Here is a 124,071-nt window from a genome sequence, read left to right on the forward strand (position 1 = left end):
ATATTCAAGAAACCAGTTGGAGGTGATTTGAGCTTTGTGACATTGTGTGTTATTCAGACCAGCCCATCTGGCACCAACAGCCATGCCACTTTCAAAGTCACTTTAATCACCTTTCCTCCTCATTCTGGTGCTTGGTTTGAACTTCAGAAGGTCGTCTTAACCGTGTCTACATGCGTAAATGCACTGAGTTGATGCCATATGACTGGCTGATTAGATACTTGTGTTAAAGAGCAGTTGAACAGGTGTACCAAACAGTAGCCAGTAAGTGTATGACACAGTTGTTAAACTATGGCATTCTAGACTGCAGCAGTGGAAGGATGGACTGGATGACTGACACTGCTTTCCTTAGAGACATGCTTCAAGCAAGCACACTAAAAATGTACAGCTTTCCTTTCTTAGCATGGACACCAGGCCATCTGGTTGTCTGCGCTTTCTCATAGAAACTGACTTTGAAGTTAATTATTTCTGATGTCATGACAGCTTCAAGTGATGGCAGTGCCTTAATCACAGGCTGTCATATTATCCTGCAGGTACCAGAGGGACTTTCCTGAGGGAGAGGTCATATTTATTCCTTTCACTGTTTGTTTCACATTATTGTTTCACTCTTGCAGCTGCACACGTAGAGAGCCAAGGCCTACAAAGTCCTCCCCTTCCTCTCCTCCCTCCCCCCTTACAATGCCCAGCCCCCATCCTGTGTGTTCAAAACATCCCTAGAAGACCTTTGCTTGCAGAAGTTACCTCATCCATTATTTCCGGGCTTAGTAATTTAGCTCTAAACACTGACACAGATGACATCAACCTTAGACTGTATTTTGTAAACAGCCAGAGGGAAACTCCTCAGTGTTTGTTGATAGAAAACACTGAATCAGATTAATATCACAACATATGAATTTGTTCCACTTAAGCACCAAATACAAGATTTGGATTTGGATTAGCATTTGCATTTTGATATTTAGAAATAACTCTCATGAGAAAAACAAATTCCAGCGAGAAAGCTCTTTCCACAAATCATCATCCTGCTTTGATTTAGGCCGTTTTGATTGTGGAAGTACATGAGCGCAGTTAGTTTGACAGAAGGATTCATAATGTAGCAACTCTCTATTTATAAATTTTTCAATAGTAGCAATGCTTAGGAATTGACTGAAATGATACTTAACATAACTAAACATACAGTTTGTAAAATCTTCAATTTGCAGATTGGCCCTTGTGTGGGATTTTCATGCTCTCCATGTCAAAAACAATGCGCAAAGTGTGAGTTTCCTAAAGGGGTAAATGTCAGTCTGGGTGATATTTGGGATTATTATATAAAGGACTGTCTACCCATGTGCTTCAAATGCCATGTGTAGCCACTGGGCTGTTGGTGAAGATTTGAAATACAGTAAAATGCACAAGTTAACTGCTCCTTGGACTAGAATATGGCATTTCTACTTATTCATATTGTGTGTGTGTGTGTGTATTTATATATATATTTGTTTGTTTTTATTTTCTGTGCCTTTGAAAGTGTAATTGTTTCTTTGAACTATCAGTGGGGCAACAGGAAGCTGATATCTTATCTTACTGTTTTGGAAGGCCAAAAATGGAGCATTTCCCTTAGCGACAAAATATTCTTAATTGAGCCGTGCCCCACCTAGCTCAGTGTTGTCACATAAGCTCTCACTGGGAATGATAGCATGGCTTGAAGAGGAAACACAAGAATAACAACAAAACAGACATTTAGTAAACAATTTCTGTTATTATAATGAAGAATGTTTTGGCAATAATAAACTAAAAATACAAATCCAGCTGACTTCCAGTGCTTCACTACTTCCTGTACAAAAACTCTCTTTAAAGTTCTAATGATAATTGTGGTGGCGTGCTTCTGGTGGTTTGCATTCAAACCATTTCCATTTCAGATTAAATAATCAGTAGGATACTGCCAAACAGGAAAATCAGGGCTAATAAACAAAGCCAACAAAGCTTAACTGAAGTTTCTTTAATGGCCAAATGAGGGTGACTCCAAAAGTAAGTTAGTCCCCACTGACTCACCCAAATGTTAAAATACCACATTAAAAAGCTGCTTACAACCAGCTACAAAATACAGTTTGTGCCTTTATGGATGGTTTCCGCCACTATCGCAAGTGTTTGGTGGATGGGAGTTTTTTGTTTTGTTTTGTTTTGGTTTTTACATCTTTTATAACTCACCCATTTGAATACAGGTAAGGCTCAAAGTTTGGGGTGTGGATTTTGAATGAAATGATCTACAACCTCAATTGTGTGTAAAAATGTAAATAAAAATAGAATGCAATGATTTGCGAATCTCATAAAGCCATATTTCATTCACAATAGAACACAGAAAACATATCAAATGTTCAGACTGAGACATTTGACTATTTCATGAAAAATATGATCTCATTTTTAATTTGATGGCAGCAACCCATCTCAAAAAAGTTACAATAACAAAAGACTGGAAAAATATGTGGTTCTAAAAAGACACAGCAGGAGGAATATGTTATAACCAATTATGTTAAGTGGCAACAGGTCAGACTGGATCTAAAGAGAGCAACTTAGAGAGGCAAAGTTTCTTAGAAGTGAAGATGGGAAGAGGTTCACCAATCTGCAAAAAATGTAAAATTGCAAAGACATTGAATATCTCGTCACCTACAATACAAAATATCATCAAAAGATTGATAGAATCTGGAAAAATCTTGCTAGTGTTAATAATTCTCTAAACATTCATACAAATATTGTAACTTTTGCCTATAAAAACAAAAGCATGGTAGCAGCCCAGATGGCTACATTGAGGCTACAAAATGTGAAGTCCAAAAGCAATGGGTGATGTTATGATGGCTGTGTCCATCTTTTATATACAGTCTATGTCCATTGCATAATAATCTTTGTGTGTAATTTTTTTTTTTTTGGTTTGTTTGTTTTCATTGTAACAAAAAATAGAATATGTATGTGGGAAACCTTTTTTTCTTAATTTAAAACAGGAAATTAAACAGAATTGGAATCTTCTTTATCTATCGAATAGTTGAATTATGTGCAGAACATGGAGTCATTTCTGATTAAGTTTATAATTAGCACTTCTTTTTCTACCAGGAGCTTAAATATTTTTTGCAGCCTCAAGAATGTCACACCACTGGATGTAACTGTGCCATTTGAATGACACACTGGTCATGCAATCCTAAAGTGACTCTCCCTTCATCTATTCAGCAGCAGGATATGCAAGATTGAAACAAGCAGAAAGGTTATCAAAGGTCATTTAATTAGAGAAGTATTTAGCTGCACAACTCTATCCACCAAATTATATGTATTTTCATGTATTTCATATGACATACATTACTTTGATGATATTTACTTTTGCATCGCTGTGACCTGCTGAATGAGCATGTTAACATCCTCCTTGCAAGTTGAGGTTTTAAGATGTCTGCACTCTCTCTGATCACATTCAGCTGAAACTGGTAATGACATAAATTCTGGCTTACTACATAGCCACACACAGGTGCGTGAAAACTCCATATTCACACATATGGTGGTTGTGCAAGCCGAGGCACATTCACAGGGACATTCCTACACATGTGTGAAAAATCAGCAGAAGCCTTTCAGAGGGATACAAAGTAACATTTTAAATATGCCAGAAATGTAGACAAGTAGCTTTAGAGAAATAGGGGAAATGTGGGCACACATTCATTTTATTGAAGGCAGGACTTCAAGGCTTTTTGAAAGACTCAAATGCCTTTTCAGTGGTACCCTAAGCTGAAAGCACCCAGCATTAATCTATAATTACTCTGAACTAAAATGGGCTGGCCATGGGCATCAGGTGTTTTACAGCATCTAGGGATTCTGATACTGCTTGATCTGAGTGATGTCAACTTTGTCCACACCTTTTCATGGTCAGCTGTCTGAACTTTGAAGTTGAGGTGAATGCACCCCTGGTAGGAGGAAGTTCCCTAGCTCTCGCCCATTCGCCCTTTGGGAGAGTCTTCCTGTGAACCTGATACGAGGGAGGCTTCACCAACCCGTGTGCTCACGGAATCCCAGCGATGATTCACTAACCTTGCTTGGTCTCAAGCATGTGTCCTGTTTTCTTTTTGCCTGTTCTGACTTTTCACTCCTCCTCCTCTTTCCCTTTAGTCAGAAAGCATTTCTTTCTTTTTTCAGTGAGTCACAAGCAAATCCACAGATAAAGATGCCCTGTGTGGGCAGATGGTGCCCCACGTGCTCGACTGCTGTTATTGCAACTCTGAGGCTCATCCAGCCATCTTTAGAGACTATGAAAAAGACAGCTCCCCCACATTGTCCTCATTTTCACTGAAATATGCTTCATATGAATTGTCTGTGATGTGAAGTTTTGCTGTTCTCCTAGAGTGTCAATAAACCAGTTATTGCCTTCCAGGCTGAATCACCGCATACCAATGTAGAGATTTAATTCCTTAAACAGCATATCATAATCCCTGGACCACTACAGCTTAGTGATACATCATAAAATTCAGGCTATGTTGCATAAGCCTGCAGGAGAACTTCATATAACACATCAAAAGAGGAGTTGCTTTTGTTTTAATAATTTTGGCTTTCCTTTACTGTTTAATCAGCCCCTTGCACACAAAGCACATCTATGAATGCACACAAAAAATGCACAGGCACACACCCATAATTAACACAGATGGGATCAAGGCTTAATATATGAAACAATGCATTACTTAATATTTCACACCCAATCTAGTCCGACTGGGTCAAGGGTCTAAAGTGAGGAAAGGGTGGAACCCTCAGAGTGGAAGAGGTGTGAGTGGCATCCTCCTACAAAGGAAACACATGGATGGTGCTGAAGAGGAAGCAAGTTTCTCCAGAGGCTAAAACAAAGGATATGGAGAGGAAATCCAATTAATTATTGGAATGTGAGCGATCCATTTAAATTCTTGAAGTCAGCAAGTATCTTAAGCACTATATTTCTTTTATGATGGATGCGTTTGAAGAACACCTTGAGAAATATCCTTATTCAGATGCAAAAGAGAAATATGAAGAACACTTGAAAAGTAATTTGATTTCATTAGTCACCATTGTTGCTCATCACCCAATGCTGCCAGTGACGGCTGGTAAATTTTGTACTTGTACTCAAATTCACTTATCCATTATGTTCTTTGTTAAAGAAAAGGCAAAGTTTAAATACTTATCTGTAACCTGTTTTGTTTTTAGTCGTGATGGCTTATCTTTAATTGCCTAGTTTTAATTTGCCACCTTTTGAAAACACTGATGTGGGCAGAGGGCACTCTGGGAGTGGAATAAATGTTCTAATAAATGCTCCCACCACACAAACCACTGCTGAGCTTTTACATAAAGTTCCATTTTTTTCCTTCACATATGCTGTACATCACGTCATTTTGAAAACCTGCAGAAAAATTCAGTTCTAAATTTATTTTATACAGTTTTTTTCTTAGACCATGAGTAATCATGCATGTTATTCAAGGACAGAATAATGCCAGTGTTAATTAACATCATCCTCCTACTTAAATTTTGAAAGGGGACCTTTAAAATTATATAAAATGTCTCATGCATCTCTTGTTTCATGGGTTCCCTCCAAACCTTTAATTCTCCTCCCACACTCCAAATCAGATGGACTGTAGTCTAAATGTTTCCCTTAGGTATATGATAGGATGTTAAGCCTGATGGATTAGGAAGATGTCCAGGGTATTTTCCTGCCACCCACCCAATGAATTTGCTGATAAGCTCAAGTCCCCTGTGACCTTGGGAAAAGTGGGCCAAGTGAGGACCAATATCAGTGCAAATATTAATCCAGTCATGGGGATTGGTGCCACTAGGCTCTGGTAAAATCAAAAATATTAGCTTTTTAGGGTTGGACTAGAGAGCTGTTTACTCTAATTTAACTATAAGGAAGATGGTGTTGATACTCAGAGTTCAGTGTCTTACTCTGTGAACAACAAAATACAGTGTTGGTTTCACAGGATCTCGTTAGTGTTACTTTGAGCATTCTTTGCGACAACGTTTGGACCAATATTTAAGGAAGCTGTTCTAAATCACTACAGTGATTTACAGTATGGTTGTCTGTCTTTATGTGTTAGCCCTGTGTTAGTCTGACAACCTGTCCAGGGTGTACCAAACCTTTCACCTAATGATAGCTGGGATAAGCGCTGGCCCTCCTGCAATGGATGGGTTGATGGATGGATGGATGGATGGATGGATGGATGGATGGATGGATGGATGGATGGATGGATGGATGGATGGATTGTCACATTCAGCTCCCAGCTCTGTGCAATGCAATTTTGCTTGAACTACAAACTTTTTCTGCACTGGCATCTTCTGTTCCACTGTTTTTACAATAATATTCTACTACATGTGGTACTGGCATCCAGGCTCCTACAGTGTTTGTAATGACAATTGATGCTTAAAAATAAGACTTAAAAATAAGCCTTCAACAAGTTACATCTTACGAACTCCATAACTTTAATGACAGAATCATGTTTTGGTGTTAAAAATAAATAATGATGGTATTAACTTTTGATAAAACACACTCATCTTGCATCAGGTCAGCTGTCAGTGTTACATTTCAGTTATTAAGGGAGCTTCTGCAACTCTCACAGTGCAAAGTATCTGGCACGTTTTTAAAAGTGTCGGATTAACTCAATAAAAACACTTTCATAGTGGTGAATTTAACTCTGTTAAGTGCTGACTTTTGCTGTGTACAGTGAAAATTTTGAGCTGATTTTTGTTCTCACATGAGTGACGATAGGCAACAGATTGGCAGCTGAATGCAGAATCAAACATTCTGTCTCCTCAAGTGTCCAATACCTGCATTTGGACTTTTGCCTCTAAAGCCAAACACATGTATTTATGCCTGTGAAACCTCTTCATCAGCATCAGTTAATGTGTGTGATCTTTATGTGCTGAATGTAATCACAAGTCCCACGAGTGCTTGCAAAGTGTGTGGTTAAAGCACTGGAAGACAAAAAGGGTTATCAGAGTCACTGCAGATGAGATGTCTGAACAATTGTGTGATGTAATTGTTGATGCCAAATTAATGTCAACATCCATTCTCCAGGAACATTTTCAACATGAAGACTTTGGGGTATCAGCTTGTCAGTAAGAACAAGGTCATAAGGTGTTTTCCCACAATTGTAAAATTGCCTCCATGCTGTGCTGTTGAAAGAAGTAAAGTTTCGTTTGCATTTTCACATTGTGAGAAATACAAAATACAAAAGCAATGATTCTGAGAATATATTGCCAGATAAATTGGGGATTTGGGTAAAGATCCTATAAAAAACTGTATACAATAATGTGTTTTATTTGACACTTACTGTTATATTACTCTAACTGCTAATATTCCTAGTGTTGGAGCTTGTTCAAAATTACCTGTGTGTTGCAATATTTTTACAAGAAGGTTTTGCACACGTAGCACTTACGTACAAGAAGCGATGTTGTCCTGAGAAGAAAAGCATACATGCGTTTGGCCTCATCCCATCATTCCTGGGGGTCATCTTCACATCTGAGAAGGGCATCCTGAGCACAGGCTGAGGGGAAGCACAAAGGAAGGGGATGTGTGTTTAATGTTGAGTTTTAGTGTGTCTGTGTGTGTGTTTTTCTTTTTCTTTTTTTTTTTTTTTTTTTGCCTGCAAAGCTCTTTAGTTTGCAATGCTGGGAACAGCTGCAAGCACAGGACTTCCTGTTCTGCACAGGAAACAAAATGGCGGAGAATGGGAGGCCTGGAACAATGCTGTGAAAGCCGGCCACCACCCAGGTTAGGGGGTGAGGTGCTTGTGAATCAGAAAGCAGAGAGGTGAATGGAGCACGTCCCACCACTGCTGCAAAATCATGTGGTGGAATACCTTTCGTCTAATAACCTTTGAAGATAATTCAAAGATGTCTGTTTCCATGGGCTGGAAAACATAAACACACAGACTTAAAACCCTTTTGTACCTCAGCTGCTACAAATCTTCCATTAGAGGTATTTTTTAGAAAAACAAAACAAACATCAAAAATGTCTAAAAGAAAAAATTCAGGTTAAAAGTAATCATATTACTTAGGTATAACTTATACATGCCTTTATGCTCCTTTATTATTTTAATGCACAACATGACATGTACATTAGAGTAAATCAAAGCTTATCAGCAGTAAAACTAAAACCAAAATAATGAAGCATACAAAAACTGGTCACATACACTTGCTAACAATTTCCGTTCACTGCCACTGTGTGTCAGAGAATCCAGGCCATCTGCCAAAAAGACTTTTGTCATGAGCATTCTCACGTTTCAAAACTGATCAGAATAGCAAGGAAGGTGGAAGTTTACAGCCACGTACGTCTTTGTTTTCAGGATGTTTCACAGGGACTATATTTAGTGTTTCTGGGATATAATGATCTCCTTTGTGCCCGTTTTGTATCTTTTGTGGATGAGGAACTGGCTTTGACACTCTTCTATGACTGTTCTCAAAGACCTGATATAAATAGTAACTGTGAACAAGTTGATGCAATTGAATGCTGAATTTGAAGCATCACTAGACATCTTTATTTCCAGTGGTGCATTAGTAGGAGAGTACAGAGGAAGAGATGGAGGCGATATACAGGACAAGCTGCTGCACAGCTTAGAAAACTGAGTTATTATGTAATGTAACATTAAATGCTACTCCACCAGGGAGTTCCATCCTTTTTTTCCTTTTCCAATTTAACCACCTACGGTCTCCTGATAAAGCCCCTGAAAATAGAGATGAGATAAAAGCAGGATTCACACATTTTAAACAGGTTCATGAAACTTTAAAGACTCTGTTCTTCAGAGGCTTCACAGGTGAGCTACCACTTGCCATTGATATATATAAAAAGACTTGTACAGTGAAATACAAGCATTTTGTTAGAATTTCTCAGTTGTTAATGTTTGGGGACACGCTAACCTCATGCATTTAGAGCTACTATCCTATGAGTCAAGATTCCCTTTCATTTCTTCACACTAAGTTCCTTTTTTCACCAAATTTTGTGGCTCTTATCTTCCTCCTTTATCAAATTTAAAGTATATATATATCTTATCACACTTTGCAGATGGCTGATCTCTCTTTGAATTACTGGCCTTCTATTTGAAGATAGCAACTATTTTTTGCACTACCTTCAAAGTCAAATTCATTAATTTTTCAAATTAAATAGGCACCACAACTGATTCCTATCAGTTTAACTGACAACATTATGAGACATTCTTACTTTTAGTGTGTGATAATGACAATCTTCTAAGTTTATTTTTAAGAAAAAGTCCTCCCACAGTTTGGCTTTCATCCTTAAATCATAACTTAAGAGAACCAAAGCCAGATGGACGAACATCAAAAGACATAGCCAGGCAGAACTGATTATTGACCTAAATTTAGGTCATAATGTTCTCTTCCAACTTCAACTTGCATAGAGTGATGTGCAAAAGTCTTGAGCCACCCCTTACGTTTTTTATATATTACTAGGAAAATGGAAAATAGGTGTGTGAAATGTGTGAAAACATATATGGAAATACATTATAAACTTGAAAGTCAGTATTTGTTATGACCACCTTTATTTTTCAACACAGCCTGAACTCTCTTAGCTTTTGTATCATTTCTTTAAGTAGTCTTCAGGAATAGTTCTCCAGGCTTCTTGAAGGACATTCAAAGCTCTTCTTTGATCATTGTTATGCTAAAAAATGAAGCTGTTGCCAATGAGACGCTGTCCAGATGGTATTACATAGTTCATCTAAATCTGATGGAACTTTTCTGGGTTTGTAAATCCATCAGTTTTACAGATGGCTTTAGGCCCTCACAGTTCTACCTCTCTCCTGACTGCTTTCATACATATTGGTGATGATTTGAACTAACAATTTCAAATTTTGAGGAACCAAAGATTTCAAATCTGGATTCATCAGCCCAGCTTTTGTGTTCTTTCAAATACCTCAGCCTTTGGTCCCTGTTTCCCTTCCTTAAGAATGGCTTCTTTTTTTTTTCTCAATTTCTTTATTAAAGTTTTCCAATATAGCAAAGTTACAAAAATAGATAAAGAGGGAAAGGAAAGAAAGACACCAAAAAGACAAAGAACAGTGAACAGATAAACAACATTTGGCAACTAGTCATTGTAGCCATATGCAGGTAGACTGAAACAATAAACAATAGAAATAGATAATCTCGCCCATTCACCTCCCCCAACTAGTCTGGAATGATATTGTACTCCCCTATGTGCCTGAGAACATGCAGCCATGTTTGGTTGAATGTCTTTAGAGAGCCTGTCTTGAGTGCATGCAGCTTCTCTAGCCTAATGCAATTCAGGATCTCACAAAGCCACAAGAATGGCTTCTTAACAGCCACCCTTCCACTGAGAACATTTGTGATGAGGCTTCGGTGAACAGTAGAACTGAAGGTGCAGAAGCATCTCTCAGATCCTGCGTCAGGTCTTCGCTTGATTTTCAGAAACTGTTTGTCTGCTGTAGATTATTTTTTTAGGCCTGCCACTCCACTCCTTCTTTTGAATGCCACTTTTCACATATTTTTTAAGGGCACACTGCACACCACACTTGTTTGTTTTGGCTAATGTCTTTTTGGGAATCACCTTGTTTGTGCAAAAATATTATTTTATGCCTGTCAAACTGTGTTATCGTTGGCATTTTTTTTTTTTGTAGATTCAGCTAAAAAAAAAAAAGTGAACAAATGATGTATTTTTGCAAGAGAAGGCTAGTAACAAAGTGCCTAAAGATAAAATTTACAGTCTGTACAACCAAAATTATTAAAAAAAAAATTATGAAATAGCTCATACAGATAACAGTTTCTATGTGGATTTATAATACGAAACCATTTACACAGTAATTTTCTCCTTGGTTGTTAGAAAAGAACTGATTTGTGTGACTTTGAGAATTAAAGCCATCCCCAGCAGTAGCTTTCAAATTTCTCCCCTTCAAAATTTGAAGAATTTTATCCCTCCAATTTCCCGAGTATAAATCCTATTCAACTTAGGTTCATTCAGTATTTTTCCCCTGTTTGCCACACCCATCCTTACTCTTATGAAAATTAATCAAAGACTGGCTTTACAGGTTCTGCTCGACCAGTGTTATTGCATTACAATTACAAGCACTAGTTCACACCATTTCCCTTTATCAAAAAGCCAGCAATCTCATTTGGGCAAAAGACACAGTTGTCTAATTAGTCTCTTTTTCTACAATCATTTGGGACCCATTGAGTAGGTGGCTAAGAGCGACAGCGCCCCATTGTAATAAAGAAACTGTAAAAATGTCTCTGTTAGGAGTGGGAGTCGTATGTGTGATATCTGAATGAAAATATAGTCAAAGAAAGGGAAAAAAAAAAAAGTTAAAATTTCCCAAGTTTTTAGCCTCAGCATCTTCTGTTCGTGTCCTTTCACAAACTGTTCTTGTGGTTGAATCTTAGGTTGCCATGGAGACAGAATCACCCACATGTCTCATCATGAGGAGGCTCTTATCCATGACAACACAGCTGTTTCCTCTATCCTTCACATTTGGTACGTTGCTCATCACTTTGCATATTGTGCACAATACTCAAATTAAAGGATCTTGTAGAGCACAACATCCTGCTCACGCTAAAAATCTTACCCACTGGTGCCGTGATAAGTGGTGTTAAGAAATGTTCACAGCTACAGCTGAAAGAATACTTTCATAAGGAGCATAAATATAAGAAAATAAACATTACATGAGTTTGCTGCTGATCTAATACTACTTTTCCTTCCTTTTTTTTTATTTTTGGAAACTGGAAATTCTTTCAGGTGTTTATTGTCTGTCATTATTACAAATATGGGCATTTCCATAACTGCTACTTAAAACAAGATGTTCACAGAAGTAATCTCATATTAAAACATGTGAGTACACAGTGACGCAGGTGATGGATATATACAAACACCTACACAACTGCGTCTGACTGCAGAAAGAGAGGAAATTGCAGTGCCCACTCACTGTTACTCCGCCTTGAAGTGAGCTCTTGCTACTCAGTGTTCCAGCATTTACAGAAACGAACAGAGCACAGGCTGAACTGCCAAGCTTTTACTACAGGATTTATTCAACATTTGCAACCTCTTACACTGACTGTGCACTGATAAACAATGTAGTAGGATGGATTTAAAGCACTTGTCTTTTAGATTAGACTGCAATTATAGATGCTTTTATTACCTCCATACAGTTATGTTTTAAGTTCATTCAAATCAGTAAGAGAAAGATGAACTCTTTGGTGCTCTGCTGTGGAGCTCAGTATGAGACCAGAGATGGAGCTCTGCTAATACTCTTGCTTAATGCATGCCTCAAATTCCCAACCACAGCATCACCTGAAGACTTATAACAGATCTGCAACAAACTGGAGAAGTCCGTGTACCAGCGCATAATGGCTGCATTAAAGTAATGTCAGTGGGTTCTTTAAGGGCTGATTTAATGAAAAATCTCTCAGTCTGTCAGTCTCAGTCACTAATGTCTGGTACAGTCCACTTAATTGTGAATGAAATGCCAATTTTCGCAAATTGTTTGCGACTGACTGAGTTAATATAAATAATAATGATAAAGTAAGGACAGCCATTCGCATGATCCATGATCATAATCATGTTATTTCTGACCACTTAAGGTTATTTTTAAACTATCTTACATTTTAATAAACTGTTGACTGTACAGAGCAAAGTGTCAGATCTCTGGCACACAGAGATGTTCAAAGTATATTCTCATTTTCAAAGACCCCCTTTGCACTTATAATAATAGTACCTCTATGTACCCACTGCTGCTAATGTGCCCTTAATATAATCAAAAAGCCTCCTCAGAGACTGAGTGGGTTCATTTAAATTTAGACAAATTAATATGTCCAAAAGCATTTCCCTTTATGCACATAAACCCATTTTGCATTTGTGCTTCTTGCAGCCAAATTTGACATAGTGGAAAATGAGCCAAAGTCAAAGAGCGTATTTCTGCAAGATGAGTCTGTGCAGTACTTTATATTAGAAAAAATGTTTGTTGGTTGACGTTGGATCCTGGATTTAGAAGGCGGAGAGCTGAGAGCTATGAGACTGAGCAATATTTAGTAATAATCATCTTCAAATCTTGGGTAGACTAACACGTGGTGTTGTGTTACAGCACCACTGACTCAGTTTTGTGCCTAAAAATAAAGCACCAAACACTTCAGGACCAAAAAACAGAACTACTTGAGCCTAATAAGCCTTTGAGTTTCACAGTAAAAGACACTTTTCCATGTTGCATATAATGTGCAATAACATGCCTTTAAATATCTCTACACAGATGAATCATTAAGTGCGACACAAAAGGTTTCTTAAAGGATTACAGTATGCTTTGGCTGTTAAGAAGCATATTCTTCCATTGAACATGGTAAAATTTCCTTGGTATCTTCCACAAAGAGTATCTGACGGCACTAAAATAATAGGAAATGTGAAACATTTGCGCAACAAATGGCTACCATTAAACCCTCTATGACTTAGCTTCATTAGTAAAATACAGTCTTACAACAACAATGTAAATTAAACTGTGTTTATTCTAGTGAGCAAAGGCTGTTGACAAAGCTATATTTAGTTCTCTATAAACTGTTTACTTGCATCTGTAGCCACTTCATGTCATAGCATATTATAAATATTAATGTGCGCAATCAGTTTTACACAATTTCATGGAAATTGCATTATTCTACAGCAAAGAAAGCAGCTTGTTTATATTACTGATGAATAATATAAACTTTTCAATGGCCAAGTACTACAGAAAATTTGTTGACACTATAGAACTTGCTCTGCAGCTGCTGACTGTTTAATGAGCAGCATGTGGGAATAAATACTGCACTTCCAAACAAAGCTGTGTCACTGCACATGCTGGAGTTTTACATGATTCATGCTAAAATATCAACAAAACACATAGTCAGTGCTCACACTCACTGTTGAAGCCTGAAGGATGGTGTTTGGGGCACAGAGGAAATGGAAAAGGCTAAAGCTGAGTCATGAGGAACACAAATCTGTCACATATTGCCACCTGGTGGTATATAAATGTATTATCTCATAGTTCCACAGAGCTCTACAAAGCCATGCTGTTGCAATAGATGCAGTATGTCTGTCCATCCATCCATTTTCTTCAGGGGGAGGGGGGCTATCTCAGCTGTCATAGGACAAGCTTTCACACTCCCATTCACACCTATGGGCAATTTAGAATCACCAGCACAGCACAGCAGCACAGAGGTGTGTGAGGCACTGTTACCTCACACCAAGAAGGTCCTGGTTTTGAATCCACCATCTGGCCAGGGTCTTTCTTTGTGGACTTGTGCATGTTCTCTCCTAGTGCTCAAGCTTCCTCAACAGTCCAAAGACGTGCAGTTGGGAAATTTCCTTGAAAAAGTTTGTGATTTAAAAGACTTTCAAAATTCTGTATAGATTTTCCTTGAAAGAGAAATGTGTGTGGACTCTTATGGGTTAAGAGAGCTTTTGGTTTCTTCTTTGTATCATACAGCTTTAACCTGCATTTGTGGATGGTACAGTGAACTGTGTTCACAGATCGTTTCTGGAAGTGCTCCTCTAACTCAATCCAAAACTAACTTAATTCACCCTCATTTATTTATTTTGCTTTCAAAAAGTCAGAGTTCCTTGTAATTTTTTAAGTAGTCTTCAACAATAGAGGGAAAAATAGGCCTTTTCACTCAATTTCAATCCAGTCCTTACATGCGACCATTTTCAGAAGCCACTTAACACTGAATCTGTGAATTGTTTAAGCATAAAAAGGTACCTAACTTAACCAGTTTTGTGTCAACATATAACTCAGCAAAGAACCAATTTTAAATTGTATGTTTAGGCACTTGTTACTAGCAGCCTGTCACAAAATGTATGATTTGTTCCCATTTCTTTTGCTAAATCTACAACAAATCCCAAAGATAACACACTTTGACAGAAATAAATTAGTATTTTTTCACCAACAAGGTGACTCCCAAAGAGCTATTAGCTGAAACTGTGGCATAACTCTGCATGGTGTGCAGTTTATCCTTAAAAAATCTGAGGTAACTGGAAAAGCGCAGTACAAAAGAAGAAGTGGCAGGCGTAAAACACTATCTGGAGCAGATGAACAGTATCTAAAAGTCATCACCTTAATAAATAGGAAATAATCCAGCAAAGACCTGACACAGGACCTGAGAGATGCTTCTGGTCCTTCAGTTGATCCATTGACTGTTCACTGAAACCTCATGAACTATGGTCTCAAAGAGAGGGTGGTTATCAAGAAGCATTCTTAAGTAAGGGAAATATGGAACAAAGACTGAGGTCAATTACAACATCAATAGTGAATCTTACTTTGAAATTTTTGGTTCAAATTGCCATCAATATGTGTGAAGGAGGTCAGGTGTGAAGGAGCACAACAGTGAGTGTCTACAGCCCTCTGGAGAACACAGTGGGGGCTCTAGTATGGTTTGGGGCTGCATTTCAGCCAGTGGTGTTGAGATCCTGTCAAAATTGATGGCATTATTAACACAAAAAAGTACAGTTACACAACAATGACCCCAAACACACTGCCAATGCAGTAAAAGCATACCTGGATAAAAAAGCACACAATGGAGCACCTTCAGTCATGAACTGGCCTCCCCAGAGTCAGTATCTCAACATTATTGAAACAGTGTGGGATCATCTTGACAGGGAATGAAACAAAAGACAAAGAACTGTCAGAGAAGAGCTTTGAATGTCCTTCAAGAAGCCCGGAGAACTAATCCTGAAGACTAGTTAAAGAAATGACATGAAAGCTTACCCAAGAGAGTTCAGCCTGTTTGTTGTCATACAAAATATTAACTTTCAAGCTTGTTAGAATTGCTCAAACTTACTGTAGTTCCATAAAATATACTGTATTATACTGTCAAAAGTTTGGATACACTTACCCTGTGTCCAGACTTTTGACTGGTACTCTATGTTTGCACCTATTTCCCATTTTCCAAGGAAAACATAAATAAATATGGGGTGGTTCAAGACCTTTGCACAGTACTACAAGCAACTGAATGGTCTTTATAAGGAATTGAGTCTGTTCCTGTCTTGCTACATTTGCAGATAAGCATGCAATTCATGATTTTATAATGCTTTTAGTTATGAAACAATGAAAAAAAAAATACTAAAAGTTTTCAAAGCTAACAGTTCATTAGTGCAAGATCCTCCAGCGACATCTAAATAAATAAAAAAAAATACAGCTGATGTTTTTAGCTAGCCTGAAATATAATAGATAATTGTAAGTTATTAGTGTTACAATATATTGAATAGTACATTGGCAGAGTGGGCACTTGCTGGAAAGCTGAAAAAAAGGTGTAGGTTAGTATCTGTGTTAATTAGCCACATCCGTTTTACTCTGTAACAATGGACTGTGACCCTTTATCACCGCCTCCCCATAACCTACGTCAGAGAATAACTTGTTGACCTGACAGCTTCACTCATTGGATAAGGGCCCACATCTTCCTGACTACATTGTTGTGGCTTTAAACTGGGCTTTCAAATAATTATGGTAATCATAAATTATCCACAGAGGAAAGAGGGAAGAAAAACAGATTAGCCTGTTTTAATTATTTATTCTACTTAGTATGCACATCCAAACATGGCCACCTCTGCAAAAAGAAACAAAAAAAAAAAGAAGAAACAGAAAGTCTGCTTCTAAGTAGAATCAGCTGCAGGATACAACGAACAAGAACTTTTGGTGGGTTATTCATTCACTTAAGATGTCAAGTCAATGCACTATACACATGAAAGTTCCTTTAATTTTACCCAACGTAGGGTCCTTTTAGTGGTCTAACCTAGCTTAGATAATTAGCAGATGTGGTGGCCTGTAGAGATGTGTTTCTGAACTCTCCAAAAAACAGTGACTCATCTGTTTGCAAAGTCCTCCAAATGAAGCCCACGCTGCTCTCTTCCTACGCATTACTGGGAATTCTTTTTTTCCAGACATAGAGGTGTTTACTTTCTGCAACAAATTTAAAAAAAATAATGATAAATGAAGTGGGACTGATGTAGAGTTTTTTTTTAAAAGAGTTTGACACCCACCTCTTGCAACCCACAAAACCAGTATTTATTAATTACACATTACGTCTGGTTTACATCACAAGGTTAAGATGTGTTTATGCAAGATAGTTTGTGTATCCACCTCCAATGAGTACAAGGGTTTTGGTCAAACACAAAAACACTGTTATAACTCTGTGTCGTCTAATTCAGTGTTGGCAACCGTTACAAACCCAATCAAGCAGTTAGACCCACTTCTACCTTTAATATGGATTTTAATGTCACATGAATGGCACATCATTCCTGTGGAATCTCCACTCTTTGTATGTCCGATGGCACAGACACAAAACCCCTTCCCCAGCTTGTCACAGAGGAAATGTATTCACATCTCATGTCTAAGACAAATGTAGTCTGTTGACATGGCAAAAGGGAAAACAGATAACTTTTTGTTGTACTGCAGGAAGGCCCCTTACCTCCTACTCCGAATCTGGTCCGACCAGGAAATAGGCCCTTTATCTCTGACATACTGTGTACAAATATGTGAAGACTATAGTAGCAGAAACCTGCTCAAATTTCACCTTTAAGAAACCTTTCTTAATGCCCTGTGAAACCAGTTCAGGAGTTTGACATGCCTAAATAAACACAGAAACCACAACAATTGCCCATTAGATTATAGACTGCAATCTGGATTCTTCAACATATACTGCTGCCTGACAAAACTGTCAACTTGTTTTTATATGTGATTGTATGAACAAATAGGATAAGAGCTTTCACGACTTATCCTATTTCCCTCTTTTCCAAAACAGGAAAAGAGGAACGCTTTTAAGGGAAGCTTAGTGTTATGAACAAAGTACCGTATACTGTATGATGCAGGCTACCCCCTTTTGGCTTATAGTACAATAATATTATATTTCTGAAGAAGGTTACCATACTCTTCATTTTAAATTGTTTTAGTATTTCCTAAAAGTCCATTATTTGATACGCATAACTCCTGCTTTTAAAGGGATCATTCACAATTCATATGTAATCAGTCAATCACAAGGTCCATTTAGCCATGTGGACATGATCAAGATGACCTGCTGAAGTTCAAACCAAGAATCAAAATGAGGAAGAATGGTGATTTAAGTAAAATTGAATGTGGCATGGTTGTTGGTGCCAGATGGGCTGGTCTTAGTATTCCAGAAACTGCTGATCTCCTCAGATTTTCCTACAAAACCATTTCTTTGGTTTACAGAGAGAAATAATAAGAGAAGATATCCAGTGAGCGGCAGGTCTCTGGATAAAAATGCCTTGTTGATGGCAGAGGACACAGGAGAATGTTGCTTTCTACTGCAACGTTTTGATTTGGGTCAGAATTTGGCATAAACAAGATGAAAGCATGAACCCACCCTGCTTTGTAGCAAAGGTTCAGGCTGATGATGGTGGTGTAATAGTGTCGAGGATATTTTCTTGGCACATTTATACCAATACCAAGTGAGCATTGTTTACAGAAATAGTGAAGGTTCTTCTTCTTCTTATGGCCTCTGAGAGTGGACTCATCTCTATGCTTTTCCTGCTAGACCATAATATGGACCATAATAGCTTATTAAAGATTAGAACATGGCATAGGCACTGCACTGCAGTGGTTTGAATTATAATAGACTCCAATTTGTTCATGTAAACAGGGAGTCTTCCTCACACACTACACTTCATTATGGCGTTCCACAGGGTTTTATGCTGGGATCAATTCAATTTACATTATACATACTGAAGGCACAGCATACATTTCCACTGTTATGAAGATGATAACCAGCTTTATCTATCCATGAAGCCAGATGACACACCAATTAGTTAAACTGTGTGAATTTCTTAAAGACATAAAGGCCTCTAATTTCCTGCTTCTAAATTCAGATAGAAATTAAAAATCTTGGAAACATGGCAGCTTCAGAGTAACTGAGTCTAACCACTCACTTACTCTGGATGGCATTTCCTTGGCCTCTGTTAACACTGTGAGGAATACTGGAATCATTTTTGACCAGGATTTGTCCTTCAATGCACATATTAAACAAATATGTTTTATATACAAATATTTGCGCAATATCGCTATAATTAGAAAAATCCTGTCTTAGAGTGATGCTGAAAATCCAGTTCATGCATTTATTACTTTTAGGTTGGACTACTGTAATTCATTGTTATCAGGTTGTCCTAAAAACTCCTTGAAAAGCCTTCAGTTGATCCAGAATGCTGCAGTGAGAGTACTGACGGGGGCTAGAAAGAGATTTCTCCATTTTTGCTTTCTGTTAAATCCAGAACTGAATTTAAAATCCTTCTTCTCACATACAAGGTCTTGAATAATCAGTCCCCATCTTATCTTAAAGACCTCATAGTACAATATCACCCCAACAGAGCATGTTGCTCTCAGACTGCGGGATTACTTGTGGTTCCTAGGGTATTTCAGGTCCCTCTTCTGCAGAACCAGATCCCAGTTTGGATTCGGGAGACAGACACCCTCTCTACTTTTAAGATTAGGCTTAAAATTTTCTTTGGATAAAGCTTATAGTCTTTATCAAAAAGGAGGCTTTACGTTTTTATCAGGTGACCCTGAATGCTCCCTTACTCTGCTATTGCAGAGTAGCTAGGCCATGGGGGGCTTCCCATGATGCATTGACTTTTCATTCTCTGTGTGTTTATACACCGCTCTCCATTTAGTCACTTTGCATTTAAGGCAGCTGTGAAGGCAAAGGGGGGGTCCAACACAGTACTAATAAGGTGTACTTAATAAAGTGTCTCATGAATGTATACCAGCCACATCTGGACCATTGGTTTGCCACATGTCAGTAAACACTCCATAAATTCCGCATTAGAAAATGGTTTGCTTTTTGTGATTTTACAACTTTTTTGCTTTTATTTTGAATGTGTTTTTTTTTTTAATGTACATATGTATGTATGAGCAAACAAATGCAGCTTCACTGTAAATGAATTTAAGCTAACAATTATGAGAGATGTGAGTTTGCTAGCTCTGAAAGATGCCAGCTCAGATTGTGCAGAATGTTGAGTTTTTAACAAGACATGGACTTCTAAGTATTTATTTACTGAAGTCAGAGGTAAAAGTAAGTGCTTAATTTGTGGAGAGTAGATTTCTGTGTTTAAGGATTACAATTTGAATGGTCATTATGAGACTAAAGACGCATAGTAGTCAAGACCAGCTTTGTGATTTCCCACAAAATTGCAAGTTTGTCAAAGAGTGTTTGATGGACTTTGCCATACTAATGTGCCCTGAGAAAAACAAAGCATTTGAGAATGTGCCCCTCTCCAGGCAAACAGTCAGAAGATGGATCAAAGACACTGCGGGAAAACTGGAGCTTCAGCTGAAAAATAAAGCAGACAAAATTCACATGCTCATAAGATGTTGTTCTCTTTGGCTCTATCTTTGTATTTGAACAAACATTCTCAGTGATGCAGTTTAACAAATCCAGACACAGAGCCTCTCTCTGTGATAATCACCTGTCCACTGTCCTTGAAATATCCACCTCAGACACTGAACCTGACTTTAATGCACTTGTTCAAGCCCAAAACAGACTAGATTTCATTCGCTGAACAAGAAAAACTATAGATTAATTAATTAAATAAGCAAAATAAGAAAATGTAGCCATAGCACTTTGTATAAAGTTAAAAGTACTTGAAACAGTAACAAACATGCACATTTTGTTCACACTTTTGGGGAATGTTGATTAAAGGGATCAAAATCCAAGTAAGACCATTTTCTGAAAAATACACAGCAAACCAAATAAAAGAAATACATCTTTTTAGCTAAATTACTAAATTCAGTATTTTATTTAAGGAAATTGTTAACAGTAATATTGTAGTAGCATGCAGGTAGTGTGAAAAAATGATGGCTACAGCAAAGTGCTGTCCTAGTATGCAGTGGTACAGCTGGAAACCCTCGAATAATTTCCATTTGAAGGCCCCAATGTACAGTTCTTACGGGAATACAGAGAAAAAGATGACGGTGTTTAAAACATTATAATCCTTTAGATACCGTGGCTTCGATACGGTAATGAGGAGAACAGGAAATCAGCTGGGATGTACCGGGAATATTCTAGCAAACTGTCTGTGTAAAGCAATGACAGGGCAAACGCCGTGGTACTGATATGTTCTTGGTAGACTGTGTATCGGTAATTTGACTTGTGCTTCTCATTTTTTTAACCTTTATACCGTAAATTTACCATTTATGAGTGATTACCGTTAGCCTGGCCAGTGGTTGGTTTGAACGGCGTCACGACTCCAGCAGTCACCTGGATCTCTGATTGGCTCAGAGCGCTGATCCGGGTACTGCGCTAGAAAGAGCCCATTAGCTAAAGGTACCAATATGGCGGAGGTAAGAGGGAAAACAGGGGAGAAGCAATCGATCTTAAATCGACATTTTAAAAATTTGTGTGTTGTATTTTTCATTTCTAGACAATCGATTAAAGAAACGATGTTTTTTCCCTTCTGTGTAGCGTGTTTCGTCACGTAATTGTTGTTTTTATTCCTCTAAAATATGCTTAAATGCCTGGACTGATCCTTCACTACGAGGCCTCTGCGCCTTCGCTCTCAGCTGCTTCGGTGTAGCGGCTGTGTAAATTGATACGTAAATTTAACGTTAGCTTGCTGGTTTAAATAAATTGCAGATTGTACCATCTTTATGATGAATGGAAATTTGTTTTTTAATGGTCAGGCTGAAGCAGTGGCACCTCCGTTTAAAAGGGTACTCGAGTTTATCGATTGCAGTACCGCGCAAACGAAATTAGTGTTTACATTTTTCGGTGCAGAGCGTTAACATTTGGATTTGGAGATAGCTTTCCGGCTAGCTACCAGTGCTGGAGCTGCAATATATGGCATATCCACTTCATTCTAGAGTGTTTTTTAATTCGGTCTTCCGGGGAAATTTTTAAACCTAGCATTAAAAAAGCGTAACCTGCTCACTATTATCCTCGGTGTGCAGCTCGGTTAACGTTGTATTACTCACCTATATCAGGTAACGTTAGCGACAGTTGCATCTTTCCTGCCCGGCTATTTTCAGTGGTCATATTACAAGCTATTTAAAAATATTTTATTACTCGTCCTGTTTTAATATTTGAGATTAAAACCCACGAATAATGTTTTAATTCAAATTTTATGTATTGGATCAATTTATGATATATATTTTTTTCTTTTACAGGCTTCCCTAGGGAGTTCAAGTCCAGGTAATACAATTTACTCTGTAATCTAAGGTGTGCTTTATAAACTGTATTTTTACTTTTCAGAAGTAATACACAATGTATCAACATTAATTTATGAAAATTACTTTGACTTTGGAAGAATGTCACGTTTTACTTATTGCATGATAACAGATAATTATGAGTCTTTTTTTTTTCCATTCTGTCATTCAGTTGGCTCTTTATCATCAGAGGACCATGACTTTGACCCAACAGCAGAAATGTTAGTTCACGAGTATGATGATGAGAGGACTCTGGAGGAGGAAGAGTCTCTGGAAGGTGGAACAAATTTCAGCTCTGAAATTGCAGATCTGGAAAAGGTAATCTAATAAATTTTCCAAATGCCATATGATGGGTGAAGTGTTTAAGATTTCACAGCTTGGACATCTTGTTACTTCTTACATGAAAACATAACCCTGTGAAATGTACTTAATACATTTTGCCTTTACTTTTTCTTATAACAGGAAGGGAACATGCCTTTAGAAGAACTGTTGGCCATTTATCGTTATGAGGCCTCAGCAGGCTCCAGTATAGACAGCTCCTCTGGAGACCTGACTGATGAGCTCCCTGACATGACTTTGGATAAGGTAAGAACTTGCTGTTATTTGGTAGTTGTAGAATCACTAAACAGATCTGTAAAAGTAATTAGGGATAAATGTACTAGTTCATTTCATTTGTAAAACGGTGCTATATTTAACATTGTACAATTTTTATTTGTTTTTCTCACTAGGAGGAAATAGCTAAAGACCTTCTGTCTGGGGACTATGAGGAGGAGACGCAGTCCTCAGCTGATGATCTGACTCCCTCAGTTACCTCGCACGAGGCCACTGATTTCTTCCCAAGAACACTTAGATGTAAGTGAGAAATTACTGCTTTTACTGAAAAGTATTTAGTCTTTGCAACTTTCAGAATTTAATGTTTTCATTATGAGTGCCATTTGTTGATTAATGTGCTCATTATTTTGTATATTAAACATACTCAATTTGGCTCAGCATGAGAATGCTATTATGTGTAGTTAGCTAAATGTCTAGGTTGGATTTGGGTTGTGAATAATAAATGTAGTACCAATAAACACTATTAATCTTTCCCAAACATTTGTATGGCAGAAGAATTTGGCAATTTTTGTTGGATGCATACAACATGCAGTGAGGGACACCGGCACCCCACCCCACCCCACCCCCACCCCAAAAAAAGAAAGAAAGAAATCTTTTGTGCACCTGACTATTTTTAATTATTTTTAAAACTTGGTGTGCAATATGTCACATAGTAAAACTCCTAATTCAACTGCAATCCCCCCCACAGCCAACGCTATATCTGACGGTGATAAAGAGTCAGAGTGTGATGAAGATGGCCCAAGCCCAGAGGACTCAAGAAAGGTAAATAATGCGTTTCATTTTGACACATGTAAACTGAAGGATAGGGTTTACTTAGTGTTTTGTATTACTTTAGAGTCAGGGTTGGAGTCAGAGTTGCTCACGAATTCAAACATGTTCATGTTCAGCCATGTTATATTTTGCAATAGGAAATAATGGTGGGCACAGAGTACCAAGCAGAAGTCCCTTCTTGCCTCTGTCACTACAAAGATGAGGAGAGAGGTAATTGCTACTTTTTTTTTTTTTTTTTGCTTTCATCATGAATGCCTAATATATCATTTAATGTGGTTGCTCACATTTTTTAACCATTCAGTAAAGAATAGATATACCCATGGTGACTAATTTTAACATCATGTATTTTGGCTGTATAGTATATGAAGATGAAGATGAGTTATTATGGAACCCAGGCATATTGTCAGAAAACAAGGTTAGAAGTTTCCTGTGTGAAGTTTTGTCACGGACAACGGATGAAAAGATGAGATGTGACAAACCAGGAATGCATGTTCGAGACAATGAGCAGGTCAGTCATGTCTTACGCAATCATTTCATGTTTTGATACAATGATGAATTCAGTTATAGCAGTGCTTTTCAAAAAAGTCTTTTTTTTTTTTTCTTTTTTTTTAAAGCAGCATTCATATATGAATTATTTAATTATTTCTGGTATATTTGGTACATTTTGGCAAATACTATAATTTTTACAATTTCATTCTTTTAATGTAGGCTTTACATGAGCTTGTAAAATGCAACTACAACACCCGCGAAGCACTAGAGAGATACTGCAGCCATGTAAAGTCCTCAAAAGGTAAGCAGAGGATTTCACATAGGAAACTGGCAGTTATAATAAATAACGTCATTTGTTTGCATTTTGTGTGATTCCAGGTGTATCAAAGTGCTTAAATGTGGTTGTAAAGCTTAGAATTCAAATTGCTCATTCTGTCAAAAAACATTATGGCTACAACTCCAAAAAAAAAGGTGGGTTATATTAGGTGAGGCAGCGAAATTATAAATGCAGTAAGGTCCTTTTGAACAGCAGCACACTTTTGTACTTTCCCTTGGTAAGCCACCACAGCAGATTTCATCGTGCATTATAAACACTGCATTTATACTCCGAACAAAGAAAAAAAACTTAAATTGATGTTAAATATATGAAAATGCGTTACTGCAAACAATGTTTACGCATCATTGAATTATGAGAAATGAACATCAGAAAAATGAATAAATTATGACTTAAAAGTGTGGCGCATTGGGCCACACGTTATGAATGATGCTCGTCCTACAATTCATGTCACGCATCTCAATAAAAGTTAAAGTCTAGAATGATAATTAAACAATACAATACAAACATCCATCCATTTTCTTCTACTTATCCCAGGCCGGTTCGCGGGGCCACTGCCTAAGCAGTGAAGCCCAGACCTACCTCTCCCCAGCCTCCTCCTAGCCTCTCCCCAGCCTGATTCAGACTTCGGCACTTGGTCTTTTTGTAGAGCTATGACGTAACCTACATAAGTGGCTGATATTGTTGCCAACGTTTAAGCTTGTGCAGGTGTATTGCGTGTGTTAATTACCTTTCGGTCATGGCCCGGTGTTTTACATGCGGTGCTGGCCTACAACCATTTACTGCACTGGTTAGCAATTAAAATCTTAACAATTCGACTAACTGACTAGTACATCTGGCACTGACAATTGGCCATAGTAACGATTGCAAAAACAACCCAAAAGTGTCTCATGGCAAAGAAATGGGATATTCTTCAATGGCCAAGTCAGTCACCTGATCTCAAACAAACAGAACATGCCTTCCATTATGGTCGGCACATTGGTTGTGTCGCAAAACAACCAGCACTGAGGGAGCACCATACTCACTCCAGTAGCCTCCTGAACAATATGTATCGCCACTCAGAAAAAAACCTCTGCATCAGTGCTGGTATAGGAAGAGAAGTTAAAACCAGAAGCAAAGAAATTGTGGAGATTCCCCCATTCCCAAGTTTTGTTTGGAAAATCACATTACATGATCATATACTTATCTTCAACCTGGCCATGCCACCCGTCTGAGGTTACAAAAATTGAGAGGTACACAACCAGCTGAAATAATGTTAAAGTGCGACTCGGGCTGCAGATGTAACATTACTTTTGGAAAGTGCTGCTATTTATAAGGCAACCACGGCAGTTATTATGGGCCTTTTATAGTTCCTGAAGACATAAGCAGTAAAGGCATCTCAAGAGAGGAAACACTGCATTTAGTGACATCCAGGGGTTATAGACTTGAAGTGTACTTCAGACATCTTCAGTCCTTATATTTAAAGTTGTATTAATTTGTCCAGTAGTTTTTGAACCTCTGGAATATGGGAGACTGTATAAAAATGCCTGTAATTTCTCAACAGTTAATGGAAAATGTTTGTAAAAAACAGAGAGACCCTGAGTTTGGGATGATGGAGTTGGGCCAATTTTCTTGGTGGGGCATGTCTTGGTTTAGACATGGTCTGTGATTACCTTTGCACAACTGTTTCAAGTATATTTGTGGTTTCAATGCAGAAAAATCACCTCCATGGTCTGAAGAGGAATGCAAGAACTTTGAACATGCTCTTCAGATGTATGACAAGAATTTTCACCTCATACAGAAACACAAAGTGAGTATTTCACGTTTTTTTTTTTTTTTTTTCACCAGTGCATGCACATAAAAAAATATATACAAAACAAAGTTTCTTGACTCTTTCACTGACATTTGTTTTTCTCAGGTCACAACAAGAACAGTAGCAGAATGTGTGGCATTTTATTACATGTGGAAAAAGTCAGAGCGCTTTGACTTCTTTGTGCAGCAGAATCGATTTGGGAAGAAAAAGTACAGCAGCTATCCCGGTGTGACGTAAGTGGTGTAAAAAACTGGCAGTGTCTGTTTTCATTGCTTCAATTAACAGGGGGGAGGTCACATGGAAGAAACTAACCCAGTGATGTTTGTTTTCAGTGATCTGATGGACAGGCTGGTGGATGAAGCAGAGGGCTTAGCGGTGGACAGTTCCTCCTCTGTGTGTTCAGGTGCAGGTGGAGGTGGAAGGCTGGAGACAACCACAGAACAACAGCTTAGCCTGCTAAACTCCATCACTGCCAGTGACCTCACAGGTTAGTTATGGAGCTTAGTTGTGCAGTGATGGAAAAACCTAAAGAGCTATTGCTTCCTGTTGTTCACTGTTAACTGTTTTGTGTCTTTGCAGCTTTGAGCAACACTGTAGCCACAGTATGCAGCCCTGCAGAGGTCAGCTGTCTAGACTCCTACAGCTTTCCTCCATTGGAAAGTCTCCATCGAGGTTCCCTGAACCACGAGGAATCCCTTGGGTTCCCTTCTAATGGTGCTGAACCTGATTGCCTCAATATGCTTGAGGCTGGCTTCTACCACTCAGATCTAGGCCAGCTGGGGGGCGTGTGTGTCAATAAGGACTGTGAGCGGCCCTCCAAGAGACTCAAGATGGCGCTGCCTGATTCCTTTATCAATGACGTGTCTGTGGGTAACCTTGGGGTGGACTTTGATGCACGACGGACGACAACGCATCACCACCGAATCACTGCCGCCAAAATGGCAGTATCTGTCACAGACTTTGGAAGCTTGGCTGGGAGCGGCGAACCCAACGGGTTTCTGGGAGCACATGCACGGCACCACACACAGCACACTGCAGCACTTCAGTCAGAGTGATCTTCCTCATCTTCTTCCCTGTTCTTCCCTTTTAAGACCCATTTTTTTCCTGCTTGTACATAAGACTGACCTCACTGGAAAATTCAATTTGTTTAAATTTATTATATATATATATATATATATATATATCTATATATATGTATATGACTATACTTTTTGTTTTCATTTTTTTGTGTAATATGACATCAGTGATGTCTATCATATAGAACTAAAATCTTGATTTCTCTCAAGAGTTTATATAGCCATTTATTTTATTTTTGTTTTGCGGTCTTGAGATGTGTAACGTCCATGTACAGCAGGGCCCAGAGGCTGCAGTAGGAGAGTTGTGTATCTTCCTCCTTCACATCTACACCCACCATCTTCAGAGCTACAGTACCTGCCATTCTTTTAGCTGCCAAAAATTTAATTTCCCACCTCTACTGTTAGCATTTAGTTGCCTGTCTTTGTTGTTTGAAGTGGTACTTGTTTTTTTTTCTTTTGTGTTTCGTTTACAGGTACTTTTCAGTCACCAAATTGTGCAAATGGTTATTTGATCCCAGATCTACCCTGGGGTACATACTGTACGAAGAGCAACACTAGCATGGAGATTAACTTGGAAACCAGGAAGTGTCGTGGCTTTAGCTGCTAAGGTCATCTTATTTGGGTTTCTTCTTTTTAATGTTCTTCTTTGCTTGTAGTTTGTCTGCTTCTTTATTTTTATTCAAAGTGGCCAATGCTGGAGACTTTTTTTTTTTTTTTTAAACTTACCATGTAATCAAACCCAAATGAATGGCCTTAAGTTTTTTTCTTTTACATTTTAAAATGTGATTGAAAAAAACATGAGCAAGTTAATATACTGGGAGTCACCTTGTTTTAATGTTGAGTGTATATATATTTAAATCCTGCTACTTTTTAGAATATCAACAAACCATAACAGCAATATTGCAATGCAAAGATTTTTGGTTGGGTTAATAGCCATTTAAACCTCGACACAGTAAAGTATGTATTTATTACATATACTTATTTTTCGAAAGTTTCATCTAATCTTTTCAGTTCATACTTTAACTCATGCTATTTTTAGGTAAGTTAAGCTGTGTGTCCTAGTTAAGTAAATATGTTCCTAAATCAAGTAGCGCCATTTTTTTCTGACCTGCTAGCAGTATTATATCTTTAAAGCTTCTCTGAGTTTGTATCGAACCTCTGCCTAGCCTGTACTGCCTAGTTATGCCTTTTTGAAATCTGGTTGATGATATTTTGGAGCCTAGTAGCAGAAATGGAGCTGTTTTCGCTTGACTTAAGTCCATAATTGTGAATTGTCAAACGTTTAGCAGGTCAGTGTCAGTTGATTGGATGCAGTAGTAGTGTTTACTTAATTTATCTATGCATTGTGCTATGAATATTTAGTTTGTTTCAGGGGTACATCATGTTTGTCATGTCCATTCATGCCTAATAATCCTTAAGTTTAATCAAGCAGTTCAGTTTTAAAGCCCAGCATCAGAGAGGATAATCACATTGCGTTTCATGTAAATAATTAGCAAATAGCCTTTAAAAAGTCTATTAACTGACCTCTTACACTTGTGAATCTGTGTTGATACAAAGGTTTTAATTTCATTCCTTGTCAGAAAGGCAATAATTTGTAGATATGTACAGATATTTTGGGTTTTGCATTTTACTGGTTGACTTGGTGTTTTTTCGTTTCTTCTTTGGAAAGTCACCCAGACACCAGGACACGGCTGAAACCACGCATGCCAGCTGCGCCCTGTTTCAAGTGTACCACTGAAAACGGCTTACCTGAAGACGTATTGATATTACTCAATGTTGCAATTTTTGCATTCAAAACTTGCAGCCATGTGTAAAAGACACTCATCTTTCTTTCCTTAAAAAGATTTTTACGTCGTCGTCGTCTATATTTGTCTTGATGGTAAAGGGATGGCTGCTGCTCTAAGTGTGTGGAGAGCTAGTTTCTTTTTTAATGCAATGTGCATAATGCAGTAGGTCCTCCAAGCTCTTCTAGCTTTAGCAGTGCAGTGATATTTATTTCACCTGTGGTTTGTACAAAGACTCAGAAAAACTGTCAGAATGTAAAGGCCATTAAGTAGTAGAAGTAGGTTTTTCATCACCCTGTGAACTCTCGAAAATGTGATATTTTATTGATATCTCTGGTATGAGACTTGTGTGTGCAAGCAAGCACTAAACAAATTTATTTTATATTTTGTATTGTGTTTTGAAGTTTAAAAAAAAAAAAAAGGAAAAAAATATAGTTGTGGTTTTGAAGGAGGAAAAAAGTCCTTTGATGAAAATAAAAACACCTTTGTGAATAAAAACCTACAAAACTTAAAAATGTATATCCAGAAATATAGACAATCAAACTTCACTATGAGAAATGTTCAAGAAGCTATCTTTATTGTTTATAAAAATTGTACATAAACATTGAGTTGTTTTTTTTTTTTTCTTTTGTTAAACATTATTTTGTATTTTATGTTGTACTTTAATACCTTGTGTACAGATCCAGAAATAAAGCTCTGGAAAAAGTTCAGAGATAATTGCATGCTTTTTATCATTACATTTACAAAGTAAAGTTACATTTGAGTTGCAGTTTGACAACAGTAAAGGCTTAAACTCCTTGTGATCATTTATAAAATCTTCAACTTGTAAATATTTTCAATAATTTGGTTTTGCTGATGGCTCAAAAGTATTGTGTAATGCTCCCCCCAATTTTTTTAAACTGACAAAATCTCAGCTCAAGTTCTGCTTACCTGCTTGTTCCATCTGAATAACAGAGTCTTAAGGCCTCCACAGGTTGGTAGGAAAAAATATGTATTCCCTGACTGGTTGACAAATGGTTGCTGACTGTTGCTAAGTGAAATCACAGAGAAGGTACTCCACCAGAAACAACCTTGCAGTTGCTTTGGTCTCTAGCAGATTTATGCAGTTGCCCCTAGTTTGCATGGAAGACGGCAAATGTCTGTAAACACTCAACTATGCCTTATGTGGTAGTTAAAATTCAAAGTGATGCAAACCAGAAATGAAAAACATTTGCCTTCAAAGTAAAAGCTGTTCAACAAACACAAAAGGCACAACTTTTACTTCGAAGGCAAAGTGCTACAGTCGCACTACGGGAAACTGGAATGACCAAAATTATTAGGACTGGGTGTAATGAGCCTGCCGTATTTTTACTTTTGAAATGATTGCTTCAAATATGGGCAGCATGATGGCATGGTGGTTAGCACTGCTGCCTCACAGTTAGAATACCATCTGGGAGTCCTGGGTTCGATTCCACCTTGGCCCAGGCCTCTCTCTCTCTGTGTGGAGTTTGCATGTTCTCCCTGTGTCGGCATAGGTTTTCTCCCACAGTCCAAAGATATGCACTTACTGGGGTTAGGTTAATTGGCCACTCTAAATTGCCCATGAGTGTGGATGGTTGTCTTTCTCTCTGTGTTGGCCCTGCAACAGGCTGACGACCTGTACAGGGTGTACCCTGCCTCTTACCCTATGTCAGCAACCCTGAAGTGGTCTGTGACCACTCCCTGTCAGTTGCCATCTTTAAAGAAACTTTAGTGCATTAATAAGATGAAGTGAGTCTGCTATCCTTATTTTTAAAAAACAGGATCAGGCAGCACGGTGGCGTGGTGGTTAGCACTACTGCCTCACAGAATGACATCTAGAAGGCCTGTGTTTGATTCCACCTTGGCCCACGCCTCTCTGTATGGAGTTTGCATGTTCTCCCACAGTCCAAAGACATGAAGTTACTGGAGTTAGGTTAATTGGCCACTCTAAATTGCCCATGTGTTAACCTGCAACAAGCTTGCAACCTGTACAGGGTGTACCCTGTCTCTCTCCCTATGTCAGCTGGGATAGGCTCCAGCGACCCTGAACAGGATAAGGGGAAGAGAATGGATAAGTCTACTTTCAATTGGCAAATGAATAGGAACAAAATGTCAATTTATATGCGGTTTGTGATTTATATGGCAATGAAATGTGATACATCAGCAAATCTGGTCCCATCTACACACACAGAAATTCACAGTCCAGCCAAAACTTCAGAGCTGAAACAGAAATTCTTCCACAAATAGTGACACAGTTGCTGCAGGACACAGTAACTGCAAAATGATATATCCACTCAGCACCTCTGCTTTTATATAGGAATATAACCTAGCAAAGTAATCAAGCTTGAGCTGAAGCAGCAGCCAACATGTATTAAAAGTCACAAAAATTGAAATAATGTGGGAATGGGAATAATGTTAAAATAGTGATAATTTAGAACATGCAAACAAGTGGACCTTGAGCTGATTTTTTTTTTTGGGGGGGGGGGGGTGGGGGGGGGGGGGGGGTTGTTGGTCAGTTCATTATATTTGACTAATTCCAGGTTTATTAATTAAAAACAAGTTGGATAAAGTAGAGTATTAAGAGTGCCAAAATTAGGCTCTTTTATAAAAAAAATGTAACTTCACTTTTCATCATAACAAGGACAGAATATACAGCAAACACAAAAGTAGTTAACACACTACCAGCATCATACAAACTAAACTGTCTGTTACCTTGACCTTCTGAGAGGGATCTGTAGAGTGAGAAAGTCCTCTGCTAGAGTCACTTCTGTCCTAGTGTCCTGCAGAGCTTCTTCAGCCTGTCTCTTCAGCTCTGAAACATGGTCTTCATCCCCTTCCTTCACCATGGCGCTGGGTTTGTACCGCTGACTGAAGTGGTTTAGCACCAGTCCCCGTGCACTGCAAGCCCGAGCTACTGCCGCTGCCATCTCAGGCGTGCTGTGCCCATGGTCCACTGCTTTCTCTCGGTGCTCGTTCCCAAGGGTGGCCTCATGAACCAGAATGTCCGCTCCACTGCACAACCTCTGCGGCCCTTCCCCGAGCACTGAGCTACAGTCCCCTAAAATGCAGATTTTCCTCCCTGGGATAGCTTCTTCTAACACCTCCCTAGGCTGCACCACACGCCCACTTTCAAGAGTTACTGACTCCCCAGCTTTGAGGCGCCCATAGAGAGGCCCTGGTTTCAGGCCTGAGGGACACAAAATGAGACCAGTTGGAAGGGTTATTTTTCTGAAATGGTTTGTTGTATTAAAAAATGCCAAAGAATTGCTGACAGTTTTTTTTCCCTCTACTTTACATGCAGGGAAAATTGTATTTTTAATACTGCACAAATAATGAAGAAATATCAAAAGAACAGATAATACTTCTCACCTAGTTCCTTTAGGATTTCAGTTTTCAACCTTCCAGGTCGATCACGCTCCTGGATGCAAAAACCAAAAGAAGGGATGCGGTGAAACAACCTGAAGGCTTTGACCACAAACCTCTGGTCTTCAAAGAGTAGATAACTCTCACTGGAGACATCCAGGTGGATCGTTCTGCCCGGTTGCTCCTGTGGATGGAGAGGACTGCACCCTGCTGTCATCTGAGGACAGAAAGACATGTTTGTATTAGTCTTTGGCCAGCTCTGAGTTTTCATTCCTCTTCAAGGTCTTTTTGAGGGTTGAGATCTGGTTTTACAGTAAAATTTCAAATTAGGTTTAGAGTAAGGGTTTAGCACACAGTGGGATGGTTCAACTTAGGGGTAAGAGGCTTAGAAAGGCATTAATTACTGGAATCATCTTGCAATGATTTGAGCAGTGAAGTGAAATTAAGGCTGAACACATCTGGAAGCTTGGAGGAAAATACTGCCTAGATATTTAATATTGCCAGTATTTCTGGCCCAGTTCTAATGAGCAAACTGCTCCAGCTGCCTCAGGTTTGAAGGCTGGCTAAGCCAGACTGCATGTTTCAGCTCCTTCCATAAATGTTCAGTAGGATTTAGATCAGGGGTCACAGAAGGCCACTTCCGAATGTTTTGCTCTTAGCCATTCCTGTATGCACAGGAACATTAAGCTTTTGTCAGTGAGTAACATTGTGGCTTTTTTTTTCTTTAAAGGAAAGATACCAAATAATTTTGTGTGTGTGTTTGGGGGATTCTGGGATACCAGCAGATCCTAGATTTCCTCGTTATTCAAATATTTGTTTTTTTGTTTCAGTTGTTTGTCCTTGCTGATGGTAATAATTTCCTGTGAGAGTACGATTTTTAGGGTAAAATACAATAACTTTAGTTTTGTCTGAATGTAGAAGTGAAAAATTACTAGGCATTCAGGACTTTGTCTGGTGGAAGTTGAGACAGTTTTCTAATAACACCTAAGGGAAGCATGTATTATGTGAAAGATATCGGTCCCACCACAGAACCCTGTGGAACGCCATGACTAACTTTGATGTCCCAGAGTTTACATCAAAATTTTAATTCTAACGAATAAACACAATTCAAACAAGTGCAGTCCATTTCTCTTAATACCAATGGTGTATTTTAGTCTTTTAGTCTTACTGAATGCTGCACTGAGGTCTAGCAGGACAAAGACAAAACCACTGGATAAAAACCAGGATTAAATAGAACCTACATAGTCAGGATGGGTGTGAATATTTGGGGATGACCAAAATTATAGCCCAGGCAGCAGTCTATTTTGTACGGGAGCCAACAGGAATTACCTTTATCATTTTATAAATAAAATATATGCATTCCATATTTTAAGAAGGTTAATTTTGTAATGTTTTAGCAACAGTGCACATTAGTTCTAGTGCATTGCATCAAAAATAGCAACTAACACTACGGAGGAGTGATGCTTTACTACATAGTACTACCAGAATCAACTACCCACCTCAGGGTTAAGTTGTCCCTCTTCTGGACTCTGGTCAGTTGTGGGCTCCAATTCATGCACTAATAACCAAGAGAAAAAATATAAACTATATCAGGTTTAAGCCAAGGTATGACTTGCTTAACACTTGAATTATTTGCTGGATGAACAGCAAGCAGGATATCTAAGCCATTTTCTACATTTCTTAAAGGTTTGTTTAAGGAACAGCAGAAATTTCTGACAGAATTTAGATTTAGACATCAGGCCTTGGACCTGCCTGCATAAGAGAAGAGCAGTTGTGATCCGGTGACGCCAAGAGCCACTCTGAGGAAGTGTCTGAGACCTCGTGGTCCATAGATGTCTACACAGTTCAGACCCTGCTGAGGGTCAGCGCTGGTGTTGAGACTCACAGTGCAGAGGAGACCGGGTAAACCAAACAAGTGATCTCCATGTAAGTGGGAGATGAAAACTTTGGTGATTCGCCCTATGTGGGAAAAAACATATTTTTACAGTTTAACACGCCTTAATATCACATCAGGTATTTTGCCGAAAAGTGAATTTATATCATGATAGAGATAAGGATTTTTATCTTGGTCATTATTTATTTTTTTAATTACCAAAAAATTGCCTTAAAAATAAATAAATGACAGCAAAGATGTTGATTACACTGAAAGAACACAAGGCAGAAAAAATATATAAAAATGCAATGCTTCATAAATCATGACAACCCTACCTGTTTTTTTTTTTTTTTTGAGTAAGGTGGTAAATAAGTAAGATATATTTGAATGACCACCTATATAACGAAGCCCTAATTAGCCTAAAAAAAAAAAAGTGGAGTTTAGATTTGGAAAGCCATGAACAGATTTGTTTCGATGACAGGATGAACAGGTGGAGCGTGAGTATTAAGTATATTTTAACAGAGGTTTCGGGGCAAGAGTTTGTTTTACTTTCCCAGAAACATTTGAAGGCAAGACAAAATATATATATATGTATGTGTGTGTGTGTGTGTGTGTGTGTGTAGCTGCAGTAACACACCGGCTCTGAGCTGGCTCTTCATCAGCTGGGTCTGGGTTCCCTCTCCGCAGTCAAACAGCCAGCACTCCCCGTCCGTCCGCAGCACCAGAGCCGAAGCACCGCGATAAGGGGACGGGTAAGCCGAGCCGGTCCCGAGGAAAGTCAAATCCATGGTCATCCTCCCAGAGTTGGTTGAAAACTTGAGAAATAGATTAACTACTTCCTTCCACACCACAACGAGCGTGCCATGTCAATAAAAGAACTGTCCCGTGCTGATGACGTAAGATTAGTGATGTCTCAGGTTAAGTCTGATTGGTCGTAATTTTGCCGTCACATTATTGAGTTGAGATGAGTATTTTATTTATCCCATATTTGGGAAATGCTTTTGTTACACAGTTGTAATAATAATGATGATAATTCAAAATTCAATTCGATTTTCTTTATATAGCCTTCCTAATCGGTTTATTTAAGTCTGTTGGTGTCTGTTGCTCCTCCAGCAGACTGCAGCGAGGTACACTGCACTCGCCACAACTGAGTGATAGAGTATCTCCGTCATTTTGCTGTGCATGTTGAAGAGATCTTGTCTTTCTTAGGAAACAGAGCCTCCACTTTTTGTATACAGCGTATGTGTTGTCCTCCAACTCAGCTTGGTGTCAATGTTGATGCCTGAGTACTTGCACTTCTCCACCACATCAGCATCCAGTCCCAGGACAGACATGGGTCAGCCCTGATTCATACACCCATCTCCTAACAACTCCTAGCTGTTTTACAAGAGGAACCTACTTTGGTGTCTGCAGGATTAGATTATGGCCAGATCTGCCAGATGACTAATACCAATTTTAAAAGGGTTCAAAAAGAAGCTTCACTGTAGTGGTCCTATTTTTGTTTGGTTGTTTTGGTTTGGTTTTTTTTGTTGTTGTTGTTTTTTTGTTTTGTTTTATGAGTTTCAAATGCAAATAGGAGCAAATAACTATTAACAGCAGTTAAAATAATTATACACTGCTCAAAAAATAAAAAGGAACACTTTTTAATAAGAGTCTAGCAAAAAAATAAGTTAAACCTCTGGAATATTGATTTGGTCAGTTACGTAGCAGAGGGGGTTGTTAATCAGAGAGAGGGGCAACAATGAGACAACCCCAAAAACAGGAATGGCTTAACAAAGATGGAGGCCACTGATATCTTTTCCCTCCTCATCTTTTCTGACTGTTTTTTCACTAGTTCTGCATTTGGTGGGTCAGTGTCATTACTGTCTGTTGGGAATATTTTATTACTGTGATAATGGTATTTACAGCTATTATTCTTATATTGTTTATTGACAATTCTAGGGTCACATATGCTGGATTAAATCCGCACTGTATGCTTAGATTAGAATGATAGATTTGAGGCCTGTTATATCCACTCTCATTTATGTTTAGGGCCTCACTTTTATCTAATGCACACTTTTGGTTCACATGACATTGTATCACCTTTATGATATAATTCAAGTTGCTTTATGACTATGTGACCCTTGAAATTTGGTTCTGTAGACCCACCTGTGTTTGTGTAATATGAATTAGTGTGGGTATAAATTCTGTCTAATTAATGAACTGTCTAAAAGTGTTTTTATAGCAGTAGTTTTAATTGGAAAAGATCCATCATCACAGCGCCTGTCAAAACCTGTCGTAAACTATGAGGTACCCCAGTGAGGTGTGTCTTTGAGCTTGCGTAAAAGGAGCTGGTTAGTAGAGCCCAAAAGATGATTGTTGGGGTTCAAGTTTCCAGGGGCTGAGACTTATGCAAATTGAGAGGGGTCAAAGGCAAGTGGGCAGTTACCTCCTTCAGGTTATAAAATGATGCGCCTGCACTTTGTCTCACTCTGACTCTTTGTTTCTCTTTCTTTTTCTGCTTTCCTCTCTCTCCCTCTTTGTGTGTGTATTCTAGTCTTAAATTAATATGTCTAATAAACAGCCTGCTCATCCCAGTGATTCTTTTGTTAACTTTGGTTTTAATTGAATCTACTTCATATTGGCCAAAAAGGAAGATAGGGACCCCTAAAATCATGACCTAACAAGGCAATACCTGGACCCTATAGAGGTTGCACAGGTAGTCCAACTCATACAGGATGGCAAATGAATACATGGCATTGCCAGAAGATTTGCTGTCTCCCAACACAGTCTCAAGAACATGGAGAAGATTACGGTAGACAGGTAAAGAGAGCTGGACAGGATCGTAGAAGATCCTGAATCCATCAGCAGGACCAGTATCTGCTCCTTTGTGCAAGGAGGAACAAAATGACCTCCAGCAGGCCACTGGTGTGAATGTCTGTGACCAAACAATCAGAAACAGACCTGAGGGCCTGATGTCCTCTAGGGGGCCATTTGCCCACTGCCCAGCACCATGGAGCCCAATTGCATTTGCCATAGAGTACCAGAATTGGCAGATCCACCACTGGCACCCTCTCTTTAACAGATGAGAGGAGGTTCACCCTGAGTACATGTGACGGATGTGAAAGGGTCTGGAGAAGCTGTGGAGAATGTTATGCAGCCTGTAACAACGTTCAGCATGATCGGTTTTGTGGTGGGTCAGTGATGGTCTGGCGAGGCATATTCATGGAGGGATGCAGACCGCTACAGGCTAGGCAATAACACTCTGACTGGCATTAGGTATAAGGATGAAATCCTTAGATTGATCAGTCAAGGTTTAAAAAAAAAAAAAAAAAGTAAACGCAAAAGGCAAAGGGAGCCGATGTAAAAATAGGTTTTATTCTGCAGTCCTAACACCTTAAGTACAACAAAGTGTCACAAACACTTCAGCTGGCTATACAACTGCATCAAAAATACATTTCAGAGACAGACTGCATGGGCACAGCACTATATAAATGCAAACTTGGGAGAATTACATGAACAAACCAGTAACCTGACAAAACAGCAAAAACTCAAAGAAGACAGTTACAGTTAACAACATTTCAATAGACACATGAGCAAACATCTTAATGGCGTTAAAGAAACTATATGTAAACACTTTAAGTACAACTACTGAAATATATTAAGTGTTCACAAATGCTAACAACCTGGAGCTGTACAGTCCTTTCAGGGAAAACACCGTATGCTGAACACTACAGTTACACTATTTTATACCAAAACAATAATTTCAATAATTATAGTGTGGCTTAGTTATCAGCTCTGCTTTCAGCATATTGTGATGTTTACACAATCAGGCATAGGAGTGACTATGAAGAGACACTGAAATGTGTGCAGGCACTTCAATGTATGTTGTTAGAAGGTCCTTAAGTAAAAATGTACAGTGAATATATGGGTGGGTGACAATTTAAAGGAAAAAAAAAAAAAATCAAGCATCTTTGACCTCGACAGTATCCAGTGACTCAAGAAAGCGTTTTGCTGGTATGGTTACAGGGAAAAATCACTGCATATGAAGCATTTCTAGCCTGATGTAAGTGGTCTTTTAAAAATACTTGTTTTCTTACTTTAATCTGTAAACCATCTCCATATTCACACACATCTCTCTGAAGACAAATGTGCATTATTGTCACACCCCTGTGGCAAAACTTTACTGGTCCTTAACTGACAAAACTTTTTTTTGTGTGTGTGTCTTGTGAATATGATCAAAGATTATATTGTTGCATTTTACATGAAACACTCTACTTTTACTTAACTTTGGCAGGTTAACTGTCAGCAATCTGTCCTACTGCTATTAGTACAGTACATCAAATTTACACATGGAAAAGAAAAAAAAATACACAGTATAGTTGACTTGCTCTTTATCAGGAAAATATTTTGCCAGTCTATACAATGTTTAGGCACTATCGCCATTTAGCATGAAAAACCAGTTAGGTGAGCGAGGATGAAAACTCATTTCAAAAGGTCAGAATCTGCTCAAAATGTCTTTGACCTTTCCCAGCAGGGCTTCTTGGTCTTTTTATTCCTACAGTCTGGTTTAAAATCACTTGGCTGGTAATTCATCTCTGAACAGATTCAAAACAGACTTACTACATAAGCAAATCTTAACTTTTTATGTTTAAACACCCGACTGTATTTGAACCTCATGACAAATCACAACATTGAAGAGAAGCTTGGCCTGTGACTTTGTTGCTTTGTATAATCTGCTCCGACTATACAAAAGGAGTAAAACGGACAATACACATGGATGTCAAAAGCAGAATGTCAAAAGTGAATGTACATTTCACAACATAAATACTGATCTGACATTTCATACTGCACGTATTTTCTTAAATATTCCCTTAAACAAAAGTGTTCATTTTAAGAGATACATTCTTCATAATACCATTCCTTAAGGAGTGTTGATGACAGGCTTTTCAAAACCAAAGGCAAAATAAAATAAATTTAAAAGAAATAAATACTACGTGACAATTACTCAAACAAAATAAAAGGCTGGAGTGGATGTTGAAATGTTGTCTACCTGCAGAATGCCATCTTCCCTTCAGAAAATTTCACTTTCAGCTAAGAGGTTATTCTTTAAATACTCACGTCACTTCTACCCAGAATTGTAATGTTTTCTCTGTTTCTCTAGATGTCTTATACTGGGTATTATTAATGAACACAGTAAAAATGACCAGAGGCTCACTTGGTGTGGACAAGGGCAATCTATATATACATACTGGACAATAACAAATGCTAAACAGCTGAGGTAATCTCTGGCTAACTGGCAAATACTAGGAGATGGAATAAAAATAAAGAATGTGCGCGCTAACTAAAGACAGCTATGCATCAGAAATGTACACTACAAAAATTACATCATTAGAGTCATTATTAGATTCGACATACAGTTAAATAACTACATCTTAAAATAAGTGAAAAAAAAAAAACCTTCAGGAGTGATCCAGGTGTCCCTGCAGACTTTGGTTAAAAACGCAGCATAATCTCATTTACCTGTTATATTTTTATGCAAGTTCAGTACTGGAGTTTTCACAGCATGGAAAATAGATTTAACCATTGCCCATTTCCACCACCAGGTGGCCCTCTGGTTCTGTGCAGGTTTACATGTGATGCAGAGGATAAAGAAGTGTCATGTAAATAAAGAATGGCTGATCTCATCTGAATGTCCTTCTCTTCACTTTCCACTTTAACTGTTCACAGATCCAATAAGACTGATTTAGTGAAAATGTAGCAGCATGGTCACATGCTGGCACTAAGGTAATCTTAGAAAATCTGTGATTAGGTATAAAGCAGAAAAAAAAAACAAAGGAAGAGAAGGCCATTATGACATGAGCCACAGTGAGTGTCCCCCCATTCCTAGTTAGACTTCGGGGTAAAGCTGACATCTGGCCAGTCATAGGTGTCTGGCAGGAAGGATTCGTAGTCGGTGTTCCAGATAGTAGCCCGCACAAAGGCGTTCTTGTCCAGAGGCTCAGGGTAGTGGAACGCCATGCCTTTAGCATAGAGATACTCCACCACCTGCAGTGATAAAGAGAAGGCTTATCATTGACTAAAATTAACAGGCAGATACAAATGATACAGGAACAAGACAAAAGGACAACAGTGTGTGTGAAAGTTGTTGCTGTTTGTCTGGCTGGTGGGGCATGATGAAGACTGAGAACATTTCCTGGAGACTGTTAATATCTGAACTGACCTTTAGAAGTTTATCAACAACCAAAATATAACCTTGAGGAGCTTTACCTTGACAGCCATCTGGATAGAGACCTCTCTGATGTTGGACAGAGGAGGGTAGAGTCTGCCTTCTTCAAGCTCTTTATCTGTCAGCTGCTCTGCAAGAGTCTGAAAGGAGTATAAAATTACTTTTTAGAATAAAGAATAATTTCTAGGTCAGTTCAAGTTCCATAACTAACTAAATCCCTTCTACTGCAAATCAGTGTTTTTAATATTGAAAAGTATCAAAAACACTGGCAAGAAAACACATTGCGATCATCTGTTGCACTGATTAGCATTAACAGATTAAATGCAGCCCAGCAAAGAGAAGCTCTTCATCTGTTATCTGTTATGCCAGAGTCTAGAAAGAGAGGGAAGAGGAGACATCAAAGGGTTAAAAAGAGTTGAGATGAGCATGTAGTGAATATGGATACAAGATACAGTCATCAAAAAACAAAAAATACAGGATGGGGTGAGGGAAAGGTAAAGAGGAACTTCAGTGGGTTTAGAGAGGAGATGGAAAAGTACTTAGTGGTGTCTTCAGACCTTGGCAGCCTCTAAGAAAACTGTGTCACTGATGTGTCTCACTCCACTCAGGATTACAGCCAGGCCCACACCTGAAAGGCATGCAGAGCAATTACAACATACTGCACTTAAATTTTGCATGCCGGCTACTGTAATTCATACCATGTTAGGGATTTCCATTTGATGTGAAATTTGAATAGTCACCGTCTTTTCTTTCTCTCACCTGGAAAGATATAAGCGTTGTTCCCTTGTCCTGGCGTAAGGACGCGGCCATCGCTCAGAGTCACCGGACCAAAAGGGCTGCCACTCGCAAAAAGACATCTTCCCTGTGAGAAACAGAAACAAAGTTTCAGACTGATGAGAGGTGAGAGGGTGAGGAAAAAAGATTTGAAAAGTTAGTCAAGGAAAAAAAAAAAAAAGAAAAGAAAAGGGAAAAGCAGGCCTAAAAAAAATGGGTACATCTGTCAGTGTGTAGGCCTCTTCTGCTGTGCATTCTGCTTTATTGGTTGGGTTACTCAAGGCAAAGATGATAGGCCGTTCATTGAGGGTTCCCATGACCTTGATGACATCATGGGTAAACAGAGGTCCAGCTCCTGCCACACCTGAAGAAAAAAGAGATTGATCTATCATTACTGCTTAAGGAAGGTCTGAAATTAAACTACACTCAGCTTTGAAACAACTATTTTGCAAGTGACTGCAGTTTTTTTTTTATGTTAATGCACTTTATTTTTCATAAAAAATGGACAATATTTAATGGAGAACAACTGCTCAAACGTGATGCAGGATTGTGAGCGCAGTGCTACAAGGCTACAGTTACATGAATACAAACAAAAACCAAAAAACAAAACATATATATATATATATATATACATACACACACATCTCCCTCACCAATGATAGCTGTAGGTTTGATGGTGTTGACAGCATCTAGGAAACTCTGTACATTTCCTGGACTGTCATGGATAAACGCTTCCTGGTTAGGGTCCATTTCTTGCAGTCTGCCCTGGAGTCACATGAGGTAAATTAGAGGCAATTATTAATCAGTACTTGTTCAGTACAAATGTTGTTTACCATTTAGACTATGGTTCAGCCAGGAGGCTACACTGATTTGTACCATTTTCTGATCATTAATTCCTGTGTCATAAACTGACCTTTACAAGTAAACCATCTTTATCATACATCCAGATTTTCTTTCTGGCCTCAGCTTGAGTCATCCCTTTCTCCATCATGGCCATCACAATCAGATTGGCAATTCCAAGGGCAGCCTACGAGAAAAAGAAAAGAAAAACATTAAGACATAGGCGCCAAACAAACCATTAGTCAGCAAATCCTCATTTTTATCTTGTTTGTGGTCAGTAGGGAACAGTATGACTCAAGAGAACAGGGCAAAAAACAAGGAAAATCTGGAGAACTTAGACTGACTGAATAAATGATGTCAATCAGCTTACCTCTCCTGCTCCCAGGAACAGCACCCGGTGTTCAGTGATCGGTTTGCCAATGGCTCTCTGAGCTGCTAACAGACCGGCAAGGGCTACAGATGCTGTGCCTGGAAACATGTAGACAAACAGAAGACTGAAGAATCGAGTCTTTGCCTCAAAGACTTCAGAATACTGATGATAATTTGTCCAAAATTAGAAAAGTTTTCAAAGAAAACAACTCATGAATGCATCAGCAGTAATTCAACATAAAGGTCATAACACCACAACAATAATATAAAGCAGTGATGCTTTTATACACAGCTCCAAGTAACTTAACAATTAGCGCCATAAGCCATTTGCATGGTTAGGCTGAAACCCAGAACTGTTCTTAACACTAATTGAACTGTAAACTCAGTTAAACTTAAATCATCTGATAATTTAACTGAATATGTAAAAACTGGTTTCACAAAGCAGCCCTTGAGCCAGCTGGAAAGATACTTTATATGGTGCAACCTGAAAGTGAATTAGGAAGATCGACTCATGCAACAAGGTAGAAATGATCTGCACATAACACATTTTACAATAGTGGTCTGAGGTGTGTGAGGGGTTATGAACCTTGGATGTCATCATTGAAGGTACAGAACTTCTCCCTGTACTTCCTAAGGAAGCGGAATGCATTGTGGTTCCCAAAGTCCTCAAACTGGATGAGTGTGTCCTGCCCATATTTGTCCACAACAGCTTCCATAAACTCATCAATCAGATCATCATATGCTTGGGAGCGGTCTCGCTTTTGGTACAGCCCCATGTAAAATGGATCCTTAAGGAGAGTCTGATTGGAGTTCAAGGACAAGTGTGAAAAGACTGAACAAATACAGTTATTACATTTCCATTCTCTCACACATACAGCAAACGGAACAAAACAACACCTAGCCTTCCTACCTTATTGTCCGTCCCAACATCGATCACCACAGGCAGACATTTCTCAGGTCTGATGCCGGCACAGGCAGTGTACAGGCAAAGTTTTCCAACAGGTATTCCCATTCCGTAAACACCCAGGTCCCCTAATCCCAAAATTCGCTCCCCATCAGTTACTACTACTACCTACACAAAGAGGAGGTGGAGGAAATACATTAATGGTAAAATTGTAGATTAAAAATTGATCCTAGTTAGCTGATCTTTCATATTTTTAATCTGTATAACTACAGTGTTTATACAGTACACAGTTGGTGGGTTTAAGAGGAATTATGGCATGAAGAAACTTTTCTCCAATGTAATATAGGTAATATCTGAAAAGGATTTACTACAGTGAGATTTTTGGGACTCACTGCAACATTAGTCTCTGGCCAGTTGTCCAGGATGGAGCGGATGTGTCCTCTGTCCAGAATGGAAATAAACAAGCCTCTGCAGAGAGGAATAAGATAACAGTTTAGCTATTGTAGCAATCATGATAAAATCTTAACTATAATTAAATGGGAAAGAAAAAAAAAGAAAATGCATCATCAGTACAAGGCTTTTTCTTTTTTTTACATTAGTATGATGACCTCATTTAACATATTCCTTATGTGCTTAAGGTTCAATAAGTCAGCCACTAAAATAAAAACATGCAAGGGCTTTTTCCTGTCTAAAGCAGGTCTCCTTTCTTTTGGTAGAATCTCAAAGGTCTCTGCAGAGACCACGAGGCCTGAGGGGAGTCTCTCTGTTCTAATTTTGGAAGAACCAACAGGACCTTGCATACATAACATTCTTACTTCTCTAGACTGAAGGTAAATGAGCTGTGTTAGCCTTATTTGGACAGATAAGTAGACATGGACAATCTCAGACATGTACACTGAGTATATCACTCCCTGTTAGGAAATAGCAGAAGTGGGTGTCAATATGCTGTGTCAAGACATGTAGCAATCTCTCTTCTCCTCCATATCAAGCTTGCTGCCATAAAGCTTTCTGCACATGTCAGCAAAATTTTCTTCCTGCACTTCCTGAACCTGGTTGTGCAGGATTGCAGCAACAGAAACTACAAAGATTCAAATTATTAGCAGCCTTGCTGAGGGCTTACTTTGGTCTTCTAAAGATATGTCCATACTGCGTACAGGCAAGGCCTACAGTGGGAGTGTAAACAATTGGCATCAGTTCCTCTATGTCTTCCATCAACACTCTATAGAAAAGCTTCTCATTCCTTTCTTGGATGCCCATCAGGTAGATGTACCTGTATGGAAAATGAAAAATTAGAAAAGAGCAAAGCAATATACAGGAAGACAAGTACTTTCTTTTTATTGTTTTTATTTAAAAACTTGTTTACACTTTCCAGTGCATCAAGAAAAATGCATTCTTACTTCTCCAGGGGATCGTTCAGCTTCTTGAGATTTTTCTGAAAGCGCAGGGCCTGAATTTCCTGAGTCTCCACTTTGGGAGGCAGCAGACCATGTATCCCCAAAATCTGGCGCTCTTGAAGCGAAAAGGCCATACCCTGCGAAGGAACACAAAAACATGAGCTAACTGACTATTACAATGTTGATATTCTTCTCGTGTCAGCTATTCACTGGTAGAGAAATTAGCACTGATTTAAAATGGTGTACAGTATCTTTGCAAAAATGTAAAGAAAATAAGTAAAGCTGCTATGCTTTCATACGGACTTTGAAGGTGTAAACTCTTTTTGTAAAAAGCCAAGGGTGCCATACTTTATTTCTAATTGAGTGTTTATTTCATGAACCACGAGTGAAAACTGTACTTATCAGTCCATTCATGGAAAGCATTTCCTAAAAACCCCAACCAACCGACCGACCAACCGACCGACCGACCGACCGACCGGCCAGCCAGCCAGTCCTTTTGCTCATAACATTTCCTATAATGAGATATTGTCAGACTAGCTGAAATTTTTTTTGTATATATGTTTTATTGAGCATTAACATCACAAAGTATACATAAACACATGCATAGGGAAAATGTCCCCAAAACAATGCTCATATTTTCCGTTTTTTGGAAAAAGAAATAGAAATTCCTAAGTATAACGACTGTCTGAAATTTTAAACAATTTGTTTCTTTTCTCATATTTCTGAAAATTAAATCTGAATTATCACCTCTAGTGGATCAGGTTTTGCTTCTAGTTTGTTGCTTTGACATTTTCAAAAGAAAAAAGGTGCATTTAATATTAACTGATATACAGAAAACAGACCTTTTTTTTTTATTTTTAAAGTGGTCTTGAGCAATAGTTCTCCAGGCTTTCTGAAGGTCTTTCAAAGTTTTTCTTTTGGACATTGGCTGCTTTTTCACTCATTTCAGTCCAGTTCTTGTATCTGACCATTTTCAGAGGAATTTTTGGTTTGTTAATATACTTAATACTGATCTAAGAATCATTCAACCTAACAAAAGGTACCTAACTCATGGGATGAACCAGTGTTGTGTCTACACATGACAGACAACCCAGCAAAGAACCAGCTTTAAATTATATCTTCATGCACTTAACACATAATTTTTAATAAATTTTTACTTGAATCTATAAAAAATGCCAAAAAGTTAACACTGTTATATTTGTATTTTTGCACCAATAACGTGATACCCATGGTGTTCAGTGTGTCCTTAAAAAAAAAGCAGAGTAAACTGAAGGGGTGGAGAACAAGAGAAGAAGTGACTGCCCTTAAAAACCAACTACAGCAGACGAACAGTATCTGAAAGTCAAGTTATTAAGAAAGCTTACCTAAGAGAGTTCAGGCTATGTTGAAGAATAGAACTGCATAAACTATTGTCTTATATACTGTGTTGCCATGTATAATTTTGCACATTCCAATAAATCACTACACCTAGTTCCCATTTTCCTAGCAAAATATAAAGAAATGAGGGTCAAGACTTTTGCACACTACTGTGTCTACTATTTCCACCTCTACTTGGGACACGTAAGTACTAATGCAACACTTCCTGCAACTGACATCAAAATCTGCTGTGACTATTTCTTAACAGTTGTGAATTTACCAGCACACCCTATAAAACAAAGACTTATTTTCTGCCCTGTAGTTGGGGGCAGGCCCAACCATCCCCCTACTCGTGACCCGAAGCATGGCTTTTAACTGGCCACAGTTTTTATATTGAAGAAAACATGGCAGTTTTTGGACTAACTTTATGAAACACTTCATGGAATGTTCATGTACTGGAATATAGTTTTGTCACTAGAGGGTGCACTGCCTCATTATGAGACCTTTGACTGAGATGACCTATTGAGCCTTTACAGGAGGAAATGCAGACTGAGTGTATGGAGAGAAGCCAGACGAAAACAATTTTGCAGGGGGGACAAAGGCGGATGCAAAGAGGGTGGGGGCGAGAGAGGAGGAGTAGCCTCAAAGAAACCAATGAAGACCACTGTGGGCAGAAACACCCATTTTTAAAAGAGATGACGGGGAAGGTGAGAGGTGCATGCAAAGTGTTTTCATGTTCCTGCAGTACACAAGAGCATGTGTGTAGAGGCCCCACTTTGAAATATGGGCGTAACATAGAGAGGCTATCGTGTCTGGGGCTGCAGAAGGGGGCTGATTATTTTGTCCGAGAAATGAATGCTGGGGCTCCCCTGGTAAAATGCTGAGTCATGCTGATAGAGCATTTCACTTCAGATAGCTCTGCCATCAGTTCCTCTCAGCACAACGCCACATGCCGCAAACCTCTAATCTAGCTTTTGTCACTTCGCATGAAATTAAAAATAATGTTTTGTTAAGCATTTTTAGCAGCTGAGCATTTCCTAAAGAGAAACTGCTTTGAGCAGTCCCATGTTTAGCACTTTAAAAATCTAATTTTAACACTTCTAAGGCAAGAATATATTGGATGAAGTTATCTTATTAATTTTTTAGTAAATGAAACTGCCCAAATTACATCACACTTTCTGCACAGAGAACACTTGTACTACACAGCTAATAAATACAGTCAGGGTGAAGGAATTTGAGATCCTAGCCCTTTAACATAAAGTCATCCAGCAGGCTATTTTTCAGTAATTTGATCTGCAAACACAATGACCTTCTGCTGATGCCATTCTCATCAAGTGCTCTGCTCTTGTAATTATAATCTATGACTAGCTGGCACGCTGCTGTTTAGAAGCCATTTAGAAGAACTTCGAGACTTATAATGCAGAAGAATTTTACCTTAAATTTAAAACAATAAATCTCAACCACTCAACCAACTATGGAGTTAAGTTTGTTCCTTGAGTGCATGAACATAAATCTAAATTTGCAGAAAAGGTATTATTATGCAATAATTTTAATTTAAGCTAAAAAAAAAATAAAATGCATTTAAAGTTTTATATACTGCTGCTTTCTTATCTTAGTTATTTGAATGTCCCTCTTCTGTGTGCCTGAAAATACTTGGACACCCACTCAGGATTTTTAAATGGGTGCCAATTAGTCTGCTTGCAGTCATTTTGACCATGTTTTTAACTTTAGATTACAGTGTGCCATATGCCTGCCAGTACTTTCTGGTTGGTTGTTTTATTTTCTGTGTGAATGCTAGTTCCATTATCAGTTACTTGGGGATGAGGGGAGTACTGAAAGCTCTATAGGCCCTATTTATATAGTGGGAAACACTCCCTTTTTCACAGGAAGAAACCTCTGGCAGAACTAAGCTCATGGAGGAACAGCCATCTGCCATGACTGGTTGAGGCTGAGGGGAGGGAGACAGTACAAAAGACACACTGTGGAAGAGAGCCAGAGATTAATAATAACTACTGATTAGATGCAGAGTGGTCTATAGACACACAGAGTGAAAAGAGGTACGTGAAGAAGAAACACTGCATCATGCAAAGCCCCAGCAGCCTAGGCCTATTGCAGTGTAAATAAGGGAGGGTTCAGGGTCACCTGATAAAAACTTAAAGCCTCCTTTTTGATAAAGCCTATGAGCTAATCTTAAAAGTAGAGAGGGTGTCTGTCTCCCAAATCCAAATTGGGAGCTGATTTCATAGAAGAGGGGCCTGAAACCTGAAGGCTCTGTCTCCCATTCTACTTTAAAATACCCGAGGAACCACAAGTAAGCCAGCAGTCCAAGAGCAAAATACTATATTGGAACAATATGGTAGTATGAGGTCTTTAAGATAAGATGGAGCCTGATTATTCAAGACACTGTATGAGTGCAGAACGATTTTAAATTCAATTCTGGATTTAACAGGGATACAATGAAGAGAAGCTAATTTGTTAGAAATATGATCTCTGTCTAGTCTAGCCCCTGTAAATGCTCTCGCTGAAGACTTTTTAGGGAGCATTTAGACCCCCCACCCCCTGATGCTAATGAATTAAAATAGTCCAGCCTAGAAGTAATCCAATCTCATTGTACATCCTGTATAATGACAATAAAGGCATTCTATTCTATTCTAATAAATCCATGAACTAGTTTTTCAGCATCACTCTGAGACAGAATGTTTCTAATTTTAGAGCTATTATGCAAATGCCAGAAAGCAATCCTACATATTTGTTTAATATGCACACTGAATGACATATCATGGTCAAAAATGACTCCAAGATTCCTCACAGTGTTGTAGGCAAAGGTAATTCCATCCAGAGTACTGAAGGCACTAAATAAGATAAAAAAAAAAAAAGTCTGAGAATTCAGATAGAAAATCTGAGTAAGGGCAAGCTGGTCAATAAATAACAACAAATAAAACAGGTTTTTGAGTTTCTCAATTAAGGTCTTCAAGGCTAAGAGTCAGGCTTTCAAATGAATTAAAACCATGTCTGGGTCTTTGGTTGATTATTAAGCTGGAGAGGAAGATTGCTACCTGACAGTTAGCATGGCTCTGGGGTGTTGATTCATTTAAACTAACATATTCATCCTGCTGTAACCAGCTCTTTGTAAGGCAGAATAAATCAATAAGTTGATCAATTATTAAATAATTTGCAAACAGGGACTTAGAAGAAAGAGACCCAATGTTTAATAATCCACATTTAACTCTTTGGCACAGCTGAGGATGCTATATTTTCCTTTGTGAATTTCCATGCTTAAACTGGCCAGCTGGTCAGTGGCAAGTTTACTTGTAGGCTGGAATATCTATATTTATCTGGTCCGGACTATGTTTAGCACAAGCTGCACAGACTAATGCCACATCACCTCAGGCAGCATAAGGTTCATGTTACACGTGTCATTTCTACCTTTCAGCAGTTGGGAAACCTCCCCAAAATCAAACACTAATCAATAGCTATGGATATGGGAATACAAATAATTGATGCAGCCTGAACTGTCTAATATCATGGTGTCCATACAGTGTAACTTCACATGCTCAGTTTTTCAGTTTACTACACATTTAGTGTTCGTGTCAGATTTCACACATAAAGTACTTCTTGAATAAATTTCATACTTTAGATGTAGACTAATACACACACAGAACTTTCAAATCAGTTCCTATCTGTCACACTATAGCCAAGCTCCCTACAAGTCTTTTTCTGAGGTTTAAACAGATATTGACAGTGGGATAGAGTATGGTACTTAAAAGCCTGGGAAATATGTAGCCCTAAAATTTAAAGAAGGGATAAATTTAAAAGCTTACTTCATAACCACTGTTATCAAATATCTCGCAGTTAAGTTTTATCTATTTCTGGACACTGTAACCAAACAAAAACATTAAAAAAAATTCATTATAATTATTTTCTGTGCAGATACAAATAAAAAAAAAGAAAACAAAAAAAACATACTCCTTCACATAATGACATAATTAGCATGGATCGAGAGGGCTGACATCATCATTTCTTTTAAAATGCCAACACAATGCAGGACCACCTACTTTATTGGTGCGAGGACTGAGCATGAGGGGCTTGCCCTTTTCTTTGGTATGCACCCATCTGCAAACAGAGATGCAGGGCCTCAGGGAACAGCCTGTCCTTAATCTGGACAACATGGTATACAGTCACTGGTCTGGGAGGTCCACTGGCACTTTCTGGAAGGTCCACAGGTTTCTGAGGGAGACAAGACAGACAAAGCTGAACAAATACTGACCATGGACAAGTGATTCACAAAAGCTGGCTGTAGAAATTATTGTCGCTTTACTGACAAAGTATTTATGTGCAGCACACGTTTCGGATTTTAAGGTGTCGGCCGGTTAAGCCTAAACTGTGTCAATGACACATTACGAGCAAGTGCAAGACAACTTGTTGATACTTTTGTTGGCTTCTTGGTAGTTATGAGTCAAAAAGTTTATGTTAGTTTCTCTTGTTTCTGACAGTCAAGGCCTGCAATGCAGTTACCACAGCCCTAATATGACACTATGACACTATCACATTTTATTATGATATAAAGCTAACAGCAGTGTTGGCTTACAGACACACACGCCTATTCACAGTGGCCAAGGAATCTTCTTTGTGTGCATGGATAGTCCCACACTTGAGGATTACAAATGCTGAAAGCAGTGGCCGACATTAATCTGGATGTAGCCTGGAGCGATTTAGTGTGTAATCTAAGAAACAAAGCTTTGACAGCTTGTCATAATCCTTTTTGTGATGAGCTCTGCATGAAGACACAGAACAAGACAAATCACTGTGGTATCAGCCAGCAATGGACCGATGTGAAAGACAGGCAGACAACAGGGATCTCACTGACAGAAATCAAGACACCAACTAATAACTGCAGAAATTATATGATGTCTGAAGAGCAAACACAAAGGAATGCAAAGATTTCTACAATTTTTAGATTGAAGCAGATAGGGAACAAAAATCCAGTATTATAGGGGTAGGTTATTAAATGATGTCAGATGAACAACCCATGCCTGCTACTACTATACATTCAGCTACTGTTGGTGGCCTGGAATAGTATAGTAATTGTAAGGGCTATGTCATACATGTGAACAGTGAGTCACTGCTAGATAGCATTATGCAGTGTTGTGGTAGGTGCATGGAAAAAAAAGTCACTTCCAACTAACGCCACTCTGACAAATTCCAGGTGGCAGACAATTAAAAGCACCTTTGACTACGAAGCCAGAAAGTAAATACTACCTTTCAACCAAAACTTGCAAATCCTACATACCGAAAGAACAACTTCACAAATTCACATTGGATAAAGATATGTTTTTTCTTCTTTAAAGATTATTACATACAATTGTTTCGTGTTTGTGCATACATTAGTATCTCGCAAAATTTCTGTTGGTCTTCTTTAATGTCAGAGGAAATGCAACTTGACCTGTAAGCAAGTTATGTAGGAAACAGACTCACAGTTTCTAGGCTAGTTCCTTTTAGTGAAGCAACCATGGCTTGCCTATCTGCAAAAAGATACTGAACTGAAATGCAAGATGCACGAGGAAACTACAGCCAAATGATTAGGAAACAGGGCTGACAAAGTTGTTTTCAATGTAATTTAATCCTATAGTCGTTGAAACGGAAACAACTAGGCTTGAAATAGATATTTTTATTTATTTACTGGCCTGGAACAACATGCAGCTGAGCTCAGCTGGCAAAAGAACAAAACTGGTGTTGGTTAATGTGACAAAAGGCGCTCGTGTGCTGTCAGCATTATTCTGCCCCTTTCCTTTCACCACTACCTTATTCATCCTCATTTTATCATAGTTAAAACCACCAGCACAATACAAAGTTGCATTGAGTTAAACAAATATTCAAAATAAGATAAGACTCACTTTTTGATAGCAAACACAAGTGTGTTTAGTCACGCTATTATAAAAAAATAAACAAGAACACAATCCAAATGCAAGCAGCCTATCTTTTCTGATCAACAAATTCAGGAGAAGCACATTACACTGAATTATGCATCTCTCTATTTAACCATAATATCTGATGAAGGAAACAACAAGTAGAGCCAGCTGGATGAGACACTGCTTAGAAAGCAGCATTAAAGCAGCAGACTGTATAAGCAGCTCCAACAACAAGCAGACATTTTAATGATCTGTTGATTTGATATTCAGATGAAGCTGCCTTGATGCAGCCTCTGTGAATTCCAGTCTTTGTGATTCACAGAGTACAAAGAAATTTTCTTGTCCACGGGTTAGGTTTGCAACCTTTTCTGAAGCACAAAAAGCCCCGGCACATGAGGAGATCATGTTTGATACAGTGTAGATACAAACTTTTTTTTTCCATTTCTAGTCCCCCCACCCCGATTTTTTTTTTTTTTTAGCTTGTCTTGGAAATCAAAGACACTGAGACAGCCTCTAGTTGCTTATTTGGTACTTTTTGTGTCTGCCAACAAACAAGGTAATCTTTGCACATGTGCCAGCTCTGTATCATTATTGGAACAGCTAGAATGAATGCACACTATTACAGCCAGAAACTGCTCTGGACCTTTTGTAGGAGTAATTGTCTACAAACAGAGCATGAATGAAAACAACCACCTCAGCTATGATTGTGCTCTTGGACTGATTTAAATAGTAAGCCAAACAATAGTGAAATGGTTTTTCTAAGTTGTGTTAACAACTCACAAACAGATTATCTTGTCATGGCTGGAAATGTACTACTACTGTAATGTACAATAAGTGCTCACAAGTACTGCAGTAGATACTGATATACTTTAGGCTTAAAAACCACGACTTAAAAATGTTTAACTAAATGTTCAGCTGAAATCAGGCATCTCACCTGCCATATCTCTTCCTGTACCCGTATGGGTACTGGTAATTTCATTTCTTTGTAAACAGGTGAGGCAAATAAGCCACACAGTACAATAAACAGCTAATAAATCTTGTCTTATTAAAGCTGGAATAATAACTGGTGCAAACAATAACTGTGTTGCCTAGAACAGTCATAATGTAGTAACAAAGGTTTTCACTTTAACTCTCTTATGCACCTTTGTCAAGCTATAAAATCACACACACATGCATGATTTTAAGTGTAAATTTTTATGGCCTCACAGGATCTGGGTAAACTGGTATGAAGACAAACAATATTTCAGGTTATTAGTGTCCTCAACTGATCAGACACAGATTTATCATAACTGTTAGGAGTGCCCTTACTGACAGGTTATTATTCTCCGTCCTTCTCACACACACACACACTTGTTCATCTCGTCAGAGTCTGATCACTGAATGTTAAAACCCACCGGTGGAGGTTAAATATTAGCGAAACCTGTAGTCAATTTCTCTTCTTGTAATTAAAGGAAAGAGATTCAGCTGCCTCTAACTGTTACTACTTTTAAGGGAATAGGAAGATGGAGGAATGTTAAAATAAAGCAATCCCAAAACTAACTGATAACCACTCCAGCAACAAGCCATTAGCCACACAACCACAGCAGCTACAAGCTAACATTTAGCCAGCTTTAATATAAAATAAACTAGGGGGGTGTCCTTATTTGAACACCGCTATCAGCGAAGTCTTAAGGTTTGAAATCCTTAACCTGATAGAGCACACCGACACTAAGCACTTTTTATCCAGATGATTTAGCCAAATGCTCTCACTCACTCAATCATCAGACCCTCTTCTTGTTACCTTCTCTTGGCTCAGAAAACAGGAAGTTCTCAGATAACACACTCTTCCTACAATTTAGAGAACAGTGACTCAGCTTACCTGCTTTTGAGTAATATAATACTGCCGTTCAATGCCCGTTAATCATAACTCTTATGATGTTCGCTGTGCCTAACTTCTGTGGATTGAGCCTGCGATTTGTCTGCCTACCAGCACACCAGGGTGGAGTGGACATGCTGAGGAGAGGACACATTAGAACTCGGTCACTCGACCAATCAGACTCTGGGGTTTCCCCTGTGATTACCGTAAATACCCCAACACGCGCATTTTATTTTATTTTTTAGAGAAATTAGCGCCACACCAAAAATAATTACTGCAAAGATTCTGAATCAAGTGCATAATATGGTCATGTAAGAATTTTTTATTAGGTTATTATTGAGTTTCTCTTGCTCTGATTTCTCAATTTGGGGGACTAGAGGGTTAACAGTGGAGATGGGGGCAATTGTAAATGTTTAGCCTATATACTTTAAAATTTTGTTTAGCTTATAGGTATGGTAGGCTGTGCATTCAAGGCAAAAATCTCTATTTTTTCTACAGGACCTGGTGGCTATTCAAGGGGTAACTAGATTTTAACAGTTTGAACTGAGTTGAAAGTAGATTTTATTGAAATAGACTGATGAGAATGATTTATTCTTGCGCACAAGCTCAAGATCCTAAGAAAAGCTCCAGCTCTGTCCTGGCTGATTCCAGCCATCCACTTCATGGCCACTTCAGGTTGCTCCCCTCAGGCCGCAGATATGTGGTGCCACGGTCACACCAACAGGTTCAAAAACTCTTTTGCTACCTTGGCAATAGGTTTGCCAAATAACATGAGGTGATTTGTTTCTTTATGTATGTGAGATTGCTGTTGTGTCTTGTTCTTTTAATGTCACCGCTAGCTGCAAAACTATTTGCCCCCTGGGGGATAATAATTATTTCTTTGACTTTGAATAACAGATATTGCCAGATAACAACAGATCTCAATAGAATAATGCAAAAAAAGAAAGAAAAAAAAAAGATCAAGCTATGAAGGCATCTTGTGGGTGCTGTCAGATCTTTTGGATCCTGTGGATTTTGGGCGAAGACTTTCATCTGTGTTTGACAGAGTTTGCATCAGGGTAATGGGGCAAAACTGCAAGCTAATTGTTGTCTTCTTTAAGCAAGTAATGTTTACTAAGTAATGTTTTACATCTTGCAAGAACATTTTCCTGCTGAAGGAGGCTGTTGGTTTGCTTTGTGCTGTTGGGGGTGTTCTTGATCTACAACAATCTTTAACCTTTTATTACCAGCTGGAGCACCCACACTAACTATTTTTTTTTTCTTTGCATTCTTGGCCACAGCGGCTTTTTTCAACAGTGGAGAGAGACAGGAAATGGGGGTAGATACAGGGGAAGACACGCGGGCAAGCTGGCGACGGGCCGGGACGCCCCACCATTACACTGTTATGGTAACACACTCAATATGACATCAAAAATTGTTTTAGTATTGTTTTATTAATTTTCCAGCAAGAACAGAAACTCCAAAAAGAGATACTATCAGTCAGTATAGAGCATTAAAAACCTCACAGATTTTCCTAGATGAAAAGCCGAGGCCTCCTTGAAGCATGGTTACAAAAGAAATAAGAGCCCACAGAAATATGACTGTTATCACAAAGTGACACATAATGAAAACAACAACCTATAAGCTATTTGAATAGCCATGCAGAAGGGAGGGGACACATTACATTCAGCAAACTGGAAGTATTGAGGCGTACTGAGGCACATTTCTACATTGTTTTACACACTTAAAAGAATTAACTTCGGCTCAGTAACAATATGTGTTACAGGTACTTGTCAATGATGTTATTGCTGGCTTTGGCTACCTGCAGCTTAGAAGAAACTGACTAATGCAAAATATGATCCTGTGTGTATGAGTTTAGAACAAAATTACTTTTGATTAGGCAGACTGCAGCACACCTAAATTACTTGCAGAAATAAGGGTTAAATGTTCTATTTGTCAATGAGGAAATCTTCTATTTCTACATGTGCTAGTGACACTACCTGTGCTTCATTGTGATGTAAAGAAACATACTTGGCTTTGTTGTCTCATAGGTTGTACTGATGGCAAATCTCATGTATGGCTCAATTCTTTGGAAGTCATACTAAGTTGTGCAAGTGTGCCTACAACTGCTGTATGTAAGCTACGGCATGCAGGTGCAGACAGTATGAGAGTCAGCAGTTTTAGAGCAACTTATATCTGCATTAGCAGTTAACATTTGAGACAACTTTGATATGTGGGTAGCTTGTATGAATTTTATGGAGAGATTCAACTTATTGGATAGCATGAAGGTTAACTGACTACAGGTTAAACTAGTCGGAATTGGATACCAGATGGTGGACGCACAGATGATAAAGCATTCTTATTCTGTTGTGTTGCTGGCAGTGTGTTTTATATACCCTATATGGACAAAAATAATGGGCCACACCTTCTAATCTTTGAATTCAGGTGCTTTCAGTCCCATTGCCACATGTATATAAAATCAAGCCCCCAGCCAGTGCAGTCTGCCTTTACAAACATTTGTGAAGTAATCGGATGCCACAGCTGCAAGAAGTTGGTTTGTGATGTTTTTTTCATTCTCAATATTACAGGATCAACTGTGTTATTATTGCAAAGCGGAAGTACTTAGGAACCACAGCAACTCAGGCGCAGAGTGATAAACAGTTACAAAAGCAGGGTCACTGTGCGTGGAGCCACAACGCTCTGCCGATTCAGTAACTGCAGAGTGCCAGACCTCCTCTGGCATTAACATTAGCACAAAAACCGTGTGCTGGGATCTTCATGGCTTTGGTTTCCAAACCAGCTCCTGTAGGCGTAACATGTAGATGGCCCAGTACATTTAGTGTCCATATAGTGTATTTCAGCATTAAAGTTCGACTCGTGCATTCTTTGATCAGTTCACAGCAGAATGTCACATTTCAAACAGTGACACTGGAGATGGGGGGGATTGAGGCCACAGAATACAGGGAATGTTAAATTAACTGTGTTTATTTTTGGCACTAGCTCTGAAGAATTATTTAATGCCATTTTTAGTTCCACAGTTCAAGAGAAGCTCTTGATTAATAGATTATGAGGCACAAGCCAGAAGCCTTCATCTGTTAATTACTTAATGTACACATGCCCCTTAACTGGTCTGGTTACCTTGGTTGAACATCAGGAGTGGAAATACTGTCAGGAACATATTAAGGGTCTACTACTTAGCATGCTGGACAGTAAAGAATTTTAAAAATATATATATATATACATATATATACATTTTTAAATTGATTTCGTGTTCCATATATTAATATGACTGCTGAAAAGCACTAAAAAATTTTGAGTACAAATAATTTCCTGCAAAGGTTGTAAAGGATCTACATTCTCTAAAATATAGCATACTGTTGATTGCGTTAAAGCTTTCTGCGGCTTATATTTGAGCAATAGATGTCTGGCTGTCCAGTACAGAGAGGATTGTATATGTTCAGTGTAAAATAGACCTTGTTTGGTACATCAGGCAAACAAGAAACGATTTATGGTCAAACATGAGCAAAGCTGTCTGATAGTCATAACTTACTACCACAGAGCATTCCACATTCAAACAGAATACAACTCACTCCAAATAACATGAACATGGGTCCTACTAATTAACAAAGAACACAACAATATTTCAAACACAAGAATACTAGTACAACTCTTGAGAAATTTACTATGTAATTAAATCTGTCTGAATTTTGTACAAGTTGACAGGCCGTTTGTAGCAGTTAAGTCACTGTTGGAGTGTTATACTCATTATAGGTCATCATGTAGCATAATATGATGGGTTATTTTTCCTATTAATACATTCAAAGACACACTGAAAAAGCACTGTGCCACTATTATTATTATTTGGTGAACATCACCACTGGAAGACCACTTGAATTGTGTTCAGAAAGGGTTATAGACAGTTAGGGATGGGATCTTGTAAGAAAAACAAATTGAAAGCTTGCCTAAAACAGGCTTAATCTCTTAGTTATTAATAGCCTGGGCAACTGATGCCAGCAGCAGACTGTTCCTTCTTTTGTCATTTGCAAATGTTTGTGTCACAAAAAAAAGTCTTGTCTGATCAATCATAGCAAGCCACAATTAAAAGAAATATTAGCTGATTACTTTTAAATATGGGCATGTAAAACAAATCTTTGATGTTTGCAGCGTTAAATGTGGTTGTTTATATTAAACCTCTACCGGCCTGAGAACATCTCATGGCAAAGCTGGAAGATTGCTTGTTTAAGTTTGGGGGTTGTTTTATCACAGCATATAGTGTATAATTGCAATAGTACCAAAAAGACAAAAGCTGCTAACACTATGGTCTAATGTTTAAGCAGCATATTAAACCACGGGGACCACTCACTATGTAAAGCACTATGAACATTTGGAAGTGCTACCCAGTATGATGCTGTGGTGGACCTGCAGCTGAAATTCAGCATCAAGAGTTGGGAGTCTGTGGCGTCTGTGGTGGTTGAGTCCTGTGCTCTGGGAAGCTGGGTACTTTTCGGTTAATGTTTGGCTGTTTGCTTTCCTCCATCCATCCCCCCTCTTTTGCTTTCTTCCCGCTTGCTTTCTCTTTCCTCTGCCTGCACAGTTTCAGTGCTCGGGATATGAACACATCTAGGTCAAATAGACGCTCTTTTTGCTTGACAGGAAGATACTCTAGGGAGTCAGCATTTACTGGCTGAGAAATGGAAGAGGTGGAAGAAAGGGGCTGAGATTCTGTGGGTTGGATAAATTGAGTGGTCGGGGAAGACACTGTTTGATATGACTGAGAAGGATGTAGAGAGGTGGGAGATGAAGGGAAAAGTAATGGAAGGGCATTAGGAGAAGACATGATAGGGCGAAATGGGCTTAGTCTGCCTTCATCATAAACTGATGGTTGCCGCACAACCTCCGTGTAGTGGAAGACTGGAGTTGGGAGGTCAGTAGGGGAGAGAGGGAGAGGTGGCGAGGAAGTGTAGCAGGAGGGTGATTGCTGCTCCAAAGAAGGACTGGGACTGGGTGAGTGCAGACGAGACTGGGTGCTCTCAACCCAGCGAGAGATTTCTTGGAACAAATCCCCTGTCTCCTCCTCTTCTTCTTCCTTCTCTGCTTCCACCTCCTTCATCTCTGCCGGGTCCTCCATGCTGCCACCAATAGGCTCAGGAGGCACAAGGAGGCTGTTAGTGTTACGCTTCCAGTGAGACAGATCCAGGATCAACTTAGGCTCTGAGTAGTGTTGAGGTTTTCCCTCTCGCCAGGCAATTTTATCCAGATATGAAGGTGAGCCCACTTTGTAATCACAGGAGCGGCCACAGTCAACTTCCCCATATCCCAAACCACAGGCCCGTTCCAGAGAGGAGTGAGAGTTTTCCAGGAAGCGCTCAGCTGAGCTGCTATGGGAATATTTTCGTGGGTCAACCTGTATGAGACAGTTGGTAAGGAAAAGGTAATTAATTTTAATAAGTAATTAATTCCAGTTATGTTGACTCATATCCCATATGTCTGATGAAATGTAAGTTCAAGACAGAATAAATACTAAAGACAGACATACTGTATTTATAGAGTTTACCAACAGGCTTAATGCTGGAAGAAACGTGGAAAACTACTTAAGGGAAAAAAAGAAGACCTTCCACTATAAACAATCTGCTATTAAAAAAAACCCCATAAAGCTTTCATATAGCCAAAAGCTAACATATAAAAATGAGTTGTCAGCATTCATTTAAAACAAACCACAGATTCAGCTAACCTGATGAGCTGAATTTTGGCACTACAACCTCAAACACGTGGTCACCTCTGAAAAAGGCTCTGATCAGATGATTGGGGAGATAGACCGCTGGAATAAGTTCTCAGCAGGTCTGCTATATACTCAGGAGCCTGGCCATGTAGGGGTTTATTAAGTAATCAATAAAATTTTAAAATGAATCCTTAATTTCACTGGAAGCCGGTTTGGGGAAGGAAGAATATGTGTAAGCAACAGCTCGTTTTTGTTAGAGCCTAGCTGCTGCATTCTGGATCAACTAAAGAGAGGCCAGGGAGGACTGAGAAATGTATGTAAAAAGTGAGTTACAGTAATTGAGACAATAACAATATTCGATAATGAAAAATAACACCCAGGGAAACTGGGCAAATCATTTGTAACATGATTTTCCATGAGGGTTATGCCATTGTGACAAGAACCAAAAGAACTGCTGTCACTTGCAGTATCGCTACTTTAAAATGTAAGCAAGCTATGAGAATATTTATGCACTTTTAACTTATTTCGTTTTACCAGTGTCTTCACATATCTCTTTGCATAACATTAAGATTACAACCAGTATGTTGAAGAGGAACAAAGCATATCTAACCTGAGCCTCCTCTAAAAGTGAGCTGGAACTGGCCCGGGGGTCTCTCTGCACCTCCTCCTCCTCTGTAGTGTCTCCCAGGTCAGAGGTAATGTGACAAGGGGGCACACAGAGACACCTTCCACCTGATTGTTGCCAGCACATAACTGCTGATAAGCTGTTCTCATACCTGCAGAAAGGCAGAAATAAAATTTAGTATAACCTAGTTATGCAATGCTGGATGTTCAATCATGAACTACTATCTAGACTAACTAGGAGAATCATGGTTAAGTGGCAATCACTGATGAAAATCATTTTAGACTGAGGAAAATGGTTAATGGATTAATTTGTGAAAGGAAAAAATAATTGCAAGTCCAAAGATACACAGTTTGATCACTTGGAGACTAAATTGTTCATACATAAAATATGTGAGAATGAGTGATTGTCTGCTCAGTGGATGAATGGCACCACCGTGACCATTGTCCTGAGTGCTTATTTGTTCTAGCTAATGCATGTATGTTAGAATTATATGTTAAATATTCTATCCTGCAGTTCAACAGGACTTAGAAACATTTAGTGTAATACCTAACGGAACTATATTGTGTGACAACATCTGCAATAGGATTGTGGATCAACCTGAAGTCAGTAATAAATTTGTGATCAGACACATAAATATGATTTTTAACCTTTGGTAGTTGATGCTCTTTAGTAGTATTTTATGATTAAAAAATATGAAGAATGAATTCCCACTTGCGTATAAAAAAATCTACACACCTGTCCCATTGGATGCTGGAGGCCTGACTGTTGCTGCTGCTGAGGCTCTGCTCAGTGATGAGGTTGTCCTCCAGCTCATCCTCAATGCGGAAGGGATGTGATGAAGTGGGCTCATCTTCTGGACAAGAGTACTGCTGAAGGAAGGGGTGAGATAGCGCTTCTTCAGCTGTCAGGCGATCCATGGGGTTAAAGGTCAAGATTCGTTCAAGGAAGTCCACAGCTAGGAGGAGAAAAGAAGGTGTGGGACTAAAGACTAATGTATATGTGTCACACCTCCAAACCCCTTCACGTGACTCCAACATCTCTTCATCTGTCACAGGTCAGCAGAGCTGTGCTTTTCTGTATCATTTTTCCCTTCTCATACTTCCATTATACTTTAAACCGCTTAACCTTTCTGTTCTTCCCATCACTCACCCTGATGATCCACTTCAGGCAGCAATTCAGAAAAGGGTTTCTTTACTTTCCATTCATGACTGACATATGAAGGCATCACCTAGGAAAGCATAGTTAAAATGTAACTTGTGTTTTATTGTTTCTTTGTTCTTTAGCATATTTAAGGCATTCCATTCATTTTTTTCCCACAGACCCATGGTGCAAAGACTTGTCCACAAATGTAATTTTGTATAAAATTACATTTGTCACAACATCAGAGTTCCATAATCTGATTCATAAAAATAATATTATTTAACTAAGTAATAAAATTAATCACTTATTTTGTTTATTGGGGGTTTTTTTGTCAGATTGATTAAATTCAAAAGTTCATGGAAATGAACCGACAATCTACAACCATAACAAAAACAGAACACAGTACGCTGTTATTTAAGATATTCTTCTATGTGAAATTTTTGGCACAATATTGATATTTAATTTTTTAAATACATTTTTGTCTAAAGCTGGGAACATGAATGTCAGACTTAATAATAATCAGATTAATGCTAATATGACTTCCGATGCGTCACCTGTAGCAGATCCTGCCTGTCCTCCTGTCTCAGCACCGGCACTGTGTCGAGAATCAGCTGCATCTGCTCCAGCTCATGAGCTCCTGGGAGCAAGAAACAACCAATCAGAAACAAGCACAAAAGAGACAGAGGATCAGTTACATAAGCTTTAAAAAAAAAGTTAGTTCTAAGAGTCAATCATGAATGTCTGGGAGGTACAAACTGTCAATTTAAAGAAACAGTAAGTTAAGCAAATTCAATTATAACAACCATTTGGAAACTACTACTACTGCCTACAGCATCCAAATATTACATCAAGCACTTACATTACATCCCCATTGCTTAAAATCATAAAAAAATAATGTCAGTTCTTGTATCTTCATTTTGTCTCCTCCTCACTTTTAGGCACACCGAAGTAAGAATTAAACATCCTTCAACCCATTTACACTGCCAGACACTTACCCTAACTCCATCCTAATGTAAAAGATCTACAACCTTAAACATCTTGATGAGCTTGTTGTTGGACGTGCACCAACTCAGTTGCCGTCAGCCTCCACTGTTACAGTTCACAAAGTGCTTTTTACCTTTGGCAGTAGATGGAAATATACACATTTTGAAGTCACTGAATGTGGAGTGACCAGAAGAGTAACATGCTTTTGTGGCATGCAGGTCTTCTGCTAACACCCAGCAACAAAGTGGCATTTTTCACTTATGTGACACATGGTGAAATTCCCCTTTAAATGTTTCAAGCTGACCGATGGACACCAGCAGGTGGAGCTATATCAACACATTCACAGCTGTAAGAAATAAATAAGTAGTTGTAATTTGTTTGGAAGGGAAAATGTGGTTTCCCCTCTGGTAAACAAATCTATACAGCTTCCAATATACCCTGTGGGTTCAGTAAAAGCCAGGGAGCACACCTCTAACACCTGATGTGTGAAAATCTAAAACTCAGGAACACCAGGGAGCAGAGAACTCTGTTGTGTTTATGATGCGAGCCCTGTGGTGTAGAGGGCTGGTGGAGGTCAAACCAGCCTGTCAGGAAGAACTACTCTGCTTTGGAGAGTGAGAATTTCTCTATCATCATTGTCATTCTGGTCAGGCAAAGAAGTAGTGTGCAGACGTGTCTTTGGTGGAGGACACTGTGAAAAGAAAAAACTCTTTGCTCTAACTGGATGGCATCACTACTGTGATGCAATCTTGAAGCCTGTTTTTCCATTATACTATTAAAACCGTACATAGGTCAACGTAAAACAATAAATGTGCTGTAATCCAACAAACGTAACTATTTATAGCTTTGCACTAATTTAGCCTCATAACTATTCATGATGATCTCCATGATATTCTCATGATGGCCTTGTGCGATCTTCCTGTAGTACACATACTACAATAATATTGCACATGCTGATAAAATGAGCCCTTAAAAGTATGCATGCATATGTTTGGGTGTGACAAAAAATTAAATGGCATTTTTTTTTAAAGATTATCTCATAATTACCATGCGCTGTCTTTCATAGGAACTGAGATAAGATTAGAATAATAGCAGATAAAACCAGAAAAATAAATTAAATTTCCAAGAAACAAATTTCCCAGAAAGATCTCGCAGGACCTTAATAATAAAGTGCTGCTCATGAATACTAATAATATGATTTTATTTTATTAGTGATTCTCAGGTTTAAAAAGACAGTCCTTTACTAAAGACTGCATTAAAAACAGTAGATGTACCTGCAAACAGCATGCGTCCAGTGAGCATCTCAGTCAGTATGCAGCCTGCGGCCCACATGTCTATGGCCTTGGTATAATTGTTGGGTGACAGCAGCAGACGTGGGGAGCAATACCACTTAGTTACCAACCCCTCCGACAGATAGCCCTGGATAAGTAAGTTAGGTGGAGAAAATAGGTGAAAGAGAGCAATACAGATAATTAAAACAGAAAATCAGAACAGTATAACTGCAGTTATATTGCTGATGAGCATGCAGCAAACCAGACTATTACCAGTCTGCATGCACTTGAATATGTATGAAGTGTGTTGGTAGTTGTTTCTGTTGAAATGGATTCCCCAATTGCCCTGAATTGTCCTGACTTTCCACTGAAGCAACAACATAAGTCTTCATTAGTGCCGCTCTGCGATGAGTCCCTTCTGTCTAATTCTCTAAATATTCAACTTTGTGAATAATGATGTTATGCACAGAGATGAGCCAGTCAAGCACATTCACATGCAAACCTGCTGTAGAGATAATGAGATGTTTCTGCCTGTTGCTATCATCAACACTCTCGCCGTCTCTTGTATATACCACTCCACTTCTCACTCTGCAGCCTTGCAAAATCTCAAAATACCTTCACTTACTACAAGATATTTCTGTTCCACTCCTTGTATTACTCCTGAGCCAAATTTTTGCTGCCCCAGGCTCCTAAACGTCTTCACAGTCCCAGTTTAAGAAGAGAGCAGACTGCACAAGAAAATGTGGTTATATTTCCTCACATATTTTTATATTTTTTGGCAGCAGAAGGCAAATACACTTTTCAGTACTTTTCCACTCGACTGCTGTGAACTGCTACGATAATCATCGCCATCACCCACATAAGCTTTTCATTGTGCTGGGATGTTGCTAGGTTGCCCATCCATCAGGTATCTGTTAGACTCAAGGATGAACTGACTTGAATTTGGTGATGAAAGGACAAAGATCAAGAATAGATAGAAAGGAACCCCATAATGGCACATAGCATAAATGTCTAATGTACCTCATTGCACTATTCTCTTATCCTTTCTGTCTCTCTATAGTCCTTATTTTTTTTATCCCTGCTGCTCCTCTTCTTTTCTGTCTTCCCCTCTCCTAAAGCAATTTGCCATCCTCCATTTCACCAGTCACCTATCTTCTTCTTTATTTGTTTTTTTTTTGAAGAAGAAGAAGAATTACTCTATTTAGACCAGAGAAATATAGACAGCTTGACTTTTCTCCTCATCCAGATAAGCAATCACACTTAAAATGAATGTCAGAGACTGCTCTTCACACCACTAAATTATCTGTGGGTACCTGGCAAAACAGGGCACAGCCTCTTTGATGATTATGCTTTAGATGTGTCCCAAAGGGGTTTCATATTTTTGACAGCTTAAAAACGATTTGTCTTTGATGGCATAAATGAAAAGGTACTTCTTCTTGAGCAGCAGGTTATGGGCACGCCGTCATTCACTGTGGGCCACCCGCACCAAGATTCCCACTTGGTGCGGGTGGTGGTTTTTTTGTTTTTTTAAGTTAGATGACTCCTACATGTGTCACTGCCTGTTCTTGTCTGGGTGGCAGCAGACAGTGGGAAACTGGTGCTGGGTGCTCAGTGACCTTGTCTTCTATCTGTCTGGCTCTCTGTTGCCTCTTCTTATCTGAGCTCTTGTCTCTGCTCCCTCAACTTTTTGTAGTTATTTGAAAAGTACCAAAGTACATTTTTGGGTGCAATATTATCTTATGACTAATGTTAGTCATAACTCAACTCTGGATGCAGTGTTTATGAGAAAGAAGTCTATTTATGTTTTAGTTTTACAAAACAATACACAGACAGATGTAATTTGTAGCTATGTTTCCAAAATATTCCACCTTCAGTGTCAGTGTTTTTCACCAGTCTATAAGATTGCTGGGCAGCTTCTCCGTTCTTTGTTTTCCCTTTATCACCATTGACCTTCTTCCTCCTGTTTTTACCTCCCACTTTCCTTTCCATCCATTTATCCCATCCTCCCACCTCAGTATTTCTCTGCGTCATCATTAGCCACACCTATTCCTCTTCCCGTCCTCTTTTCTTCACACTTTTTTCCGTTCTTCCTTTCTTCACTTCGCCTCACTCTTTCTACCATCCTGCTTTCCTTACCTCCTTTCTCACCTGTTTCTTCCCTCCTTCTTTTCTTTCCAGGTACTTTTAAACACTCTGTCCTTATCCACCTGTCTTCCCCCTCTCTGACCTTCATCCAGGCAATGAATAATTTCTGGGCAGATCCAGCGCTGCCTCAGCAGGTGGCATTCACACATACACACTCACAGAAGCACCAAGATCCTACCGGTGTAGACTGTAAATAACATCACAAATAATGTTGTTTATCCCCTCTGTTTTTTCCTCTCTCCTCTCAACCCTTCTGTCATCTCTCTCCGCCTGAGTAAATGTTTGCCTGTGTAGTCAGAAACACACTTCTAGACAGCTCCTCAAACGACCTCATTTCAATGAATGGACCAAGATACAGTACATCTATGAAAACGTATGGCAGGTACAAGAAGGGAGTCTTGTCTACTTTCTGGGAACTGATCATTCAGAAGGACTACACATCTTAATTAGTTGGTCTTGCTTGCAAAAATGACATAATATAAAGCATTCATAAGTTCAACTGTGATGCTGGAACCTTATTTGAAAGCAGTAAGAATCACACATACACCAGACTTATTTAAAGTTAACACCATTTGTAAATTTCCACCAGAGTTGAGGTTAATGCGGCCCGCGTCCATTAACAGAAAATGTCTGAAAAGGCACTTTTGCTTTGCATTATTGAATAAGAGCGAGAGAGGATTCTGTTGTATTCATTGCAGGCATCTGCTTTAGTATCAAATCTGCATCACAAAAAGCCCAAATAGCATCATCTTACACACATTATACACACAGAGAGGCACACACACACACACACACAATGTGGGTTATACAATTTTATGCTAACTAACAGTAAGAAACCAATGTTCTGCTGGCTAACAGACTCATCAACCGGGACACCATCCATCCATCCAAAACTATGTGAAAAATCCTTTACAACATTTTCCATTTAGTCACAAGGTGACTATTCTTCTTCTCTTTTGAATACTCTGCAAAAAAAGTTAGAATTTGACTGTATGTGTTGTCACATGAAGATCAGTCCATCTTATTGTCAAACTCTGCCAAGCCCACAGGTGTAAGTCATGAGCTTTATAAAACATATTTATAGAGCTTGAGTGTAACAGAGAGTTTGTGAACATGGTGGACTTTGCCCAGATAAACATTTATGGGGGTAACAGCCAACCCCTGGAAGATGAAGGATGTGAGATGGGTAGAATGAAGAAGATGTTCCCCTGTTACAATGCAAGGAAGAGCATTAAGTGCTTGGTTATGTAGCCAAACAGAGTGACAGAATGTCAACTAGTTCCAGCACTATTTTGCTGCTGTGGTATACCATGTTTTTGGCATTGATAGTCTGCATGCTATTGTTCTGTGCGATGCTGATTTCTTTTTTTTCTCCTGCTCTGTTGTGCTTTGTTCTGTGACCGTTAAAGGGTTTTTTTTTCTTTTACAATAGGTGCAAATCTTTTGCTTTATAGAATTTGTAGACCTTGTGCACTTGAAATCAGCATCTGAAGAGCATTGCCTTTGATGCACAGTCAGTTAATCTCAGCACAACAATAATCTCATACAGTAATACAGTAATACAGAATGGGATACAGTCGTTTGAAATAGAAAATACACTCTCATTCCTAAGGATGGTAAAAAAAAAAAAAAAAAAAAGTCTTTCTTTTGGTCTTTACCAGGTTCTAAATTATTTAAACACAAACTCTGATGTACAACAACACATGACATATTACACCATGTCATTATTTATTTAAGAAAAACTAAGCCAAAATGAAGAAGCAGTGTGTTTTTGTTAAACATGGCATGTGCATTGTATCCAAACATGTCTACTTTGGTCTCCTCTGTCCAAAGGACATTGTTGTAGAAGCCTTGTGATTTGTTCAGATGCAACTTTGCAAGCCTAAGCCATGCTGCCATGCTCTTTCTAGAGAGAAGAGGTTTTCTCCTAGCAACCCTTCCAAACAAGCCATATTTGTTCAGTGGTTTTCTAATTGTATGGCCTTGAACTTTGATCTTTGAACATGTAACATGCTAACTGAGGCCTGTAGAGTCTGAGATGTAGCTCCTGGCTTTTTTGTAATTCCTCAGATCAATGCACAATTTGACCTTGAGGTGAATAGTTTACTGGGATGTCCACTCTTGGGAAGATTGGCAACTGTCCTGAATGTTTTCCACTTGTGAATAATCTTTCTCACTGTGGAATGATGAACTTGTTTGGAAATGAACCCTTTCCAGATTGATGGGCAGCAACAATTGCTTCTCTAAGATCACTGCTCATGTCTATCCTCCTTGCTCCAGACCAGCAAACTGCCCAAAATTCTGCTTTTATAGAAGTGGTCACACTTCCTGATGATCAATTAATCGTGCATTTGATTAGTAGCACCTGGCTGTGACTTACCCTCTTAATTCCTATAGAAGATTTAATGGTGTTTTTCGCACACTGCTTCTGCATTTGGCCTAATTTTTGTTGAATAAATAATGACATGGGACATGGAGTAATGTGTCATTTTGTTGTTCATCTGAGGTTTCGTTTATCTAATTTTATAACCTGATAAGGACCAGAATTTTTGTTTGCTATGCCCTGATAATAAAGAATACATTTTGAACTGAAAGAGTGTACTTTCTTATTCATATGGCCATATGACCTGTGTTGGATAATGCTTTTTCAGTGTTCAGATATTGTTTGGAGAAATGTGGCAAAGCAAGAAAATAGAGAAAAATGTAATCTTTTTTTTTCTCACTGTTGGAGTCATTTTGTCTCCCTTTTCTTTGTTGCTTTGAGCTTTTCTCCACCTTCCTTCTTTGTCACCCTGCCTCTGCTTTTGTGTTTTGTTTTTTTTTTTTACCTCTTTTTCTCTCAGCCTTCCCTGGCTCAAATTTTCTCGCCCTTGCGCCTCATCTGTTCTTTCTCTCCCTTCTCTTCTTCCCTCCACTTTCCACTCCTCCCCCTTCGAATGCACCCCTGTGTCTGCACCCAGCTGATCCCCAGTCCCGTGCTGTGAGCTGACAAAGATCGCCTTTCACAAGAGCCTCTCTTCACAAGCACAGACCAAAAAAAACAAAACAAAACAAAAACACACAAACACATGAGCGCGCGCACACATTCAGTCCTACTAGTGTTACAGTTCGGCTTTGGGATCTTTGCGCATAAGAGAGCTGAACAATGGAGTCGTAAATTATCTCTCAGAAGTCTTTATCTGCAATTGACAGGCTAATCACAGTGTTTGATTAGCGAAAAACTTGATACCAGCTCTGAGAAGAAGACAGAAATAGCGAGGTTTGGGCTGAAAGAGAAGCTTATTGTGAAAGACACAGGTCGGCAATATCAGACAGGGGGATGTGTAATCAGAGAAGCCAATAATAATAATACTATAAGAAAAAAACAGGATTGCCTGGACTGCAACATGTAAAAAGAGATGCATCAGTTACATGCTTTTCAAAATTGGAGATTATAAAATTCTAGCTCCTTGGCTGACGTGCGCACTTTTCATACACAGAATCATACTAGTGATAAGCATCCGACTGAGATACCAAATTAAAAGGAGACCTGATAGATTCCACACTGTAAATTGAAAGTTAGAATGAATATATGTGCTGATTTTTTATGACAGGATTCATTTGGAATAGTATACTATTTATAGTGGGGGTTTTTTCTACACAAGCAGTAGTGTTTGTGCACAGCTGTCTGATAACCACATAGGGCTTGAAGATTTGATGTCTCTTCCCTAATAACAGCTCTACCTCAATGAGATGGAGCAGAGATAACATTTGATATTACAATACTCTGCCTAGATGTATCCATCAGCAGCTGAATGGCACACAGTGCTTCAGAGAAATGAGAGGAGAGAAAAAAAAAAATCCTCCTTGACTTGAAAATTTATAGTATCATTAGTTTTTGTGGAACAAGCCTCACAAATTATTATTATTTTTTTAATAGGATAAAATCAATGAAGCAGCAGAGACTTTCATACTTGGTTGTAGCCCAAAGATTATGGATTTATACATTTAACATAAAAAAAATATAAAGAGAGTCCAACAGGCATGAACTGGCTTCCCGTCAAAATAAAACTTGGCATTCTGGCTTCATTTACATGCCCTAGAAAAGAGCAATTAGGTTACATTTGGAAATGTTTGTGCGCCTGTCATAATCCAGTTTACACCTCTTCTTTGGTAATCAGAACAATATTTTCATATAGAGATGCACTTAAATGAAGACTTCCAAAACTGCAGTGTTGTGCAAAAGTCTTGAGCCACCCTTATTTTTATTTTTTTTTTATGTTTTGCTTCCAAGGAGTCAGACTTTCTTGAAAATTTTCAAAAGTCTTGAGCAATAGTTCTCCAGGTTTCTGAAGGTCTTTCAAAGCTTTCTTTTTTTTGACATTGGAGTGTTTTTTTTAATCATTTTCAGTCCAGTCCCTGTACCTGACCATTTTCAGAGGAATGTTGTTTTTTATTTCTTTATTAAGCCATTTAACGCTAACCTATGAATCATTTAAGAAATTTGTAGGGAGGAGGTCAGGATAGAGGTATAACAGTGAGTAAAAATTGATGAAATTATGAACACAGAAAAATAATATTTTGATCCACCATGCAATAACATCTGACAATCAAACATGCTGCTAATGCAGTAAAAACATACCTGGACAGAAAAACACACAATGGAACACTATCAGTAATGGATTGTTGTCCCCAGAGCGTGGACCTCAACATTAATGAAGTGGTGTGCCATCATCTTGACAGAAAACAGAACAAAAGGCAGCCAACATCCAAAGAGGAGCTTTGAATGTCCTTCAGGAACCCTAAAGAACATTCCTGAAATTTTCTAAAAGAAATTACAAGAAAGCTTGACAAAGAGAGCTCAGGCTGAGCTGAAGAATAAAGGAGGTCGTACCAAATACTGACATTCAAACTTGTTAGATTTGCACAAACTCTGTTTTTTCGCATAAACTGTATTTCCATGTACTGCATGTTTGCTTGTGTTTTAATAAATCAATGCACCTAGTTCCCATTTTCCTAGCAAAATATAAAGAAATGAGGGGTAGCTCAAAACTTTTGCACTGTAGTAGTATAACCCATTCATTTATCAACTTGAAAAGACTGCAGTGTGCATTTGTAAACACACTGCAGGCCATTTTGGAACCTCTTTGAGACAGCTTTCTATGATTTTAGTTGTAAAGCTGTCAGCATGAGTTTCCCAGACATGCACTTGTTTGTATTTGTGTGCGTATGCATGTGGGTCATGCTTACCTTATGAGAATAATGAGGGTCGACTATTCTGGCCAGCCCAAAGTCTCCGATCTTGAGCAGCAGTTGGTCGGTGTTGATAAATATGTTGGCAGGCTTCAGGTCTCGGTGCAGGACGTTGGCTGAGTGGATAAACTTCAGTCCCCTCAGCAGCTGGTAGAACAGCAGAGTAGCATGACCTATTCAAGGGCAAAAATCAAATCAGGATATCACGATGCACCCCAATGTGCTCTTGTATTTATAGTTACAGTGTGTATCCATAACTCATAATCTTTTAAATGAGTGACATTTTCTAATGTTTACCTGCATAGGATCAACTATTCTGCCAAATAATAAAACCACCCACATACAGTGTATAAACATGGACATGCACTTTTAAAAAACTTCTATGATCATCTTTGAAAACATCTCTTGTGGATATAGGCAATAATGAAAAATCTGTTCTCTAGGCTGTACTGCTGTTTATCCATCTTGACTGTTTTGATGTGAGATTTCTGCCTTACCTTATGTGCACAAAGCATTAAATACTTTTGGTATAAACAGAAGCTCTGAGATTCATTCATTTTTGACCCTGAATTTACCCAAATTGTCATAAAAACGGGTTTATTTATAATTTTGTGATCATTTATATGTTGAGTTTTCTGCATCCCTCCTTTTACTTACCAGTAGGTAGCGGCCCTTGTTCTAGCAGCCGAGCCAGATCAGTCTCCATGCACTCCTGGACAATGTAGAGGGCACTGAGCTGGGTTGGGTCTCGGGGCAAGGGTCGTCCATATGGAGCTAAAACCTCATGAACCCGCACCACATTTTCATGGTGCAGCCGCCGGGTGATCTTGACCTCCCGCAGGGCATGTTTCACTGTCACAGCGTCACGCATCACCAGCTTTTTAATTGCTACACGCTGTCCAGTACGCTGGTCCACAGCTGACAGAACCAGGCCTGTGGCACCTGTGCCGAGAGGTCGAGGGTCAACAAAGTGACCACCAAGGTCGAAGCCATGGAGAAAGTGAGGGGTGTCCTGTCTGGCCATTGCTGCTCACTCTAGAGGTAATAGAGGTGAATGATTCCAGGTACCAGACAATGGATTTAATCTCTTGATTACCAATGTTTTGTTTTGTTTTTTTTACTGTTTTATGCACATGACATTACATCTTGCTGGTGAGTACAGACCTGAATTTTATTTAGTTAGCTGCTGCATTTAGATATTTGTTTCCTTGTCGACAAGCGCAAAATGCAGAATTATTTCTATGGAAAATAGTGACAATTCAAGAGACCCACAAAACTTGAAAAGGGGATTATTAAGAAAGGGTTGTGCTGAATTTTGGAGCTATACTCAATAGTGCAAGAAAAGAAATGATCTCCATGAGGCCTACAAATAAGTTTTTGTGCATCATTTGACCCCTTTGTTTAGTCCAGTGTGGAGCAATTCAAGTTTTACTGAACCATCTGTTGCTCATGTTTTCCCAAAGTAAGGACAAACAAAGTGAACTTTGATGCCTTCAAGAAAAGGTGCGGTTGAGAAAAACATCAAACTCACTAAATATCAAAATATATATATAAATGTAATGTTCGGTTTAGTCAGTGATCATACAGGGACATGCTGGTAAAGCATCTACAGTGCATGTTTAAAAATAACTTCTTTTTCCTTCAGCATCTTCCTCTTGATGGTGATGATGTCTGTCTCTCCCTCACAGATGTTTTATTTTAGTGCTGAAGTCTGCTGCAGGGATGCACTTCTAATCTCTGCCTGTATCGTCATGCACAGATAGTCAGAATATCAGGGAGCCTTATTAATACCACTCAGGGCATGGGGTATCCATAGAAACAACCCTCTGTGTGGCTGATTCTGCTCTTACAAGACTTGATGTATCATGGGACAGCAGCAGCAGGCGGATGGTCGGCTCTGCACTCTTCTCTCTTTCTGCACGCTCTGCTGTTTGTTACAAGTCATCAAGCAGCCTTTGATGGTGAGGCAGGAAAAAAAAAAGGAGGTGGGGTCATGTGTTTTAAATTCAATAAGACTCCGTTGGCTCCTCCTCTTCTTCCATGATACCAGTGAGTGCCTCTGTCAGTCACACAAGTTCATTCAGAGTGAGCTCCACACTTGGGCGGCAGCCAAATCCTGAAACTGTGGTATCCTCTCTGTATGCATATGCGTACACGTGCATGGGTGTAATCCCTCAGAAATCTGCTTCCCGATGCCTTTTCATGAATGTAGGGATTTCAGCAGCATCAGCTCAAGGCCATTATAGGAAGATACCGCTGTTAGGGGTGCTGTTCAGCACATCTGCTGCTCCTGCTACTGGGGAGAAAAAGAGGAAATGGAGTGAATGGAGACCTGAGAGACAAGGAAGATAACAATGAAAGTTAGACAGCAACAGAGCCTGGGTGCTAACAGAGTCTGTTGTGGCAGAGTTACCATTACATAACACCGAATGGCACTGTAACCTAATCTCTGCAAGTAACTTTGAATGCATAGAGCAAGGATAATCAATTTTGCAATACTTTAACGTCAGCTATATGAAACTATTATCATATCAAAGCAAAAAGGCTCTTTGACAGGATGGAATATGTTGGTATGGTCATACTTGTATTTTCTGATCTACTTGAGATTTTAGCATCAATTTCTATGCCAGGAAGGTCACATAGAGGTAGAAAACAAAAGCATTGACTTTCACCGATTCTTCAACCCCAGAGGTGAACTCATCAATCCATAAAACAAATCTCTGTGCTACCAGAAGCCTCGGGGCATGGTTGAGAATGAACTGTCCCTCTTTCATCCTCTTATTTGAAATGGAGAGCATACACCCTGTAACTGGACTGTAGGTGCTTTTTTTTTTTTTTTGGTTCCCTTTCCACAGCCTTTAAAATACTTACAGACTCATGTTAAGCTCAGTCAGGCTGACTGTCAGTGGCTGCAAGAGTGTAAGGTGAGAACAGAGAGACTAGAGAGGGAGCACTGACAGTGGTGCTGGGTGGGAGGTGCAGCACTGGGGTAACTTTATAAATAATGCATAACCACTAGAGATGTCGTTGGTGCTCTCTCTCTCTCACTGAGCATTTATTCTCCATATTTCTTCAGGTTATGCAACATGAATATATATTATAAATAACAAATTGCAGTTTCTTGATGCAGTCCAACAATTTTGAGCACATTACATTTAAATCCAGAGTGAGTAAGCTTAAACAAATATGATATTATTTTATTCATATTTAGGAGGAGGAAAAAACGACTGAACTCTACTCTTAGCATGAGCCAATGTGATGTTTCCAAATTTGTAGGTGATAGCAGATATGAGCAAACAAGGGCACATCTGTCATACTCCCAGCTTTGTGCGGATGCCTTTCTGTCCCAGAGGAGCCTCTGTAGCTTTGTTTTCTAACCACCCCCCCCACCCCCTTTCATTCTCTCTCTCTTCTTTTAAATACTCGATTTACTTCCCAATAAGCGTTAAGGCAGTTTTAGCGCACTTTAGATGGGAAACACTGCATGTTCTTCCTCTGTGCACACTGGCTTGATGCAGCTGCCTTTGTGTATCCACACAACACTCTAGAAACGCCCCTCTGACAGAACAAAAACAATGCAATGGAAGTGCATGTAATAAAACAGAAAGCTCGGTTTATAAGAAAAAAAAAGTATTCCAACCATAAACAGCCCTGTATCAGACAAAGGCGCTGGGGTATCTCAGATATCTCATCTGAGTATCTTTTCTGTGACAAATAAGAGGAGGAAGAAAGAAATACAAGCAAAGATAACAACAGGAACCATCAGTACTCACCGGGGCATTACACAGCCGCAGCCTGCCGTCCAGAAACAAAGATCCGGGGGAAAGATGCGAGATGCGGATCCTTGGAAGAAAAAAAAAGTGAAACCCGACCGCAGCTCTGTCTCTCTTGTGTGTCAGGGAGATTCAACTGATAGAAAAGGGAACGGTCGGTACGGGTCGGCACTGGGGGCGATCCGCCGAGATGAGATAAGCCAGAGGCTGCTACAGAGCCGGTTACTGTGGGCGACTGTCCGCTCTCTGTCAGCGCTTCAGAGCAGTGATCTGAGAGAGGGGGAGGAGAGGAAGAGATCACCCCGATTCAGGTACATCCAGCAGACCTGAGTTGCCTCATAGACTCTCACATACACTGCACCACACATGATTAAGTACTAATCCTTCTCTCTCTCTCTCTCGCTCTGTCGCTCTCCTTCACTTTCTCATCTCCCCCCCTTACATCTCTATGACTCCCAGCAGCAGCTCCCAGACCTCAGTTTACAGGAGTGCCAGAGTTATCGGTCTCCAAACCCACAGAAGGCTGCAGATGAAACAATGGGGAGAATTATAATTCAGACATCTATCTTTCTCACTTTACGTGGAGAACTCGCCTCCAGGTTACTCCAGCTTCATTATTATAGCTTGATGATCACCACGGTCATCTATCACCCTGACAGGCGCAACATTTGTGGGCTTGAGATTCCCCAAGACAGGAAGCCAGAGAAGAGCCTTTTGTTGGCTGTGCAGCAGCAGCAGCAGCAGCAGCAGCAGCAGCGAGGATGCTACTGTGTGTTAACCAAGAGTTCTGCAGAACATCTACATCATAGGGAGCTGATGAAGGGAGTGAAAATGAAAAATATGGGCTTGTATGAGCATGACATTTTTCTGAGAGTATATGATATGCTAATGTTTAAAAGAGGGGCAAAAGAAAATGGCTTCTAATGTGCTAAAGTGTGGCAGTTTTATAAAGGTAATTATGAAGAAATTAGACTATTTCATAAGTCAGCTGAACCATGCTGTTGTTCCTCAAAAACAGAGGAAAAAACTGTGAGATTAAAGGTAAAATCTGCCCTCATAGGCTATGTGATTGGTTTCTCGTGCTCTAGCTATATTAAGAAGTGATTTCTTGCTTTCCCAAAACCTTTTCTGACAACTCCAGAAAACTGCGTGAGCTGAAAGTGTGTGGGATGTTGACCTTTATGAAGAGCAGCAGAGCAGAAAAACAGGAAAAAAAGCAAAGTTTCTTCAGCTTCTCCAGTATCTTAATAATCTGTTGACTTACAAACTTCAGCTGCCTCTGGAAGGTCACGGTGAGTGTAATGATTACGCAGGGCTGCTACAGCTGCAGGGATTATTAAAGAGGAGAGCGGCTCTATAGAGAACAGATCTGTGAGTCACCTAATGTAATGATCTGTGCGTGATGCTGTTGTGATGTCTTTCTCATCTCTAATCAGAAACATGACAGAATAAAACAGATTGGGAAACAAAATGTGAATTGGTCTTCAGGTTCCAAAAGGTATGTGACACTTTTTGGCTGAATTGTGCGATTCAGTGATGAATAATTTCCTAAAGACAAGCAGTAAGTGGGTCTGTGGTTTCTTTGTGATTACAGAAGCGAGTTTGAAACCAAAGAGCCGCTGCTACTGGGAAGATAAAAAGAGACAAGAAATGTTTCCAACAACAGGAGTCCCGTATCTCTTCTTTTTGATGTACCTAAAGTGAATCTTGGTGGACTAAAGAGTCTATCAAATTTGCATCTTACAGAAGCACATCTGCTCTTTGTCCTGTAAAAATAGGACAGGTTTACAAATGGAAATCAGAAAACAGCCAAATGCTTTGGTTGCAGTTGCACCAGAACAAAGCCTTCATCCAGATTTTATTCAGCAGCAGAAAGACTCTCAGAATAGACGATGAACGCCATCGTGACAGATAAGATCTACTTTTGTCTTTCAATATTGTTTTAAAGTGTGTTTCTAGTCAGTTGAATGTTTGTGAAAGTAAAACAGAGGTCGGCACATTTCACACATCATGCTCCTCTGAAGAACCAGTGGCTCGACTGTTCAAAAATGTATCTGCTTGCAGATATGAATCTGCAGTCATTAATCCACACTTCACTTCACTTTTTTTTTTTTTTTTTTTACAACAGTCTCTCTCATCTATAACATAATTTAAGATGGCAGAAATCCTGATGTACCACTGAGGTGAAAGTTGGACAAATATAATCCTTCATCTGTAAAGATTTTCTTATTCATTCTGCTTATTTGCGATCATTTCATTCATGTAGCAAAACAGATTATTTTTGAGCTGAAGGTATAAGAAAAGCTACTGGCTTTATAAATGAAGTCCCCTAACAACCAAACTTCTATGAAATCAAAAGAGGTTAAAAAGAAAGAGAGAGAGAGACAGACAGAGAGAATGGAAAGATGAGGAAAGAAAAGAAAGGATGAAGAAAAAAGGCAAAGGAATGGAGAAAAAAGGAGCCAGAGGACATGGCTATTTCCTGCAACAATGCATGCTGTGAAGATACACAATTATAGATAATATGGATAGAGTTATGACCTGCTGCTCCTCATGTGGTCCATTTCAGTCTTTGTTCTCTGTCCTGTGTTTCTGTTCCTTTTTTCTGGCTGCCCTCTCTAATGAACACTGATAGCATCGAACAAATGGAGGCATCACAGGGTTGGTTGTGGGTGGCTATTTAGAGAAGCACACATACACACTTGCAGGCGTGCTTGCTGTCAGTAGCACCTGCTCTGGGTCTTGACAATGTATACTCATTTGGCCTCAAAGGAAAGTGAAAGGGTAAAAATTCAAATAAACCCCAACACAACTAAATTCCTTTTAGTTTGTGTTGTTTTTAATAAAAAGGAGAGAAATTCCCCATTTTTCTGTTATACCTATAAGAAAGCAAACATCCCTATAATCCAACACGTGTTACACTCCAGGCTGTCTGTGCTGAGCCATGTTCTTTGTTGCTTGTTTGATGTTGAAGCTGATAGGTATGTAACAAAACCAGCAGTTATGAAACAAATCCAGAACAGGCACTTAGTAACAGAATAAGAAAGAATTCTCCAGCTAAGTGTCTTCAAATCTCTACAAAGAGACACAGAAACAGTCTTCCTGAAATTTTATCTGTCTACCTGCAGCAAGTGTGCGCCCTCCTCAGGTTACCGCCTGTCAAAAAAAAAAAAAAGAAAAAGTAGGAAAGGAAATAAATCTAAATTAGAGGTCAGGCAGAAAATCTTGTTGTGATGACATTAGGCTTAGTCAGTTTTATTCCGTGTGCCTTTGGCATGTGAGGATTTTTTCTCTGTGAGTTGATGGTCGAAAAAGGAGCGAGAGTAAAGGGTCGCATCTGCAGGCAAGTAAGGTAACAGAAAATGCCACAGGAATAAATTAAACATACAAGTGACTCTTAGCCTCATGAATTCAAAACTCCAAATTCAGGATTTAAAGGATTCAAGTCTACTGTTTTCCTACAGAATGCAAACATATTAAATGTTTAAACTGAGAACATGTACCATTTTAAGAAAAAGCAAGTTCAGCACCCAGACTCTTCTACTCTGAAGCCATGATGTTTTACTAGATGCAGTATGTGGTTTAGAATTGTCTTGCTGAGACATGCAAGGCCTTCCTCGAAAAATATGTCATCTGGATGGGAGCATATGGTGCTCTAAAACCTGTATGTGCCTTTCAGCACTGGTGGTGCCTTTTCAGATGTGCAAGCTGCCAATTCCATAGATGCAGCCCCATGCCATCAGAGATGCACGCTTTTCAACTGAGTGGTAGTAACAAGCCAGATCGCCCCTCTCATCTTCAGTCTGGATGACACAAAGTCCACGGTTTCCAAAAAGAATATCAAATTTAAATTTTTCTGACCACAGAATAGTCTTCCACTTTGCCTCAGTTCATTTTAAAAGAACTTTGGCCTGCATTTGGATGGCAAAATGACAAAGATTTCTGGAAGTATTCCTGAGCTCATGTAGTGACAGAATCATGCCCGTTTTTAACGCAGTGCTGCCTGAGGACCCAAAGATCATGGACATACAATATTGATTTTCAGCCTTGTCCTTTTGTGCACAGATTTCTCCAGTTTCACTGAATTGTTTGATGATATTATGTAGTGTATGATTAGATTAGATTAGATTAGATTAGATTAGATTAGATTAGATTAGATTAGATTAGATTAGATTAGATAAAACTTTATTAATCCCTTTAGGAAGATTCCGTCAGGGAAATTTAATACTGCAACAAGATATTTAAAGCCTTTGCAAGAGGAACATTATTCTGAAACAGTTTGACAATTAGTAGACAGTTTTTTGCAGATTGGTGAACATCTGCACATCTGTACTTCTGAGAAACTCTGCCTCTCTAAGATGTTCTTTTTGTACCCAATCATGTTACTGTTTCCAATTATCCTAATTAGTTACAAAATGCTCCTCCAGCTGTTTCTTTTCAGTACCACTTACTTTTCCAGCCTTTTGTTTGACTTTTTTGGGACATGTTGCTGACATCAAATTCAAAACGAGCAAATATTTTTCATGAAATAGTAAAACATCTCAGTTTAAAGATGTGATGTTTTTGGTGCGCTATTTTGAATAAAATATGAGTTTAATGTAATGAGATTTGCATCTCATTGCATTCTGTTTTTATTTCAACTTTCTTTATTGAATTTTAACAGCTTGACATACAATATTAATCAGTAGGACCCTGAAAAAGCAAAAAAAGTCACAAAAAGGAAAAACAAGAAGAAAATGTAAGCTGGTTTCTCCCTAACCCCTCACTGCCACCCCCCACTCTGAAATTGCATTCTCTTTTTATTTAATTTTTACACAGTGTCCCAACTTTTTAGGAATTGTTTGTATAATATAGAAGAGCACAACACTGTTTTTACACAGGAGGATCACTCTAATATGTATTTTATGCACAGATCAGCCACATTTCAAACCATTTGCTCAATATTTTTAAGCAAGTGCATAATTCAAATTAAAACCTTTAGTTCATGATTTTAATTTTTTGATGCACTTTTCACAGACAGCTGCTGTGTTGAGAATGAGTGTTCAATGGGAGTGAGTGAGAAAGAGCACTATCTTCGTTGCTGCACCAGCTGATGTGATCAGGGCTAACACTGTGAGAGAAGTTCAGAAAAACAAGGCAGAACAGAAAACAGATGGGTCCAGGTGTGCGACAGAGATGCAAATACACTTTAAATGTCAGTAAAAAGAAAAAAACAAAAACAAAAATGTATGACAAGAAAGAAAAGGTGAGGGCTGAGGAACTGGCACAAACACACAGGAAGAAACTAACATAAAAGTGAAAGAGAAAGGGGAGAAAAAAGCAGTTTGAGGAACAAGCAAGTCTCTGAGTTGACAAGGTTATCTAGGAGTGTGCGTGCCAACAGTTCTCTCTGAAAAAGAACAGCCTGTCTAAATGTCAACACAGCCCAGGGCAGTGGGGATGTGCAGTGCATAAGATATGCAGCCAGGAGATATGAGAGGGACCCAGACTGACACAGAGCGGCAGGGCCATTCACATCAGTGGATGTCATTAATACAGAAGCACCCACATAAAGATCCCAAGCACACGAAGAACAATTGATTGAAACTTTACCAAGTATGTGAGTTTTTCCAATATAAATGTAATCATTGGAAAATGATTCAAGTGTCTCTTCAAGCTCCAAAACATTATAAAATACCTGTTAAGTTGTTACTGACAAAATATGAACTCCTATCTTCCACAGTAGTAGATGTTTTGGGGCACCTGCACCACTAAAGCTTAGTGTCTAAACTCAAAAGGTTCTCTAGCACCACATACAGGATTTTCTTTGTTACTGCAACTAAATATACAGCATCAAACATGATGATCTATGATCAAATGTCACAGCTGCAAATCCAAATGTTAATTGAAGGGACTGGGACTGAAAATAGGGAAAATAAATAAGGGTTGCTGTATAAATAACTCGAATGTGTCATTAATTAAAAAAAAAAGTAAAGGCATCATTTCAAACAAAATGGTTCAGATTAGTTTTATCTACAGCCTCATCAATGAGAGATTTATCAGTTTCCTCTGCATCTCAATGACTGTTACTCACCTGGGCAGGAGTTTGTATTATTTACTCATCTATCTGAACACTAGCTGGGCTTATGTAGTATGGATACTCCTATCTTCTGTGTGTGCCGCACTAGGGGCCTCTTTATCAACAGAGTCAGGAGGTAACAGATAAACACTGAGTCACGTTTAATGGGATGCTCTGAACACCCTGCAGCAGTGAAGCGAAATACTAGAAGGCACTTAACTGGCTACGGGATTAGACATAACTACAGGTTCTGCCCTGAGCTCATAACAATTGACACCGTGTATGTGACTGTCAGTGTGCCATTTCTTTAAAAATCATTTAATATTGTACATAAGTTGTCAAAAACACCAAAGAAAGTGACACAACTACACCAAAATCTTGTGAAATATTCACCTTTTTAATTTAGAAATACAGTAAACACAAGAAGAAAAAAAAATTAGAACTACAACTCAATTTAATAGACATGACTGACCATAAAGTGAAGTGTATATTCATGTGTGCAGTTGGTTATAAACTCTGCAATCCTAGAAAAGGCGTAAAACTCCAGTTCTTATTGTTCACAATCACAAACAGCTTAAAATAAGGATGGAAGTCATTCATAAAAGTAAAATGTAAATACACAGCATAATGTCCTCATAAAGAGTACCTACAAGATGCAGCAGAGCAAGAAGGCCTGGCAAGATTTACAAGTAGCAACTAAATGTTCAAATTTGAACTCTTGTGTGTGATATTTTCTCTCTGATGTAACGGCAGCTATGATGACGGGCTGCGCCGGAAGAGGAAAGCTGCATCAGAGGAATGAGGCTTTCAGCAAGCACAATCATGCTGCGCACAACATTTCTGATTATTTAAACTGCTCTGAAAATGATGTGTTATCCCAAAGAAACACCCATGTTGGGCTGAGACCCTAAAGAAACTGTAAAACAAATCCAAAAAACAAACAACAACAAAAACAACAACAAAAATTCCAAACTAAAGCTGGAAAATTAAAATAACTAAGAATGAAGAGTTGTGTTCACATTAAACAAAAAAAGATTCACCAAGATTTCCTCCATGCAGGAATGTTACAGCATGACCCCATTAAGACTTAGAAAATGATCGGCATGTAATCACTTAAATAAAACTTAGAATTATGCAATTGACAGATGCATCTGTGCAATATAGAGCAAGCAGTCAGAATCCCCAGTGGATCAAAATGAGGAGGTGGTACAGTGGGTGGTTGCAGGAACTGTTTCAAGCGTAGATGGGCTCGTAGCCACTCCTGTGGCTTCGACAGGTTATTGCACAGACGCTCACCATCCCAAAGAACTGGAACAGGAAAAATTTAAATCAATCAGAGACCAGTTTAAAATGTGTTTCCTGTTTACTTTATGTGAACAGACTAACTGTTTGTATTTTGCCCAGCAAGCCTATGAGAGTTCGTCTTTCTTAGTGAAATTAACCTTGAAACGCATAAATAAAGTGTAAAAATACTGAAATGGCCAACATGATTCAGACCTTTTATGATTCACATTGTTTTTTTCTTAAGATAGAAGCAAATATAATCACACAAGTAGTGCTAGGTTAACAAATTAATATAATTCAGAGGTTGAAAATGCGTAACGTTTTAGGTCCCCTGCATGGTGCTGACAGATATCTGTGGTAATCCTGGTTTACCTGCTAAACTGCATTTCAGCTTGAGCTTACCTTGATGATAGCAAAAGCAACCACCACCACCATGGCATAAGTCAGCACATCCTGCAAGAACTTCTCCAGCTTGGCCTCACAACCCTAAAACACATACACAAGCGCAGTGAGCACACATGCAGTCCAGTGCACGCACATCAGAAGCATTAACTTGAATTTAGCTCTTATTTTGTAGTATCATTGATGGGAGTTTTTGCTCATTTGAGTCATAATAGCATTTATAAAATCAGTCAAAATCTGAGACTGAATGATTGGCAGCCTTATCTGAGCCACAACCAGTAACCACAGGGATTTTGACATAGCAAGATCAAAGTTTGCTCGTGTATGATTTACCTCAGTGTTGAGCGCGCCTGGTTGAATCATTTCGGCAGTGCACTCTCGTGATGTGATGTTTTTACAGCAGGAATGAGGCACTGTTTTGTTTTTTGAATAATAGGTGGTGCTGAACCAGTCGGTGTAATTCTTGACACCACAGCACTTAAACTGCACAGAGTCAGAGAGAACAAGGTCACAGAAATGATGACGAAGACAGTGATAAAGGTAGACACTAAATGAGTTAAGAGAAATGGGAACCATACACAATCATCAATCTGCATGTAAATACAACTCAGTTACAGTACACTGGCCATTTTGCAGTGTTTGAAGTTTTGTACAGACTGGATCAGTTTCATCTTTTAATTCAATCAGCAATTTCCTATAGTTACTTTTGACAGGCACAGGAGAGGTAAATCTGGTGCATTTAGGTCATGTACTGTAGGTGCAAAGTGCAGCAGCTGCTTATGGACTTCATTTTAGCCTTTGCCATTTTCTTCTGAAGACAAAGATTGGAAGAAGGGGAGGAAATGAAACCAAGTAAAAGAGAAAATGCACGCAAGCAGAAGAGGTGAAGGAAAATGGAACTAGACTCAAGAAAATATGTCTATTAAAAGTAGAATATAATACTAACCAATTCCTGCATGCTGTCCACTCCAACACTCTCAGGGTTCATCCCATCATACTTGGAAAGGGCCTCTTTCAAGGAGGGCTCCAGTCCTCCACTGATCTGTTAAGGAACACACACAAACAAATGAATGCAGTCATGTGCGTTAATCGTGAGCTAACAAAGAGTATACTTTCTGCAGGACATTTAAAATAAATAATAAAACAGATTCATATCTTAATTTTGTTTAAAACACCTGAAGTGTCTGTGACTCACCTTGCTGCGGTAGATGAAGCTAAACACCAAAGCAGTCACTTCAGCGGCAAAGATCAGGAAGATGATCATAAAGAACTTGAGACAAAAAAAAAGTAAAGAAGTGATGTTAAATTTTGATCCTAAAACAAAGTAAACCATAAAGAAAAGCTGATAGAAACATAAATGAAACAGAAAAGAAGATAACTAGCATCGCAGCTAAGGCGGTAAAAGTTTGCTGTTGGGTTTCACCTTCAGACTTTACAGCTGAGCATATAAATGTTAAGGAACTGGGAAGATGACTAGAGCCCAAGTCACATCCTGTCCTCTTTCTCTCACACACACACTTACAAATCCAAGGCCAAGTTTGGACTCGTTGATGGTTGAGCAGCATCCCACAATCCCGACAATGAACATCACCACGCTGATGCCAATGATGATGGCTGCTGGGATTAGAGTAGATTTGTTCTGCAACAAAACGTCAAAGCTGCCAAAGGATTTGATCATGTAGTGACCGACATAAGCCAGTCCTGCTCCTGCAGCCTGAGGGAAAAGACGAGAAAAAAAAAAAAAAATTTATAGGTTACATAAAAGTGCTTATGCACAAGGCACTACGTGGAAAAAGTATCCCTCTTTAAATAAACACGTTACAATAGGTGCTAAATGATCTGCACCTTCACAAGTAATTATGCTAATTTCATGAAGAAATTGAGGTTCACCTTTTTAAATTTCAGTGTGCTTGGACTCCATGTTTATCAAATCAATCAACAGAAAAAAACAAAACAATCTCTGCGCAATATGTCACTGAAGTGAAGTGAGACCTGTTTTTAAAGCTTCCTGTTTAAATTCGAATCTGTCACATGATCTTTGCTCTGTCAACATAAGATTAACATGTGACGTTCAGTATAATTATTCTACAATGCTTCTGTTTCTAACATGTAAGACAAGTAATGTTAAAACAAAGCTTCTTGTTAAAAGAGAGCACAAAGACATTTGTTCTTATTTTACTGCCTGATTGATTCTCATGTGATCAACACACTCTGTGGGGGTCACTGATAGTCTGTCCCAGTGAAGTCAGATTCATATCAGGCTTAAGGTCACACCACAGCCTTTCTACAAGTCATGCTTCGGTAGTGAGATCATCAATCATATGACTGTAGGTATGAGTGCCAACATTTGTGCTTATAGAGAACACACACACAATTTACTGTATCAATGGGGAGGAAAAAAAAAAAAAAAAAAGATGTGTGAATTCTGTATGCGTTTAAACTAAACAACTTTTAAAAGCAGAGGCAACCTTTGAGAAAACACTGACTTTAAATCATTTATTGCCAGCAGCATTTCCAAGTTCCCACTGCCTTGTGCAATGCACCATGTCAGACTTCACTCAAACTTAACTCTGTGTGAAAGGAATTCCAACAGGGTGAGGGGAGAAAAAGACCCCCCCAAAAAAACTTTATTAACTAATAAGCTAATACTTCTGTTACCTAATCTGTAAAAGATACTTTCTTTTGTCACATGCTGGTGATGCAGTCAGAATACAAGAACAGACAAGGCGTTAAGGGCTTAGTTTTCATTTGCGTAGCAAACGGAAAATCTGCAATATGGAGAAAGACTCCCCTTCGTGTGCGATTTGTGTCATTTTTGGTTTTACTTCCCCTCTGAGCGATGCAACTTATACATTGTTTGCTTCCGTTTTGTTCCTATGTGTGTTCAACGTGTCTGAACAACATCATTCGTACTCCGGTTCAGCCCCATGACTCACTTCTCTTAATCACTCCACAGTCACGGGTTCCCTGCGGGTGTGTTACGTTGCACCCCCCCCCCCCCCCCCCTTCCCAGTGTTCACCCCCCAATCTCCAATCCTGTGGCTGAGAAGCAGCACAAAGCAGCTTACACAACATATAGTGCCACCTCTCTGGAATGTGAGAAACTCTCTGAAGCCACGATGGGGTCCCTGCAGGTCTGAATCTTTGATCAGGTTCAAAAAACAGACAAGACTTACTGTAAGTGCCGCAAATCAGGAGCCAGTTTACTTTTGATTTCCCCACTTAAATCAGATACATAGCACCAGTTAAATTATTTAAAACTAGGAACGTGTTCACTATGAAATATGGGTCACTTTACACAAACATCTGATAAATGTTTATCACCATGATAGCGAGAGTAACAAGTGGGTCAGACAGAGTTTCAAAGGTCAATTTAATGTTTTCAATGAATCTTGACTTTTTTTTTTTTTTTTTTTTTAAACAATTCCCCTGAATCAAAGTTAATGTTAGCTTTGTTCAAAATGTGCAGCTCCCTATGAGAAATAAGCATTGCTAATTCATTTCTTGGCATATCAACAATTAAGACAACAGCTAAATTACAAGATATGTGATACTGAACTGTTGGGACATTCTTTATCAACCTAACTCGCACATCTAACTAGGGCACTCGCTCTGATGAATCCCTGTCAAAAAAAAGCCAAACCTGAAGGTTCACTGTGAAGCTCAAAAACACGAATGTTGTTTGTTAACTAAAATTAATCTCAGCAGGTTTGACTGACTCCACATCTGAGCTGTTGACACTGTGGATCATAGCATTCTTCTGTCACAGCTTGAATTGTGTGTGGGTATTAAAGGTACAACCCTTAAATGGTTCCAATCGTATTTGTCTGGGGTTTCTGTGTCCACTTAGGACAGTATTTGTCATCTGTGTCCCCGCTCAGTTGCGGGGTACCTCAGGGTTCTCTATTGGGTCCCATTCTCTTCTCTTTATATATGCTTCACTTGGGTTCCATTTTTAAAAAGCATAACATGTCCTTTCATTAGTTTGCAGATGACCTACAGATATATTTACCCTTACAATCTAGCAGCCATGCTTCTATCCAGGCACTAAGTCTGAAGGTCTGATAATGTGCACTGTGAGCTCCTGTAACCAAAATCAAATTCCTTGTATGTGTAGCATACCTTGACCAATAAAGTTTGATTCTGATTCTGATTCTAGTGAACTGTCTTAGAGACATTCAGTCATGATTTGAGATAAACTTCCTTAAACTGAACAAAAGCAAAACAGAAATTCTATTTGGACAACCCCAGCTATTAGATGGGCATGACAGTGCCATTGGTCTCTTTTATTCTTACTGTCATCGGGTAAGGTGAAGGCCTACCTGCTGCCACATGACAGAGAGTAATTCATGCTTTCATTACCTCTTATTTACACCAAATGGCGTGATCACATTACACTCACTTTGGCCCCATTAAACTGGCTTCCAGTTCATTTCAGAATCCAGCTTAAAAATGTTACTACTTGTTTTTAAGAGTCTCAGTGGTTTGGTGCCTTGTAATTTAACTGAACTTTTGAAACCCTATATTCCTACCAGAGCACTGAGGTCTACAAACCAAGTGGTCTTGAATATGACTAGATCCAGGCTTAAAAGCAGAGGTGGTGCCTAATCTTTGAAACAACTTACCCTTTCACATAACAGCAGCCATGTTTCTCAACCATATTAACACACTTCTAAAAAAGTATTTAGATTTGATGCTTTCAGGTCTAATTAAGCTGAGTAACCTGGTTTTTATTATGCGAACACAGCTTTTATTTACTTTGTTCTATTTGATTTTTAGTATATAGTTTACAGTTGATTTAGTGACTGATGTATAGTTTATATTTTGTAAAATCTGTACAGCACTTTGGTCACCTGAGGTTGTTTAAATGTGCTATAGAAATAAACTTTGACTTGACTTGCAGCTAAAAAAAAAAAAAAACCTAGCATAGGTGTTTTTAATTGGTGGTGATTTGTTGTCTGTATTGCCTGCATGCTGAGGGAAACAACACTTAACACTGCAGAAAAAGCGTGATCTTGAAATACAGTGAATACAATAACGCCTTAACATTGAAGCTTGATTCAACACGGACTCAAAAATCCAACTCATAACTGCTTGATGTGATAAGTGTGAGACATAAAGATTAAGTACATAGGCTGGACAGAGGATGTAAAACTAGGAAGTAAAAAGAAAAAAAATGGATATTGGATAATTGGATTTGGATATTCCAATTAAAGCATGTCCATGTTGTCTCTGGCAAATATTTACATACACTGGCTGTTCTGTCTTAATGATCTAATCACACACACAATTACAAACACACACACACACAGGCTGGGAAATTTACTCAGTCCCTTCAAAAGAATCCATTGCCTCTTAAGGTCACAGAGGAGGACACGTGCGAAGAAGGAGCGTTATTGTCAACATAAACCAGCAACACGCACGAAAGTACTGATACAAAGACAGGTATGACTTCACAGTAAAAGCTGACTGGCTGGCAACATAAGAGCAAAGTCTGGCAGGTCAGTGATCTCATGAAATTTCCCCTGGCGTTCTTTTGAGAATTGCACACATTTGCGCTCTATTATGGAGGGGTAAAAATGAGGAAGTGCTCTACAATGCGGCGACCATGCCAGAAAACAAGGGCCGACTGCAAAGATCTTGATCAAACCACAACACTGATTGTTTAAACCCTACACACCACGACTCACAGAATTTTAAAAAAGCAAACAAATAGCGATAATTATGAGAAATAAAAAGAAAAGACGCGAGCAGACCGATACAAAGTCACCACAGCTTTCATTTGTCCTTTTCCACATCAAAGACTGCCCTCAGTAGGAACTGAAATCTCGACAGGTGGACGAATTACATCGCGACTCACCCAAAATATCAAGCTGATAAACAAGAGGCAGAACTTGGCGACCCCACAGTCCATGTTGTCTCACGGATGCCCAACGACTAAAGGCCCAGTTTTACGTCGAGGTACGCCGAATTTCTCCTGCTGCCTGCCTGCTTTGGTCACAAGTTTTCGGTGCGTCTGACTGTATTGGCTATGGTCACATGATTGGGGAGGAGAGCAATGCAACAGAGCAGGTCCTGCAGCTCCCCCCTCTCCTCAACGCTAACATCACGTCACACTCACAAGAGGAAGACAGGAAGATCACATCATACACATACATTTTTTTCCTAAATATTTGTAAACGCCCTTCTTTACATTAGCATTATCTTAGCACAAAAATAATTATTCTTTTTATTTTCTTTTGAGGAAAACTGCACTAAATCCAGTTTCTATGGACACAATTCACAACAGCTGTCATCTCAGGGCGAGTTCCATTATAAAGGCAACGACCTCCCGAAACTGTGGAGAAAATAAAGATGATCTGTGAGCAAACAATTTGTGACAGGCAGGAAAAAAAAAATTAAACAAACTCTTTTTACAGCTCAACCACAAATTTGTGGTTGAGGTGATAGAAGATCGGATTAAATGGGTTGGAATGCAATACAAGATCTAACATTTCAATCACCCAAGGCAATGAGATGACTGGGGATCACATTTTATTCAAGGAAGTTATTAATAACACAAACATGTATCTGTGTTTCTGTTATAGGAAGCATAAGTGAAGACTATTTTTACAGGGGACCGCGAGGGCAATATGTAGCAATTCTAACAGAATAGAAAACCACCACAAAAATAATTTACAGCCACAAAACGATGGTTTTATTCAGAATAGTAGATTACTTTGTTTGACCTTTATGTGCTCAGCTATGTATCTCAGTGGCACTGAGTGCTGATTAATCAGCTGACACATTTGAGTAGTCGTACTATGAGTGATGGAGGGAGCCTAAGCCACAAAAACCCTGACCCTAACAAAACCACTCCAGGCTGTGTTGTTAAAGGTGAAAGTCCAGCACCTGTAAGAGTTTCTCCCACTCTGGGTCCAAATTCCAGGAGTTTATTGCAGCCTTATCTGATCTGCTACAGTACACTGAAGTCCACTGTTAAAAGCTTCTACACATCCCGCTTATTTATGAGCACCAACCACACATTTATGACTTTCAGTGGCCGCTTTAAAATGAAGTGCTGCTGGGATAACGCTGTCATGCCACCTACAGGCCTCGAACAAAACTGCATTTCTATTCAAACAAAACTTCCGTGTGTTTGTATATTTGCAAGTGAGGAGGCGCTATCAGCGCCCTACAGAAGGTACGGAAACATTTGCCAATCTTTTCCCTCGCGCGCACACGTACGAGTACATACCTTATCTCATATTATTAAAAAACAAAAGTAGCGGGAGAAAGCAAGAAGGAGAGACAAACACATCCCCCCAGACTGGAGACGTTTAATGAACTGTTTTCAAAGTGTAACAGCGAAGATACGTCTGAAAATCATATTCATTTTAAGACTAATATATAACAGCGGCCCAGCTGTGGAACCACAAGAGTGTATTTTTATGGTTTATTTTTGTATAGTTTGGCGCAATTATAGCGCATTAATGTAAGCTCCACTTGTGGCAGCTTTTTATTTGTAAACAAAGATCACAAAAACACACGAATTTACAAAAATCCTGTAAAAATTAATAAAACTGATGATTGTTAAGTAAAATGTTACACTACTAAACTATATATAAAACATCTGAATTTACCTGCTGTTTGTTTTAGTTTTGCAGATGCGCAGGTAAAAGGTCATATTTATACATTGATGTATGTTGTGCTGTTCATTTACAAAGGAAAGCATGTGCAGTGTAATGAAATATGATATATTTTTTAATTAGATGCACAGGTCTCTTATAATCTCATAATGGAAATTATTATGTACTGTTTTTTTACGCATCATATCCTCCTACACATCATATTCTAATAACCATTAACTGATGCCTAAATAAGAAATAAACTGGTTTAAATGTATTCATATGTAAGTGCATCCCACTGCAATATTTCATATATATTTCATAAGTTAAAAAGAAAACCCGGGAAGTTAATCAGAAATTCGTTTCTTTGGCTGCCCCTCCTCACATCCTGATAAGTCTGACTCTGGCTTGGGTCCATCTCCACACAGTGGAAACATAAAGTAGCCTTAATTTCGCTATGTGACATATATTCATATCAAACTTAATTTTTTGTTAATTATGCTTTTTTTTATCCTCTACTCAAAGACCGTCCTTTCTTTTGCTTGCAAGTTGAATTTATTTTCTCATAAGTCACCCTGTGGGGACCTCGATGTAGAATCAAGGCAACTGTGTTTCTTGAGTCATCTTTATGTGAATATATTTCACAAAAACGGTGGAAATAAAACAAAATTTTAGGGCCCTTGTATGAGACACATGCTTATGCTTGAGCTTATTTAATTGTAAAAGTTTTTTTCTTATTTCTTTAGGAGATGTAACATCATCAAAATGGTCAAATTATGATTCTCAGATGACATTCTTCATGTGTCAGCTCGTAATCACTCAACAAACGCTATTATATTTGAATAAATGCAGAATATAAATACACAGACAGAGAGACCGGATTTTGCCGATTGTTGTGTGGTGGTTTTTATATGTGTATATAGCACTTTAGGCTGGAATTTTACAGAATAATCCAGTTGAAGAAAACACAATTTTTTATCAAGTAGCACAGGAGGAGAACCGGCGCACTGTGGCAGCGGGACTGACTCTCCACGGTTCTCATTGGGGTTTTATAAAGCCTCAACTTGTCAAGGGGGCAAGCAGAGATATCACTCTCTACTGTTTCTGTCTGTGGCCTTCACTGACTTGATCTTGGGATCAGAGTCATTACAATGTCTTCTCCTGCGATTGCTTTGCCTCCGCCAGCTCCGGCCAAATCTCCTAAAAAGAGAGCCAAGTCTCCGAGGAAGAAAACTGGTCCGACTGTGTCAAACCTGATATTGAAGGCTGTGTCCACATCCACACAGCGCGGCGGTGTGTCTCTGGCAGCTCTGAAGAAGGCTCTGAAGGCCGGTGGATATGATGTGGTCAAAAACAATGCCAGGATCCTCATCGCCGTGAAGCGTTTGGTGACCAAAAAATCTCTGGTCCAAACCAAGGGTAGCGGGGCTTCGGGCTCTTTCAAAATAAACAAAAAGCCCCCGACGCCTCGGAAGAAGAAGGTGGTGGGGAAGAAGAAGCCAAAGGCGAAAAAGGTCAAGAGGGCCAGCGCCAAGAAAGCAGCAGGAGGAACAACTCCAGCAGCCAAGAAGTCCCCCAAGAAAAGGAGAAAGTCAAGGAGCCCGAAGAAAGCCAAGAGACCCGCTGCGGCCAAGAAGCCAAAGAAGCCAAAGAGCCCAAAGAAGACCAAACGCAGGGTCTCCAAATCTGCCAAGGCCAGGTCTGCTACCAAGAAGTGAATACTCTTCCACTGAACACTTTGTGGATTCTGTGTGGACTGAGCTGCATTCAAGTCTAGCTTTAAGCAGTTTTACTTTTCTAAAGTAGAAAATATGAACTCGCGGGTTGTACAAGCCTTTCTTTCTTGCTTTTTGTCATGATGTTCTAATGAACTGAATAGCACTTGCTTGAAATAAAATAATTTTTCATTTACAGAGCGTGTCGTGTGGCTTTATTTGAAAAATAAATTATCCAGCCTGCAAAAATTAAATTTATATATATTATATATTGACATTTACATTTGTGATTAAGTCAATTGCTTAGATCTAAATTATAACCTCACCATTCAGCATCGCTGTGTTTGTATCTCAGAAAAAAAAATATTCAGTGTTCTTAGAAAAATTGTCGTCTACTGTTTGGTTCTTGTTTTTATGAAAGCCAGCTGACTCCGCTTTCGTTCGTGCCGGCTTAGCAGCTGATTTGCTTGACTCGGTGAACAGCGGACAGTGCGCGTGACGTTTTGGAGCGGTGCGTATTACGCACAGTTACGCGCTGGGAACAACGTCTCCAGAGCTGTGCAGTTTTCAGCACCATGTACAAAAGGTGTTTCTTGGGAAGTGCTAGATGTTTGTTGTTTGTCTTGAGTTCCCCTCTGTCAAACGATTTTATGGAAAAGCAAAAACATTTTTATGCCATCCATAATAGTATCCATATATTATTTCAAAATTTCTACTCATGCCGAATTTTCAAGTTATTTTTCTCAAATTTGAGATATTTTCTCAGAAGTTTGATTGAATAAGTCGAAATTTTGAGACGATAACACGAAATTTTTTACTTATGGATGTCTTATTTTCGGATGCGGAAACAAGTTTCCATAAAAACCGATTGATTCTGAGAATGTAAGAGGAAGAAAAAGAAAAACTTATAAAACTCAAAATGCAGCTCACCAGTGCTGAGAACAATGGGGCTTCGTGGGCGTGAAAAAAAAAATAGCTGTTTGTGTTTTTCTTATCGTCAGTTAAAAAAAAAAAAAATACTTTCAGTAGACAATAAACAAGGCGATAGTGAGTGTCGATCGAATGATATAGGGTACCACAATCATTACCATACGCAGTTTATGACTGAATGTAGGGGGGGAAACCACGAAGAAAGTGATGATTGTGTTCATTTACTTTTAATCAATATATTCTGAGTTTATGAGGTTTTCAACTTGAAATCCAAAAGTAAACGCAAAACCGTGTCACTGAATATCTGCTAGCATCCACACAGCAGTGACTCACTCCAGTGTGGTGTTTATTAGCTGCGTGGTTTAGTGTTGCCACCTGCTGGCGGGATTAATTAACAAATCTGGAGATGTCGGTAAGGTTCATCTGGGGTCAGTTGCATAGAAAGTATGTGGTTACATTTTACTGTAACAAGTAGATTGTTGCAGTAAAATGTACAAATAAGTCGGTGCCCTTCCCATCCAAAAAATCGGTCGTATAGTCAAAGAAGTTTTATTAAATAACGGCCGGAAGTGGTAAACTTAAATGGTTTAAACTGGAGACAGTGCTCATACTTCACTGTAATCCTGTGTGGTTTACCATGCTTGTCATTTGCAGAGCAGGCGAAAGAGGCTGTGAGATAAATATTAACATATTGATTTATTAGGACCTGAGTACTGACAGTGTGAAGACCCTACTGTACTCGCTCAGTTTTTTTTTTTTTTTGTTTGTTTGTTTTGTTTTGTTTTTTACATAGGCGACATAGGCGTTTCACAATGGCTCTATAGCGCTACCTGCCGCAAAAAAGAGCCCCACTGCTGGTGTGTCTCACATATAAGTATGAAATTTAGTACATATAAAACATGCCAAAACACACAAAAATCCTGTTGGAGCGATGCCCTACACCCAACAAGAAGTCCGCAATCTTGAATTTATTCGGCGACTTTGGCACCGTTGTTGCGATTTCCAGCCCCTCTTCATGGGATCAACTTCATATTTGGTCTGTCTAAACTACAGGCCTGGGTGAAGGGCGTGCACATGGCGCTATGAAATTTAAATTAGCTGTCATTCACATTAATTAGCTCAAAATAAACAGCGAGAAATAACAGACTTCCTCATATGTCATTTAAATAAATCTGTTTCTCTTTATTATAAGTGAATACATTGATTGTAATTCTCCAGTTTATTCTGCACAGTGGTGCGTGAAACTGTTTTGAATTTTATATATTTCTGTATGAATATGTCCTAAAACATCAGACTGACATCCGAGTCCAAAAAGTAGAAAAACTTAAACCATATATAAAGAAATGAGACAAAAACAGGTTAGGTTAGGCTTATTCATTTATTTAGTGAAGAAAAAGCATTCAGTCGTTACACATTAGTGAGTGGCAAATGTATATAAACCTGTGCTTTCAGTATGTAGAAACAACAGCAACAATCAAAGAAAATAATAGAGGGCTCATGTGACACTTTATCTAGTGTGAATAAAAACCGTGTCTGTTTAGTTACTTCCTCTTTTTTTTTTTTAAAAATAACATTCATTCTGTGTTAGTTTTAATTTTGTAGTTCCCTTTTCTACCAGCCACAATTTTTTTTTTTTAAAAAAAGCTCCAGTTCTCTTTCAGTGTCCTCACTTTCTTTCAACAGGTAACATTTCAAATGTTTGTGAATGCTAAAATAAAGAGATGAATTATACTTGAATTGAATAAAACATTTTTGACAACACAAAGAAGATGGGCCTCATTTTATGTGCAACTGTCTTAAGTGGATTCTCATGCTGTCCACATATAACTCATATAACACCAATCTCATTGTACATCCTGTATACTGCCAATAAAGGCATTCTATTCTATTCTATAGTTTTAAAGTTCAGCTAAAGCTTTAAATCACTCAAACTATTAGATGATACAACTCACTGTGTTATCTAATAGTCTAACTGCCCAATAGATGCAGCTTTATGGCTTTTACCTAAACATTTAACCCAAGCATCTCCAGTTGTAAGTTTTCTGGTATTGCTTTTACTGTGGTTAGATTTTAGTTTGACATAATTTAAAGAATTGTGATAGAAAATAAGCTCATTCATCAGGTTGAATCCTTAGATAATCATGTTCACTTTTTAATGCAATTAGATTTTTCATGCATGTTTCCCTCCAGTCTTGATACCTGAGCAAGGTACAAGGAGTAGATTCTTTAGTTGAATCTACTCAAAAACCTATTTGACAAACTAAAACTCTGTTTTTGCATCAACAAGATTATTCCCAAAGAGCTATTAGCCCAAAAAATTTGCATATCTCATGATGGTATGCAATTAAAAAAATTGACAAAGTGCAGGACAAAAGAAGAAGCGACAAGCCTAAAAAAAACCTGACACGGGACCTGAGAGATGCATCTAGCCCTTTAGTAGATGGTCAGAAGTGATCTCATTGAAAGGGTGTCTGTTAAAAGCCAGGGATAAAAGGCTGACAAGAATTGGACTGAAAATCAGTGACAACAGGTCTAATGGAGTGACTAATCCAAATTTGACATATTTGGTTCAAATTGCATATATGGAGGTGGTCAGGAGAGAGGTACAACAGCAAACATGGTGGAGGCTCTATCACAGTTTGGAGCTGCATTTCAGCCAGTGGTGGATCTTCTCAAAGCTGAGGTCACAATTAAGGCACAGCGGCCAGGAGAAAGATCTGAATTTACAGTGTGTTCTTGCTTCTTCTTTTTTTGTTCATTGTATTACATAACCAAAAGAAGTTGCATATTAACCCAAAATAAACTATTGGGAATACAGTAGACAGCCCCATATGTGACATAACAGAAAAAATGATTAACATGGTTTCCAATGAGATTATTGACTTCTGGGTAGACAGAAATTCTCAGGAAAAACCCACTGACGTGTATTCATGTGACCAACTTGCACACGTGTGAAAACACAGCCACATCTTCTTTTCACATCTAGTTTCAGTTCCCTATAATGTGAGGAAAACTGAACCAGTCTACCTCGTTTAGGTCCAGTGGTTTTATAGTTTAGTTCTCTTACTTCAAAATTGTTATTTTTTTTTGTTTATTTATTTATACAAAGCTCCTAGAATTCATCATTTACTTGTAAATGCACATTCCCATGAATTCCACATATCACTCTCATTCATTTCAGCATACTTTTTCATATGTTGCCTTTACAGTGACTGTATTTTACAGTGAAGTTATTTTTCTGATAGAGAATAGGCTCAGTTATAATGCAGTCATAGCTAGAGCATTAATCAAACATGAGAAAAGCTAAATTGGTATTTAAAGTTGTTGAAAAAAAACGTTCCTGTTTGTCATATGATAAATTGTCCAAGAGTAGGAGGGGCATGGCTGGGGTTTATATTCAGTGGTGTCAGCCCTAACCTCTGACACAGTCATAATGGAAACAGCAGTGACCCTCCTGGCTCTGTCTTTCTTTCATGTCTGCTCTTCAGTACCTATAAGCCGTCCAACCAACTGGCTCAGACAATGCCGTGCCTCTACCAACCTCTCCATCACAGCACTGGAGGTGCTCCCAGGGGGAGGATGGGATAATCTCCGAAATATGGACATGGGTCGAGTCATGAACCTCAGCTACGTCCAGTGCCAGACCACCGAGGATGGGCTCTACCTAATCCCAGATGAAGTATTTGTCATCCCCCAAAAACAGACAGGTGTGGAGACCAGCTCAGAGATAATCAGTTCCTGGCTTGAGCAGAAAAGCTCGACATCTCACTCCATTAATGCAGACATATCCTTCCTCTCGGTGCTCAATGGTAAATTTTCGATTGAGAACAAGAGGATGAAAACCCATCAGGTAAAGGACTCTTCAACCACAGCCAAAGTGCAGGTAAGTTTTTAATTCTCAATTGTATTGAATGTATAACATTAAAGGAAAAAATACACAGTCGTGATGTTGAGGTGTTATTTAATTTTAAGTTATCATTTATAAAAGAAATAAAGAATGAATAAAATAAATTCTTTATTTCTTTATGATGCTATCTAATGCATTTGATTTAAAAAAAACTGAAAAAAAATTGGAGTTAGCCAGAAAATAAACAATTTTAACTGTAGTTCCAGAATAGATATTATAAAAGAACTTCAATCAGAAGAGATAAAGAAAATGAAGCAAACATAAATGCTAGAAATACAGCCATGTGAAACAGTTAATGATATCATAATTCTCTTTTTCAAAAGGTTCGTAACTTCATCTACACAGTCAAGGCTTATCCGGACTTCACGTTGGACACACGATTTGCTCAGCAAATCAGAGACATCGCTGATGCCATTGAGAACAACCAGACACGGAATGCAGACTACCTCTCAGAGAAGATGGTGCTGGACTACGGAACTCACGTCATCACTAGTGTCGATGCTGGGGCTGCTTTGGTGCAGGAGGACTATCTCCGTTCTTCATATGTGTCAAACAGTGAATCACAAAGTTTCTCTGTCAAAGCGCAGGCTGGCTTAAACTTCTTTGATAAACTGAAGTTTGATATTAGCAGTGAAAGTTCCCAACAGAGCTCATCACTTCAAACATATCAGTCCAACATTACATACTCCCTCATTCAAAGCCATGGAGGCATACCTTTTTATCCTGGCATCACTCTGCAGAAATGGCAGGAAAGTACCAGCAATAACCTTGTTACCATCGATCGTTCAGGATTTCCTCTACACTATTTTATAAACCCCAACACTGTCCCTGATCTGCCACACCCTACGATTGGAAAAGCTGCTCTTACAGTCAGTCAGGCCATAGAGCGCTACTACAAGATCAACACCCGCCCTGGGTGTGTTGACATCAACTCCAAGAACTTCAACTTCCAGGCTAACTTTGATGATAATTCCTGTGAGGGTCCCGCTACAAACCTTAGTTTTGGTGGTGTCTACCAACAGTGTGAAAAAATCAGCTCAGATGCAGGTCCACTTTGTGATGCCCTGGCCCAGAAAAACCCAGATACAGGTGACTTCTCCTGCCGTCCACCTTACTCACCAACATTACTGAGATCAGAAGTGAGACAGCAGAGTTACTCTAAGTATGAATGTTATGAGGAACGTTATTCCTGTGGATTTCTGGGATGGTCAACTTGTTACAACAGACGGTGTCAGGATGTAAACCATGTTCGCTCTGCTCGCATCAACACCTACTGGTGCTCTGCAAATGGAGAGGCCCCAGAAAACTCAGGGTATCTGTTTGGAGGCATATACAGCCCCTCTCTCCTGAATCCCCTAACAAAAAGCAAAAGCTGTCCTCCAAACTTCATTCCACTGAAATTTCTCTCAGATGGTGAGGTGATCTGTGTGAGTAATGACTATGAGACAGGTACCAGATTCTCAGTACCATTCGGAGGCCTCTTCAGCTGTCAGTCAAGCAACCCACTGGCAATGAATCAACGCAGGTGCCCTCCCAAGTTCAGTCAGCACCTTGCTGCAGTCAGTGATGGCTGTGAAATTCTCTACTGTGTGCAGTCTGGACTGTTCACAGGTGGAGAGCTCCAACCAATCCGCTTGCCTCCATTCACAAAACATCCACTTATTAGCATGCAGGCCACAAACACAGTAATGGTGATGACTGAAGGAGAAAACAGCTGGATCAGAGTGGGCCAGACCAAGATGTGGAAACTTGCTAAACCAGAGGAAATCAAGGAAATAGTCCGTGGCCTTAACCCTGAACTCAATCAGATGTCTAGTGGAGAAAAGGCAGGAATAGCTTTTGGGGTAATGGGTCTGATGCTGGTGGTGGTCATAGTGGCAGTGTTCCTGGTGAAGAGGAGGAAGAGGAGGATTTCTGGTTTTAGAACTAGAGGTTATGAGGAAATACGTGAAGAGGCCGAGAGAGAGACACACCAAGATGAAGCTAGAGAGCAGAGTCTCTTAGAAGCTTGATCACTCAGATACAGAAATGAAACTGGTGTGGCAGGCTGAGCTGTGAGCTTCTTGTTTGATTATCGCCACAGTCTTCCTTCTTCCAGCACTGGACAATATTCACATTTAAGAGCTTGTATTTTGAATCAGTCATTGCATTACTTTAGTTTGTTATATACTGCATTTTGCACTCAAAAAACTTAGACTATGAAACTGTATGTAGGCTTTGTAGAAGTCTGCCTCTGAAATCACCAGATGGAGCCTTTAAAACAGAAAGCATACTACAGGCCAAAATGCACAATCCCATGCTATATAAATTTCTGTACATATCTAAGCACTATATGTATGACTATTTGTAATTACCTTCAATAAACTGTGTATTATAATCTAAGAAGATTTTTTTTCCACAAGATATTCTAATAAAATATAAGACAAAATAAAATTTTTGTGTATTTTTTTTTAACATATCTTTTGTGTTATGCATCTTAAATAGATAGTGCTCTGGAACTCACATCACCACTAGTATTGATGCTGCTTTGATACTTCTACTTTCAAACACATGTACGAGCCTGAAAAGAGACTGTTTTACACATTGTTCCCAACAACCGTAAATCTACTATGTTGCCAATTTTGAGACTGCTGTAGATATCAAACATCCTAAAGGACCCTTGCCACCCTGCCCACTCCGTTTCAGCTCCTCCCCTCAGACAAGTGATACAGAGCTGTTAAAACATGCACTACAAGACTGTTTCCCAGAGCCATCACTGAACTCATTCCTCAATGACAACCATGTGCTACAATCTGTCATGTGAAATAACCTTAAATGTGCAATACAGTTTATTTATTTATAGTTTTTTTTAGTTACGTATTTCTATATAGGATACTTTTACACGTCTCTGTACTACTTTATCCCAGAGCAAACCAACATTTCGTTGTATATACAATGACAATAAAGAAAGCTTGAACCTTGAAAGGGTGCTTTGTGGCACTCCCTGCCCTCTGGAGGCCTAACTGCACAATGCCATGTTGTTTATAAACGTTTTGTACAAATTTAAGAACATTCTTAAGACTTTGTTTAAAGCTACATTTCATAAAACATACACAATAGATGATTCATTGTCTTGTTTTGTTTTTACATAAAGTGTGTGATGCAGCACCAGTACTGTCCTCTTTAGGCCAACATTCTATATCAAATCTTGCCATCTATCTTCTTAGCAGAGGAACCGCAGATCTATGCTATGCTGGTGGTTGTTTCATGTTCCTTTCTGAATGTCAGCCAGGATAAAAGTCTGAATACTCACCATTTTATTTTAGTTCCTTTATGGCAGGCTTTTTGGGGAACACAGTGTTAATTATGTGGTGACATACTTCCAGATGTAAGCCTGTGGATGTATGTGAAACAGGAAATCAACAACAAAAAAAGAAATTACAGCTGATTCAGTTTTCTGACTGAAATAATTGTCAAGATGTAAATTATTTCCATAAAACAGTATATGGAAAATCTAAGAAAATAATGATGAATATTACTTGGATATGTGCAACTCAAATACACTTATACCCAAAGTACAAGTTTCTCTTATGTACAGTATATTCCTCTTATGCCCCCAATATCAATAATAACTAAGAGGGTGCCACCTGGTGGCATTAACCAAATATGGAAAACTACTGATTGCATAGAAATTAACATCTTAAACAATAGAAATGTCAGACTAGAAATGATCTAGAATGCAGTAGTCATACTAAACTGATAAACAGTATTGTGAATCCTAATCTAAGGCTAACATGTTATGTTTAAAGTGAGCTACACATTTGTTAATCAGGTCAGTGACAACATCAAGGGAAACCAAAGGGTAACGAGTAATTAACATGCTTCCTTCACTAAACTTAGAGTAACAAGAATATGTACAGTTACACACAACGCACATCAGTGGACATCCACAACATGGACTGGTTTGTAGAGCAGTTTGTGGGTAAGACTGAAATTCAACAGCGCAAAGAGAAATACCCAAACACCATCATGCAAGTCCACATGCAGAAAGAAAGCTCTTAGCATACTTTGCTGAGTGAATAAGCGGAAGAAAATGGCTGGCTGGCTGAAACCTGAATCTCTTTTGACAGCGTGTAGATCAAACCTGATAGACTGACTCCTAGAAAGCTTTTAAATCAACTAAACACATCCAAACTTTGAGTTTTTATTATTTTCTTCCAAGGCTGCCAAAAACAAAGCTGACTCAGCCCCAAAACAGCTGAAAACCTGTGTGGTTATCACAATAAGCAAAGCAGTCTTCCATCCATCCATTGGTTTGTTGTGCATTGCACTGAATTACTAAGCAACTGAAATAGTATTTGCTGAAGCACGCTGTTCTTTACAGTCACAGCTTGCTGTCTTTAGCAATCTCAACGTTTTTCTTTCCTTGTTTTAATTTAATTTTATTTATATAGCATCAAATAACAACGGTCATCTCAAGGTGCTTTATATTGTAAGGTAAAGACTAATTACAGAAAAAATCCCAACAATCGAAACAACCCGCTATGAGCAAGCACTTGGCAACAGTGGGAAGGAAAAACTCAGTTTTAACAAGAAGAAAGCTCCGGAGGAACCAGGCTCAGGGAGGGGCAACCATCTGCCATGATCAGTTGGGGCTGAGGGGAGAGAGACAGGACAAAAGACATGCTGTGGAAGAGAGCCAGAGATTAATAATAACTAATGATTAAATGTAGAGTGGGGTATAAACAGAGTAAAAAGAGGTGAATGAAAAAGAAACAACCAGTGCATCATGGGAACCCCCCCAGCAGCATAACTAAGGGATGGTTCAGGGTCATCTGATCCAGCACTAACTCTAAGCTTGATCAAAAAGTAAAGTTTTAAGATTCATTTTAAAAATAGAAAGGATGTCTGTCTCCCGAATCCAAACTGGGAGCTGGGTCCACAGAAGAGGGGCTGATGAAAACAGGCACCTTTTCTGAAGTTTTGATGATATGATGGTAAAAGGATTACTTGTAATTCCTGACCTTGCTTCTGTCATGTATATTGATATCAGCTATGCAACAATTTGCTTTTCAGAGAGTGTCTTATACAGTACTCAGCTGGTGTAGAAGCATATTAAATTATGTTAAGCAAACAAAGCAAAAAATAAATAAATTATGAAGCATATTGTATTTTTTGTTTCAGAAAACTTGCTGTCACAAGGGGGCACAGTGATGCCATAAATTAGCTGCTGCATTTACTGAGTGACTTCTCCTGATTTAGTACTGTGGTAAAATGAAAGCAGCACTTTTTGACCCTGATTTGCAGTGTTTTTTGTTGTTGTTGGAATATAGTGAATGGATCTGGGGGTTTTTTGTTTTTTTTTGGTTTACATTTTTTTAAATCAGCAAGATTATGGAAGAAATAAGCATTAAACTGAAGTTAAATAATGAACAATTTGTTACTTTGATCCTTTTTGTGTTTTTATGCATCATGACACCCTGATGCATATCCTGCTGCAACCAGCCATGATGACTTGCCTTCCAGTTGGTAGATCACCCACTTGAGCTCCCTGGTTATTATAATTAGGTAAAAATTTTGAGGGCAATCTAAGACTGCCAAATGTACTTTTTGTTTCACACTGGTGTTATTAAAGCTACTGAAGCTGCTACAGCTGCTAGTGCTGGGCTCACTGCGGGTCAACAGTGAAGGAGAACGGTACGTCTCAACACAACCTATATGCTGGCAAATGCTAAGGTTTGTGTAGTGCTACTGTTAGTAAAGAGAAGCTTTTTCATTTGGGTGGTGAGCAACTAGGAAAAAGTAAAGAGGGTTTCAGGGACACTGATTAACAATATAAATTTTCAATAAAATCATAAAACTAGCCTTGATTCCAAACTTTTAACTGAAGGTGAACCACAGCTTGAGTCTAGTGACATGGAACCTTCTGTCCAAAGTGGTATGTCAATCTTCAAAAGGACATAGGCCGAGAGGCAGGGTACACCCTGTACATGTTGCCAGGCTATAGCAGGGCCAACACAGAGAGACAGACAACCATTCACACTCACATTCACACCTATGGTCAATTTAGAGTTACCAATTAACCTAACCCCAGTAACGTCATATCTTTGGACAGTGGGAGGAAACCGGAGTACGGTACTCAGTGAAATCCCACACAGACACAGGAAGAACATGCAAACTCCACACAGAGAGGCCCGGGCCAAGGTGGAATCGAACCCAGACCTTCTAGATGTCATTCTAGCTGTGAGGCGGTGGTGCTAACCACCTTTAAAGACAGTATTGCTAGTTTAATGGGTGATGTGAGTTATGTGAGGTTTGAAAATTTTAATGTGTTTTGTGCTGAAGCCAAAAAAATAAAATGAAATAAATAAAAAGATGATGTGGAGCAGTTAATGTGACAGCATTTTAAAATTTTCAAACAAAAGCTTCCAGTAAATACTCAGGATGATCAAGGCTGCACTCATGTCTTGTGCTGCTACACTAAGAGGAAAACATTCCCTGAAACCGGAAGGCTCCAGGAATAACTAGAAGGAAAAAACAACATGAGCTCATTGAAATGTTTCTAATTACAGTAAAATTAGAGTTCTTCAAATGGAATGAAATCATATTGTGAAAAGAGAACACCACTCAACCCACATCCAATGGTGTAACATTCAACAGGCCACACAGGGCAGTCTCCCAATGTCTGGATGCTTAGTACTGAATACTGGATGCTTAGTGTTACAGTAAAGTGGACACAGTGGTTAATGGGCTTCTGCTTTTTGTTACATGTTGTCAGCTGTTAAACAACTGTAATGTCTATAAGGCGCAAGTTCAAAGCATATGCTTAAATGTGTACACCCCCCCTCTGACTGTGGTTGCTGTCCATGGTGCTGATCAAAATCTAGAATGATGCTATTAAGTCTATTGCTGTATGTTATTTTTGTACACACACACACACACACACACACACACACACACACCACCTGTGGGACTAGACGCAAATAGCTAAACTGCTTTAAAAAAAAAAAAAAAAAAAAACTCATACCCGGTCACGTATCCCCGCAGTCTCTAAAAAACAACTATAAAAGTTTGATAACATTTTGTAGAGGTAGGTCCCTTCACTCCTTCTGCTCCACATTCCGCACATGCGCACACTGACCTCCTGTGCAGAGGGAAACGAACGGCAGTAACTCGCCCAAGCGTCACTAATCTTGCTTTACTTACTATGAAGGGTCAACACTCACAAATTTTGGACAGAGAGCCAAATTCTGCCAACAGCTGCGTCTCACTGCCAGTTGTTTTACTACTTCGGTCAGTATACCACGAAAAACTTTCTGTCATTGTTGGTACTCCTTTTAAAAATGCACTGCACACAGCTGTAGCCAATTTTGCTCATTGGGCTGATCTAGATAGGAAGCCAACAATTTTTCAAAATAAAAGCATGCAAAAAAAAAAACCCAAAATCATTAAACACAAAACAAAATCTATTAATAAAAAACACACCATAAAAATATTAAAATGACTTACACTTAATGGTCCCGAGGTAAAAGTAAGAGTTTGTGGATGTAAGGGTGAGCAGTTGTTTGTATCTGAGAAACCCATGTGATCCAGTTTTTGACTGTAATGTGTCATCTGTGATTGATTGTATAGTATACTGTTTAAATTGGAGATGGTTTTATTTTTCATGCAGAAAGTGTTGGAGAATTAATTTTTATCCAAGAATCATTGTTTAAAGTTTTAAAGAGGTCTTCCTGCCAATTTTGAAATGGAGAGGTCTGTGTTTATAAGTCTGTATATTTTCGACAGATTTTTATTAGTTGCCTTGAAGTTTATGCTTTTTTTCTGTTACACTATATTGCCGAAGGTATTCACTCACCCATAAAAATCATTGAATTCAGGCGTTCCAATCGCTTCCATGGCCGCAGGTGTATAAAACCAAGCACCTAGACATGCAGACTACTTCTACAAACATTTGTGAAAAAGTTCAGGAGCTCAGTGAATTCCAGCATGGTGCTGTCATAGGATGCCATTTGTGCAACGAGTCTAGTCATGAAATTTCCTTGCTACTAAATATTCCGAAGTGGTATTCTAACAAAGTGGAAGTGACTGACAGCAACTCAGCCCCAAAGTGGTAGGCCATGTAAAATCACAGAGTGGGGTCAATGGATGCTGAGGCACATAGAGCTCAGAGATCAACTTTCTGCAGTGGCAATCTCTACAGACCTCCAAACTTCATATGGTCTTCAGATAAGCTCAAGAACAGTGTACAGAGAGCTTCGTGGAATGGGTTTCAGTGGCCGAGCACCTGCATCCAAGCCTTACATCACCAAGCACGATGCAAAGTGTTGGATGCAGTGGTGTACAGCACACCACCACTGAACACTAGAGCAGTGGAGATGTGTTCTCTGGAGTGATGAATGATGCTTTTCCATCTGGCAATACGATGGATGAGTCTGGGTTTGGCACTTGGCAGGAGAATGGCAATTGTCTGACTGCATTGTGCCAAGTGTAAAGTTTAGTGGAGTGGGATTATGGTGTGGGATTGTTTTTCAGGAGTTGGGCTCAGCCCCTTAATTCCAGTGAAAGGGACTCTTAATGCTTCAGCATACCAAGACATTTTGGACAATTTTGTGTTCCCAACTTTGTGGGAACAGTTTGAGGATTGCCTCTTCCTGTTCTAACATGCCTGAGCACCAGTGCACAAAGCAAGGTCCGTAAGTACATGGATGAGTGAGTTTGGTGTGGAAGAACTTGACTGACTTGCACAGAGTCCTGACCTCAACTCAATAGAACACCTTTGGGATGAATTTGAGTGACGACTGTAGAGGCATTTTCATCCAAAATCAGTGTCTGACCTTACAAATGTGCTTCTGGAAGAATGGTCAAAAATTCCAGTGAACACACTCCTAAACCTTGTGGAAAGCCTTCCCAGAAGAGTTGAACCTGATTGTGGACTGCAGCAAAAAGCAGGAGGGGGGTATCAGCCTGTCCAGATCAACGGAGCCCCAGTAGAAAGAGTAGACAACTTCAAGTACCAGCATCTCTACCACCTCAGACATCTAAGAGATGTCAGACTGCCCTCCAAGGTACTGTGGAATTTCTACACCTTCATTATTGAAAGCGTCCACGGGGAACATCACGGTCTGATTTGGGAATAGCACCAAGCAGGACAGACAAGCTCTTCAAAGAGTGGTGTGTTTAGCAGAGGACATCATTTGGATAGAACTTCCTGACCTGCAGACCGTCTACTGCAGGTGATGCCAGACCAAAGCCAGAAAGACTGTGAAATACCCCAGCCATCCCAGCTATGGACGGGGAAGCGCTTTCACTCCCTGAAGGCTAACATAGAGAAGCTGAGGAGGAGCTTCTTTCCACAGGCCATTCAGGCCTGGAATCAGGACAGCTGATGGACTACACCCCCCCACACACACATACACCATTCATCATTCACTGACTCTCCCACTGATCTGGACAATCATGTCATGCTATTTGCACGGTATTAGGCACCCTACACCCTGTCCTACAACATACCCTGTTTTAATGTAAGAAGTTGGACTCATTTCCAGTGGGTGTTGGACTCTGTGAGGACTGTACTTTGTCAGGGATTCTGTTCATAATTTTTATAGACAGAATTTCTTGTTTGGGCATCTGACTAGGATGTCTCCTGGGTGCCTCTTGGGCTAGATGTTCCAGGTATATCATACCAGGAGGAGGCCCTGGGGCAGACCCAGGACACATTGGAGAGATTATATCTCTCGGCTGGCCCAGATAAACTAGAGGAGGGCCCCTGGGTGGCTTAGTGGTGAAGCCGGCAACCACATACACATGCTGCGTTGCGGTGCGGGCGGCGCAGGTTCGCGTCCCGGCCTGTTGCCAATTTGCCTACGTGTCTACCCCTGTATCTTTCCCCCATTTCCTGTCTCTCTCCACTGTCGATAAAAGCCGCGGTGGCCAAAAAAACTGGAGGAGGTGGACTGGAGGCCCCCATGACCTGGATAAGTGGAAGAAAATATGGATGGATTTTATGGAATGCACTTTTGAGGTCTCTGGAATGAATATTTTTATTTTTTTTTGGCCACAGCAGCTTTTATTGGCAGTATAGAGAGACAGGAAATGGGGTAAAGATACAGGGAAAGACACACGGGCAATTCAGCAACAAGCTGGGACTTGAACTTGCGCCACCCGCACCGCAAAGCAGAATAGGCATATGGGTGCCTGCTTCACCCCTAAGCCACCCCGGCGCCAGTCTGTGGAATGAAATGAATTGAATTGAATGAATGCATTGAATCCAGTTACTGTTCTGTAGAGATAAGAGAGATGATCAGTAGATGCCAGAGCTATTGTGAGGTAGGAATGTCTTAACAGTTTAAGGTCCTTTTTTGGTCTTTTTCTGGGAGGCAGCAGCAAGGGGAGAATGGACTAACAAGATTTTCACGTAGTGCTGCAAGTGGTGGAGGTTGGACAGGCAGGTGACAGGTAAGTTTCTTGTTTCCATCCAAGAAAGTGTGGACCAGCTTGGAAATTCCACAGAGGTTTTTCACAGGGGTGAGTAGCACAACAGGTGAGGGAAGCTTCAAAAACAGATAAGGCAAGATGTTAGCACAAGTTCTATAGCAAAGCACTTGTGGTTCCTGGAGTTTTGAAAAGTAGAACCAAAACCTTTACTGATAAAGCATTTCTTCACCACTTGCATCTTTTTACACACTGCCTGCTTTTATGAACCACTATTACATGCCATGCATATCAGCTTTGTCCAGTAGTTGGTCAAATGTTGGTCCAATATGTGGTCCTGTTTTTGTTCATCTTCTTTGTGTTTTTTTTTTTTCTGTCATCTTGTTCCTCTCACCCTCCCCAAAACAGTCCTGCAAATCACTGCTTCTCCCTGAGCCTGGTTCTACTCAAGTCCTTTGGGTAAAAGGGGGTTTAGTTTGTTCATCTTACAGTTTGCCAAAGACTCAAGGCTTGATGGTTAGGCAGAGACTCATAAATTCTGTGAAATTTTCCATTGATGTACACTTATGTGACCCTTCTCTTTTTGTTTTAATCTTTTAGCATTTTTGTTGTGAAGCACCTTGTGATATTTATCTTGAAAAGTGCTATATAAATAAAAATGTACTTACTTTACATGTAAACAAAACTTGTGTTCATAATATACTGTAAGGGAGGCCAAACAATTCTCCCTGTTGTCTCTCCTCTGGATTTAGACATATGTTGTCTTGCAGTCATTTCATTCACCCATCCCAAACCATTCAAGCCAGACTGCGTTCTCTCCAACATGTGAAAACATGTCATAGGATGGTTGAATAAGTGTACTTGTCTGAATGGAAATTCCCAGTGATGCAGTGTGTTTTCAATCATTTAATAAATAAATTAATTAATTTACCCAAAAAAATACAACAAAAAGCAAATGTGTTTTTCCTCTGAAACTCCATGGAGATCTCAGACAAGTCCTGTGTTACAGTTAATTTCAGATTTGACAGCTTTAAATCAATTAAACAATTAGTCCTACATTAATCTATGGTATCTATGTGCAGTAGGTGAATAACAATGATTATTGTTATTCACCTACTGCACATAGTTATCCTCACCCTTTGTTGTTGTACAATAACAGGGGGAGGATGGTCATGTGACAGTAGGAGGGACATGGTTCAGGTTTATATTCAGAGGTCTCAGCCCTCAATTCTGTTACAGTCATGATGGAAACATCAATGATCCTCCTGGCCCTCTCTTTCCTTCAGTTCTGCTCTTCAGTACCTATAAAACGTCCAACCAACTGGCTCAGGCAATGCCGAGCCTCTACCAACCTCTCCATCACAGCACTGGAGGTGGTCCCTGGAGGTGGATGGGACAATCTCCGAAATATGGATATGGGTCGAGTCATGAACGTCAGCTACTTCCAATGCCAGACAACTGAAGATGGGCTCTACCTTATCCCAGATGAAGTATTTGTCATTCCTCACAAAGAAACAGGTGTGGAGACCAGCTCAGAAATAATCAGGTCCTGGCTTGAGCAAAAAAGCTCAACATCTGAAAACATTAATTCAGACATATCCTACCCACCGGGTCTCAATGGCAAATTTTCTTCTGAGAACAAGAGGATGAAAACCCATCAGGTCAAAGACTCTTCAACCACAGCCAGAGTGCAGGTAAGTTCTGATTTTCATATGTTTTGAAAGTAACAGGATAAGCGGAAGTGAATGGATGGATGGATGAATGTTTTGAAAGTATAAAATGAAAGAAAAAAAAACAAAACACGTGAAGTTGGCTTATATTAAAGTAATTTTCCATTTCTAAAACAAATTGGCAGCAAATTAGATTTTTCTATGAGCATTAATATGACCTTAAAATAGAACATTTTGCACTTGCTGACCTCATTAAATTTGTGCCTTGACTAAGCCAATGTCTAAATTCCCTTTTTATTTTTAAATTTTACTCTCAAACCGTTGAACACCACAGTCTGCAGCTAAAAGAATCGAAACCGAAACTGTCGGAAGAAGATTATGTTCAGTTTCTGTTTAAAAATCGGTTGGAAGCATAACGTTTAGACTGATTCTTCTATTTACAACATTTTTTAAGTGTAATATGGATCCTCTCCCGGGAGAAATGCGTTTTATATGTGCAGCTTGTTAAGTCGTAATTTACTAGAACCACTTTATCCAAGTATACTTCCGCATCTCCTCTCAGGCTGTGGGGCAGTAACTTTTAAAAAATGTTAAATGGATCAAGTTTAAAGTTTCAGAGCAGCCGTCACCTCAGAAATAAACAGAGAGCGCACCCAGCGATAAAACGATTAACTGGAATTAATGTGTTTATTTTACCGCTCTTTGCGCTAAATCGCCAGATTTATCTCATGTCCCCTTTACAACAGTGTTAAATTTTATTGGTATATGTTTTACATTCTTTATAGATTTATTGATAACTGGTAGGTGGCACTCATAGGGATAACTTTTTGTGGAAGAAGAGTCAGATGACCTGTGAAACGCCCCTTTAGACGCTGCTAACACCGCCCCTTTCGTATGAACGCCTCGGGTGAGCGTTTATCCTGGTCGCCAGTGTTATGGGAAATGAATCCATATAACTGAAACATACTCTAGGAATGTTGAGCTCGATTCCTGTAACTGGGCCTAGATGGCTGAAGAAACCAGACGTCAAACAAGTCCAAAAGGGAGGGAAACGCCCAGGCAAGCAAAGAGTAAGGGAAAACTGAGGGCTTAAGTACACACACTGGGTTACGGACAATTACGCACAGACTAATCAGGAAAGGCAAGGGAAGAATAACTAAACACCACGCACATGAGGAGGGACCAACAAAATAAAACAGGATGTAAGTGAACAAAGGAATATCCAAGAAACGCGGACTTGACACAGATAACACAGGAGGGCAGGAAAACAAACTCAGGGAATTAACTATAAACGCTAAATGCAGTTACAAATAACTAAAGTATGCACAACCAGAGAACATTATGGAAAGCAAAATAGGAAATAACGCAAGAATACGAAAATCTAACATATTTTAATTCACTATAAGAGATGTTGACAATACACACCACATTTGTTATAATACATAATAAATTGTAATAAATCATTAAGTTGACCTTTATAACCTTGGTGGATGTGAGCCAAATTTTAATGGATTGTCAACATGACAAAACAAAATGGTAGAAATACAGCAGCATTTAATGATATCATAATTCTCTCCTTCAAAAGGTTCGTAACTTCATCTACACAGTCAAGGCTTATCCGGACTTCACGTTGGACACACGATTTGCTCAGCAAATCAGAGACATCGCTGATGCCATTGAGAACAACCAGACAAAGTATGCAGACTATCTCTCAGAGATGATGGTGCTGGACTATGGAACTCACGTCATCACTAGTGTCGATGCTGGGGCTGCTTTGGTGCAGGAGGACTATCTCCGTTCTTCATATGTGTCAGACAGTGAGTCAGAAAGTTTCTCTGTCAAAGCGCAGGCTGGCTTAAACTTCTTTGATAAACTGAAGTTTGATATTAGCAGTGAAAGTGCCCACGAGAGCTCATCACTTAAAACATATCAGGCCAACATTACATACTCCCTCATTCAAAGCCATGGAGGCATACCTTTTTATCCTGGCATCACTCTGCAGAAATGGCAGGAAAGTACCAGCAATAACCTAATTGCCATAGATCGTTCAGGATTTCCCCTGCATTCTTTTATAAACCCCAACACTGTCCCTGATCTGCCACACCCTACGATTGGAAAAGCTGCTCTTACAGTCAGTCAGGCCATAGAGCGCTACTACAACATCAACAAGCGCCCTGGGTGTGTTGACATCAACTCCAAGAACTTCAACTTCCAGGCTAACTTTGATGATAATTCCTGTGAGGGTCCCGCTACAAACCTTAGTTTTGGTGGTGTCTACCAACAGTGTGAAAAAATCAGCTCAGATGCAGGTCCACTTTGTGATGCCCTGGCCCAGAAAAACCCAGATACAGGTGACTTCTCCTGCCGTCCACCTTACTCACCAACTTTACTGAGATCAGAAGTGAGACAGCAGAGTTACTCTAAGTATGAATGTCACACAGAAAGTCATTCCTGTTGGATTTTTTTCAGTTGTGATGAAACACGCTGTCAGGACAACAACCATGTTCGCTCTGCTCGTATCAACACCTACTGGTGCTCTGCAAATGGAGAGGTCCCAGAAAACTCAGGGTATCTGTTTGGAGGCATATACAGCCCCTCTCTCCTGAACCCTCTTACAAAAAGCAAAAGCTGTCCTCCAAACTTCATTCCACTGAAATTTCTCTCAGATGGTGAGGTGATCTGTGTGAGTAATGACTATGAGACAGGTACCAGATTCTCAGTACCATTCGGAGGCCTCTTCAGCTGTCAGTCAAGCAACCCACTGGCAATGAATCAACGCAGGTGCCCTCCCAAGTTCAGTCAGCACCTTGCTGCAGTCAGTGATGGCTGTGAAATTCTCTACTGTGTGCAGTCTGGACTGTTCACAGGTGGAGATCTAAAACCAATCCGCTTGCCTCCATTCACAAATCCTCCACTTATCAGCATGCAGGCCACAAACACAGTAATGGTGATGACTGAAGGAGAAAACAGCTGGATCAGAGTGGGCCAGACCAAGATGTGGAAACTTGCTAAACCAGAGGAAATCAAGGAAATAGTCCGTGGCCTTAACCCTGAACTCAATCAGATGTCTAGTGGAGAAAAGGCAGGAATAGCTTTTGGGGTGATGGGTCTGATGCTGGTGGTGGTCATAGTGGCAGTGTTCCTGGTGAAGAGGAGGAAGAGGAGGATTTCTGGTTTTAGAACTAGAGGTTATGAGGAAATACGTGAAGAGGCCGAGAGAGAGACACACCAAGATGAAGCTAGAGAGCAGAGTCGCTTAGAAGCTTGATCACTCAGATACAGAAATGAAACTGGTGTGGCAGGCTGAGCTGTGAGCTTCTTGTTTGATTATCGCCACAGTCTTCCTTCTTCCAGCACTGGACAATATTCACATTTAAGAGCTTGTATTTTGAATCAGTCATTCCATTACTTTAGTTTGTTATATACTGCATTTTGCACTCAAAAAACTTAGACTATGAAACTGTATGTAGGCTTTGTAGAAGTCTGCCTCTGAAATCACCAGATGGAGCCTTTAAAACAGAAAGCATACTACAGGCCAAAATGCACAATCCCATGCTATATAAATTTCTGTACATATCTAAGCACTATATGTATGACTATTTGTAATTACCTTCAATAAACTGTGTATTATAATCTAAGAAGATTTTTTTTCCACAAGATATTCTAATAAAATATAAGACAAAATAAAAATTTTGTGTATTTTTTTTAACATATCTTTTGTGTTATGCATCTTAAATAGATAGTGCTCTGGAACTCACATCACCACTAGTATTGATGCTGCTTTGATACTTCTACTTTCAAACACATGTACGAGCCTGAAAAGAGACTGTTTTACACATTGTTCCCAACAACCGTAAATCTACTATGTTGCCAATTTTGAGACTACTGTAGATATCCAACATCCTAAAGGACCCTTGCCACCCTGCCCACTCCGTTTCAGCTCCTCCCCTCAGACAAGTGATACAGAGCTGTTAAAACATGCACTACAAGACTGTTTCCCAGAGCCATCACTGAACTCATTCCTCAATGACAACCGTGTGCTACAATCTGTCATGTGAAATAACCTTAAATGTGCAATACAGTTTATTTATTTATAGTTTTTTTTAGTTACGTATTTCTATGTAGGATACTTTTACACGTCTCTGTACTACTTTATCCCAGGGCACGCCAATATTTCGTTGTATATACAATGACAATAAAGAAAGCTTGAACCTTGAAAGGGTGCTTTGTGGCACTCCCTGCCCTCTGGAGGCCTAACTGCACAATGCCATGTTGTTTATAAACGTTTTGTACAAATTTAAGAACATTCTTAAGACTTTGTTTAAAGCTACATTTCATAAAACGTACACAATAGATGATTCATTGTCTTGTTTTGTTTTTACATAAAGTGTGTGATGCAGCACCAGTACTGTCCTCTTTAGGCCAACATTCTATATCAAATCTTGCCATCTATCTTCTTAGGAGAGGAACTGCAGATCTATGCTATGCTGGTGGTTGTTTCATGTTCCTTTCTGAATGTCAGCCAGGATAAAAGTCTGAATACTCACCATTTTATTTTAGTTCCTTTATGGCAGGCTTTTTGGGGAACACAGTGTTAATTATGTGGTGACATACTTCCAGATGTAAGCCTGTGGATGTATGTGAAACAGGAAATCAACAACAAAAAAAGAAATTACAGCTGATTCAGTTTTCTGACTGAAATAATTGTCAAGATGTAAATTATTTCCATAAAACAGTATATGGAAAATCTAAGAAAATAATGATGAATATTACTTGGATATGTGCAACTCAAATACACTTATACCCAAAGTACAAGTTTCTCTTATGTACAGTATATTCCTCTTATGCCCCCAATATCAATAATAACTAAGAGGGTGCCACCTGGTGGCATTAACCAAATATGGAAAACTACTGATTGCATAGAAATTAACATCTTAAACAATAGAAACGTCAGACTAGAAATGATCTACAATGCAGTAGTCATACTAAACTGATAAACAGTATTGTGAATCCTAATCTAAGGCTAACATGTTATGTTTAAAGTGAGCTACACATTTGTTAATCAGGTCAGTGACAACATCAAGGGAAACCAAAGGGTAACGAGTAATTAACATGCTTCCTTCACTAAACTTAGAGTAACAAGAATATGTACAGTTACACACAACGCACATCAGTGGACATCCACAACATGGACTGGTTTGTAGAGCAGTTTGTGGGTAAGACTGAAATTCAACAGCGCAAAGAGAAATACCCAAACACCATCATGCAAGTCCACATGCAGAAAGACCGCTCTTAGCATACTTTGCTGAGTGAATAAGCGGAAGAAAATGGCTGGCTGGCTGAAACCTGAATCTCTTTTGACAGCGTGTAGATCAAACCAGACAGACTGACTCCTAGAAAGCTTTTAAATCAACTAAACACATCCAAACTTTGAGTTTTTATTATTTTCTTCCAAGGCTGCCAAAAACAAAGCTGACTCAGCCCCAAAACAGCTGAAAACCTGTGTGGTTATCACAATGAGCAAAGCAGTCTTCCATCCATCCATTGGTTTGTTGTGCATTGCACTGAATTACTAAGCAACTGAAATAGTATTTGCTGAAGCATGCTGTTCTTTACAGTCACAGCTTGCTGTCTTTAGCAATCTCAACGTTTTTCTTTCCTTGTTTTAATTTAATTTTATTTATATAGCATCAAATAACAACGGTCATCTCAAGGTGCTTTATATTGTAAGGTAAAGACTAATTACAGAAAAAATCCCAACAATCGAAACAACCCGCTATGAGCAAGCACTTGGCAACAGTGGGAAGGAAAAACTCAGTTTTAACAAGAAGAAAGCTCCGGAGGAACCAGGCTCAGGGAGGGGCAACCATCTGCCATGATCAGTTGGGGCTGAGGGGAGAGAGACAGGACAAAAGACATGCTGTGGAAGAGAGCCAGAGATTAATAATAACTAATGATTAAATGTAGAGTGGGGTATAAACAGAGTAAAAAGAGGTGAATGAAAAAGAAACAACCAGTGCATCATGGGAACCCCCCCAGCAGCATAACTAAGGGATGGTTCAGGGTCATCTGATCCAGCATTAACTCTAAGCTTGATCAAAAAGGAAAGTTTTAAGCTTAATTTTAAAGATAGAAAGGATGTCTGTCTCCCGAATCCAAATTGGGAGCTGGGTCCACAGAAGAGGGGCTGATGAAAACAGGCACCTTTTCTGAAGTTTTGATGATATGATGGTAAAAGGATTACTTGTAATTCTTGACCTTGCTTCTGTCATGTATATTGATATCAGCTATGCAACAATTTGCTTTTCAGAGAGTGTCTTATACAGTACTCAGCTGGTGTAGAAGCATATTAAATTATGTTAAGCAAACAAAGCAAAAAATAAATAAATAATGAAGCACATTGCATTTTTTGCTTCAGAAAACTTGCCATCACAAGGGGGCACAGTGATGCCATAAATTAGCTGCTGCATTTACTGAGTGACTTCTCCTGATTTAGTACTGTGGTAAAATGAAAGCAGCACTTTTTGACCCTGATTTGCAGTGTTTTTTGTTGTTGTTGGAATATACTGAATGGATCTCTTTTTTTTTGGTTTTACATTTTTTTTAGCAGCAACATTATGGAAGAAATAAGCATTAAACTGAAGTTAAATAATGAACAATTTGCTACTTTGAACCTTTTTTTGTTTTTATGCATCATGACAATGTGCCTTGATGCACATCCTGCTGCAATCAGCTATGATGACTTCCGGTAAATGGACTGGTATTTATATCACACCAGTCTACTCAACTGAGCACTCAAAGTGCTTTCTACTACAAATTTCATTCACCCATTCACCCACCCACCCACACACACACACACACACACAAAGATACAGAGGGGGTTGCTCCATCAACTTTCCAGTTGGTAGATCACCCACTCGAGCTCCCTGGTTATTATAATTAGGTAAAAATGTTTGAGGGCAATCCAAGACTGCCAAATGTACTTTTTGTTTGTTTCACACTGGTGTTACTAAAGCTACTGAAGCTGCTACAGCTGCTGGAGCTGGGCTCACTGTGGGTCAACAGTGAAGGAGAACGGTACGTCTCAACACAACCTGTATGCTGGCAAATGCTAAGGTTTGTGTAGTGCTACTGTTAGTAAAGAGAAGCTTTTTCATTTGGGTGGTGAGCAGCTAGGAAAAAGTAAAGAGGGTTTAAGGGACACTGATTAACAATATAAATTTTCAATAAAACCATAAAGTTAGCCTTGACTTTTAACTGAAGCTGAAACACAGCTTGAGTCTAGTGACCTGGAACCTTCTGTCCAAAAGTGGAATGTCAATCTTCAAAAGGACATAGGGCGAGAGGCAGGGTACACCCTGCACATGTCGCCAGCCTGTAGCAGGGCCAACACAGAGAGACAGACAACCATTCACACCTATGGGCAATTTAGAGGGACCAATTAACCTAACCCCAGTAACTGTATGTCTTTTGAATGTGGGAGGAAACCGGAGTACCCAGTGAAATCCCACGCAGACACAGGGAGAACATGCAAACTCCACACAGAGAGGCCCGGGCCAAGGTAGAATCGAACCCAGACCTTTTAGATGTCATTCTAGCTGTGAGGCGGTGGTGCTAACCACCTTTAAAGACAGTATTGCTAGTTTAATGGAGTTATGTTAATGAGGTTTGAAAAATTTAATGTTTTTTGTGCTGAAGCCAAAAAAAAAAAGAAAAAAAAAAAAAGATGTGGAGCAGTTAATGTGACCACATTTTAAAACTTTTAAACAAAAGTTTACAGTAAATACTCAGAATGATCAAGGATGCACTCATGTCTTGTGCTGCTACACTAAGAGGAAAACATGCCCTGGAAGCGGAAGGCTCCAGGAATAACTAGAAGGAAAAAAACAACTTGAAATGTTTCTGATTACAGTAAAATGTCAGTTATTCAAATGGAATGAAATCATATTGTGAAAAGAGAACATCATTGACTGCCAGTCTCACTGCCAGTTGCTTTACCACTTCGGTCAGTAATACCACGAAAAACTTTCTGTCATTGTTGGTACTCCTTTTAAAAATGCATTGCACACAGCTATAGCCAATTTTGGGCTGATGTAGATAGGAAGCCAACAATTTTTCAAAATAAAAGCATGCAATAAAAAAAACACAAAAAAATCATTAAACACATCTATTAATAAAAAACACACCATAAAAATATAAAAAATTACTTCCACTTCATGGTCCTGAGGTAGAAGTAAGACTGTGTGGATGTAAGAGTGAGAAGTTGTTTGTATCTGAGAAACCCATGTGATCCAGTTTTTGACTGTAATGTGTCATCTGTGATTGACTGTATTGTTATATTGTATATTGTTTAAATTGGAGGTGATTTTATATATTTTAATGCAGAAAGTGTTGGAGAATTAATTTTATCCAAGAATCACTGTTTAAAGTTTTAGAAAGGTCTCCCTGCCAATTTTGAAATGGAGAGGTCTGTGTTTATAAGTCTGTATATTTTGGACAGATTTTTATTAGTTGCCTTGAGATTTATTATTTCTTCTGTTAAACTAGATACACTATATTGCCAAAGGTATTCACTCACCAACACAACTCACTGAATTCAGGTGTTCCAATCACTTCCATGGCCACAGGTGTATAAAACCAAGCACCTAGACATGCAGACTACTTCTACAAACATTTGTGAAAGAGCTCAAGAGCTCAGTGAATTCCAGCATGGTACTGTCATAGGATGCTACCTGTGAGGCTCAGTATTGTGTGTGGCCTCCACGTGCCTGTATGACCTCCCTACAATGCCTGGGCATGCTCCTGATGAGGTGGTGGATGGTCTCCTGAGGGATCTCCTCCCAGACCTGGACTAAAGCATCCGCCAACTTCTGGACAGTCTGTGGTGCAACGTGATGTTGGTGGATGGCATGAGACATGATGTCCCAGATGTGCTCAATCGGATTCAGGTCTGAGGAACGGGCAGGCCAGTCCATAGCTTCAGTGTCTTCATCTTGCAGGAACTGCTGACACACTCCAGCCACATGAGGTCTAGCATTGTCCTGCATTAGGAGGATCCCAGGGCCAACCGCACCAGCATATGGTCTCACAAGGGGTCTGAGGATCTCATCTCTGTACCTAATGGCAGTCATGCTACCTCTGGCGAGCACATGGAGGGCTGTGCGGCCCTCCAAAGAAATGCCACCCCACACCATTACTGACCCACTGCCAAACCGGTCATGCTGAAGAATGTTGCAGGCAGCAGATTGCTCTCCACCGTGTCTCCAGACTCTGTCACGTCTGTCACATGTGCTCAGTGTGAACCTGCTTTCATCTGTGAAGAGCACAGGGCGCCAGTGGCGAATTTGCAAATCCTGGTGTTCTCTGGCAAATGCCAACCATCCTGCACAGTGTTGGGCTGTGAGCACAACCCCCATCTGTGGACGTTGGGCCCTCATACCATCCTCATGGAGTCAGTTTCTAACCTTTTGTGCAGACACATGCACATTTGTGGCCTGCTGGAGGTCATTTTGCAGGGCTCTGGCAGTGCTCCTCCTGTTCCTCCGTGCACAAAGGCGGAGGTAGCGGTCCTGCTGCTGGGTTGTTGCCCTCCTACGGCCTCCTCCATTTCTCCTGGTGTACTGGCCTGTCTCCTGGTAGCGCCTCCAGCCTCTGGACACTACGCTGACATACATAGTGTGACAGCACTACCAACATTCAAAAGTGACCAAAACATCAGCCAGAAAGCATAGGTACTGAGAAGTGGTCTGTGGTCCCCACCTGCAGAACCACTCCTTTATTGAGTGTGTCTTGCTAAATGCCAATAATTTCCACCTGTTGTCTATTCCATTTCCACAACAGCATGTGAAAGAGATTGTCAATCAGTGTTGCTTCCTAAGTGGACAGTTTGATTTCACAGAAGTTTGATTTACTTGGAGTTATATTGTGTTGTTTAAGTGTTCCCTTTATTTTTTTGAACAGTGTATATATATTAGCATGGGGTGTCTGGCTATTGTTATGGGCCTTTCAGTACCTAGACAAATGAAACAAGAGCTTGGTCTACAGAGTACAACTGCCTGTAAGAAGTTGTACTCTGTTGGAGCTGTGGAAACTTAAGCATCAAAAAAGGAAGTAACAGTTTCAGTCTCACACATCCAGACGAGACACACACACACACACACACACACACACACACACACACACACACACACACACACACACACACACACACACACACACACACACACACACACACACACACACACACACGTCTATGTCAAAATGTCATGACCTGGAATTGAACTTAACCTGTGACATAATCGAAGCAATAAAACTGACTGCAAGAGAGCAGCTTTTCAGAGACTTCATCTTCGCAGTGTTCAGGTGTTGAGCTCTGTGAAAGGTCTCCCCTTGCAAGCTTGGAAGTCAAAACTGGTGTGCTTTGTCTGTTATTGAATGATGATGAACCCATCATTTTTTTGGTCCTTCGAGCCGGATTTTCCAGGTTTTGGTTGCAGATTGACGAGGAAGGACGACACCGAAATTCTGTCGACAGCCAGAATCACTAGGTGATCTGCAGAAAGTCCTGAGACATGAATTTGTGGTCAGGCCGGTGAATAGGTCGTTTCCTTCTGCGCCGATGTCCAGCCGACTGGAAGTCCACAAGACATAGCACGACCAGTTGAAAGGTTAGTACTTTGCGCACAGAATACCCTCCGCAAAGAGGAGAGAAAACTAGGATACATGTCCTCCAAAGGGAGGACATAAAAATAGGCACCTGGTGTGAATGTGTGTGAATGAGAGTGTGACTGCCACTCAGCACAACTAGAAGCAGCAGCAGAGTCTGAAACCATACGGTGTTAACATAAAACTCTGGCCTGTTGAAGTATAGAAGTGCATAGGAGTGGATTTGGCAACTAGGTCCTAATAAGGGCACCTTGCCCATACAGGACACTTTAGGAAAATGGGGAATACAAATAAAAAACAGTGTAAGACTGCCCTACAAGGGGATTTAAAGTATATGGAGATGTATTCTCCGGGCAGCACCTTATTTTGTGATGAACGGAAACAGAAATATGAGTTTAGTGGACAGTTGGAAATTAAACCATGTGAGGACTTGGTAGAGAAGCTAAAAATAAGTGTAGTAACCAAAAAAAAAAAAAAGTCAGAAAAGTGTTAGGGATTATTTTTTACTCAATGAATAAAGGAATGTTAAAAGGTAAACTCCAGTAAATTAATTAATAAACAGTGAATCAACCAAATAATAAACAATTAAATAATACATTAGACAGAGAGCAACTGATCAGAAAGTACTAGACTAACTTCTCTGTTTCAGTGCATCTTATCTTGAGGCCCGGCCACAAGGATGCATAATTAAAACATCAGGAAGATGATGTGCTTATGACTCCACAGCTGAGGAATCATGAGTCATGAAAACCAGCTTGGACGAGACTGAGTGACGAAGGTCAACTCGTAGCACCCAGAGATTGTTTATGTATAAATAAGAGGAGGCTGTCAGTATAAAAATGTTATGGTTAGACAAGAACACGGGCTCAGAGAGAGAGAGCACACACAGGCCTGTCTCTTCTGAGTCCCGACATGCATGTGTGTATTTTTCCTGATTCTTTAATACAATAAATGTCCTTCGTAAAAAACCTGTTTACCTGTCAAGAGGAAGTGCAACTAACAGCTGCAAAGGCATGGTTAGAACAGGCACAGAGAAGAGGTAATCATAAAAAAGAAAGATAAAAGTGAACACAAGTGTTTCTCTGTAGTGACAGCTTAGGAGAAAAAACAACACAAGTGTTTATGATGGGAGGTGTTAAATCAGGGGGCCGAAAACAGTTAGGAAAGGGAAACAAAGGCTGAGGAAAACAATTTAGAGGGAACTATAGTAACACAGCATGTTATGAGTGTGGACAGGAAGGTCATTTTGCTCAACACTGTAAAAACAAAAAATACCAAAACCTTTAATAATCCTAACAGTTAATGGCAAATCAATTGAATTCTTCTGTGGCTCAAGAGCAGATAGAACAGTAGTGAAAGAGTCAATCCCAGAATCCAGAAAAAGGTGTATGTAAAATCAGCTAATGGGCAGCTGAGTGCCCTTTCTCTCTCAACTCCGGTAATGTTGAGTGACCCAGAGACAGGGGTTGGTAGCCAGGGATCTGTAGTGTTGAGTCCTGAGTGTCCAGTTAACCTTCTGGGCAGGGACATGCTGAAAGCATTAGGGACAACGATATTCCCTACCTCCACGGGGATGAAAGCAGCCGTAGTGCATCAATTACACCAAGTGAAAGAGGTCCCAGAAGCACATTACTATTGGAGGCTAGACTTTCCAGACAGAGACTACAGTGGTACAGACCAGCAACTATTAAATATAGCTGACTCTAAATTAGGCCCAAACATAGACATACAGAAACCAAAAGACAAGAACAATTCACAGGTGTGCGTTATTATAAGCAAAGCTATGAACACAGTTAACATGCTATGAATTTCTATGTTTTGTCTGAAGTTTTGATTGTTATGGTGATATATACAGTGTAGCACACTGAAGACAAAGGTTTTTGTTTTTTGTTTGTTCGTTTGCTTTTTGTCAATCTCATTCACTTTTCACCGGCTTCTTCTTCCACTACATTAAAGCACTTTTTTTTTTTATTTGTATGCTGAATTGTACATAAAGTGAGATAGCAATGTATATAATCTTTATCAAGGAGTGTTCTGGTGTCATTGAACAGTATGAAAAAACATGTAAGGAAAGCAGACACAGACAAATGGAGATTAGTACAGGACTTGAGAGAAGTAAATCAAACCATGCAAACCAGAGCACCCTGCGTTCCGGACCCACACACATTGCTGAATCAACTGACTCCAGAGAAAAAGTGGTTTCCAGTTGTAGACCTGAGTAATGCTTTCTTCTCTATTCCACTGCATGAAAATTCACAAGATTGGTTTGCTTTTACACACAGAGGGAAGAAATATTGTTTCACGTGCTTGCCGCAAGGATTCACCGGCATCCCGAGAATATTTTCCCAGGCAATTAGTAATTGTATGTCACAATTGCAGATTCCAAATCACTCACAAGTACTTATTTATGTTGATGACATTTTGATAGCCTCTGATACAGAAGAGAACTGCAGAGCTGCATCCTTAGAAGTGCTAAAACATCTTGCAAAAAACAGGAAACAAAGTCAGCATTGACAAGCTGCAGTGGGTGAAACAGGAAGTGAAAGATCTAGGTCATATGCTTTCACAGCAAGGCCGCAGTCTCTTAGATTCAAGGAAAACAGCCATTATGCAAGCTCCAAAACCACAGACTAAGAAGCAGATGCTTACATTTTTAGGCCTGTGCAACTATTGCAGAGCTTGGGTCCCAAACTATGCTCAACTAACGCAACCATTGCTTTCTGTCATAGTTCCAATGGCAATGTCTGATATATTGCCTGGACCACAGAAGCTGAACAAGCATTTGTTGAAGTTAAACAAGCCTTGGTGACCAGTATGACATTACCTTTACCCGACTACTCTAAACCATTTATTCAGACTGTAGATTGTAAAGATGGTTTTATGACCTCAGCTTTGTTGCAAACCTTTGGGGAAAAATTGCGCCCCATTGCTTACTATTCAAAACATTTGGATGCAGTATCCCGAGCATTGCCACCATGTGTACAGGCTGTGTTGGCGGTGGAATCTTCAAGTGAATTAAAGTGCCTCATGCAGTGTCAATATTATTGTTACAAAGTAAAATGACTTTTCTCTCACCAGCTAGGCACCTGAGTTGCATAGCTCTGTTACTCTCACAACCTCATCTTACTGTAGAACGATGTACCACTTAAAATCCTGCTACTCTGTTACCAACACCAGCTGATGGTGAGCCACATGACTGTAAGGCTCTTGCAGAACAGAATAGTAAACCTAGAACTGACCTACAAGACACTCCCCTGGAGAAGGGTGAAGTAGTGTGTGTAGATGGCTCAAGTAGAAAAAATATGCAAGGGAAGACAGAGATAGGCTACGCTGTGGTAACGAATACACACAGTAAATTATTACTCTGCTCAAGCAGCACAATTGGTAGCACTTATAGAAGCCTGCATTTTATATGAGAACAAAGATGTAACAATTTACACTGACAGCCAATATGCATTTTCTACTGTACATTTATTTGCAAGCCAGTGGGCTAGGTGAGGTATGATGACCTCCACCGGTAAACCTGTAAAACATACTGAGCTGTTAACAAAAGTCCTTGAAGCCATTATGTTGCCCAAACACATAGCTGTGTGTAAATGTGCTGCACATATCACAGACGAAGACCCAGTTACAAAAGGCAGCGCCTTGGCAGACAAAACCACAAAAGAGGCCGCACAAGGTCTCTATGGCAACAGTGACAGTTATCTACACTTGCAGCAACCCATATGACAGGAAGTTTTGCAAGACATGCAAACCCAAGCACCAAAAGCAGAAGTGGAACAGTGGCTGAAACTCAGAGCATTATTAAAAGATAATCTTTATCAAATAGACAACAAACCTGTACTCCCTAGGTCTTTGTTTAAAACAGCAGCAATTTTGACCCATGGACCTTGTCATGTGTCATCAGGAGGGATGGTACGAATGATCAACGAATATTTCTATGCTGAAGGATTCAATAACTACTCAAAAAAATTTTTGTAGAGCATGTTTAACATACTGCAAAAACAACCCACAGGGCAATGTGAGACCTAAGAGAGGCAGTTTTCAACAGCCTGCTTATCCTTTTCAATTTCTACATATGGACTTTATAGAGCTTAATCAGTGTAAAACCTATAAATATTGCCTTGTGTTAATAGACCCTTTCACCAAATGGGTTGAAATCATACCATCAGCAAAGGCAGATGCATTAACAGTAGCTAAGACTCTGTGTAAGACCATAATCCCTAATTATGGCATTCGAGAAAAATTATGGAGTGACAATGGACCACATTTTGTGAATGAAATAGTGTCCAAAGTGTCTCAAAATTTGGGAATTGAATTGAAAAAACACTGCGCCTACCACCCACAAAGTGCAGGGCTAGTGGAAAGGACAAACAAACAGTTAAAAACAGACTGAGGAAAACTATGACAGAAACAGGCAGGCCTTGGGTTGAATGTTTAGACTTAGTAAAAATGTACATGCGGATTACCCCCTCAGAAATGGGCGTTACCCCAAATGAAGCATTATTTGGCTGACCATTTAAGCTGCCATTATATGATGAGGGAGAGAAAATAGAAGAAGAAAAGGATTTAAGTGATTGGATGAGAAAACTATTACAAAGTAAACAAGTGATTGATACTAATAAACTGCCAGAAGCATCTCCTTGTCACTCTCCACAGGAATCATCAGAACAACCTGGAGACTGGGTGTTGGTGAAAGTCATC

The 124,071-nt window shown here is 39.3% G+C and overlaps 8 protein-coding genes and 1 long non-coding RNA gene across 12 annotated transcripts; 4 read left to right on the forward strand and 5 right to left on the reverse strand.

The window, feature by feature from the left end:
• Window positions 1–4,718: 4,718 nt before the first annotated feature.
• Window positions 4,719–21,264, reverse strand: LOC115786002 (uncharacterized). The gene is made up of 3 exons (XR_004020390.1): window positions 21,150–21,264; window positions 7,399–7,502; window positions 4,719–4,829 (listed from the first exon to the last, which is right to left on the reverse strand). It is a non-coding gene; the product is annotated as an uncharacterized LOC115786002 (long non-coding RNA).
• On the forward strand, window positions 21,175–29,689 carry mier3b (mesoderm induction early response 1, family member 3 b). 2 transcript variants are annotated; one of them, XM_030737988.1, is made up of 13 exons: window positions 21,175–21,284; window positions 22,107–22,131; window positions 22,318–22,463; window positions 22,608–22,730; window positions 22,874–22,997; window positions 23,446–23,519; window positions 23,666–23,738; window positions 23,888–24,036; window positions 24,237–24,318; window positions 26,046–26,140; window positions 26,249–26,376; window positions 26,476–26,630; window positions 26,723–29,689. In XM_030737988.1, the coding sequence occupies exons 1-13, from the start codon at window positions 21,276–21,278 to the stop codon at window positions 27,196–27,198; spliced, it is 1,659 nt and encodes a 552-aa protein (XP_030593848.1). In that variant the 5' UTR covers window positions 21,175–21,275; the 3' UTR covers window positions 27,199–29,689. The 2 variants fall into 2 exon arrangements, with proteins under 2 accessions (XP_030593848.1, XP_030593847.1); XM_030737987.1 differs by lacking the exon at window positions 21,175–21,284 and adding an exon at window positions 21,633–21,653.
• A 1,827-nt stretch (window positions 29,690–31,516) lies between these two features.
• elac1 (elaC ribonuclease Z 1) lies at window positions 31,517–35,098 on the reverse strand. The gene is made up of 5 exons (XM_030738068.1): window positions 34,877–35,098; window positions 34,119–34,325; window positions 33,866–33,924; window positions 32,373–32,583; window positions 31,517–32,190 (listed from the first exon to the last, which is right to left on the reverse strand). The coding sequence occupies exons 1-5, from the start codon at window positions 35,031–35,033 to the stop codon at window positions 31,712–31,714; spliced, it is 1,113 nt and encodes a 370-aa protein (XP_030593928.1). The 5' UTR covers window positions 35,034–35,098; the 3' UTR covers window positions 31,517–31,711.
• Window positions 35,099–37,581: 2,483 nt separating this feature from the next.
• On the reverse strand, window positions 37,582–53,995 carry me2 (malic enzyme 2, NAD(+)-dependent, mitochondrial). 2 transcript variants are annotated; one of them, XM_030737326.1, is made up of 15 exons: window positions 53,852–53,995; window positions 50,140–50,311; window positions 44,732–44,865; window positions 44,455–44,604; window positions 43,727–43,802; window positions 43,341–43,502; window positions 43,017–43,230; window positions 42,432–42,529; window positions 42,135–42,248; window positions 41,875–41,986; window positions 41,443–41,585; window positions 41,207–41,309; window positions 41,005–41,075; window positions 40,489–40,587; window positions 37,582–40,266 (listed from the first exon to the last, which is right to left on the reverse strand). In XM_030737326.1, exons 2-15 carry the CDS (start codon window positions 50,251–50,253, stop codon window positions 40,105–40,107), a joined length of 1,752 nt encoding a protein of 583 aa, XP_030593186.1. In that variant the 5' UTR covers window positions 50,254–50,311; window positions 53,852–53,995; the 3' UTR covers window positions 37,582–40,104. The 2 variants fall into 2 exon arrangements, with proteins under 2 accessions (XP_030593186.1, XP_030593187.1); XM_030737327.1 differs by lacking the exon at window positions 53,852–53,995 and adding an exon at window positions 53,747–53,821.
• Window positions 53,996–55,262: 1,267 nt separating this feature from the next.
• mapk4 (mitogen-activated protein kinase 4) lies at window positions 55,263–75,032 on the reverse strand. 2 transcript variants are annotated; one of them, XM_030738346.1, is made up of 9 exons: window positions 74,717–75,032; window positions 71,601–73,236; window positions 70,941–71,116; window positions 63,570–63,714; window positions 61,866–61,948; window positions 61,321–61,399; window positions 60,907–61,126; window positions 60,157–60,322; window positions 55,263–59,231 (listed from the first exon to the last, which is right to left on the reverse strand). In XM_030738346.1, the coding sequence occupies exons 2-9, from the start codon at window positions 71,965–71,967 to the stop codon at window positions 58,266–58,268; spliced, it is 2,202 nt and encodes a 733-aa protein (XP_030594206.1). In that variant the 5' UTR covers window positions 71,968–73,236; window positions 74,717–75,032; the 3' UTR covers window positions 55,263–58,265. The 2 variants fall into 2 exon arrangements, with proteins under 2 accessions (XP_030594206.1, XP_030594207.1); XM_030738347.1 differs by having other exon boundaries at window positions 71,601–73,239.
• A 6,295-nt stretch (window positions 75,033–81,327) lies between these two features.
• On the reverse strand, window positions 81,328–88,513 carry tspan36 (tetraspanin 36). The gene is made up of 7 exons (XM_030738317.1): window positions 88,321–88,513; window positions 83,983–84,174; window positions 83,656–83,730; window positions 83,407–83,502; window positions 82,794–82,943; window positions 82,461–82,544; window positions 81,328–82,082 (listed from the first exon to the last, which is right to left on the reverse strand). Exons 1-7 carry the CDS (start codon window positions 88,372–88,374, stop codon window positions 82,008–82,010), a joined length of 726 nt encoding a protein of 241 aa, XP_030594177.1. The 5' UTR covers window positions 88,375–88,513; the 3' UTR covers window positions 81,328–82,007.
• Window positions 88,514–91,151: 2,638 nt separating this feature from the next.
• Window positions 91,152–91,978, forward strand: LOC115785574 (protamine-like protein). Its single transcript, XM_030737312.1, has one exon. The coding sequence runs from the start codon at window positions 91,219–91,221 to the stop codon at window positions 91,783–91,785; it is 567 nt and encodes a 188-aa protein (XP_030593172.1). The 5' UTR covers window positions 91,152–91,218; the 3' UTR covers window positions 91,786–91,978.
• Window positions 91,979–96,145: 4,167 nt separating this feature from the next.
• Window positions 96,146–99,037, forward strand: LOC115785951 (macrophage-expressed gene 1 protein-like). The gene is made up of 2 exons (XM_030737902.1): window positions 96,146–96,595; window positions 96,943–99,037. The coding sequence occupies exons 1-2, from the start codon at window positions 96,146–96,148 to the stop codon at window positions 98,629–98,631; spliced, it is 2,139 nt and encodes a 712-aa protein (XP_030593762.1). The 3' UTR covers window positions 98,632–99,037.
• Window positions 99,038–108,273: 9,236 nt separating this feature from the next.
• On the forward strand, window positions 108,274–112,376 carry LOC115785800 (macrophage-expressed gene 1 protein-like). The gene is made up of 2 exons (XM_030737667.1): window positions 108,274–108,726; window positions 110,288–112,376. The coding sequence occupies exons 1-2, from the start codon at window positions 108,274–108,276 to the stop codon at window positions 111,968–111,970; spliced, it is 2,136 nt and encodes a 711-aa protein (XP_030593527.1). The 3' UTR covers window positions 111,971–112,376.
• Window positions 112,377–124,071: the final 11,695 nt, after the last annotated feature.

This window comes from Archocentrus centrarchus, chromosome 9 (genome assembly GCF_007364275.1).
Source record: "Archocentrus centrarchus isolate MPI-CPG fArcCen1 chromosome 9, fArcCen1, whole genome shotgun sequence".
In the NCBI taxonomy this organism is placed as follows: Eukaryota; Metazoa; Chordata; class Actinopteri; order Cichliformes; family Cichlidae; genus Archocentrus; species Archocentrus centrarchus.

Bases quoted from the DNA above. Each gene is read 5' to 3' on its own strand.
- mier3b (XM_030737988.1), top strand. The intron at 22,731-22,873 runs GTAAGAACTTGC...TTTTCTCACTAG, and splicing joins CTGACATGACTTTGGATAAG to GAGGAAATAGCTAAAGACCT. The intron at 23,520-23,665 runs GTAAATAATGCG...ATTTTGCAATAG, and splicing joins GCCCAGAGGACTCAAGAAAG to GAAATAATGGTGGGCACAGA.
- elac1 (XM_030738068.1), bottom strand. From the start codon at position 35,033: ATGACCATGGATTTGACTTTCCTCGGGACCGGCTCGGCTTACCCGTCC. The intron at 33,925-34,118 runs GCAGGTCCAAGG...CTTGGTTATTAG, and splicing joins ACTGCTCTTCTCTTATGCAG to TGCATGAATTGGAGCCCACA. The intron at 32,191-32,372 runs GTGAGAAGTATT...TGTGTCCCTCAG, and splicing joins TGAAATCCTAAAGGAACTAG to GCCTGAAACCAGGGCCTCTC.
- me2 (XM_030737326.1), bottom strand. From the start codon at position 50,253: ATGTTGTCCAGATTAAGGACAGGCTGTTCCCTGAGGCCCTGCATCTCT. The intron at 43,803-44,454 runs GTAAGCCCTCAG...TCCTCTCTGCAG, and splicing joins CATATCTTTAGAAGACCAAA to AGGCTTGTTTATTTCCATTC. The intron at 40,588-41,004 runs GTCTGAAGACAC...TACTCCTTTCAG, and splicing joins TTTTCTTAGAGGCTGCCAAG to ACTCTTGCAGAGCAGCTGAC.
- mapk4 (XM_030738346.1), bottom strand. From the start codon at position 71,967: ATGGCCAGACAGGACACCCCTCACTTTCTCCATGGCTTCGACCTTGGT. The intron at 63,715-70,940 runs GTAAGCATGACC...TTACTTATCCAG, and splicing joins ACCCTCATTATTCTCATAAG to GGCTATCTGTCGGAGGGGTT. The intron at 61,400-61,865 runs GTGACGCATCGG...ATGCTTTCCTAG, and splicing joins ACAGGCAGGATCTGCTACAG to GTGATGCCTTCATATGTCAG.
- tspan36 (XM_030738317.1), bottom strand. From the start codon at position 88,374: ATGGACTGTGGGGTCGCCAAGTTCTGCCTCTTGTTTATCAGCTTGATA. The intron at 83,731-83,982 runs GTAAGTGTGTGT...TTTTGTCTCAAG, and splicing joins CCAAACTTGGCCTTGGATTT to TTCTTTATGATCATCTTCCT. The intron at 82,083-82,460 runs GTAAGCTCAAGC...TTCCTGTTCCAG, and splicing joins TTGCTTTTGCTATCATCAAG to TTCTTTGGGATGGTGAGCGT.
- LOC115785574 (XM_030737312.1), top strand. From the start codon at position 91,219: ATGTCTTCTCCTGCGATTGCTTTGCCTCCGCCAGCTCCGGCCAAATCT.
- LOC115785951 (XM_030737902.1), top strand. From the start codon at position 96,146: ATGGAAACAGCAGTGACCCTCCTGGCTCTGTCTTTCTTTCATGTCTGC. The intron at 96,596-96,942 runs GTAAGTTTTTAA...CTTTTTCAAAAG, and splicing joins CAACCACAGCCAAAGTGCAG to GTTCGTAACTTCATCTACAC.
- LOC115785800 (XM_030737667.1), top strand. From the start codon at position 108,274: ATGATGGAAACATCAATGATCCTCCTGGCCCTCTCTTTCCTTCAGTTC. The intron at 108,727-110,287 runs GTAAGTTCTGAT...CTCCTTCAAAAG, and splicing joins CAACCACAGCCAGAGTGCAG to GTTCGTAACTTCATCTACAC.